Source organism: Eubalaena glacialis, chromosome 10 (genome assembly GCF_028564815.1).
Source record: "Eubalaena glacialis isolate mEubGla1 chromosome 10, mEubGla1.1.hap2.+ XY, whole genome shotgun sequence".
Lineage (NCBI taxonomy): Eukaryota > Metazoa > Chordata > Mammalia > Artiodactyla > Balaenidae > Eubalaena > Eubalaena glacialis.
The window spans coordinates 50,609,896-50,754,074 of NC_083725.1; the positions used below are offsets into that span (position 1 = coordinate 50,609,896).

Sequence of the window (144,179 nt, forward strand, 5' to 3'; positions counted from 1 at the left end):
CACTTTTAAAAATTAAATTTCATGAATACAGGCTCATTGTACAGAGTTCAAACAACAGAGTTATAAAGTAAAAAGTGAAAGTTTCCCTTTATTCCCCACCCTTAATTCTCTCCCCTCCTGACAGGCAGTCACCATTAACAGTTGGGGCACACCCGTCCAAATGTTCTTCTATGCATTTACATACATATACTCCCAGTTTTCTATTGCTTGCTTCTCCCTGCCACCCCACCAAGTTAATATGTCCTAGAGACAGTTCCAGATCTACTTCATTCTTTCAACACTGTATGATATTCTGGAACATAGATGTACAGTAAGTTTACTCATTTCTGTTTAATGGACATGGAGATTGGTTGCAACAACGCTAGCAGTGGTAAGCATCTTGAACACACATCTGTGTATACGTCAACTTTTTCTGTAGGTTAAATCATTAGCCATGATATTAGTGGTTCAAAAGAGATACACACTGGCAGTTCCCTGGTGGCCCGGGTTCAATCCCTGGTCAGAGAACTGAGATCCCACAAGCTGCGAGGCGTGGCCAAAAACAAACAAAAACAAGCAAACAAACAAAAGAGATGAACATTTAAAGATTTTGATACATACTGAACTGCTGAACTGTCACCCAAAAAGGCTCTAAAAATTCACATTCCCAACAAGAGATATTAACAATCTTTTTAAATTGCTATTAATCTTATGCATGAAAATAGTATCTTAATGATATTTTCATTTGCTTCTCCCTACTAGTGAGATCTGAAGTCTTTCCTCTGTGAGCAAACTGTTTATATCTTTGGCCTATTTTTCCAATGAATTGTCTTTTTCTTTTCAGATTCAAGGAACTCTTTGAACATAAGGGGTATCAACCACTTGTGTGTCATATGTGTTGCATATACTTTTCCCAGTCTGTCATTTATCTTTTTACTTTGTTTATGGCATATTTTTCCATTATTATTTTAAAATTTTATGTAATTAATATACCTATTATTATACCTATCTTTTCCTTTATAACGTCTGTGTTTCCTATCTTGCTTAAGAAGATCTCTCCTAATCCCGAAGTTATATGATTATAACTTCTTTCCAATATTTTGTTTTATTCTCTTCACTTGCATTTCAATCCTTGCGGAAATATTTCTGTGTGAGGTCTGAGGTAGTATTTACCTTTTATTCCCAAACGGATCCCTAATTGTCCTAACACGACTGGCTTGAAATGCCATCTTTAAATGCCCATTTACACAGGGTTTCTTCACATAACTAAATCAAGAACTGTTAATGTTTTTTTATTCTCGACAATAAGAATACAAAAACCACACATACTTTTTCTATAATTCTCTCCTAACTAGTTTTATTTTCCTTATAATCCATTTACTATATAGCATCCAGAGTGATCTTTTGTAAACAAAATCATCTGTCTACTTAAAATCCTTCAAATTTTCAGCTGTCGTTCTAATAAAAACCAACTGCTTACCCTGGCCTACTGGCTCTACATGATTTGGCCTCTGCCTACCTCTTAGATCTTATCACATACTCCAGTCAATACAAATCTCCTTTCAGTAGGTGTTACTATAATCATCCACCTTGCACAGGGAAACAAAGTAACTAGTCCAAGGTCACATAGCTAATACGTATCACAGCCGAGATGTGAACTACAAGGCTCTTAACCAGGGTGTGCCACACTACAGACGCTCTATTAAAAACGTAAACACTTCACCAGTGACAGTGTCCCTCAAGCGCTCCCACTCAAGGAAACCTGCAGAAGAATAAGGAGTATTAAGAGTCAAGCAGTGCCCTAAATTGTCCAGGTGACGAAGAGCACAATTAATGTTTCGCGTACCTACGTTCGAAGTACTTCCACGCACAGCATCTCACCTGGCGCAGGAGAGGCAGAGTGACATTACCTGGGCGGGTACCGGGAACCCCCAGACCCGCCCAGTAGAATCGAGCAACAGACACGAGCCTTACCTTCCTCGTCGTCCTGGTCCGCGCTGGACCCGGCGCCCGCCCAGTCCTGCGCGTCGCCATCTGCCCCCGCAGCCTCCTCCTCCTCGGAGCCCGAACCCTGGCTGAAGTCGATCCGCTGGGCCAGACGCGCCAGATTCTGGGACATGGACAGCGGCTGCAGGTACGTCTCAGTGCCATCCAGGCCCACCTCCTGGACCTGCTTCTCGCAGGCAGACTCAATGCTGATCCGCACAGCGCGCACCCCAGACATGCTGGCGGCGTCGGCAGGACCCCAGCGCCAGCCGAAAACCGAGGGAGGAAGTATGTGCGCCTCTGTGGGGAGCCGGGAACCCGGGAACCGCGGCGCCTTGGAGGAACTTTTGGGAAACCAAACGCTGCTCTAGAGCTGGAAACAAAGACGAGAGCCCTGAGACTTCCCCAGAATGCACTGCAGGTCCCTTCGCGCTCCCCCCTCCCCACCTCGTTGGAGTCTCGCGGAAGGAAACCGGCGGCTGCGGGAACTCTGCACTTCCGGACGAGCGCTTCCGGTGAATCCCACTACGTCGTCCGGAGAAGCTTCCTGGTCTGTAAGAGGCGTGGCTGGCGGTGGGAGAGTGGGATCCGGGTGCAGAGAGCTTGGAGAGGTGGGTCCCTGGTGTCCACCTCCGTTTTAAGTGTTGCTTGTTGGAAAGTGATGGAGGATAGAAGGATGAAGACGACCGAAAAGAAGCAGGGGAAAGGAGATGAATGGGCCCCTGGATCCTAGCAATGAGAGGCCCTCTGAGAATGCTGAGATTTGAGGGCTTACCCCTGGGGTAGAAACAACATGTCTGAAGAGTTAGAAAATAAGGGCGTAGTTTGAGGAAAGCAATGAATTGTGCTTATCACTACTTAAAATTATACTGCATAATTAGTTTGTTATCTAAACTCCCGTTAGTGGTAAACTCCACGGCGGTGACTATCTCTGATGTGTAATAGCGCATATTTCTTCCATGCCTGAGTTAAAATAATATTTATAAGATTAAGAAACACTGATGTGGGCGTGAAGGTGGTGGGCTTAATTGGGAGATTGGGATTGACATATATACACTAATATGTATAAGATAGATAACTAATAAGAACCTGTTGTATAAAAAAAAATAAAATTCAGAAAAAATATTAAAAAAAAAAAGCACTGATGAGTCTCTGAGTCCCTGAGAAAGTATTTCATCAGTAGTAATTCCACAGGGGAAGAGGAATTCTTTTATGTTACAAAACTCTACTTAATTTAAGGAATTATGTATATCATTTATCATGAGCCTCTCCAAGTTTTGTGCTAAGGTATATTTAAGTTTTTCAACTCCTTTTCTAAGGTATTTAGGAAAATACGGTTGTCATGGTGTCAGTCTCTACCTAAACAATGCATGTGGGGTGTTTGTTGGGGCTGTGTGTGAATTTTCGAGGGAGGAAGCTCAACGTTGGCAAGCTCAACAGATTCTGCTGGACAGTCATGTTTGAGAACTACTGTACTTACTCTTTATGCATAAGTTTGTAAAAGATTTTAATACCTTATTTCAAAATTTGATTAATATTTATCTTGGGCTCTATTTGTGCCAGTCACTGTGCTAAGTGTTTTAAACATATTTCTCCTTTAATCTTTACAAGGTGCTCATACTTAAGCAGTTTGGCTGGGGCGTCTGCTGTCTCAGCTGGCCTTGACCTGAGGGTCAGCTGATCTAGGCTGGGCTCAGCTGGTTGGTTCTACTTCGAGTTATAGGTCTACAGGCCATTTAGAAGACTCTGTGCCATGTGTCTCTCATTCTTCTTGTACTAGCAGGCTGGTCAGGGTATGTCCTTCTCATGGAGATGGTAGAGGTACAAGATGTAAGCCTTGCCTGCATTACATGTCTAAAATCCACAAGTCCCATGGCCAAACCCAAAAGTCAAGGGTGGGGGCTTCCCTGGTGGCGCAGTGGTTAAGAATCCGCCTTCCAATGCAGGGGCCACGGGTTCGAGCCCTGGTCCGGGAAGATCCCACACGCCGTGGAGCAGCTAAGCCCATGAGCCACAACTCCTGAGCCCACGTGCCTCAACTAATGAAGCCCACGCACCTAGAGCCCATGCTCCACAACAAGAGAAGCCACCGCAATGAGAAGCCCGTGCACCGCAACAAAGAGTAGCTCCCGCTCGCCACAACTACAGAAAAGCCCACGTGCAGCAACAAAGACCCAACACAGCCAAAAATAAAAATAAATAAATAAACGTATTTAAAAAAAAAAAAAGTCAAGGGTGGGAGAGGGGTTACACTCAGCTTTTTCGGTTGCAGAAACTGCAGTTACATAGAAAGGGGTGTGGATAATGGGAGGAGCAGGGCCAACCATCAGGCGCATATGGAAAATAATCCAGTTGCATTCCCTTATCTCACATCCTAAATAAAAATAAATTCCAAATGGAGTAAAGATCTAAGTGTAAAAAACAGTGAAGTCGTCTGCAGACTAAGATACACATAAGGTATATACTTACCTAAGTCCTGCTTAGAGGGAAGTGTTCTATAAAAAATATTTGTCAGATTTTGAGGGTTCATGGAGCTCAAATCTACGAAAGGGAAGAACTGAACCCCACACCATCTTTCAGGATTGAGGAGGCAGAGATCTGCCTGGCTCTGAATTAAAATCCCAGAAGTAACACAGAGTAACAGACTCTAGGCAGAGGTGGCCTGAGTTTTATTTAAAATGCAACCGAGCCCCAACCCAGCTCCATCTCTGATTACAACGAGCTAATCAGTTTCTCACTTCATCTGCCTAACAAAAGAAAGGTGGAAATCCTCACTGGTGAAAGATACCATCTAGCAGTAGTAAGGGGTAGGAAAGAGTGACTGATAAAACATAAACAAAAACAAATAATAGGAATGTATTCATGAATGATCAAAGCATTGGTGATGGAAGACAGGAAGACAAGGACTTTAACAGATCAGTATGTTAAAAAAAAATAGAGGACTTCCTTGGTGGTCCAGTGGTTAAGACTCCCGTGCTTCCAATGCAGGGGGCATGGGTTCAATCCCTGGTCAGGGAAGTTCTGCATGCTGCACAGCCAAAAAAAAAAAAAGAAAATGGACAAAATGGATGAAAAGGTGGGGAGTTTCAACAGAAAAATTTCAATCTATAAAAAAAAAAGATCAAATGTACATTCTAGACTAAAAACTAGCTGCAATTAATAACCCAAGGTTTACTAAGAGATTTGACACAGCACAGAAGAGGATTAGTGAACTCAAAGATTGGACAATGGAAAAGTCCAAAACACAGAACAGAGTGTAAGATAATTTGGGATACACGTTCAAAATTCTTACAGACATTAATAGGCTAATAAGGGAATACTGTGAATATCACCCCTTTTCCTGCTTCCTCGGGCCACAAATACCAGTTTTTCTTAGTTTTAGTGACCTACACCCCAGACTGTAATGTAGTTCTTCACAGCTGGGGCCACCCTCCAGATGAAGCACCCAGAGAAAAGAGAGAAAAATGGGACCACAAGAAACCCATTTCCTGATTCCTCTGGAATCATTTTTCTCTTGGTGTTTTAGGTAACAGCTCCCCTGATACCACTGGTGCAGCAGTGCAGCTCTGACTGCACTGGGACTAGCCTCCTGGCAGAGCTAAGAGATAAAAAAGAAACAAGAAAAAAATTGAGACTTTCACACTGTGGCCTGCTGAGGCTCCCTTTCCTGGTTCTCTGGCCAAGAAAGAACTGTCTCTTGGGAGTTTTTGCTGTCCATCCCCATTGCATAGTTCTGTGACCCAGACTGCCTCGGATAAAAGAGGAAAGAAGAATCAGGAAACTCATCATCAGTATTGTTCATTCTTCAAGTTTTGACTTCCCTCTTCAGCCATTCAGTCAAAATGGTTTAATTTTCAACAGTGTTCTGGGAGTTGCTTTTTGTATTTTATCCAGAATTTTGTATTTTGGAATTGTGGAAGAAATAGCCTGTTGTGGGCTTATTCCATCTTGGCCAGTACCAGAAATTCATGTGTTCTTTAGTAAATTTATTTTTGTGTTTGTGATATGAAGTGTCCTCTAATGTACAGTACCTTACAGGGTAATACTGATAGGACTTATCCTTTTTTATTTTAATTATTTGTTCGTATGTCAGTCAGTGTCCCCAGCTGACTGGGGTAGGCCTGGTACAGTGCTTGGCGCATTGATGGTGTTCAGTAAATTGTCCTGGAATGAATGGTAGAACAAGCCACATGGAGGCATCACAGAGAACCTAAAAGGAAGCTGGGCTTTTAAAACCAAAAGCAAATGAGAGTCTGCTTTTATTTTTTTTAATATTTATTTATTTATTTATTTGGCTGCGCCGGGTCTTAGTTGCTGCACACGGGATCTAGTTCCCTGACCAGGGATCGAACCTGGGCCCCCTGCATTGGGAGTGCGGAGTCTTAACCACTGGACCACCAAGGAAGTCCCCCTATCCCATATATTTTAAAATGAACTGGTGAGGTTCTATAAAAGCCCTACTGGCATCAGACTGACGTTGAATTGAATTTATAGATTTGAGAATTGATACTTCTATGAGATTGCATCTTCCTGGATGTAACTGTTTATTTTGATTTCTTTGAGTTTTCAACAGTTTTATAATTTTCTCCATAAAGGTTATATATAACTTTTGTTAAATAAAAATACTGCTGTGTACTTTTGGTAACACTGTAATTGGTATCCTTTTCAAATTTCCTTTTTTTTGGTTTTGGCCATGCCACCGAGGCTTGCAGGATCGTAGTTCCCCAGTTAGGGATCTAATCCGGGTCCTTGGCCCTGAGAGCACGGAGTCCTAACCACTGGACCGCCAGGAAATTCCTGCCAAATTTACATTTTTAACCTATTTTTTGTTGGTATGCAGAAATACAACTCATTATTGTATACTGATTTTACATTTAGCAACTTTTTTTTTCCCTTGTTGAAGTATAGTTACAATATTGTGTTAGTTTCAGGTGTACAGCAAAGTGATTCAGTTATATATATATATTTTTCTCAGATTATTTTCCATTATAGATTATTACAAGATATTGAATATAGTTCCCTGTGTTATACAGTAAATCCTTGTTTCTTATCTATTTTATGTATAGTAGTGTGTACCTGTTAATTCCACACTCCTAATTTATCTCTCCCCCACCCGCTTCCCCTTTGGTAACCGTAAGTTTGTTTTCTGTGTCTGTGAGCCTGTTTCTGTTTTGTGTATAGATTCATTTGTATTATTTTTTAGATTCCACATTTAAGTGAAATCATACATTTGTCTTTGTCTGACTTCACTTAGTATGATATTCTCTAGGTCTATCCATGTTGCTGTAAATGGCAGTATTTCATTCCTTTTTTATGGCTGAGTAATATTTATATTTAGGAACCTCTTTGAACTCAGTCTGATAATTTAACTATAGAGTCTCTTGGGTTTTCCAAGAAGTCAATCATGTTTTCTGCTGAAAATATTTTTTCCTTCCTTTTCAGTTGTTATACCTATTCTGTCTTTGTCTTTTTTTCCTGGTTGAAACTCCAATAGTTAATGATATTGGGCATCCTTGTCACATTCCTAAAGTGAATATGGTATTAACATAATTTTGCAAATATCTAGCTAGCTAGCATTTTAAAAATTGCTTCTCGCAATATGCGCTAGATGTTAGCTTCATGGAGTTCAGGTGATCCTGTTTTGTTTACAATGGCGTCTTTGCCATTTTTTGAAAATACCAAGTCCTCTTCTGCCTCTGAGCCTTTAAATCTGCTGGAAAGGATGTTTCTCCAAATAACTTCATGGCTCACTTGCTCAGTTTTTTCAGGCCTTTGTTCAAATGTCTCTTTATCAGAGGCTTTCTCCGATCTCTCTCTATAAAATGTGTCATATAGAGTCTGATTCCACGTTTGATGTTTGACTGCTGACAGCTGTTAAGCCTTACCCCACTCCTTCCTCCCCTTCTGCCCCACGTTTGTGCAATAAAGCCTGGCTGCTTCTTGCTTTGCCACCTGTGGGAAATTCAAACTGCATGCAGAACCATCACCCTGGCCCTACCCCCTAACCACCATAAAACCCCCAAGCCAGTCTCCTCTCTCTGTTCTCTCAGGCCATTTTTGGACTTGCTTGGGAGCTGCCCTGCTTTCCCCAGAAAGCCTCATTATGGGAATAATAAAGTCTTTCATACACCCTTGGTATGTGTGTGACTTCGTCAGTCTCAACATCTGAGCTGAATTTTGGGTGGGGAGTCCACCTTTTCTCAGTGTGGATGCCCACAACAAAATAACATCCTCCTTTACAGTCCATCTTCTGCTTTATTTTTCTTCATAGCACTAGTACCACCTGACATAATATGTATTTGCCTTCCCCTACTATATAAATGACTGAATGATAGATCCCAGCATCTAGTGAAGTATCTGTCATCATCATTCATTCAACAAATATTTGAGTGCCCACTTTGGCCAGGTTCTCTTAAAGGCAATAATGCTATAGTGGTGATCAAAGCCCTTGCCATGGAGCTTACATTCCAGAGGGCAGGGTAGGTGTTCATTCAGTATGTATTTGTTAAATGAATGAATACTAATATTATTTTTGTCTGGAGGTAGGATATTAAAGAGAAACACAATATCATATTATGAATGTAAAATTTTTATTCATTTCTTTTGGTACAAACTAGTGTTTATTAAAAAATAATATTTAGGAATTTATACTCACAGGACATGTTATAGTTAACATCCAAAGACAAAAAATATTTCTTGACAATTTATTATATGCTTAGTACTAAAAAGCTCCTAAATCAGTGTTGGCATTACAAGATTAGAGAGTTGTTTTTGGCTCATGATTATTACAGAAAAACACTGAGGAAAATTTCAATCATTACAATTGGTAAAGGTATAATTTTCTATTGCATGAAGGATAGTAGTCATATTTAGCAATAGCCTCATTTATAAATTAAAGTATACTCACTTCGAGGTTGTATTTTGATGCTGTTTCTTTTCACTTCTCTTCTTGCAAATAACCAACAAGGCACAAACTGCTTCCAATTGACAGTCCAAACAAAGGAGGAATCATGGCTAACCGTCTGGTTGCTAATATTTGTTAAAAGCAAATTGCAAACTTCAGAGTATGGTTCAACATCACCAAAAGGAGTAAAGTTGCTCCCTCTGACCACCTTATTCCATGAAAAAAGTGTACTTTGACTTCTAAAATGGATTTTAAAAATTCAGTAGAAAGATTTAACAACTATCAACATTTTCAGCACTGATTTTTCTAATACCCAGAAACATCCACTTAGCAGTTGTAAGACTAACTTGAAAAACTGAATATACAAATGTAAATTATTGCCATTAGCTAGTAGGAATCATCACTTGATTCTTAATCCTGTTTATATTTAATTATAAACATAAGACTGATTTTTAGAATAAAAAGAATGAAGAACATCTCCATCATGTGTCTTTGTTCCCAATAATCCCTTTCAGATATATCTGTGAAGTAATACAGAGCACAGTGTTGACATACCTTTCATTTCAAAGGCCGAAAAAAATAGGGCTTATTAAGTAGTGAGATCATTTCTATTAGGCTTTATATTAGTATCAATTAATGAGTTAATCAGTCAAACGAGTATCAGTTGATTTAATCTCGCCCAAATGAATGGGTCTCTGTTGGTTGATCAATGCGATAGAGAAACTCTGCAGGTAAGAAGTATCCAAGATATTCCACTATATCTGGGGTGGTGTCATAATGGTAGTGTCCACCTTCTCCATGATGACTAAAACAATGAGTGTGCTCCAACCGCAAATCAAACCCCTAGGACAACAGAGAAGCTATCTGTTAGTATTCCAATTATTTTGCATATAACTTGTTTAAGGGGATAGGAGACCTTTTTAATTTATGTTACAATAATTTTTATTTTATTTTTTTTGGTAGGTAATACAGTCACATGATTCAAAATTCAGAGGGTGCAAAAGCATATATTCAGTAAAATGTATCTTTCCATCTCCTGCCCTCACCACTCACTTCCTTTCCTAGAAGGCAACCAAAGTAAGCAGTTTCTTCTATATCCTTCCAAAAGGATTTTTTTTAAATTTATTACTTGCATGGTAGTACTCCGCACCTACTGTGCTGTACGTTGCTCTTCTTCATTTAACAATATAGCTTTCAGATCTTTGTATATCAGAACATAAAAGAGCTTCCTAATTCTTTTATATCTACATGGTATTCTATTGTATGCACATACCACTTTCCAACTGACATTAGATTATTTCCAGTTCTTCTGCTATTACAGCAATGCTGTCATGAATAACCCTTTTAACTAGTCATTTTATGCACATAAGCATATATTTAATGATAAATTCCTAGACATGTAATCACTGGATCAAAAGATATAAATAGTATTTTGGTAGATATTTGCTTTGAATTAGTCTATATTATTTTTCTAGGGTAGAATATTAGAATATTATGAACAGTATATAGAACAGCAAATAAGATGATAGGAGACCTGAATCCTGTCCTGATTCTACTATTTAATAATGTGACTTTGGGTGTTATTTAAAATGCCTGTGCCTTCAATTCTCCAAAGGTAAAATCTGCTCTGCCTAAATCATAGGTGGTCAGATACTTGCTCCCTTACCTTTCAAGACAATTCTACAGACTATCCTAGTTCTTAAATAAGAACACAAAAAGTGCCGAATTCTAAAAGAATATTCTAAAAATCAAGCATTATTGCAATATAAAAGACAGACATAGACTTACTGGGTCTCTGGAGATAAAAACTGGCAGACAAACCAAAGGAGCCTTCATCTCATAAAAACGTAACCATTTATTCACATCTTCATCAGAGTTCAATGGGCAGGAAGAAAATTCTGCCGGCTACAATAAAAGGACATTAAGTAAACATACTGAATATTATTGAGCTAAAAATTTATATATAATTTCATTGTTAAAATCTTTAAGCCTTCTTATACATTCTATTGCTATTTTGGCACCAAGAGAAGTTATATACCCTAGTTTTCAAAAGGACCACCAATCAATGTGTACACACTAACTTAGGAATAAACTTAAGGAGGCAAAAGACTTGTACACTGAAAAGTACAAAGCATTGCTGAAACGAATTTTAAAAGACTCCAGTAAGTGGAAAGACATCTTGTGTTCACGGATTGGACAACTTAATATTGTTAACATGTCAATACTATCAAAAGCAATCTAAAGATTCACTGCATTCCCTGTCAAAATCCCAATGACGTTTTTGCAGAAATAGAAAAATCCACTCTAAAATTCATATGGAATCTCAAGGGACCCCAAACAGCCAAAACAATCTTGAAAAAGAAGAAGAAAGTTGGAGGTCTCACACTTACTGATATCAGGCTTGCTACAAAGCTATAGTAATCGAAATAGTGTGATACTAGCATAACGACAGGCATACAGATCAATGGAATAGAATAGACATCCCAGAAGTAAACCCTTGCATATATGGTCAAATGGTTTCTGACAAGGGTGCCATGACCATTCAATGGAGAAAGGCCTGTCATTTTAACAAATAGTGCTGGGAAAACTGGATATCCACATGTAAAAAAATAAAGTTAGACCCTTACTTTATATCATATACAAAAATTAACTAAAAATGGATCAAACACCTAAATACAAGAGCTAAAACTGCAAAGACTCTTAGAAGAAAACATAGGAGGGAAGTTTCATGACAATGGATTTGACTTTTTGGATATGACATCAAAAGTACAGGTAATAAAAGGAAAAATAAACAGGTGGGACTATGTCAAACTAAAAAGCTTCTGCACAGCAAAGGAAACAGTCAACAAAATGAAAAAGGCAGGCTATGGAATGAGAGAAAATATTTGCAAACCATATATCTGATAAGGGGTTAATATCCAAAATATATAAGGAATTCAATAGCAAAAAAAAAAAAGCCCAATTAAAAAATGGTCAAAGGACTGAATTAGACATTTTTCCAAAGAAGACATACAAATGGCCAACAGGTATATGAAAAAGCACTCAACATCACTATTCATCAGGTAAATGCAAATCAAAGCCATGAGATATCACTCACTCTAGTGCAGATGGCTGTTCTCAAAAAGACAAGAGATGAAGTGTTGGTGAGGATGTGGAGAAAAGAGAACACTTGTACACCGCTAGTGGGAATGTAAACCGGCACGACCATTACGGAGGTTCCTCAAAAAATTAAAAATAAAACCACCATATGATCCAGCAATTCTACTTCTGGGTATATATCCAAAGGAAATGAAATCACTACCTTGAAGAGATATCTGCACTCCTGTGTTCACTGTGGCATTATTCATGTTAGCCAAGATTGGGAAACAACCTAAGTGTCCATCAACAGATGAATGGATAAAGAAATTGTTATCTGTCTATCTTTTTAGTTGTGATATGTATATGAAATATTATTCAGGCTTAAAAAAAGCAGGAAATCCTGCCATTTGTAACTATAGATGAACTTGGAGGACATTATACAACACTAAGTGAAATAAGCCAGTCACAGTCAAATATTGCATGATATCACTTATATGTGGAATCTAAATAAGTCCAATTTAGAGAAACAGTATAATGGTGGTTGCCAGAGGATGAGGGGGTGGGGGAAATGGGGAAATGTTGATCAAAGGGTACAAACTTCCAGTTATAAGATGAATAAGTTCTAGAGATCTAATGCACATCATGGTAACTATAGTTAATAATGAAGTATTGTTTACTTGAATTTTAAGAAATCCTATAATCCTTTGGTATTTACAAATAGATTTATCTATAATTTTGTTGTAAATTGGAAAAGTAAGTAGTTTCATAAATGTGTCTTTCTATGCAGAATCAGCTGGCTTGCCATTTAAAATTATCAGGATAAAAAACATCAAAACAATACATTTTCTAATGGCTTCATTGTTAAAACAAAAAGGACATTAAGTTATAACACTTTTACACTTCATTTATTCGTTCATTCAGTCACCTACCAAAAATTATTTTAAAAGTCCTAGATGACCTGGTCTGTCTTCATATAGTATTCCGTCATTAATGTCTTATAAACTTATTATAGTTAGCCCATAAGATTATAATTTTCATGAGTTCTTTCCCTAAAACCACAACCATCTTTTTTTTTTTTTTTTAATAAATTTATTTATTTATTTATTTTTGGCTGTGTTGGGTCTTCGTTTCTGTGTGAGGGCTTTCTCCAGTTCCAGCGAGCGGGGGCCACTCTTCATCGCGGTGCGCGGGCCTCTCCCATTGCGGAGCACAGGCTCCAGACGCGCAGGCTCAGTAGTTGTGGCTCACGGGCCTAGCCGCTCTGCGGCATGTAGGATCTTCCCGGACCAGGGCTCGAACCCATGCAGGGTTCCATCTGCATTGGCAGGCAGATTCTTAACCACTGCGCCACCAGGGAAGCCCAACCACAACCATCTTAATAGCAAAGTCTATATAGGGATTCTAGCAATGAAAATAATGTTTCTAAGGCTTATACTCACATCTATCTCGATCTTTAATACAAACAAATTGAGAAGAAAGTTCTAATATACTAATATGAAAAAAGGACTCCAGCCGGACATTATCATACAAGTTGCTTTACAGTATTGTTTGTCATTTAAATTTGAAAGTAATATGATCACAGTAAAAGGATTTGTTCAGGGTGTCTTTAAAAGTTAAATTCTCAGGTCTTCCCTGGTGGTCCAGTGGGTAAGACTCCATGCGCCCAACGCAGGAGGCCCAAGTTCAATCCCTGGTCAGGGAACTAGATCCTGCATGCATGTTGCAACTAAGAGTTCGCATGCCGCAACTAAGAAGTCCACTAAGAAGCCGGCATGCCGCAACTAAAGATCCTACATGATGCAACGAAGATCCCGCGTGCCACAACTAAGGCCCAATGCAACCAAAAATAAACAAATAAATAAATATTTTTTAAAAAGGTTAAATTCTCAATGTATATTAAAAAGATCCTCCGATCTTAAGTACGTGTGCACACACGCGTTAGCGCGCGCGCACACACACACACACAGGCCTTTACCATAATATGAGTCTTCACTTTTCCCTTCTGAATCACGAAAGTACCTCCCATTCCTACAGGCTTATCTCCATAATGTTTTTCAAGAGTCTGTCTCATACAAGTCACAAAGTTAAGTTTTCCAGTTCTTCTTTTGGCTTTCACCTCAATGACCTAGAGAGGACATAAATATACATACCATTGTTCTAAGCTGCAAAATATTATGTAAATAACTACCCAAGTGAAACATTACATAATTCAATGCCATCAAGCAAATATTCACTTGTTTGCTTCGAGCACCCAGATATGAGAAGTGTCTCAATCCTCTAAGTCTTAATAATATATATAGTATTATAATATATATATATGAATTATGTATCATTTACTCTAATAATGTCGTATTTATGCTTTCTTGGACTGAGAAAGAGAGTTATAGCTAAATTTTATAAATTTATAGCCAAATTCTACACTGAACTCTAGAGGTTCTTATTATATGTCAAGGTGGTGAAAGACTGAGAATTCTTTGGTTTAAAGGGATTAACTTCTGATAACTGGAGGGAGGAGAAATGATTATGTTTTCTCATTTCCTTTAAAAATCTGGACTTCTGTTACCTTATTAGGTATTTTTGCTTCACTATCTCATTTCCCAAAGTGGCTGAAGTAGTTATCTCTACAAGATCTGGGAGTTCTCACAACAGCTAAAACTGAAATCATCTTTAAAAAAAAAATAACAGCTTTATTGGGGATATAATTCACATACCATACAATCCACCTATTTGAAGTATACAATTCAATGGGTTTCAGTATATGTATAGAGTTGTGCGACCATCATTACAATTTTGGAACATGAAATCATCCTTTTTTTTTTGTACTAACAGGAAGTAAATATGAAGTGAGGCATTAATTCTCCTCACCTCTTCTATAATTTTTTGCTCCCATCATTTCTGTCTATCTCAATCAATGTCTGATCAGTCAGAAATGAGTAAGTTACATATATACTAACTATATAGGTAGACATTATCTACTTCAGCTGCATGGTTCATCTATTTGACTAACTCACTCCCCACAGGAACATCCTATTACTTTTAGTTCCTTGGAAAAAAGGCTATCACTTACTAAGTATTATTCTTTATTTTTTCTTTTTTAAATTTTTGTTTGTGTTGTGTCTTTGTTGCTGCGTGCGGGCTTCCTCTAGTTGAGGAAAGCGGGGGCTACTCTTCGTTGCGGTACTAGGCCTTCTCATCGCGATTGCTTCCCTGTTGCAGAGCGTGGGCTCTAGGCACACAGGCTCAGTAGTTGTGGCGCATGGGCTTAGTTGTTCCATGGCATGTGGGATCTTCCCAGACCAGGGCTCGAACCCATGTCCCCTGCATTGGCAGGCGGGTTCTTAACCACTGTGCCACCAGGGAAGCCCAAAGTATTATTCTTAACCTTAGTTTTAAATGAGACTTTCACTCTGCCTGTAGTACTTTCTGAATCTTTCATAACTGGGTTATTTAAAGAAGTTTGGGACTTAGATAGCTTTGGATTTTCTTAAGAAAACTACATTAGTAGCAATAAGCATTCAAATTTTTAGCTATCTGAGAACTTTTGGAGAATGCTGCATTTTTAGAACAAAATCACCTTTCCAGGTTGGCCTTCACTGGCAAAAAGATTAGCCAGTAATGCAAACCCAAAATCCTGATATTTCTCACTGTATTTCTCAAGTAGGCACCCTCCATCTGCAGAGTTAACATGAGCAAAGTAACTTCCATTCACAGGAGGTTTGTGTTCACTTTCTGTCTGAACAACTGGCATAAACTGAAAAGAAAAGTAAATAATGTAATTAGTCAATCCTAGTATCTCTATGCAAAGAGAACATCTTGAATAATGTAACAAAATATTTTGTCCTAGACTTTAAGACATTTTATTTCAAGATCTAATAATAAAACATGAAAAATAAAATATTTAATGTTAGATTCAAAATGTTAAAGATTTACAAATATCAAAAAACTGAAAAAACATTTTAGAAAATGTTTACAGTATTATAGTGTTTCTATAAGATTGTGACATTTGCATCAAAATTTCTCATTTATTTATTTATTTATTTATTTATTTATGCCAAGTGGCTTGCAGGATCTTAGTTCCCTGACCAGGGATTGAACCCGGGCCCTTGGCAGTGAAAGTGCCGCGCCACGTCCTAACCACTGGACCCCCAGAGAAGTCCCTAAAATTTCTCACTTAAATTTTAAACTTTTTCTGTCTTGAACACCAGGCAAATTATATTAATGTTTCTGTAAACGGACTTGTATGATTACTGATTAACAGTCACACCTGTAAGAGGCTGTGAGAGAATGGGCAGACTGAGCAGGTTATTCATTCTTCTGTTCGTGAGATGTGAAGAAACAGTGATGTTTTTATGCTGGAAATGTGTTAACATACCAAGTGATAGATATTACCTTTTGTAAATAATAATCATACTACTGGGGTAGGTCCCCGCAATTTGGTCTGAAAGAGGGAGTTGATTAGATCATTAAATATTTCATTCATCTTCTGATTGAAAGCTGCCCTTATACCAGCAAAGATCATAGAGAACTTAGGAATCCTCTGATGTGTAAGGATTGAAATCTTTCACGTCCAGAGTCCTCAGCAAATCACAGTAGGACCTTCGATGGACTCCTCTAATACTGAGTGTATGCCATAAGAAAATCTAAATTAGAGATGAGTGCTCCATTTCAGTTGGACTAATTGGAGCATGTGCTAGACTCCAAATCTGTATCAAACAGCAACAAATCTGTAGAGAGGTATGACATCAACCACTTACAATTCATTCAGAAGACAAGATTTCTGATAGGGCAGTAAAAGGAAAAAGGCAAACTAAGTGTCAAACCAATAAAATAAAATAATTATATATATGCTGACCTCAGAATTGAATCCAAGAGTCTGAAATGGGCCTGCTCCTGCTCCAAGAACAAAAGCTCCAGGAAGCTGGATTTCTTTTGCGATTTTATTTAGATCATAAACCTATACAAGAGGAAACACATATTATTTAAATCTTATTTATATAAATTCCCAGGTTTACTTTTTATTACTGTATCCATTAACATTTCCTTGTCACATTGGTCAATGGACCTTCTAATAATAAAAACAGGAATCAACCCAATTTTCATAATCTTCATGTGAATGTGAAAAGTAAAAGAAACTTACTTTTTTTTTATTTACAAGAGGCAATAAGTAAGGCACACCTCCTACTTCTGCAATTCTAGTTTTCCCACAGATACCTAAAAAAAATAAATAAAAAAAGCCATCTTAAAAATAGGCAAACATCTAAATTTAAGTATAAAATGCCAGAAGACACTAATTTATTAAGAGTATATAACTTTTCAGTTCATAGTTTTACAAATAGCAGGGGTTGGAAAATGTAAGTAGCTAGGATCCCTGTCCTGTTCTAACTTCCTGTGTTTCTAATACTGTCATAACCAAGCATGACTTGATATAGTTAGTAGCATAAAGGCAATCGAAAGTTGATGATACACAACACTGTAAAGCAACTATACTCCAGTAAAAATTAATAATATAAAAAAAAGAAAGTTGATGATAGGGCAAGGGCTAGCACTGCAGCCAGTGTTTGGATTGGATGAGGTTTCTAGAATTGGTCTATAATGACTTATTCCTTTAAAAATCTTTCTTTTGGGGGAGGGAGGGTTTTAGCTAAAATTATATTTTAATTTAAAATATCCTGGTAAAATATTACTTCTTTTAAAAATCCATATTGTGGGGCTTCCCTGGTGGCGCAGTGATTGAGAGTCTGCCTGCCAATGCAGGAGACACGGGTTCGAGCCCTGGTCTGGGAAGATCCCACATGCTGCGGAGCAACTGGGCCTGTGAGCCATAATTACTGAGCCTGCGCGTCTGGAGCCTGTGCTCCGCAACAAGAGAGGCCGCGATAGTGAGAGGCCCGCGCACCGCGATGAAGAGTGGCCCCCGCTTGCCACAACTAGAGAAAGCCCTCGCACAGAAACGGAGACCCAACACAGCCATAAATAAAATAAATTTAAAAAAAAAAATGCAAACCTTTAAAAAAAAAAATCCATATTGAGAAGTCCTCTTGTTAGAGTTGTTTGTTCCAAGGTTGTTTATAAAAATGACAAGTAATTTTAGGTAACTTCAGATGCTGGGAACTTTCTACTTACATTTTTAATTAAACGTCACAGGTACAGCTAGACACTGTTTGGGAAAAGGCACATTTTTTTTTTTTTTTTAATGTAGAGTGGAAAATCATTACCTTTTATCTGAGAAAAAGTAGTCTTATAAATTTCATACTAACATCATTCCATAATAAATGTAGATATAATTGCTCAATTCAGCTATGCAGAGGACACATGTACAGAATTCTGTGAGGTTCCATTTATAATTAGGGATTTTGGAAATGTTTTCCATGGGATCGGCAGAAATTACTCACTTATAAGACTCAGAAATGATAGTAACATTAAAGTTTACAGAAGCCATTAGAAGGACTATTTTAGTAGTCTAGGGAAAAGACAAGTAATGAGCTAAAAACAGATGAGGAAATTAAGAAAAAGAACAAAGAAAGGAGAATAGGCAACTACGGTGAAGGAATGAACTGGAATTATTGACCTATAGCTAAGAAAAAGAGAAAGCTAGGTGAGATATACAGATTTCAAAGTTGTTGTATCCAAGTAGAATTAAAACCACAGGAGTAGAGGGAAAAGCCAGAGAGATTGGACAGAATAAGAGGATGAGGAAAGAATTCTGGAAAGATTAAAATTTAAGAGCCTGCCAGAAAGAGAAAGGAGCCAGTAAAAATGAGGAAGAAAGAACATCATGGAGGAAGGAAAGGCACCAAGGAAGAAGAGGCAAAGAACCAAGGAGAGAGGAGAACCAAGAGGAGAAATAATATCAGGCAGCAGTGGCCAACCAGTATGCAATGTGTAGAGAGACTGTAAGCAGATAGGGTAGGAGTCCCTGGAGAAAGAGAACCAGGAATGGTTTTCTTGACATAAGAGAACTCATTTTGGCCTAAGCCATTTTGTGATCTAAGCCTGGCCACAATGCTTGCCCTTGAACAGGTCTCAGCAATTAATGATCTTAAGGGAACAAAGGAATGCAGGAACAGAAAAAAGGCAGTGAAACAATAGTGCAGTGATAAAGCAGAGTCCTAGTTCCTCCTCAAGGGATATAGATAATAATAAATCTTGGAGATCTGCAGGAACTAAGGCCCCCACCCAGGTGGAGGATGGAATGATGATGTTGACCCTCCAGACTTCAGTCAACTAAAGCTTGGACTCTGTAGACCTTTGCCCCAATTCTATGCTGAATTCTCCTCTGCTCAAACCCCGTCATGAATATGCATGTACTCTTAGCTTAAAACTTCCCAGTTTTGCTGTTGGGCAGACACTGCTTTGGGAAAGATCCCCCAGTGTTCTCCTTACTTGCTGCAAGTGACAATAAATCCTTCCTTCTCTAGTGCTTTGGTTGTCTCTATTGGCCCGACACCCACCAAGAGGTGAACCTGGTTTTCGGGTAAAAACACGAAATAATACTAGTAAACACGCCAAGATCACTAGTGACAAGACCAGTTCATGTAGAAAGTACCTAAATATGTTTATGAAAGATCATATATGTAACATATGCATACATATCTGGCTTCCTTAGTATGTAATTTAAAAACTCACAAATTATTGACAAGAACCTAGAAAACTCTTTTTCAAACCAACCCTTCGGGTGACAAAATTAAGATTAACTATTTTTCCTTGTACTCTTCTGTGTTTTCTGGTTTTTATTTTAATTATTTAATCAATTATTTATTTTGGGGTAAAATATATTACCCTTATAATTGGAAGAAACAGAGCTATAAAAAAGTATTATGATAGGGACTTCCCTGGCAGTCTAGTGGTTAAGACTTCACCTTCCAATGCAGGGGGTGCAGGTTCAATCCCTGGTGGGGGACCTAAGAGCCCATGTGCCTCGGGGCCAAAAAACCAAAACATAAAACAAAAAAAAACGTATTATGATAAATGCTTTCAAGGTGTGAAGAGAAATTGCCATCTGGTACATAAAACTTCTAGAATTTACAGGTCTACTTAAAATCAAAGACTGAACTAGAAAGACCCAAAAAGAACATTTAACCCAAATCCCACTACCCCCCACCCCCATTTCAATGTATCTGAAGCCCAGATAAATTAATTGGCTTACCCAGGGTAATGAAACCTTAAGTGGCAGAGAAAGAACTAGAGTCCAGGATTTCTGCGTAAAACTGCTTTTTAACAAAGATGTCAATTACCTAATAAAAGAGTGAGTAAGTGTGACTGTTTCTCTCCAAATTCCTCATCACCGTAGGGTATAATGAGAGAACGTTGGACTTTGGAAGCAGACAGATCTGGATTTGAATCCTGATTATGATTCACACTGAGATTACTTAGCCTCTCTTGAGCTTCAGTTTTCTCATCTGTAAACTGGGGCTAGTACTTACCTTGCAGTGTTATTATAAAAATTTAACACATCAAATATAGATATCCATCATACTGTCTGACAAATTATATTCACTTAATATTGAAACTGAATGGTACAAATGAACCGGTTTGCAGGGCAGAAATAAGGACACAGATGTAGAGCACAAATGTATGGACACCAAGGGGGGAAAGTGGTGGGGGTGGTGGTGGTGGTGGTGGTGGTGTGATGAATTGGGAGATTGGGATTGACATATATACACTAATATGTATAAAATGGATAACTAATAAGAACCTGATGTATAAAAAAATAAATAAAATAAAACAAACAAACAAAAAAGAAACCGAGCAGGACCCTGTGGGGCTCCTGGGCACAAAAGTCTTTTCGTGTCCGAGCAGGACCCTGTGGGGCTCCTGGGCACAAAAGTCTTTTCGTGTCCCCTGTTTTTTTGTTGGTAGGAAATAGGCTTCATTCAGCTTCTGTGACCTTCCCTGAGTTCCAAAGGGCAGGTTCAAACAGTTGCTAATCAGGGAAGGGAGGGGATGAAGAGACAAGGGAGGAGCGGTCAAGAAACAATAGTGCAGCCTTGGGGCAGGGTCCTGGTTCCTCCTCACAGGATATACATAACTATATCTTTGAGCTCTTCTGCAGAACTAAAACCCCCACCACATGGACACATGGAAGATGTTAACTACTTGATGAAACATTCTTCATTCCAGAGAGAAGGTTACAGTTCAATAACCTAGAGAACCATAGATCACGGGACCACCTGAGATGATCCTTAGATAGAAGGAATGCAGGCCTTGCAAGCACCCTGATCCTTATGAGAAGCCCCGCCCCCTGACTGTAAGACTCCCCACAACCCCCCCCCCCACTGAGTTTGGGACACACAGTTTTGAGGGCGTTAGGCCTCTGTGGCCCCCTTTGCCTGGCAAAGCAATAAAAGTATTCTTTTCTACTTCACCCAAAACTCTCGCCTCTGAGATTCAATTCGGCACTGCTGCACAGAGGCTGAGTTTCAGCATCAGTATTAATTTCCCTTCTCACTTTAAACACTGGCTGGATAATCACTTGACAAATTTGTTGAAGGGATATTAGTATTTAATAGATGATTCAAATAAATACAAGGCTTTTAAGATCCCTTCTGGTCTTGAATGAATGAATGAATGAATGAATGAATGAATAAATAGATAAATAAATAAAAATTACAGTAAGTTTCCATAACAGTGATTTGAATGATTAAAAACAAAACTCTCATGTGACATTCAGGATTCTAGCCTATTGAATATCTATTATATAACCTGTGAAAGTTACAAAAGTACATAAAACACCGTATTTTTCTACAAGGGTATAAAATGAAATTTGACCAATATTAGAAAACACAGAAATTCAGCACAATTTAATCTAAAAGTTGGGGCAATATCCTTTGGAGATATTGCTTACCTTTTACGGGAAAGGTAAACGGCTCCTTGGTCAAATTAGGGCAATCAACTACAGAGACCTGGACATCAGCAAAGTTATCCGTTAGCCCCTTCTGCAGAACTAATAAAGACAAGGAAAAGGGTTAAACATTAGGTAGAAATTTGCCATCACATATCAAGTCTTCCCTCAACTGTTTTGTGTGTCAAACTTCCAACCTAAACTTGTGTAATTTATTATTTTTTATTTTTATTTTTTGGATGCGCCACATGGTATATGGCATCTTCGTTCCCTGACCAGGGATGGAACCCGTGCCCCCTGCAGTGGAAGCATGGAGTCTTAATTGCTGGACTGCCAGGGAAGTCCCTAAACTTGTGTAACTTAAAAGGAGGGGGATAAAGGACTTCCTTGGTGGTCCAGCAGTTAAGACTCAGCACTTCCACTGCAGGGGGTGCTCCCCACATGCTGTGCAGCATAGCCAAACAAACAAACAAACAAAAAGAGGGGGAAATGGTCTTATTAATGAATATAATCAGACACTGGACACAATCACAAGATATGTATATTAAGATACATAAATACTTCCATAAATAACACTGTAAACTGTAGTGATTAGAAACCACTGAAGATAAACACTGCACTCAGGTGAGGACTATGTTTCTTTTAGGGAGAGGATTCTAAGTATTGAAATGTAAATATTTAAACTGCTAGAAAGTAAGCAATTACATGCAACACCTTCATTAATGCTTACAGACAAAATGTTGAGCAAAAGAAGTAAGACATGAAAGTATGTGTTATATGACTCATATGTATTTCAAAGACGGGCAGCTAATCTAAGTTTCTAACAGGTCAGAACAGTGGTCACCTCTTGGGGTAGAAATATTGACTGAGAAAGTGCAAGGAGTCTTCTGGGATGCTGGAAATATTTAATAATCTGGGTGTGTTATGGGTGTGAACATGTTAAAATTCATCAAGCTATACACTTAAGATCAGTGTACTTGGGCTTCCCTGGTGGCACAGTGATTAAGAATCCACCTGACAAATGCAGGGGACACGGGTTCGAGCCCTGGTCTGGGAAGATCCCACATGTCTCAGAGCAGCTGAGCCCATGTGCCACAACTACTGAAGCCCGCGCGCCTCAAGCCCATGCTCTGCAACAAGAGAAGCCCGTGAGAAGCAATGAGAAGCCCGGGCACTGCAACGAAGAGCAGCTCCCGCTCACCTCAACTAGAGAAAGCCCTCATGCAGCAATGAAGATCCAACGCAGCCAAAAAAAATTTTAAAAAGTAAATAAAATAAATTTAAAAAAGATTAGTGTACTTTACTGTAGATATGTCATAACTCAATCAAAAAGGTAAAAAAGCAAACATGTCTCAAAGTTATAAATCTAGGAGCAATGTACTTTTTTTTTTTTTTAATAAATTTATTTATTTTTAGCTGTGTTGGGTCTTCGTTTCTGTGCGAGGGCTTTCTCTAGTTGCGGTGAGCGGGGGCCACTCTTCATTGCGGTGCGTGGGCCTCTCACTATCGCGGCCTCTCTTGTTGCGGAGCACAGGCTCCAGACGCGCAGGCTCAGTAGCTGTGGCTCACGGGCCCAGTTGCTCCGCGGCATGTGGGATCTTCCTAGACCAGGGCTCGAACCCATGTCCCCTGCATTGGCAGGCAGATTCTCAACCACTGCGCCACCAGGGAAGCCCAGGAGCAATGTACTTTTAAGGATGAAAAGTTCTTATACAAAACTTCTCTAAGGGGACTTCCCTGGGCGGTCCAGTGGTTAGGACTCCGCACTCCCACTGCAGGGGGCACAGGTTCGATCCCTGGTCGGGGAACTAAGATCCCACGTGCCACTCGGTGCAGCCAAAAAAACCTTCTCTGACAATAGTGTCAGCCATTAGTTTAAGTCTTGTAGAATCAGACTTTCTAAAATCATGAAGTCATCCTAAATTTAGCCCTAAATATCCTAAATAGATATTCCATACCAGATCTTTTAGGTACATGAGAACAGAAACCAAATTGACTGGAAAATCCCCCTACCTAGACTAATGACTGCATATTTATGAATATATAAAGATTCAATGTATGGAAATATAGTAGAATCTATTTTTTACCAATCACAAAGGGACCAAGTTCTGGCTATAAGATTTTCTGTAAAAACTGAAAACAAATTTTAAGCCAAAAAACTTAGATTTCATCTCTGTTTTGTATAGAATATATCTTGTACAGATAGAAAGAAAACAGAAACGTAAAGACACAAGAGAAGATAGGTTGTAGGAAGGCACTTGTCTGATTCCTAGCTGTCCTGTTATATCAGGAAAGACAGACTGACAGAAAAGAAATACAGACAAAGAATACTAGTAATCCAGTTTGTTTACTAACTCCCCTTCAATTTAGGGAAAAATAGGAAGGTTTTAAGAGGAGAGCCACAACCAAGCAAAACGTGAATATACCTCCTTTTTTTTTTTTTTAAATGAGAAAGAAAGAGTGGCTTTATTTCTTTGCCAGGCAAAGAGGGAACACAGGCTAGCACCTCAAGAACTGTGCCCCCTTAACTGGGGAATAGGGTGACTATACTTCTTGACTTCAACCTTATCAGGAGGACAGAAGAGCTACCGGGACAGATACACTTTGAGATAAGGGTAGGTTTTACACTTACCCTCAGAATAGAATCCAAAGGCTGTCAGACAAATGCTAGCATTCTGACAGGCTATACAGTTTTGGATTAGTACTATTCCTGGCTTCGTTTCATATTCCTATTTTTATTTTCTTTTTCTTATCTATATCCCCTCCTTCGAATTAATCTTGGGAAGCTGCCTTAAGTTCTTGTTCAAATAAGATGAAATACCTAAAAACATATGCAGACAGAGAAATCTAAGCAAGTTCACTGGCAGTCTGTCATATCAGGAGAGGGAGGAAAAAGTAGTAGATTGGGAACATGATTAATACACCACAGTAGATTATATATTTCAAGAATATTACAACTGGTAAAAAGTTAATAAAGCAGGGGTGGAGTCAAGATGGCATACTAGGAGGACATGGAATTCGCGTCTCCTCACAACTAGGGCACCTATCAGGCACCAGTGGGGGACCACAGACAACTAAGGGGATGGGAGGAACCCCCAGTAACCGGGTAGGGCATGGGGCTTGGGGGGAGTGAAGGGGGAGGAGAAGTGGAGGTGGGATGGGACTGGAGCCCCTGAGGGGCAGCTGGGGGAGGGGAAGGGATCCCACACATGAAGGGGGAAATTGGGGAACCACTGGGAGGGCAGAGGATCAAAAGGGAGCATGGCCAGGTTTCCCCTGCCCACATGGACCCCCAGGAACCTGTTGAGATCCCAGGCCTGATCCTCTGCCCACCTAGGCCCCCTCCAGCCGTGCGGGTCCTGAGTGAGTGGGAGGGAGGGAAGGGGGAGCAAAAGTAAAGGCTGGACCTATGGGACCGGCACCCTTGAGGGGTGGACAGGAGAGGGAAGCAGTTCCTACACCCAGCAGGACCCACCCATGGTTAGGGGTCCAGCAGTGACGGGGGAGACCCTGGGGGAGCCAGTGGGGGAGAGGAACAAAGGAACGGAAGGGAATGGGGCCAGTGCTTTCCCTGTCCTCTTAGGCACTGGGGAGCCTGTTGGGCTACAGGACCTAATCCTCTGCCCTTGGAGCCTCCCTCCTGCCATGCAGAGCCCAAGCCTCGCCCCTACACCCCCACCGAGGGCCCTACCTCTACACTTGGAGACCTCCTCCAATGAGCTGGGCCTAAACCCTACCCACACACCCTCACTCAGGGCCCTATCTCCAAACTCCGGAACTCCACACTCCAGAGGCCCTCCTTTCGATGTGCTGCCTCTCCCCTTCTGTGCAGGTCCTAAGCAGAGGCCCCGCCCCACGCTTGAACATCACCCTGCCTAGGCCCCGCCCCATGCTCAAATGTCACACCCCCACCCGCCTAGGTCCTGCCCCACCCAAAACCCCACCTCTGCCTAAGTTCCACCCCCTGCCTAAACTCTGCCCCTAGAGCCAAGACTTTTTTTTTTTCTTTTCTTTTTTCCTCTTTTAGATTGGGGTTCTGTTTTACCTTGTTGATTCATTGTTGTTGATTATTTTATATTTTTATTTTTTCCTGATCTTTATTTTTCTAATTTTATTTTATTCTTTATACTTTGTTAGTGATCTCTCCTTTTGGCTTGTTCCCCCGCACCTTTATTTTTTTTTCTGTTGTTTTATTTTACCTTGTTGCAGTTGTTTCAATTATAATTTTATTTTTTTAATATATTTTTCATCTTTCTAATTTTATTATTTTTTTTATTCTTTGATATTGTACTGCTCCTTTTTCTCTTTCTTCCCTTTTTTTTTTCTTTTACAGTGCCACAAAGCTTGTGGGATCTTGGTTCCCAGGCCTGAGGTCGGGCCCGAACTCCTGTGGTGGGAGCTCTGAGTCCAAACCGCTGGACTAACAGAGAACCTCAGACCCCATGGAATATCAATCGGAGTGACACCTCCCAGAAATCCTCATATCAGCATCAAGACCCAGCTCTATCCAACTGCCTGCAAACTCCAGTGCTGGACGTCTCAGGCCAAACAACCAGTAAGACAGGAATACAGCACCACCCTCAAAAAAAAAAAAAAATGAAATGACAAAAAAATTTGTTACAGACGAAGGAGCAAGGTAAAAACCAACAAGACCAAATAAATGAAGACAAAATAGGCAACCTACCTGAAAAAGAATTCAGAGTAATGATAGTAAAGATGACCCAAAATCTTGGAAACAGAATGGAGAAAATACAAGCAACATTTCACAAGGATCTAGAAGAACTAAAGAGCAAACAAACAGTGATGAACAACACAATAACTGAAATTTAAAATACTCTAGAAGGACTCAATAGCAGAATAACTGAGGCAGAAGAACGGATAAGTGAGCTGGAAGATAAAATGGTAGAAATAATAACCAGGGAGCAGAACAAAGAAAAAAGAATGAAAAGAATTGAGGACAGTCTCAGAGACCTCTGGACAACATTAAATGCACCAACATTCTAATTATAGGGGTTCCAGAAGAAGAAGAGAAAAAGAAAGGGTATGAGAAAATTTTTGAAGAGATTATCATCGAAAACTTCCTAACATGGGAAAGGAAATAGTCAGTCAAGTCTAGGAAGAACAGAGGGTACCATACAGGATAAACCCAAAGAGAAACACTCCAAGACACATATTAATCAAACTATCAAAAATCAAATACAAAGAAAAAATATTGAAAGCAGCAAGGGAAAAGCAACAGATAACATACACGGGAATCCCCATAAGGTTAACAGCTGATTTTTCAGCAGAAACTGCAAGCCAGCAGGGAGTGGCAGGACATATTTAAAGTGATGAAAGGGAAAAACTACAACCAAGATTACTCTACCCAGCAAGGATCTCATTCAGATTCGACAGAGAAATTAAAACCTTTACAGATGAGCAAAAGTTAAGAGAACTTCTCTATGCAGGAGAAGGAGAAGACCTACAAAAACAAACCCAAAACAATTAAGAAAATGGTCATAGGAACATACATATCGATAATTACCTTAAATGTAAATGGATTAAATGCTCCAACCAAAAGACATAGACTGGCTGAATGGATACAAAAACAAGACCTGTACATATGCTGTCTACAAGAGACCCACTTCAGACCTAGGGACACATACAGACTGAAAGTGAGGGGATGGAAAAAGATATTCCATGCAAATGGAAATCAAAAGAAAGCTGGAGTAGCAATTCTCATATCAGACAAAATAGACTTTAAAATAAAGACTATTACAAGAGACAAAGAAGGACACTACATAACGATCAAGGGATAAATCCAAGAAGAAGATATAACAATTGTAAATATTTACGCACCCAACATAGGAGCACCTCAATACATATGGCAAATGCTAACAGCTATAAAAGGGGAAATCGACAGTAACACAATCATAGAAGGAGACTTTAACACCCCACTTTCACCAATGGACAGATCATCCAAAATGAAAATAAATAAGGAAACACAAGCTTTAAATGACACATTAAAAAAGACGGACTTAATTGATATTTATAGGACATTCCATCCAAAAACAATAGAATACACTTTCAAGTGCTCATGGAACATTCTCCAGGATACACCATATCTTGGGTCACAAATCAAGCCTTGGTAAATTTAAGAAAATTGAAATCATATCAAGTATCTTTTCCGACCACAATGCTATGAGACTAGATATCAATTACAGGAAAAAAACTGTAAAAAATACAAACACATGGAGGCTAAACAATATGCTACTAAATAACCAAGAGATCACTGAATAAGTCAAAGAGGAAATCAGAAAATACCTAGAAACAAATGACAAAGCACAATGATGCAAAACCTATGGGATGCAGCAAAAGCAGTTCTGAGAGGGAAGTTTATAGCAATACAATCCTACCTCAGGAAACAAGAAAAATCTCAAATAAACAACCTAACCTTACCTAAAGCGATAGAGAAAGAAGAATAAAAAACACCCAAAGTTAGCAGAAGGAAAGAAATCATAAAGATCAGATCAGAAATAAATGAAAAAGAAATGAAGGAAACGATAGCAAAGATCAATAAAACTAAAAGCTGGTTCTTTGACAAGATAAACAAAATTGACTCATCAAGAAGAAAAAGGGCGAAGACTCAAATCAACAGAATTAGAAATGAAAAAGGAGAAGTAACAACTGACACTGCAGAAATACAAAGGATCATAAGAGATTACTACAAGCAACCATATGCCAATAAAATGGACAACCTGGAAGAAATGGACAAATTCTTAGAAAAGCACAACCTTCCGAGACTGAACCAGGAAGAAATAGAAAATATAAACAGACCAATCACAAGCGTTGAAATTGAAACTGTGATTAAAAATCTTCCAACAAACAAAAGCCCAGGACCAGATGGCTTCACAGGCGAATTCTATCAAACATTTAGAGAAGAGCTAACACCTATCCTTCTCAAACTCTTCCAAAATATTGCAGAGGGAGGAACACTCCTCAACTCATTCTATGAGGCCACCATCACCCTGATACCAAAACCAGACAAAGATGTCACAAAGAACGAAAACTACAGGCCAATATCACTGATGAACATAGATGCAAGAATCCTCAACAAAATACTAGCAAACAGAATCCAACAGCACATTAAAAGGATCATACACCATGATGAAGTGGGGTTTACCCCAGGAATGCAAGGATTCTTCAATATACACAAATCAATCAATGTGATACACCATATTAACAAGTTGAAGGATAAAAACCATATGATTATCTCAATAGATGCAGAAAAAGATTTTGACAAAATTCAACACCCATTTATGCTAAAAACTCTCCAGAAAGTAGATACAGAGGGAACCTACCTCAACATAATAAAGGCCATATATGACAAACCCACAGCCAACATCGTTCTCAATGGTGAAACCATGGTTTCAGGAAACTGAAACCATTTCCTCTAAGATCAGGAACAAGACAAGTTTGCCCACTCTCACCAATATTATTCAACATAGTCTTGGAAGTTTTAGCCACCGCAATCAGAGAAGAAAAGAAAAAAAAAGGAATCCAAATCAGAAAAGAAGAAGTAAAACTGTCACTGTTTGCAGATGACATGATACTATACATAGAGAATCCTAAAGATGCTACCAGAAAACTACTAGAGCTAATCAATGAACTTGGTAAAGTAGCAGGATACAAAATTAATGCACAGAAATCTCTTTCATTCCTACACACTAATGATGAAAAATCTGAAATAGAAATTAAAGAAACACTCCCATTTTCCACTGCAACAAAAAGAATAAAATACCTAGGAACAAACCTACCTAAGGAGACAAAAGACCTGTATGCAGAAAACTATAAGACACTGATGAAAGAAATTAAAGATGACACAAACAGATGGAGAGATATACCATGTTCTTGGATTGGAAGAATCAACATTGTGAAAATGACTCTACTACCCAAAGCAATCTACAGATTCAATGCAATCCCTATGAAACTACCACTGACATTTTTCACAGAACTAGAACAAAAAATTTCACAATTTGTATGGAAACACAAAAGACCCCGAATAGCCAAAGCAATCTTGAGAAAGAAAAACGGAGCTGGAGGAATCAGACTCCCTGACTTCAGACTATACTACAAAGCTACAGTAATCAAGACAGTATGGTACAGGCACAAAAATAGAAATATAGATCAATGGAACCAGATAGAAAGCCCGGATAGATAAACCCATGCATATATGGTCACCTTATCTTTGATAAAGGAGGCAAGAGTATACAATGGAGAAAAGACAGTCTCTTCAATAAGTGGTGCTGGGAAAACTGGACAGCTACATGTAAAAGAATGAAATGAGAACACTCCCTAACACCATACACAAACATAAACTCAAAATGGATTAAAGACCTAAATGTAAGGCCAGACAGCATAAAACTCTTCAAGGAAAACATAGGCAGAACACTCTATGACATAAATTACAGCAAGATCCCTTTTGACCCACCTCCTAAAGAAATGGAAATAAAAACAAAAATAAACAAATGGGACCTAATGAAAGTTAAAAGCTTTTGCACAGCAAATGAAACAATAAAAAAAGATGAAAAGACAACCCTCAGAATCGGAGAAAGTATTTGCAAACGAAGCAAGTGACAAAAGATTAATCTCCAAAATATACAAGCAGCTCATGCAGCTCAATATCAAAAAAACAAAAAACCCAATCCAAAAATGGGCAGAAGACCTAAACAGACATTTCTCCAAAGAAGATATACAGATTGCCAACAAACACATGAAAGGATGCTCAACATCACTAATCATTAGAGAACAAAAATACAAATCAAAACTACAATGAGGTATCACCTCACACTGGTCAGAATGGCCATCATCAAAAAATCTACAAACAACAAATGCTGGAGAGGTTGTGGAGAAAAGGGAACCCTCTTGCACTATTGGTGGGAATGTAAATTGGTACAGCCACTATGGAGGACAGTATGGAGGTTCCTTAAAAAACTAAAAATAGAACTACCATATAACCCAGCAATCCCACTACTGGGCATATACCCTGAGAAAACCATAATTCAAAAAGAATCCTGTACCACAATGTTCACTGCAGCACTATTTACAATAGCCAGGACATGGAAGCAACCTAAGTGTCCATCAACAGATGAATGGATAAAGAAGATGTGGCACATATATACAATGGACTATTACTCAGCCATAAAAAGAAACAAAATTGAGTATTTGTAGTGAGGTGGATGGTCCTAGAGACTGTCATACAGAGTGAAGTAAGTCAGAAAGAGAAAAACAAATACCATATGCTAACACATATATATGGAATCTAAAAAAAAAAAATGGTTCTGAAGAACCTAGGGGCAGGACAGGAATAAAGACGCAGATGTAGAGAATGGACTTGAGGACACGGGGAGGGGGAAGGGTAAGCTGGGACGAAGTAAAACAGCAGCATTGACATATATACACTACCAGATGTAAAATAGATAGCTAGTGGGAAGCAGCTGCATGGCACAGGGAGATTAGCTCAGTGCTTTTCAACCACCTAGAAGGGTGGGATAAGGAGGGTGGGAGGGAGACGCAAGAGGGAGGGGATATGGGGATATACGTTTGCATATAGCTGATTCAGTTGGTATACAGCAGAAAGTAACACAACACTGTAAAGCAATTATACTCCAATAAAGATGTTAAAAAAAAAAGTTAATAAAGCAATATTGTACAACTCTTTGGGCACCACACATATTTAAATCGTGGGTTACCATATTCATTTTCATTCTGTAAAGTTCGTATCTCATCAAGAATCTTTGAATTGTGAATTTAGATTTTTTTTGAGAGGCAGAGTTTTGGACTCTCTCAATAAAAACAGTACAGATACTGAAAAGGAAAATTAGTTCTGTATCGAAAGTACTATTGCGTAAACTTTATCTTAGAATGTTTTTATTTTTAAATTTTTTTCCTTAGGATAATTTAAAAAACTCAGTATTGCATTTACCTTCAACAACCTCCTCTAGACTTGGCACATGAAAAGAATACTCAGCACAAGACATCTTCCTTCTGAAACAGGAAGGGGGCAGGACACAACCTTTAAAAGAATGACATAGCCGTTGGGGGACACAAAAACTGGTTAGAATCAAGTAGGTCCAAGATGGCAGACTTCCAGTAGAACTTGAGCCTCATTATATGCTCACTGTAATGCATTAGCATCTAAATGACACACCCACAGTTGCCATGACCATAAAAGGCCAAAAGTGGGCAGTGTCCCAATTCCTGGAATTCTCCGCCCCTTCCCCCAAATAGCTGGAATAATCCTCCCACTTGTTAGCCTATGAAATTACCCAGTCCATAAAAACTAACTACCTCATATTTCGGGGCCTCTCACCTTCTGAGATGTTCCATACTCTGTGGAGTGTGTTTCTCCCAAGGCCATTTCACCTTTTGAGATGGACCGCATTCTGTCTATGGAGTGTGTCTCTCTAAAAAAATCCGCTTCTTACCTATCACTTTGTCTCTCACTGCATTCTTTCTGTGATGAGACATAAAAAACCTGAGCTTCGTTAAGTCCTGAGTGTGTGATCTCAATTAAAGGACAGTGTGTTCAAGTCCCAATCTGAGTTTTGGCTGGGGTCAAGTCCCAGCCCATGGGCTCAAGTCCCAATCTGAGTTTTGAGGTTTCACGAGGATGTACAAAATAAAGCAATTGTAGGCTAATTATCGCAGTGCACCAAGCATGAACAGCTGCTGCTCTGGAAATGAAAGAGTTCAGTTATATAAAGAGGGCAAAAGGGCATTTAGGTGTCCTCACAGAAAGGCAACCATAAGTTCTTGTATTTAATATTCCAAGTGAGAAATGTCCAAGTAACCTCTTTTAATACCAATACCTTAAATAGCTGACATTTAAAATAGACAAGAGGAATACCAAACCAAGAGGGCACATGATTCATTTTCTTCAGTCATGTATCTGGATTGAACATGCAGCTTTCTAATGGTTGATTTAAGGAATATAGATCCTGAAGCAAAGGTAGTTATTAAGGTTTATGAATAAATGTTTAAATGGTTGTAGATAACAGTACAGGATGCTCAGGTACTTCTATAATAGATCATTTACTTGTGTTTTCTATTCTATATTTGACATTTAGGCTAAAAGTTAAACAAGTTTCTTAGACTATCACTTTTACAAGAGAAAATTTAAATTACTGAGAGAAATGGAAACTTCTACAAATTATTAGCTTTTGAAATTCAAATTATTTCATTTACAAATAAACATATTTTCTTCGTAAACAGTTTCAATGTTCAATTATTCTGATAACCTAACCAATTATAATTTGATTTTTAAAAAATATATGCTAAATATATTTTACAATAAGTAGACATATATGCACAGAGATTAGTATCTTACCTCAAGTGTACAGGTGATGAGGTGTGCAAGCAGAGAGAGTTAAATAAAATGCAGGCAAAAAAACCCAAACAAACGAAAGTGATATGAGGTGGGCGGGGAATCCCACTGGAGGCCAATCACAACAAGGAATAAAGACAAAACTCTTAAGGCTGTTTCTAAGAACACTGTTGGAGTTCTCATTAAAATTGTTAATGAAATACCTCATTAATGTGAATAATCTCTGATATACCGTTACTTAGTAAGTGAAAGATGGTCCTTCAACATCACTTGAAATACTCGTCCAAAAAAAATTTTTTTTTACTTTTCCCAAGATTCACAGTTTTCTTAGAAACTGGATTTCTAATTTTGATGATAATATCAAATAACACACCCTTCACAAACATACATTTAAGACCTGACATTTCTTTAGTACTTTATCAGATAATACTTTATTACCCTTTATTTACTTAATATGCATAATTTGGTCTCCCAAAGAAAATGTAAAGTGTTGATAATGGGCCCCAAACCCTATATAATCATATTTAGATGATCTCAAATATATTTTCTTTTTTTTTGGCCGTGCATTGCGGCTTGCAGAATATTAGTTCCCTGACCAGGAATCAAACCCTGGCCCTCGGCAGTGAAAGCGAAGCACGGAGTCCTAACCATTGGACGGCCAGGGAATTCCTGAAAATATATTTTCGAATTGAATAAGCTATAATTGTTTAGGAATGAGCCATTTTAACTTTATTGAAATAATTTCAGATGGACAGAAAATACATACAAATAATCTCATATATGCTTCACCTAGATTTTCCAAATGTTGACATCTTATATTTTCTTTCTTTCTTTTTCTTTTTCTTTTTTTTTTTTGGCTGCTCTGTGAGGCATGCAGAATCCTAGTTCCCAGACCAGGGGTGGAACCCGTGCCCCCCCACAGTGGAAGCATGGAGTCTTAACCACCGGACCACCAGGGAAGGCCCATCGTCTTATATTTTCTTTATTAGAAACCAGCAAGCACTAATTAAGAACATGTAAAAATCTGCTCAGTGAATACCATGTTTATTTAAAACGAAGATAATAAAAGCACTCTAGATATTTCTACTTACAGTAGGAATAATAAAGACTCAAGTTTAAATTAAATACAATCCTAATGATCTCAGGTGGCCTCGGCCTGCAGCGGCTTGAAGCAAGATCTCGTTCTCCAGCGAAGTCAGGCCATGGCAGTGAGAGCACTGAATCCTAGCCACTAGACCAGGAGGGCCAGTGGCTAGTGACAAGGCCCCTGGGTTGTCTTATTTGTAAAAATTAATTTCAACAAAGAGATGGAAAGTAATGAAACAAGTAAAGTGTTTATTAGGAGGGGAAAAAGTACGTGTGAATAGACACACATGGGTGGACTAAGAGAGAGAGTTGCGTCTTCGTGGTAGTTTAAATCACTTATATGGGGCATTTCTTGCGGGTTTCCTCTGGCCAATGTCTTGCTTTGCCTGGCTCTGAGCCCGTATTTGGTATAACTCAGGGTTCTCCCCTGTATGTGCGCACATCTCTTAATGCAGAGACCTACGGGAAGGTTGACATCACCTACTATGGGGTGGTGCCCCCTCCCTTCCCCACACCCCCAGCCTTTCTGCACCTGTATAGTTGGGAAGATCTCCTTGACCTTGAGAATGAGAAATATGTGGTCTCTTCATCTTTTTTCTGGGCGGGACTCAGCTCCTCCCAGCTCCTGGCATTATCTTATCTTGGAGTAGCTGCCCACACAGGACAGATTTCAGCTGCTCAGCCTGGGGTCCATCTATATCTCCTGCATCACTAATTTTACACCCTTTACTATCTTTCAAAGGTCAGGTTTTTGTTTTCTTTCCCCACCAAAACAGAAACAAATTCCAACCCTAGGAGGCTACAGCCTGAATAACAGGTTTAGAAATGCAAGCCAAAAGCCCAGAAGGCAGCGTGGTAGTGTGTATAAGTGTGTTCTGTGTGGGTGAGAGATAGGGAAGAGGAGGTTGGAGTTGGAGTGATGAGAGAAAAGGGTTAGAAAAGTTCTCATACAAATCCAGAGTGGCTCTAGGAGGACAGCTTTGGGCCACATGGGGGCAAACAACATTTACTCTCCAGATTCCATTGCTGGGAGTCAGTGGCCCAGAAGTAGGGTCTGGAGAAGGGAAGAATGGAAGATAGGAGGCAGAAGGATAAATGGAGCTGCAGAGGCAATGCCTAAAGGGGTAGACCAACTATGGCAAACTGCATTCTGTAAACCAGACAGTATGTTAGAAGCTTTACAGACATTCCTTCAAAACCTCACACATCGGCATATTATCCTTCTCATTTTACAAGAGGAAATAGGCCAGAGAGAATATATTATTTACTCCAGATCACTCAGCTATTAAGTGGCAGAAACAGAATTCAAAACCAAATCTAGCCCACTGTAAACCCAGAACTCATCACATTATACCTTGCCATTAACTGGTGAGGGAATGATACAGTTCAGCTCACAATAAGGGAAAGTTTGTATAGAGCAACCTTATAGCACTCAGTATACCTGTGGTCATCTGTTTGCTTTGTTTCTGTCCCTTAGACTGTGATCTCTTTGAAGATAGGACTGTATTTCTCATATTTGTCTTCCAAGTACCTAGCATACAATGGATACCAGTTCAGCCTTAGTTTTTTTTTTATTGAACATTTACGATATTCCAGACTCATAAGGCTCTGGGACACGGCTGGCTTCATGGATGTGCAACTAGTGAAGTTACACAGGACCATGTGCTCAGAATAGCACTTGGTTTATGCTCCATTGCCACCATCTTTAAATTCTTAACTTTAGGGACTTTCCTGGTGGTCCAGTGGTTAAGACTGCAAACTCCCAATGCAGGGGGCCCAGGTTCAATCCCTGGTCAGGGAACTAGATCCCGCATGCCATAACTAAGAGCCTGCATGCCACAATGAAGACCCCGTGTGCCGCAACTAAGACCTGGTGCAGCCAAATAAATAAATAAAATAAATATTTTTAAAAATTCTTAACTCTATATTTGAACTTTTAAGATGGATAGGACAATGGAACATGCTTGGGATCAGAGGAGAGAGGGTCTATGTGCATGTCCACCACCACTCCTTGTTTCCCATTCACAAAAAGCGTTTAAGTCCTGTGAGCATAGAATGCTGGTGGATGCACAGTCCAAGGGAGTTCATCGAGACTCAAATTCCCCGGATTCCATAGTGTCGGTAGAATGCGCACGCATGGAGAAGTAAAATAAATACAGGGGTGCTAGTTTTGTGCAGTATCCAGTGTTCTAGTAAGAACAAAATACATATGCCTACATAGTACGAATTGTGAAATTTCAGTAGTTCTGCGTACAAGCTAAATGTTCTTATGTTTGTATTTAAAACTGGCATTGCAGAATATAGAGTGGTAAATCTCATGCTAATGAGTTAAACTCAATTTTTCTTTACTTAGAGGGACAGTAAATAGAAAATTAATGCTATTAATTAATAATAGTATAATTAGTGATTAATTAATAATAAATCAATAAAATAGAATGATTAATGTCATTAATAATTAATAATAGCAAATTAATGCTATTAATTAAAATATCATGACAAGTGGAAAGAGATAGTACAGAAGAAAGGAGACAGCTTATATTTTAGTACCTTTAATGGCACTTTTCCCCTGCGTTTTGAACAAGGGGCCCTGCATTTTCATTTCGTACTGAGCCTCACAAATTACATAGGCAGGCATGTTATGGAACATGGCAGTGAATAAAACATGCGATCCCTGTTCTGGAGCTTACGGTACTTCATAATGCCTAGAAGACTAGACTGTCTGTGCCTGGAATTGCTCAACATTTAGAGCAAAATTGAGTAAAGAGGCTAGATTACCTTCCAGGTCTGTCCAATCCGAAAATGACACTAACCACAGATTAAGACTAGACGGCTTTCCTGGTTTTATCATATGATACAAGAGGTCTGAAAGTGGACAAATCAAGCCAGCTCATTCCTTTTTGTAACTATTTTGGGGGAAAAAACCCCCAAAATACCAAAACTAAACTAGTTTAAACTTTTATCTTAACATTCATTAATCATTCAGGGAACTAAGGGAGAAAACAAACAAAAAAATTCGCCGCTGGTATCTCTTGTGATATGTTAACCAACCCCTGGGAGGCTGACACTTAGCTCTGAGTGAAAGAGTAGTTAACAAAAGTCCGAAGGGGAGAGGGGACCTGGATGTGCTACGGGGTAACACTGGCTTCCAGTACAAAGGTTACACATTTTGAGTCTCGGTCAAAGCACGATCGTCTCACAATTTAACGCAGAGGAGATTTCTGAAGGCAAAAGTAGGCATAATATGACAAAACACACCTGGCACCGTACACACACGCACACCCCCCACACACTCGAGATCAGAAGTCAGAGGACAGCTCAGCAAAGGCGAGACCACTGGAAGCAAAGCAGGTGGAGTGCCTGTTTCCTTGCAGTTCACAGTCATTCCGTTCACCTGACCCCACAATTTATTTCTTGTAGTTTGCCGAAACATTCTTGTCTACTGCACTTACCTAATCGGTGAGGGAAGCCTACACCTGAAACCCGATCTTGCCTCAGTCAACTCCGCCTCCTCTGGATCCGGGAGATCAGACCCCGCCCTCTCGAAATCGCTCCTCCCCTCACGGAGATCAAAATGGCGCCCCGTGAGTCGCCACTTTCCACCTCTCACTTTCTTCCTGGAGTCAAATTGTTATCGCGAGACTTCGGCCTCACTATTAGCTGGGGCGCGCAGCCCGCCCATCCTTTTCTCCAGCGCGGTGGTGGAGGTTGGTGGTTCTTAGTTTGTTGGAGTGTTGGGGAAGGGTCCGGAGGTTGCTGAATGCGGACTTCCTAGGGAGGGGTGGCGGGTATCTGGTACGCAGCTGAGGCCCATGCCGAGCCGGCGCTGGTTGGTGCAAGCTGTCTGCCCTCTCGACGGGTAGGAAAGAGGACGGGGGCTTCCGGGCCTTGTGGGGGGGGGGGAGGGTTTCCTCTTGTAGCTTTTCCCAGGCCCCTGCGTGGCGTGGCGGGGTCCAGCCGCGGAAGTCAGTCCCCGAGGGCGGAGGGCTCGTGGTTTTTGTGGACTTCGGGCCTAGTGGCTTTACTGCGGCCCACAGTACACGATTATGGCGTGGGCGTGGTCCGTTGTCTGGCATGTAGATATTAAAAGGTGGTATAGACAATACACATTTTCTGAATTAATAGGGGTTAAGTGCGAGGTAACCATTGCTGACGCCGTTCTCCTTGCACGAGGTTAGGCGCTTCCTGGAGACGCTCGCCCCAAAATCGCACAAAATGCTGAAGGGGAATTGTTAGAGCCAGTGAAGGGCACTATCGCCATGTGCTCCTCCTCGCAGAATCTCGGAATAGGAAGCCACACTTCCGTAGGAATGCTTTCTAGTTTCCGAAAAAGAGGTTTTGAGTCAACTTTAATTTTGATAATACGCTCTGATTTTTTTTCTTTTAAATCTCAGGTATACCATCAGTGCCACTGGATCCACTTGTTGAATTTCTTTTTGGGCAGTTATTTCGTGATTTATTTCTTAGATTTTGCATTTTAGAAAACTACGGTAAAACATTCCATGAAATTACCAGGAGTCCCTTGGATATTTTGCGAATCCGAGATCTCTGTGACCTTATTGGTTTCCTATGTTTGAAATATATTGTTCTTGTAGGATTTCTTTCATCGTTGCTCATTTGTCATTACCAAGAATGCTAAAGACTAAGAACAATATACAAATAGGAAGAATGATGGCATCCCCGATGAGGGAGATGGAAAAGTAAAATTAGACATTATCTTTTTTAAAATTTTGTCCAAACTATTGTAATGTATCTAAGGAGATTACAACAGTGCCCTTTGTCTTTTTTTTTTATCTGTAAGCCTTTCATCGAAAAGTTTGAGAATTCAGAACTTTTAAATTAATACCCGTAACAGCAGATTCCAGACCAGGAGTTTGGATGGAGGTAGTTAATTAAGTCCTGCTGATTATTTTCCCAGGTATACTGAGGCCATACTCCGCCTTCTGGCTTTGTATGCAAAAGATTTTCGTACTAGTTCCCAACTGCTGTTGAAAAATGGCTTTTTGGCCGTTAGTTGAACATTGATACTCTTCATTGTACATTACTATATGGCTAAGGGTAAAATTACATTTTTTTACTGTTGTGGAAAGCTGTTTGATACTTTCGTTGGAAATTACAATACTCTTCTGGAATCTTCCATTGGATAGATTAAGGAGGCAAAACTGAAAGATAGAACCTGTGAATAAAATCTCTAGATTTTAGGATTGACCTGAAATGACAGTTCCTACATGAAAGTATTAAAGGCCTTGTATGTGATTTTGTCTTAACTTATGTGTAATTAATTTACGTAATTGTCACGACTACATCAACATTTTCATTACTCTGATACTAGCTGTTTGCATTTATTCAGGGAAACAACATCACATTTACTGAATTTTATATGGTCAGAAATCTGTTTAAATCAAAGGACAATTGACAACAAATTTGAGAGGGGCTTGGAGAACACATACCAGGAATGGATTCTCTCAACTATGCAACGGTATCTGATTCAGCTGTGGAAATTGAGAATCAAAGGTAAGTGCTTTTTTTTTTTTTTTAAATAACAATCACCAGATTTTTCTGGAAAAGAGACTAGGTGGTAATTTTACTGTATTTGAATTACCGGGAAAGCATAAATCATTGTAGATAATGAGTGGTGGTAATGGTAATTTTCATGCATTAGAACAGAAAAGGAAAACCTGGTTTGCACAGGCCTTTAAAGTTTTAACACATTGTTAACTCAGGGAAACAGGAGTATATTCTCCGGGCCAAATTGGTATCTTCCTGATTAAATCATCCTCATTTTATAAGAAAATGGATATCAGTAGGGAATCTTGTTTTAAAATCAACTTGTTCTATTCCATATTATCAGGGATGCTGGCTTATGTATATGATGAGAGGTATCTAGTCCTAATCGTTGTTGATCTCACTGGGAAAACAAATGAGCATTTCTAGTATACTCAGTATATCTCTCCACTAGGATACTCTTGTTTTATTTAGAGGAGGCTTTGTCTTAGTTTAGCCTCTAGCAGTGAACAAGGCTGCCTTTGTGGAACTTACATAAAGGAAGATGATTTTTTGGCTAAGTGCTATGGCACATGGCATTATGGACCACTTGTGGTAGAGTGGTCAGAGCTAAGTGATTGGCTAGTACTGAGCCCATCTTTTAAAAAATTACTTTGAGCATGTTTTTCTGCTTTGATTTGTAAAAGAAAAGTATATTACTGGTAATGAACATTCAGTAATATAAGAGGGTACAATTAATCTTTCCCTGTTTTCTAGTGATAACTCTTCCTCTGGTAGCAGCTTATTTAAAACTCAGTGTGTTCCTATCCCACCTAAAAGGAGGCAAAGAAACCCTGTTAGAAAATTTGTTCACAAACCTGAAAGTACTCAAGCAAGAGATTCATCTAGTGACTCATCTATAGAGCCAAGACCATTGACTTTAAAAGCTATTTTTGAAAGATTCAAAAAAAAGAAACGTAAAAAGAGAAAATACAAGCCAACGGGAAGATCAAGGGGAAGACCAAAAGGAAGGAGAAACACTAGAATCTCACAAATAAATAAGAAACAATTTAAAGACAAAGGACCTGGTTTCCCATTTTTAGAATCAGGAAATGGAAGAAAACTATTACCTTGGAGAAAAATTTTAACCTTTGAGGTGAGTCTTTATATATGCTGGTACACATAGTTTAAAATGTCTGAAATGAGTTGTTGGTTGCTTTTAGAATTTAGATGTACCTGGAACATACAGTCTTCACCTTGTATAATACTTCTCTATACTGACTATACTGCCGCTTAAATGCCACCCCCATCCTTCAGCTCAAAGTTCACTTGGACTTCTGGGTGGAATCTTGCACTGGTAACACTGGGTGAATGTACCTGTATATGAAGTGCTCTAAGGCTGATTTTATACCTTGATCTTATCCTGTCAGGGCTTTAAACATCATTCCTAAAACTCAAATGCCCAGTTGTTTTATAGTAACCAAAGTGAAACCCACACCTGCCTTTCATGTTCAGTGGCTTTAGTAGATTTCATTTTGTTCAGATATTTCAATTTCTGACAGAATTACCAGACAAATATGCCAGTACTTAGCAGTAGACTCTGAAATATTTGAGATAAGTGATTGCATAATTTGTAGTCACTTGTTCTAGAATCTGATTTATAGGAAAGGATTAATACTCATTAACCTCTTTATGTTTTAAGGTGATTAAAATAGACAGTTCTCTGCATTAAAAAATGTCTTAAGTAATGCCCAAATGATAAGATTTGTGCTTGTTTTTCTTGGTACTAACTTTGATAACTTGCTAGGTAGAACAGTGAATTGATGCACGTGATCTCCGTATGGCAGAGTAGTTAAATCAAGATCACTAAGGACCTTGTTATGGGGATCCTTGTCATTTTGGAACGTAGGCATTTGCTGAGTGGAAGAAAATTTTTTTATTTTTAAGTCCTTGACTTAAAATATGGTGTTTTTGTTACATAGCAAGCAGTGGCAAGAGGATTTTTTAACTACCTTGAAAAACTGAAGTATGAATACCATCTCAAGGAATCCTTGAAACAAATGAATGTTGGTGAGGATTTAGAAAAAGAAGACTTTGATAGTCGTAGATACAGATACTTGGATGATGATGGATCTCTCTCTCCTATTGAAGAGTCAGCGTAAGTTCTATCATGGATTGGAATAATTTTGGACATAGGTTTTTATGAGATTAAGTGCTTTTAAATTTTAATGTTGCTCCATATGCTGTCAATTTGTTTATACTTAGATTTAATAGTGATGTGAGCACAGATAAAATATTAATAGACTTGACTGGTATTGCTATTTCAGTTGTATGTCATGATAGTATACTACTCATTGGGTTATAAAAGATTTGTCATCTGAGTGATACGCTTTTTTTTTTTAACTCTTTATTGGAGTATAATTGCTTTACAATGGTGTGTTAGTTTCTGCTTTATAACAAAGTGAATCAGTTATACATATACATTGAGTGATCTGCTTTTAATATTGCAGAGCAGAGGAGATTGCAACAAATCTTGAACATGATGAATGTGATATTAAATTGGTGGTAAGTGACAATCTTATCCCACTTCATTTTGGGAGGACAGCTGTAGACAAAGGGAAAATTTTATCCTGTTGTGTTATTGTCTGTAGTTAAGTTTTGAAAGGTTCAATGCCCTTGGTGCAGGAAATGCAAGAATAAAAATAAGAATTTTATGGATAATTGGTGAGAACATGAATTATCAATACTGTATCAGTAAAAACAATACTATTGTAAGTTTTCATGTGTGGTGTTGCTACTAGGATATCAGATGAAAAAATCAGCAGAAGTTAATTTGGATTTTTAGCATCCAGATGTAGTATCCAGGTTATTTTAAGTAACCTAGAGTTTAGTTATATGTAATTACTAGCACGGTAAAGTTTCAGTTATTGCTTAGTATTGGTATTTCTTATGCAGGAGGATAATTATTTCATAATAAGTTCTGAATTACCAAAGAAGAAGAATGTATATTTGGAACAAGAGGAATATACTGAAGAAGCTGCACTGCCTAAAAAGAGAGCATCAAAATCCAAAAAACACTGGACAGAGGACAGAATGGCCTGAAAATAGATAGGATTATGACTACCAGACAAGGTAAACAGAATAGAGAAAAAGGAACTTTATAGAAAGAAAAGACCATAAATGTGAATACATATGCCAGCCTTATGATAAAAAAGAACCTTGTAAGAAAATAAAAAGATTAAACAAATTTATAAAACTCCTGAAGTAGTAATTATAAGAAAAATAATTAAAACAGTGAGATTATGTAGAAAAAACATTGAGGCTGTTACAGCAGAGATAATCACTTCCCAAAAAAATAAACAGCATCCTACTGTTTTTGCATATGGTGGTGTATTTCTGGGTAAGAGAACTTAAAGGTGCCATTTGAGCTTTGAATCAAAGAAATAAGATTGTAATCCTGAAAAGAAAATCTTAGTTGCAATAACCACTAATGATTGACAGCCAGCCACCCTCCTTAGAGTACCTGCAACCCCATTTTTATTTTTTTTCAGACAAATTTAGTGTGAAATGCCTATTACTGTAATAACTTAATATTTTCCTTTCCTAACTACCTATAATATTTCAACTATCATTTTCATCACCACTGTATGTTGCAGATTATGCCACTCTATATACTGCATTTTACCATAGCACTTGTGTTTGTTTTTGTTTAATTTGTGGACAAAGACTTATAGACAGGTGCAAAAATAAATCCTCTTTTGCAACCCAGAACTCATTGTTCAGTATGAGTTTTGATACAGATAAGAAGGAACATGATACCTAAAAGAGAGTCAAGTGATGGGGGTGTATTGATAAACATAAAAATTGCTTCCAGGACTATAGGGCTTATAATTTCTCTCATATCTTAAGCTTTTGAATTATCAGCTGTATTGATTTAGTACTCTAATTTTAATGTTGACATGAAACAAAGATGGCTTCTTTTTTTAGGCTTTTATCTTGAACACAGTGTCTGGATAATTTAAAAAGGTATGTCTTATGCTTTAGGTGAGTTTGGGTCCAATTTGTGTAAATGTGATAAATTGTCAGAATTTAAAACCTCCATCGGTTTCATTATTGAAAGGCATTTTTGCCAATTTTAAATTTCTGTTCATAATGTAATTTCGGAAAATGAATCTCAGGATTGACATGCTTTATAGTGACGTTGTGCCAGTTTCACTTTGCTTGAAGGAAAGGGTCCCAGAACTATAAATAAGGCAATTATAGTCAGAATCCTGGATATTCCTGCTTCAAGCATACACAACATATTTTTAACCTCCCCGCACCCCTATACAATATTTTTTAAAATTTTATTGAAGTATAGTTGATCTACAATATTAGTTCCTGCTGTGCAACAGAGACTCAGTTATACATATATTTCTATTATGAATTATCACAGGATATTGAATATAGTTCCCTGTGCTATGTAGTAAGACCTTGTTTATCTGTACTATATATATAAGTAGTTTGCATCTGCTAATCTCAGACTCCCAGTCCATCCTTCCCCCACATCCCCCTCCTTGCAACCACAAGTCTGTTCTCTGTCTGAGGCTGTTTATTTCATAGATGTGTTCATTTGTGTGGTATTTTAGATTCCACATAGAAGTGGTATCCTATGGTATTTGTATTTCTATTTCTTACCTTGCTTAGTATGATAATCTCTAGGTCCATCCATGTTGCTGCAGATGGCATTATTTCATGCTTTTTAATGGCTGAGTAATATTCCATTGTGTGTATGTGTGTGTATGTGTGTGTGTGTGTGTGTGTACCACATCTTTACCCATCTCTTGATGGACATTTAGGTTGCTTCCATGTCCTGGCTACTGTAAACAGCATTGCAATGCATGTATCCTCTCAAACCATGTTTTTCTCTGGATATATGCCCAGGAGTGGGATTGATAGATCATATGGCAGCTCTATTTTTAGTTTGAGGAACTGCAGTACTGTTTTCCATACTGGCTGTACCAGTTTACATTCCCACCAACAGTGTAGGGGGGGTGTTCCTTTTTCTCCACACCCTCTCCAGCATTTATTATTTGTAGACTTTTTGATGATGGCCATTCTCACTGGTGTGAGGTATATTTGCATTTCTAATAATGAGCAATGATGAACATCTTTTCATGTGCCTATGTATATGTCTTCTTTGGAGAAATGTCTATTTAGGTCTTCTGCCAAGTTTTTGATTGGGTGGTATTTTTTTGGTTATTGAATTGTACTATCCAGTAGTTTTATTATTTAAATTTTCTGGCCATGCCGCTACTTGTTATATTCGTCATTACATCTGGACTGAACATATTTACTAAACACGTCATGTTTTCAAGTTATTCCTTCCCTTCAAATTTTGGTTTACCAAAATTGATGTTCTGCTATTAATTCACCCTCACATGATGTGAAGAATTCCCAAATAACTTTTTTCTTGAAAACCTCATGGCATAAATGAGATGAAATGTTGCTCCTAAAGGTTATTTTATTTAATGTTATGCATGTTAATATGCTGAATAATTTTATAGAGATTATAATTTTGATTTAATCTGACCTTTGTTATTTAGATTTGCAAAAGGGATATATTTTTCATACACTTGTTTGGCTAGTGCATTCTTTTATTTTTGGCTGCACCAAGTGGCTTGCAGGATCTTAGTTCCCAGACCAGGGATCGAACCCACTGCCATCTGCAGTGGAAGCGTGGAGTCCTAACCACTGTACGCCAGGGAAGTCCCTGCAGTGTTTTTAATGAATGCATAATCTAAAATGAGGTAGAAGATTTAATAGTATAATGCTAGAAATGACTACACAGGACATACAATTTCATGAATCTGAATGATATAAAGTTTAATGAAATACACCCAGTTTGCCTTCAACGATTCCCCAATGGTCAGAACATTAGCCACATTAACATTTTTCTGTATTTTTATAATTGATATCAACTAATGAGAAAATACTTTATATAGTTCTTAAATTAAGGGAAAAATTCAGTTAAAGTAAAAATTTTGCAGTAATCTGGGAATTGCATAGGCAAAACACATTGCAGTAATGAAGTTCTTAAAATCAAGCTTAAATTTATATGTGGAACTCTGTTTGGTTCATGTATAATAGCTAATAAGTACTTTGCATATTTTTATCTGTTAGTATAATGCTATCTTTTCTAAGCATTGTTAAAATACCTACCATGTAATTAATTCATGGGATGATTTCTTTAAATTTCTTAAACATCCTTTGTGATGTCTGACTGTTACTGCACAGTTTTGAACTCATCTAAGAGACTGGAGCTCTTTCAAATAATTGTTCTCTTGTGGACTTGTTTATATTTTTTAAAAAGCAAGCAGTGGTTGAGGTCTATCCCGATGGGGCTTTTTCTGTAAACCTACATCGTTGGAAACGCCTCATAGATTAACTGTGTGGTTTCCTTTACTCATAGAACTATCTGTTAGATCTGTGGGAAAGAACTACAAGACAGAGCTGCCAAGTAAACTGTGAAAAACCTAACAAACTTTTTATCTTAGGTATTGGCATATCCCAATGATCTGTACTGTTCTAGGGTGTGATGGCTTAGGTAAGTTTTAATCAGTGACAGTGTCATTTGTTGGGGGGGGCGGGGGGGGGAACATTCCAGTTCAGATGATGAATTTAACTGTTCAACTGCTGAATGATACAGACATGAACTAAAACTTAATTCTGATAGAGCTGAGTATGCTTAATATCTAAATATTTTAAGTTATATATTGAGGTTTTAATTTTTAATCACATGAGTATGGTATCCATCTTTTATTTGCTATTTTATCTGCAGGAGTGAATATGATTTAAACCTAATACATTTTTAGAGGTAAGTGGAATATTTAATTTTTATTCAAATTAAGGATTCAGAAGTTCTGAAAAGAATGTTAAATTTTGAGTATAGCATTCCATTACTGTTGTGACTGCTAGTTAATTAGGTTATAAAACAATTATCAGGATTTTGGCCAAAAATACTGCTGTAATATTTGTGTTTACAGAATTGGAAAAAAATGAAGAGACAGCACTGACATGTAAATCTCATGTATAATCGGATAGTTTCCTATGTAAGTTCTATAGGTATAGAGAGGGTAAAGGTAGCAATGGCTAGGTGTATAGTTTAAAATGGAGTTAATGTAGTTCTCATTGGAATGACAGATATAAAACTCAAATTAACATGTTACAAGAACGTAAATTTTTAGAGATGTGTGAAGATAATATTTCTCAGATAGTAACGTTACAAACTTGAGGTTGAGGGGTTTTTCTGGTTCAGTCATAATTGCACTGCATGGTATCTGCATTCAGCAGTTTGTTCCTGCTGGGTGTTCAAAGGACAGTGCAATATAAATTCAGTATTTGGCATCGTTGGTTTTCTTGGCTTTGTGCATGTTAGACCTGGTATTTCTACTGATACAGTATTCCTATAGTTTCTCATACTGTTCAGTTTGACAGTCTTCAATAGTAACTAATACTATTTTTTTAGGGTGTCAAATTCAGAACCAGGCAGATCCATCGCCTGACCCTAAACATGTAAGGCTTTCTATTTCTGTTGCTTCTAGTAGCTTTCCTTTATTGATAGCATTGTTGTGCAGAAGCCTTTTGCACAGTGTATATATAAGCTTGAGAGAAATGTTTATAAAGCCTCATACTATTGAAAATGGGCACTGTTGTTCACGGTGTCTGTAAATTGTTAATGTGGCTACATTGAGAACACAGGTTTTGCTTCCATCACTGTACTTTTATTGCGGTGGTGACAATGAGACCTGCAACATTTTTTTTTTCTGCTAGGCTCATGAGTAAAAATTGGATATAACAAGGCTTTTCAGTATTAGAAAAGATGAAGGGATAAATAGCAACGTACTTGCTATGTTTAATTTCTAGGGTCCTAAAGTAAATCGCTTGAGGAACTTGGATCCCAAAGATTACAGGTATGATTTTCATTTCATTTTTTTCCCCTGGTATTTAATGAAAAAGACTATAATGACGTTAAAAAGGCCATTAGTTTTTACTGTTTACCAGTGATGTATGATGTCATGATGATGGGCAAAATGTTCAACTGCTCTGAATGGGCTGAATGAAAATAGCCTTTCTGAACATCCGTCTTAAATAAAGCTATATTTTAAAACGTGAAAGCTCTAAGATAAAAGTTGCCTGAAACATGCATGTTTGGAAACAATCAGCTAAATTTAGGTATGAATGAAAATGGAACCTAATCAGTCCCAGTTGCCATTACAATCTTTTTCTGTAGGTGGGGAATGTTGAAGTGTGTCCATATTTCATTGGAGATCAAAGAAGCCTAACTAAAAGAATTGTGGCAAGTAATTTTTTTTATTTTACCACACCAAATTATTTGTCAGGTTTTAATGGTCATTACCAAGGCTTTTAGAATGCAGTTTCTCATTTGCTGTGGACATGACCATAAAAAAAGTTTCCCACTAGGTTTTATTTCTGCTACTTTGTAGCATTCAGCCTGTTGGGAACATTTTATTGTTTACTTGTATTTCCATTGCCTAGGTCAGCACTGTTCCAGTAACACAAGCCATTTTTTCTAATTAGATTTTACAATACCGATACATGGGTAGTGACTATTATATTGAACAGTGTGTGCCTAGATTGCTGGAGTTCTTTGTTTAATCCTGGGCTTTTAGTTTATTACATTACAGGTTGCCTGGTTATTAAAGGAGGGGAGGCTGGCTTCAGAATTTTACATGAGCATCTCTGAAAATGGACCCTTACCTTTATATTTGTTATACAGGGCTGACGCACACGATAACTTCTTTTTGAAAGGTATGTACACATTAAAGAAAATAATTTTATAGGTCATTTCAAAGAGGGCTGATGGGACCAAATCCAGGAGCTCTTTACGCTGTGACCAAAGATTGAGTTCTCCACTGGATATAATAGTAACTTGATAGTGCTATGTTTTCCGATGGAGATACAAGCCACTCATACCCATGATTGGTGATGTGGGAAAGTAAAAATAAATGTAAATATCTTCCAACTTTAACCAATGTCTACTCTCTTCTTTAGGGCTATTTTATCTTGAAGATTATGAGTTTGGAGGAACTAAGGTGATTGGCAGTGGAAAGAATCAGAACATGTGAAATTCCTTAAAAATTTATTGACTTAAATAACTTTGTGTTACACATAATTAAAAAAAAACCCTTTACACTTTGTGCAGAAGGTCAGCATATATTTTTGGCTCGAAGTTTCTCTAATGTTTTCTGTGGAGGGAATAATAACATTTATCAGTTACAGTTCTGATGTGCCTTGGACATGAAAAATTGGGGGCGGGGGCTGCTCACCTTATGAAATTCTTTTGCCCTTGCTCTGTTTTGGGCATATGCGTCTTGCTTTGCTTTCTCTTCCTTTTGCTTTTTCACTTCAGGTAACTGATGGTATAATCTGTAAGAAATTTATATGGAATTAAAGACAGACACTTCAGCTATGTGAATTCATATATCTTCGTATATCCACATACATACCTTAGAGCCCTTTGGTGCATATGGGCTTGTGCAGTCTTTCTGTCTTCAGGAAGAGACACTCTAACCTTGTTCACACCCTTCAGGTGACTGACAAATGAACCTGAGCAGAGAACAAGTCATTTAAGATATATGTAATGCCAGATTCTCTTTGAAAACTGATGTGGAGAGTATACCTGTAGGTTTCTCCTTTACTATTTTGGTTTGAGAACTTCCAGAGACACGAATTTTATTCCTTATTTCTTTCTGTCTCTGTGACGATCTCTCCATAAATGCTTTTTTTCTTTTTATAAATGCTTCTTGTAAGCTCCCTGGAGTAGCTGTAAACTTTGAAAGGGTTTCTGTTTAAAAAAAAAAAAAGGGAGGCTATATGTCAGCAGTATAGGAACATGCGGGGTTTCTGCTCAAGTAGGGGGAGCCTGAGTGGGGAACCCCACTGGCCCCGGGCTCACTAATCGGATGCTCAGGGCATACATACCTGCACACACAGCTGGTGGTTTCTCCACAGAATGTTCTGATGCAGCTGGACAATCTGAGTTTTGTGTTTCTGATAGAAGAGGCAGAAATTCACTCACCTAATTGTGAGAAAGTCATAGACTTGACCACTTTACCTCACTGTACAGATTCACAGCAAAGGTTCTAAACTTTACCCATTCTCAACCCTAGGTCCTTTGGCCTTTCTAGAAAGTTCAGTTATCAGCTTGTCCACTGTGAGCACATTCATACAACAATTCTAATGTAAGAATAAATGCCATGTAGAAAGCTAAGTAAAACTATCCTTTTCTATTCCCTAATTCTCAACTGTGGGTTGCTGTATGAAACGAGAGCTACGAAATTTACCTGAAAACAGCTCTTTGCCTCATTTTCTCTCTTTTCTTCTAGAGTTAAGTTTGCAAAATCCATTTCAGCAATACTGATATCACTGTTGCTTATCAATGTAAGTTCTGGTTCTTCCATTATACCATGGCCACATTCTGTCTCCTGTGCAGTAAAAAGGGAAACAATATTCAAAAATCATAGCCTCAAAAACACTCAGAATGTGAAAAATACGTACATTACGGAGGAAGAACACCAGGTTCTTCAACTAAGGCTACTGGAGAAGACAAACTACTCCATGGGTTACAGAGCCAAGCGCCTGCTGACTGACTGGGGGCTGTGCAGAACTGCAGTGTGTGTGTCCCCTACCTATCTGAATGGCCGCTGGGCTGCAGCTGAATGCTGCAAGACCACAAATTGCTTCAACCGTGCTTTGTTTTGTTTGTTTTTTGATGTGGACCACTTTTAAGTTACAGTGTTGCTTCTGTTTTATGGTTTGGTTTTTTGGCTGCGAGGCCTGTGGGATCCTAGCTCCCTGACCAGGGATGGAACCCACACCCCTGCATTGGAAGGCGAAGTCCCAACCACTGGACCGCCAGGGAAGTCCCTAGACCACACTTTATTAAGGAGAAAACCTTTCAATACTGAACAAGAATTTACGAAAAACACAAAAATCCAAAAGCTGCCAAGTAAATCACCTTATTTTTTGCTTATCTGTGGAGGGACAAACACATAGTACTAGAAGGTAAGCTGAAACCAAGCAGATTAATCCAGTGCAGCACAATGAGGTTCAACACTGTTATGTGCTGAAGCATAGGCTGAGGCACCATTTTTCAGGAAAGCTGGAGAAAAATGTGAATTGGGAAGATCTGTAAAATTCAGAGGGAGGTCAAATTTTAAAAATTTGTTTTCTCATTTCATTGGAGATTCCCAATGATTATGAGATTGACTATATCTCAGATAGTAGCTCTGTTGCATCTCTTGCAATTTTGTTTAAAAAGTCTCCTGAAAATGAAATCAAAAATTATATACAACACAGATTTCACTTACCCAGATTGGAATAGAGTTCTGTAATGAAAACGATCCAGAACTTACAAAGAGCTCTGACTGTGCTAGTTGAGTTTGGTTTCCTATGATTGTTGCAGTTTCTGCAGTAGCTGAATCCTCAAGACATTTTTCATTCTGAACAGTGACTGAATATGGTGTCTGAATTGAAGTTCTTACACATAATTGTGGATTTACATTTAAAACTCCACAGGTATCTTTATCATCAGTGAGCCCTTGACCTTGTAACACTGTTCCAACTCCTCTTTCTGACAGTTCTTCAAAGCCCAGTCTTTCTTTTCTGCCTTCTGGTTGGTCTTTTATTGAGCACTCACTAGAGGTAGAACCACATGGAGTGCTATGCTGTAGATTTAACTGATGAAATACATTAGCCTCACCAGATGAACTGAAGACTGAACTTTGCAAATTTCCTACAGAGAGCTGGAAAGGAACACTTTCTTGCTTGTTTTGTAATATTTCATTCTGTTCAGAGGAGTAGTTTTGATTTTCCGCCCCTTGGGAAGAGTCTCTCGCTTCAGTGCTAAAAATACTTGGTAAGTCAGCATGCTGGCTTCCTTCCTGTGAAGAAAATTCTGGCAGAAGTTGCTGAAAAGACTGTTCAGACCCTATAAGAAATCAGTTGATCATAATTATATGTTGTAAAACTTGGATAGAGATATGGTCTCTAATAGTTGCTGAGGACATTGCAAGTAATAGGTTACTTAAAATTTTAGGAATGAAAACTGACGTAGACATGAGTAGAAAGTTAAAGGATGGTCACAGTGATTTTCGAATAACTACTGCTCACACCATGTATTTTCTCCTATAATATTTAACAAAGGAACTATGACTTAAACACGAGGACTTTTCCCCCCATAACAGAATACTGACTTTATAACAAAGACTTATACATGCATGTGCATCTCATATGTATGTGATGTGTGTGTATATATATAAAATTTGTATAAAAAGTTTTAGAAGGATACTTAAACTGATAACTAAGGGTTGAGGTAGGGAAGTTGAGCAAGAGGCAGCACTTTTTATTTTATCAAAATAAAATGCAAACTGAGCATATATTACTTCTGTTATTTAAATAAATATACAGAGAAACTGGTGAGGTGAGGTGGAGACAAACCAAGAGCAATTGATATGAACAACCGTGAAAAACTATTGAGCTTTATTTAACTTTTTTGAACTTCTACATACCTTCAATAACATTTTCTGTAGCAAAACTCTGAGCTTCGTCACGAGCCCAGTTAGGGTCAGGCTGCTGGTTCAGGCTGGTCCTCAATGCTGTAAAAGAAGCTGTACTTTTGGGTGACAGACTAGAACGGAGGCTTTCACAGGAGGAATCTGACCTCTGATGGAAGACAACAGGGAAACGCTGAAATATTAGTATTTACTATGTGTTACCAGTTGAATCAATCTTTTATGTTTCTTTGATATTATTCTTCCTTAATTACCACTTTACTACCACATAAACCACTTGCTTATTCAAACCCAATTCTTTCACTTTAGTAAATATGAAACAGACTTTTTGTTTAGAAAACAAATTGTGAATTAACAAGACAGAGTTCAGAATATGACTGAATCATTTTCTGATAAGCAGGAACTATGCAGAGCTGCCTGGAAATAGAAAGACCCAGGTTTGAATCTTAGCTCCTTTATTGTATAGGAAGAGACTTTAAATTTTGCAAAATTCTGTTTACCTGACGGTTTAAGACTGAATTCCATTCAAGTAACACCACCCCCCAAAACCCTGAAAAGTTTTTATGGGTCCTCATAGCTGGAGATAAAACTTTGGGACAAAATTCTAATGCACCTATTTTCAATCTTGGTTCCGCATTATAATCACTTTATCTGACCATTCCTAGGGATTCTGATTTAATTGGTCTGAGGTACAGTCTGGGCACTGGTATCTAAAAGCTTACCAGATGATTTTAATTGGCAGCCAAGGCTAAGAAGCATTGTTCTGTTCTAACAGAAGAAAAGACAAGACTGTTTTTGGAAATTCACTGCAAAGAAGCATCTACTTTATTATACCTGGTAAAAGTCTTTGCTGTCTTGAGAAATCCCAGAGAGAGATGATGACGAATCAAAATCTGGATGTGGTTCTAAGGGTTTAAACAGCTGACGATGCAAATTTGGAAAACTCTGCTCCAGTTCTGGAAAGTCAAAGTCAACTGTTGGAATTTTAAGGAAAAAAGACACTTATTTTAAAAATAAAGCCTAGAAAAGTAGTACTAAGAACATATTCATAAGGTAACTCCAATTCAACAAAATTACTTGCATTTTTTTCATTACCAGCAGATGCTTTCAAATTAAGTCCTACCGTTCTCTCTCATGTACAAAAGGGGCGGGTGGTGGCGGTGGTTTGACCAGAACCTTTGACAAATGCAAGATTCCATTTCTATTATAGCCTCAAGGTCTTTATGGGGTTAGTTAGGAGTAAGATGCCATCATTGTCACTGCTTTGTTACAGTAATCTTTGTTATTCTCAGCTCATTTCAGGATCAATGATTTGAAAAAAAGAAAAGCTCACTGTACCACGTGTTGCCACAGGGCAGACACTGCACTTGATGTGCATTATCCCCAACACCCCTCCTCCCACAGGAGACAAGAGTAAGCTGCCTGTGGTCTCACAGTTAGGAAACGGGCAAGAGGTCTGATTTCTGAGTCCTTGTGCTCAGTATGGCAATACTGAGCTACTGTAGTTAACTCTGCAAAGGTGAAGGAAGATCTGCTCATCTCTTCTACACTGTCTCAGTCAGTCTGTTTCCGGAGCCCCTCTCTCACTAAGTGCCCTCAGCGTTTTCCATGTTATCACTGCTACAGCAAGCCATCAAAACACAAAGCTCAAACAATTACTACTTCCAACTAAAAAGGATGAAAGGTTAAAAGTTAAAAACACCTAGTTTACATGAAAGTATTTGATCACAAATAATTTTACCCCACAACTCTGTTTTTTCAGTCATCAAATTTGCTTCATTTATGTACTTGTCTATCATCTGCTGAATGTGTGTCTGACCAGATGTAAATGTTTCCACTGCAGGTAAAAGAGGTTTATGGGCGTCCTGAGGGTCTTGTCTTTGATAAATAACTTGTGTTGAAGGAACTACAGAACTTAAAACATTTGTTTCCTCTTCTTTACTGGTGGGAGATTCTTGTTCCCTCTGGTCCACAAGCTCTGAAAACGACTCTGAAAATTGGGTTTAATGAAAATATTTAGTGTCTGGGTACTTCCTTTGAGACATATTTTAGCAGAGAGGCATAGCAATACACATCGATAAGGAATCAGTGCAGCCAAGAAATGTGCTCCGCAGATTCCCACCAACATTAGCAGACCCTCCTCAACGTGCTACTGGAGATCAGCAGAGTGTCTCTGCGTCTGCAGCCCCGTGACTTCAATCATGGTTAGAATATCATACTGTCCAATATTCTAAAGGCATGATTACTTTTGAGATTTAAAGAACAATCCCTCTCAGCACCTTGTGAAAAGCAATGTTGGCTCTCACTGCTGTACTGCAATGCAACTGGTGCTTCTCTTTCAATTTATTTATAAACATTCTGATATTCTTACCTGTAAGGCTCAAATCTGTGTTTTCATAACTTAAAAAGCTCCCAGTAGAAACAGTTATTGAAGATAATGGCTCATGATAAATTTCTTGTGTTTCAGCCTAAAAATTAAGAAGAACATTAGGCCACAATGTAGGAAGTAATATCTAGAAAAAACCCAAGTCACCAACATTAGCAGTTATTTATTCTGAGCTCAGATCAAGTGTAGAAACCTTCATAGTTATAAAGGTCCGTAGTAAAACCTTTTCATCATTGCTCAGAACTGATTAGCCTTTCATACACACAACCCCCAGCCCACTCTCACTCCCCCATCAGTAAGTCCTCAGTTATCCACTGTCACCTTTACACACACACACACACACACACACACACCCCACTTATTGTTTTAAATTATTCTTTTGCTTCTCAGAACTATAGAGATCATGCATCAGATAGACTAAGAGGTCTTCTGATGCTCAGATTTGGCTGTTTTCATCACTGATCCACTCCAGTAAGAGCAGATCTCAGAGAACACAGACTTCAATATTCCACAACTTCTGTAAACTAAAAAGACAATATGAAGCCAAGCAACTCTAACAATGCAGCACACATCAAGACATTACTAACCTTATCATCTGGCTTCACATTTGGACCCAGGTACATATGGTCTTCTTCCTCCACAGAGTAACTTAATACTGCATGATTCTCAACCACAGCCTCACTGACCTTGACTAAAATGGGGAAGGAGGGGGAAGGTCTGGATTATGACAAATCAAATTTCTAGCACCGGAGGGCATAATTTCCTGCTTTCCTACAATTTTCTCTCATATTTTGCTTTGTAGAGTTGCCTTATCTTAGACCAAAAAGAAAAAAAAAAAATTCATGTTATTATTCATTAAAAGCATTTAGGACTTCCCTGGTGGCGCAGTGGTTAAGAATCCACCTGCCAATGCAGGGGACACGGGTTCGAGCCCTGGTCCGGGAAGATCCCACATGTCTCGGAGCAACTAAGCCCGTGTGCCACAACTACTGAGCCTGCGCTCTAGAGCCCGTGAGCCACAACTACTGAAGCCCGTGCGCCTAGAGCCCATGCTCTGCAACAAGAGAAGCCACTGCGATGAGAAGCCCGCGCACCGCAACAAAGAGTAGCCCCCGCTCGCCGCAACTAGAGAAAGCCCGCGCGCAGCAACGAAGACCCAATGCAGCCAAAAATAAACAAAATAACTAATTAAAAAAAAAAATTTATAGTCAGCACAATATAATTTTTCATGGAAAACTGTAGTTGTCATTATTATTCTATGAATAAAACCCTTTAGAAAAGAGCCAGTGTGATGGGAAACGCTTGTCATTAACTTTAAGTGAAGAAGCAAGAATATTCAATTATAAGTACAGTGTGATCTCAAAGGTGAGAAAAAGGCACATAAAAAAGACGAAAACACCAAAGTGCAACCAGTGGTTGCTTAAGAATGGTAGGACAAGGAGGAATTTTACTTCTTTATAACTTGCAGTGCTGTCTAAAATCACAATGAGCATACACTGCTTTTATTATGAATTATCATTCCTAATTACATTTGACATATTAAAAATACATAAAAATTATACTTTCTGTCTATTAGTAATCCGGATATTCTGAGTTAGTTTTTCTCGTACTCCCAATAGCCAACATTTGTGAGAAAGCCGGCCAAGGAATATGGTCATCTGTGGCTCTGAAACAGAATATAATTAAAACTGCTCCGCCAAATATAAACTAAAATTTCTGTCTCATTATCCCCATGATATTATTAAAAGAGATCATGAACATTAAAAGTATGTTTCTTAGATGTTTGTGTAAGAAATGTTTTCTAAGAGGTAACCCAGGACACATACGCATGCACACATACGTATCTGTATATGTGTGCAGATACATATATTTATTCATAAAATGATATCTATATTACAGATAATAAAGTAAAAACAGCAAATATCAAATATTATATTTAAATATAATTTGTTTTTAAATACAATTTTTTACCCTCTCCTATTCTAGTTCAATTAAAAATATATTATTATAATACAATTGATTTAACCATTAAACTGTTATTTGGTTGCTTCCTTACACACTAAAATTTTAAGTGAAGAAAGAGATGGTGAAACTTTATAGTGAGTTATTTTTTCTTAAGCAGCTCATTTCAAAAGCTAGTTGTGAGATGGGAAATTATGGGTTTACCATTTCGTAATCACAGTTCTATAACTGTTATTATCTGTAACAAACCAAAGAAGATTCCCCCAGAGGAGGGTGACCAGGGTAGCACCTGGGTAGTGATAAGAATTGAAAAATAAAAATAAGAGAAAGAAGCAAGGTCAGAGTTAAATAAACTTCAGTGAAACTGCAGTTTTGTGAAGGTGTTAAATGAGGGGAGAAAAGTCTGACCATGTCTGAACATAGACAAAACCATGAATACTGTCCAAACCACAAAAATGACCTATCATCTCCTTATCCTGGCTAACATGAGTGACTGCTGCTTAATCAAGTACAGCTTTACTTAGCCTTACTCCATTTTTCCTACCTCCTAGGGAAGAATTTTGTAGGTATCCAGTAACAGGATCACCCTTGCTTCCTGATAATATCCAATACTAACAAGCAAAGCCCTATTTCAAAATACTTAAACCCTCCTCAAAATCACCTAATAAAGCAATCTTATAGTAAGTCTCTTCTAATACCCTCTCACTAATTCACTGGCCTCGTGGTTCCCCACGGTGTGTGTGCATTCTCCCTCACTACAACAAGTCAGAGCACCCAGCTTTCTTCAATTACATGTGTGCTCTTGGTAGTCTTTGGCTAGAGGACATTGACAGGTAGAATAAAAAGGAATGCAAGTATTCACTGGCTACATCTAAAAAAATGGTAATGGTTTTTATTTTAAAATGTCAAAACTATAATTCATTGGAAGTTATATTTTGTAGTTATCTCAATCTCCAATTAAAAAAGGAGAAGCTAAAGTCAATTTTTCTATAAACCCTCAAAAAGAAAATAGGTCTTGCTCATCTCTCATTGTATTAAACCCTAGATACAACTAAGATAACAATTATCCAAGTATATGTGACAGCTAAAATAAAAAGAAATCTGGTTAGAAAAGGAAACTACTTAAAAGGTGCTTTAGAACTAATGAAGCAGTACTGGAACTATGCTTTGCAGGGTCAATATTATACATATAAAATAGCTTGTTATAAATATGCACAAATTCAAAAGCGAGAAAATTAACATCAGTTGTCTCTGGGTGGCAGAATTAAGTGATTTAAAGTTTTTTCCTTGTAACTTGTTCCTTAATACTTTCCAAATATTTAAAACTAAACATAAAACAGCTCATTTAGAATGCCACAGATAGAATTTTTAAAAGATAATACTTAGTAGTATTTAATTAAATGTGGATTGTTACAAATAGGCTTAAACACAAAACGTGTAGAGTTTGCCAACTGTAAAAACCTCATACCCTTACATACTTCCTACTAACATTTACTTATTTAGTGAAACAATTTAAAAGTGTAATTAATTATTCTCTAAATAAACTTCACTTCCCTCATTCAACTTTTTGTGTACAGAAATAATACAGGCTTCTTATGCAAAAAAAATTTCACAGTATGTAAACATATGAAATAGAAGTGTGAAACCCAACCTCCAACAAAGATTAACCCATACCTAAACTTTGGTGATTCTTATTCCAGACAGTTTTCAAATGCATGAACACAGACTTTTCTCCCCTCATTTAACACCTTCACAAAACTGCAGTTTCACTGAAGTTATTTACCATTTTTCATTACAAATAACACTGCAATAACTATCTTTTGTCCACATATTCTTACGCACAGCAATTCCAGTTTCAACTTCTTTATCTCTCACCTGCTTTATCAGAGTCATCACCACAGATGTTCTCCTGCGCAACTGGGTGAAGATGACCAAATGGATCACAGCCCAGGGGGCTCCCAAGAAAACTTTGTTCTCGGCTTACTGAGACCCTCAGTGGGTCTCTGTCTTGATAAAAGTCTGGTTTACCTGGGAGGGAGAAAAAATTGACTCACTGGATTTCCACTTACGTTTCTAGTTAAAAGTAAAATGGCAATTTAAATTATGGGTAAAAATCTAAACTCTTAAAGACTTAATCAGTGTAGCAAGAAAATAGTAACTGCTTAACTTTCACACAGCCTTTAAATTATTTCACTTCAATTTTACTAAGTTTTTAATGACACTCCTACTTCCTAATTAGAAAATGCTTCAGTACTGACTAATCACAGGAAAAATGCCTGGAAAAATGATCAACCATTAAGTATTATAAGGAATAATATGCATTCATAATATAAAGTTCAAAAATAGCTACAGCTAATCTGTGGTATTAGAGATCAAGATAGGGGTTTACCCTGGGGAGAAGAGGAGGAAGAGTAATTGCAAGAGTACAAGGGAAGAGTTTATGGAGTTCTCTAACATTCCAGTTCCTGACCTGGATGGTGTTTACCTGAGGGTGATTATCAAAGTAATAATCACTGAAATAAACACTTATGACTGAAATAAACACTCATGAAACAAACAAAGGAGTGGGAGACACTCAGAAGTAGAAGCTAATTTACTGTGCAGAACCCCAGAAAAACTTGGGAATTAAAGGCAAGAGGTATTACAAAAGGAAGGTGTGAATCAGGGAACTGAAAACAGGGAGAATGTTTAAAAACATGTACGTGGAAAAGATCCCTCCCATCACCGGAGATTCCTCTCTCTCAACATCATTCCCAGAGAAGACTAAAGGTTTATCCTCTAGAGAAACTAAATCCTACACACTCTGCGATCAAATTTATAGCAGACTCTCAAACTGGTAAAGTGTCAAAGGATTACCTTTCTAAGGGGAAAGGTGCAGTAGTTGACAGGATTTGAACCTGTGTGGGGAAACCCCAATGGATTTCTAGTCTATCGTCTTAACCACTTGGCCACAACTACATGAATCCAATACACTCTGAATTTAGGGGGATCAGGCACTGAAAGGGGCAAAGGTGGAGGGAAGAAAAAGAATGCCATAAGGAAATCAGAGGTATTAAAAGAAAGTTTGCACCCTCGACTCAGATCCCCACAGGTCTGGCTCCATAACAGCAACAGCCAGGCTTGTATCAAACTTGGAGGATCTTTCTTTGAAGAAACTAAACTGTAAACTGCTCAGGGAAAAGAACCACAGATACTAAGTTGAGGGTCCTCAAGGAAAAGCCACATTTTCCAATGAAATCCAGAAGTAAATAAGGTCCCCACCTATAGAATTTCCAATTAGCCATTCAGTGTTCCGCTCAAATATGCAAGATATTAGAGAAAAGCCTCTAAAATTTCAGACAGAAAAAAAAAAAAGGAAGAACCCAAACAGAGAAAATACAGGAACCCAAACAAACAAAAACCTATAAATATTCAAAGTAGGTAGTATTTTGCATCCATGAAACAAGAGCAGGATGCTACGAAAAGAAAAAATCAGAAAGGAGGGCAAGCTTTTAGAAACTACACTTTGAGAGCCAAAATAACATTCCTAAGAAATGTTAGAAGAAAAAGCTGAGAAAATTCTCCCAGAAAGTAAAGCCGAAAGAAATAGACTACAGGGACTTCCCTAGTGGTCCAGTGGGTAGGACTCCATGCTCCCAATGCAGGGGGCCTGGGTTCGATCCCTGATCGGGGAACTAGATCCTGCATGCATGCCACAACTAAGAGTTCGCATGCCGCAACTAAGGAGTCCGCATGCCACCACTAAAAAAAGATTAAGACCCGGCGAAGCCAAAAAAAATAAAGTAGAATACAGAGAAGAAAAGAAAATTGGAAGAATATTATAGCTCAGTGTTTCTCAATATTAACTTTATCATCACCCACCTAAGGAGCCCTTTCAAGACTTTTTTCCTAATTGCCTCCTAACTCCATGAAACTTAATAACTATATATATACTGTATATCTTTTTATGTACATTTGTGCTTTGGTACATAAAGAGTAAGACTTTTTCATCTCCCTGAGAACCAATTTTCATCCCCTTTGGAGACAATAATAACCTTGTTAAGAATGTATCATCCAATATCGCACTAAAAGATGTTCTCACAAACAGAGAAAATGATGTGATCTCAAATTATTTTAGTGGTGTTTAATATTTGGCTTAATTTTTGCTAAAATCCATTGCCAACTACAGAAGTAAATACAAGAAGAAACACCTAGGAGACTTGAAAAGTGACTGTGTCTGGTGAGTAGCATCAAGGGGTGGGGGGTGTGTAGGGGCAGGAAGAAATGCTGTTTCATGTTGTAACCTTTTAGCACTATTTGCCTATAATATTTTGACCAAAAGTATTACCCAAAGAAGTGTGATGAAGGCTATGATGAAAGCTCCCAAAGAGCACATGACAGGGATGCCTGATAGCTCGGGCAAAGTTTATGCCACACAAGTGGCACTTACCTCAACCCTGAAGGGAGGGAGTGAGATCATGAAGGGCCTTGTGGGTGAAGCTAGGGACTTAAGACTTAATTTAGACTTATTCCTCCAGTCAAAGGGAAACGACTGAAGAGTTTAAACATGGAGCAATAGAGGCAGATTACTCTGAGTACACCATGGGAAAATGAATGAGAGTAATGCCAGACTGGAAACAGGGAGACATGGGGAGTTGTAGCAGCCCTTCAAGAAAGAAATGACAGCCTGAATTAAAAGAGTGGTAGTGGGAATGGAAACAAATGGACAGATTCCAGAGTTGATCAACTAGAACTGAGAAGAACAGGTACTCTGTAGGGTGTGGCAGAGGTATAGACAAGGAAACAGTCAAGACTTACATCTGGGTTCTTTTCATTGAAAAAAGGTTGAAGGATAAGGAGGTGGAGGTGAGGAAATATATAGCTTTCCCTTTTAGACAGGCTGACATTTTTGCAATCTCAAACACAACTCATTAAATTATAGGAATCAATGGTGAGAATTTCCCAATGCTCATTCTGAATTAGGGAAAGCACCAATCAATTCCTTAACAGTTGTGTTTACCAAATAGTGCAAAATGAAGAAAAGCTTCCAAAGCCGAGTAATAAATAGAATCATTACTTTGTTATAATTTCCATAAGACATAAGAAGAAAGTAAAAAGGGGAATGATTCTTAAGAGTTATTCTGGGGCTTCCCTGGTGGCGCAGTGGTTAGGAGTCTGCCTGCCAATGCAGGGGACACGGGTTCGAGCCCTGGTCTGGGAAGATCCCACATGCCGCGGAGCAACTAAGCCCGTGAGCCACAACTACTGAGCCTGCGCGTCTGGAGCCTGTGCTCCGCAACGGGAGAGGCCGCGACAGTGAGAGGCCCGCGCACCGCGATGAAGAGTGGCCCCCACTCGCCGCAACTGGAGAAAGCCCTCGCACAGAAACGAAGACCCAACACAGCCAAAAGTAGATAAATAAATAAATAAATTTATAAAAGTAATACTGAATCTTAAGAAACAAGTAAAAGGAAAGGGGGTAGTCAAAAAAAAAAAATCTAAAAAAAAAAAAAAAAAAAAGAGTTATTCTGAATCTCTACCTTAAACTCTTTTAGCCGGAAACAAAGGTACAATACTTTATGGCTTTAAGACCAAAATAGCTAATATTAACATTACATTTCTAAGTACCTTTCTATTGACAAAGTTATTTTCCCCCTTAAAAAAGAATTTGCTTTGATAGATTTGATCAAGAGAATTATCTGGTTGAGTCTGAAATCTAGAAATAATTATAAAATGAAAATAGGGCTATTTACTAAGGATCGCAGGGAGGAATTTTTCTAGATAATTGAATCTAGGAAGAAGTACCGTGAAGAAATACACGTGTTACAACTGCTCTTAAAGCCAGGGTTTTACACACCATGATTATCCTGTGAAAGATACAGGAAAAGAGAAGTGAAGGTACTGAAGGGAAAGAGCAGCAAGGGAGAAGAGAAACAACTGGGTTTTATCCTAGAGAAACTGGTTTAGAAAGGAAGCAGAGGGAAGCAAAAGTGTCAGAATAATGGATAGCAAAGAATTTTTGTCTACAATTCCTTTTCCTCATATATAAAGAAACTAGTTACCTAATGACATATTTCTTTAAGTCCACATTTTAAATACTGTTTGTACAAACCATTTTTTCCCCTTCATGAGTACTCACAGTCTAAGTTTCCTCAACAACAAAATATTTAGCATCCTGAAAAAATTGTAGAAAACTGGCAAACTATTAAAAAATCATATTTTATCAAACCATCTGTTTACCTAGTATAGAAGTTCTGCCACTTGCTGGTGATTCTACCTCTTGTATGGCACTAAGTTCATGTTGGTTCAAGTCCAATCCACCTTTAACTTTTGCTACAGGTGGTTTTGAGGACTTCCCACCCAGTTCTTTGTCCTGATGCTCCCCTATCAAGTCAAAGACAAAGTTAGGCACAATACAAATCTGTTAACGAAACAAACTTCTTCAACCGGCAAGTTGCAGGAGGTTAAAATAAAGAATCATCATCAGGACAATCAGTACAATAAAATGCAATTATCTTACCACTTTGCTTGGCATTACTATCTTCTGAAAGGAGCTGATTGTCATCACAGTTTCTCCTGCCTGCAGTACCAATGTTTTCCTGATTGTCTTTGGCTAGATCTTGGAGATGAACAAGGCAGTCTCTGAGCTTCTTAGTTTCAAAATCATTTTCAACTGTGGGCTTACCTGTCTGAAAAAGTAGACAGACGAGGGTGGGGATGACACAAAATGAAGGATCATGTGAAGAAGTCATTCGATTTGTATCTCCCTTCTTCAGTTAGAACCTCAACCACATCAACAGCTCCATCAACCAATTACAATTTTATCTATAGATAAAAAATGAGAAGTACTTCTAATATTGAAAGGGTAATAATTCCACTGAAAAGTACAACCAGTCACAGCCTCGGACCTTACAAACAGCCTCCACTGCACCTTTCAATAAGAGATTATACTTGAGTATCCCTCTCTGCTTTTCTTTTCCCATTCCTTTTCCTTAAAATGACCAGTAAATCCCCAGAACTCAAGTTCTCATGAACGCAACTCAAGCTTCTCCTGAGCATCAAAGGATTGTAGAATTCTGTTTAGGTTAACTCATAAATTTAGGAAGTGGCCTTTTAAAATAAAATGGACACATTCATATATAGGAGAATATACTGTCTCCCATATAGAGAAACTATGAATAGTCATCTGAGTGACCACATCAGAGTCCTCTCAACAATTCAGTCACAAGCAGCCGGTCCGGCGGTCCATCAGCCTAAAATCGCACCACTTTTAAAACAGATGTTAATATTGTCACTTATGGAAAAAGATGGTATTGATTTTGATTCTACACAAATGTCAACAAAGTGCTATACAGAAAGCACAAAGTCTGCCATTTGCCTAAGAGAAATTCTGCTAACTAGTTATTTTACAATTTTATTTTCTTGTGGTAAGCTCAAAATCCTTTATAACAAAACTTCAAAAGGCAACCTACATTTTCCATGATGTTTGAGTTTGGTTGTATCAAACCAGTGGCTGAAATTAGTTGGGCTTCAAATAACTATTAACTTCATAAACACCATGCAAGGTGGATCAATTTTTACCTTTTAATTTCCACGTTAAGGTAGAAAATTAAAGCACAGTTAAGGTCAAACCACTTATTCTCAATAACTAAGAACTTATTTCGACCTAGGATTAAAACAAATATTTAGCTTGGCTAAGTCGGGTTATTGTCGATGTTTAATTCTTAGATATTCAAGATGAATACATACCTGACTGTCCTTAAAGAAATCCTTCAAGGTCTCCTGATGTTTCTGAATGTGCTGCTGCAATGCTGTTTGTCTCTGTACAAGCAATTCTTCTTGGGCTTTTTGGCCATAATGCAGAACTTCTTTTTGTAGCTCCATCTGCTTCTGAAGTCCCAAATTATCTTGCTGAGCTAAGAGAGGCTGTGAAAAACTCAAAAATCTATCTTGAAGTCTTGGGCTCATAGAAGCACTTGAAGGAGTTGCATGTTCATTCTTGGCTGAATACGATTCACAAATGTTTTTAGATTTTACTTCAGCAAAAGGTAGTGGCATCAATGAATGCGCTCTTTCCTTGGGTAGAAACACAGAGGGAACAGGCTGCTCAGAAGAGTCACCTTCAATCAGTTCTGCTTGCTTGTTTAAAAGCACTTCTTCCTGAGCTTTTTCATTAAAACGCAGCACTTCTCTCTGTAAGCCCAACTGTGCTGACACATGATCTTGCTGAGGCAGAAAAGCCTGGGATAAACTCAAAAGCCTATCCTGAGACCTTGGAATCTCAGGATGACTTGAGGAAACAGTACTGTCACTTCTGGTTGGAAGAGATTTTTGGATTCTTTCAGAGTCAGCAACAGGCAGTGCTATGTGGGATAAGGATGAAGAGGTGCTGGTCTGCTCAGGTGAGACCCCTTTCTCCAATTTACTTAGTCTTTGCAAAAGCAATTCTTCTCGGACTTCCTGTCTAGATTGAGTGGCTTTCCTCTGTATGTCTAACTGCTCTTGAAGTGCCTTCAAATCACCATGGAGAGGTTGGATAAAATGCTCAGATGACTTTTCCTCAAATTTATATTGTCTGGGCAAAACCAACTCTTTCTGGGTTTTCTCGCTACACGGAAGGGGACCTGTCTGTGTATACACGTGTTCCTGTTGAAATGTAATCGGATAATCTTGTTGAGGTAAAACAGGCTGTGGTAAACCCAAAAGCCTATCAGGCAACCTTGGTATCTCAGAACGACTTGGGGAGACTATATTATCACCCTTAGTTGAACAAGGTTCTTGCATTCTACCAGCTTCACTAAGAGGTAATGGAGCAAAAGGACGCTGTACAACTAGGGGTAGGAAGGAAGAGGTGCCAACCTGCTCGGGAGATATTCTTCCCTTCCACTCACTCTGTTTATGCAAAAGTAATTCTTGCTGAGCTTCCTGTCTAGACTGAATGATGGCTTCCCTCTGTGTAGCTAACTGTTCTTGAAGTGCCTTCAAATTATCTTGTTGAGGCTGGATAAGCTGTGATATCTTCAAAAGTCTATCCTGCAATTCTGGGATCTGAAAATGGCTTGAAGGAATTCTACTCTCACTCTCTGCTGAAAGAGGTTCCCGGGTTGTAAGAGATTCAGCAGAAGGCAATGAAGGAAAAGAAAGCTGTGCTAACTGGGGTGTGAACGAGGGGCCAGTTTGCTCAGAAGATACATTCCCTTGGGTTTTCTGGATAAACTGAAGGGCCTCCTCTTCTGTGTCTAACCATTCTTGGTGTCCTTCCAAATTATCTTGTAGAGGTTGTATATGTCGTGAAAATCCCGGAAGTCTTTCCTGAAATCTTGGGATCTTCCAGTGGCTTAAGGGAACTGTACTGTCACTCCTGAATGACATACAGTCCTGGAATTTTTCAGATTCAGCTCCCGGAGACAAAGAGGTGCCAGTCTGTTCAGAAGGAATTTTTTTTTCTAATTCACTTTGTTTGTGTACAAATTCCTGAATTTCTTGTTTAGCACCAAGTATTACCCTCTGAATGTGTGACTGACCTTCAAGTGTTGTTAGATTTTCCTGCTGTGTCAGGCTACACTGTGGAAAACTAAGAGACTCATCCTGAAATGCTGGCATTACCAAATGACTTGAGGGAATAACACTCTCCTTCTCAGAGAAATAAAAGTTCTGAATTCTTCTAGGCTCAGTTTTAGAAGAAGCTTGTGAAGCAACTGAACGTCGGGTGACCACTGGCAGGAATGAAGAACTCATCTGCACAGACTTAGAGTCTTCCAAATCCCTTTGTCTACGTAAAAGTAATTCTGCCTGGGCTTCATGCCTGGCCTGAAGAGCATCCCTCTGTGTAGTCAGCTGTTCTTGGAGCAACTTCAAACTATCATGCAAAGGTTGGAACTGCTGTAGGAAACTTGAAGACCCATCCTGAGATTTTGGGATTTCAGATTGGATTGAGAGAATTTCCTTCTCACTCTTAGATGAATACTGGTCCTGGATTTTTCCAGATTGAGTACCAGCAGAAGGTAGTGAAGTAAATGTATGCTGAGCTCCTTGAGATGGGACAGAAGGGGGCTCAGTCTGTTCAGCCCATACTCTTCCATCCAATTCACTCTGTTTATGTACACATAATACTTCCTGGGCTTCCCGTCTAGCCTGAAAGCTGTCCCTCTGAATATTTAACTGTTCTTGGAGAAATTTAAAATTAAGCCTATCCTGAAGTTGTGGGACCCCAGGATGGCCTGAGGAAACTGTAGTCTCTTTCTTGGTTGGAGAAGATTCCTGGATTCTCCCTGACTCAGCTTTGGCAGAAGGCAGTGAAGCAAACGAATCCAGAGGTACCAATGGAAGGAATACAGAAAGGCCAGTTTGCTCTTCCAATTCTTTCTGTTTGCACAAAAGCAATTGTTCCTGAGCTTCCTGTCTTAACCGAAGAACTTCCTTCTGTAGGTCTAACTGTTTTTGGAGAGCCTTCAAATTACCTTGCTGGGCTATGATATTCTCTGAGAATGGCAAAGACTTATCCTGCGTTTGGCCAACTACAGAATGGCTTACAGAAACTACACTTTTGCTCCCAGTTGAAAAGTGTTCCTGGATTTTTCCAGACTCATCTTTAGTAGGCAGAGAACTAAAAGAATGCTCAGCTACCAATGGTAGGAATGAAGAAGGTTCAATTAACTTAGACGATATACTTTCATTGTTCTCTGAGAACATTTGCTGGGAGTCTAAAGTTTGAAAAGTTGTTGCCCCAGATGTTTCAGCTCTTTCTCTAGCATCCTGTACTATCAGTGGCTTATCATGTGACAAAGCCCTTGAAAGTGTATGAGAGTCTTTAGGGACCAATTTATAGTCTCTCTGTTGTGTTTCAGTCTGTGAGAGTTGCTTTGGCTGTTCCCGTGATTCCAAAGCTTGCTCGGCTAAAACATCTGAAGTAACTAATGTTTCCGTTGTTTCTATTTGTCTTTGTGGAAAGCGATGTTGTCTTGGAACCTGAAAACCTTGCTCTAATTTGGAGATCTGTACGGGTTGCATAGGTTGTTTGTTAGGACTCAACTTGGGTCTCTGACCTTGATCCTCATGCTCTGATGTAACAGCAGGTCTTTCAGATTTCTGTGGTAGTACTGATGTAACAGAACCAGGTATCAATGGTGTAGCTGACATGGATGGGTACTTTTCTTTTAACATAGTCTGATAGTCGAGTAATCGTTTCCTGGCTGTTTCAACAGACTGTTTGTGAAGCCTACCCAAAACAAACAAGCATTATTCTTTTTTGATTAAAAAAAATGCCCCACATTCTTAAGTGTTTATACATTAAATTCAATCTAGGGGTGGCCATAATCAAGGCAGAAATGGAACAATGTTATTAACATTGCTCTTTGAGAAATCTACATGCCATAGTTCTAAAGGGAATCCTGGTAAGACCTTCATATAAACCAAATAATAAAACCTGAAAATGTAGCCACACACTATCACGTATAAATTGTACCCTAGCTAATACCTGTTTTGCTGTAAGAGCTGTTGTTGATAGTTACGAATCATCTGCCTGTGATTATCTTCATCAGAACTTATGGTGCATGATGCTGGTGCGGTGCCAACCTAATAAAAGACAAAGCTACTAACTAAAAGGCAAATCCAGAAATAAGTACTAAAGTACTTTACATAAACTGACGTTCTATAATTGTAAACTTCCATATAGCTTTATTTTTTATAAAAAAGACTGGCATTTCCATTGTTAAGAAATGAAGTAATCTACCACTCTCCTTTGGTGTCAAGCCCAAGAGCTCAACATACACATTACATACAAGTCATGGTCACATATATTAGCACCCTCTAGAAACTGAAAGATTAAAGTCATTAGGTTTGTATAAAGTTATTTTTACATATACGTTATTTTTTTTAAAATTATCAAATACAAATTAGAAATGCACTTTACTTTTCTGAATGCTAAGATTGCCCACACTTCTTTATCCCCCAACAATCTATGTAGGGATGAGATTTCCTGCATCGTACCCCAGTCTGTTGAGTTTTTTTTCTTTTTTCTTCTTCCAGCTGAGCTCTGAAGCAATCAGTTTCTAATCTTAACTTCTGTTGTTCAATTTGTTCAAGTAATTCCAACTGTTTTTGCTTCTGTTCTTCTATTTCCATTATCTAAATAACAAAAATACTATTGATTTATTAACAACAAACTCATGCCAAAGAAAAGTTTATATGCATTACAATGAAAAGAAACAGGTCTCATCACCAAGAGTACCAATTATCCAAGAAGAAAGTGGTGATGTTTTATCTGTTATTGCCACTGCCAGAGGGAGGAAGCAAGAGACAGGAAAATGGGAAAGGAGGAAAAGGGAGAGAAGTAAAAATAAACATATTAACTATTTCTATTTCCTGGGAGCACAGGGAAACCTTGATCACCACTGAAGCACCACCTCCAGAGAAGTAGCAAATTCTGTGTTCACATCTTTAATTTTACCTTGTTCTCAGTAAGAATAATGCCTAAGAAATTAAATATCGAGAACGCTCACAACACTTTGATTTCTTAGGCATACTCATAAAAGGGTGCAGTTATCTACAAGCTAAATAAAAGTACAGTGAGCAACATTCAGTCTTTACTGTCAGGCATTAAAGAGATGGAAAATAATGGCAGAGTGATGACAAATAAACTCAAAATTATACCAACACACACACACACACATAAACCCAAGAACTAAAAACATGTGTTAAAGTAACTGTAAGATTCATGAGGACAGGGACTAGTCTGTCTGGTTGCCTGTTAAATCCAACACCTAGTAGTCCTTGAAACATATATAAGAAACATATACTGAATAAATAGAAAAGGGAATGTATGTGAAGTTTTATTAAGAGGAATACGTCTACTAGAGATAATGAAGAATGATCTTGTTTTCAAAATTAAAAATGTCTCAATATGATATTACCTATTCTTAATCAGGCAATAGTGGCTATAGCTTAGTTCCTGTCTTCACCTTCCTTTCCTTTACTCATAGGAGCCACGGAATTTAAACCATTTACAGTTTTGTAGTAACTCTAGAACTGCACTATCAATATAGTAGTCACTAGCTACATGTGACTATTAAAATTTAAATCAACCCAAAACAAATAAAATTTAAAATTCAGTTTCTCAGTTGCACTACTCATACTTCAAGTATTCAACAGCCCATGTAGGTAGCAGCTACCATACTGAACATAGATATGGAACATTTGCATTACTGTAGAAAATCTATTGGACAATACTGCTTTAGAATATTGATTAGAAAGCATTTATCTGAGACGAAATACTGGCTCATAGAATTGTCATCCCTCAGCTGCATTTTTATAAAAACTATGACTATAAACTGACTGGCTTAGTAACAATTAGCCTCTTTCGAGGTAATCTGTGTTAAGAAAATCTTTCATTAAAGTAGAAGGGACAAATATTACAGTTACGGAAGTTGAATTTTAAATTTTTCTTTGAAATAGTTTTTCAAAAAAACTTTTGGGATTACAAAGCCCAGATCAATGTTTAATATTATGACAGGGACTCATTTATTCAACAAATATTTATTGAGTACTTACTATGTATAAAGCATTGTACAAGAAACTATGTAGGATAAATTGACTTTTGAAAAAAGACAGTCTCGGACTTCCCTGGTGGTCCAGTGGCTAAGACTCCATGCTTCCACTACAGGGGGCATGGGTCGATCCCTGGTCGGGGAAGTTCCACATGCCCATGGTGAGGCAAAAAAAAAAAAAAAAAAAAGACAGTCTCTGCCTTTAAAAAACTGATAAATTTTATAGGGAAGATAAGATACATACCAGAGTATAAAATACAAAGCAGAATGCAATAAGGGTCAAATGAGTAGTACAAGTAAAGATGAAGTACCTTCTATCAAATGAATGTGTAAGACAAGGCAGAAGAAATGGTATCAAAAGTAGCCAGATGTTAAGACAAATTTCACTGGTCAAATAAAACTATAGTACATAGGGGAAGAAAGAAACCTTTAAAAATAAAAATTTCAGGGACTTCCCTGGTGGTCCAGTGGTTAAGACTCCACACTCCCAATGCAGGGGGCCTGAGTTCGATCCCTGGTTAGGGAACTAAGATCCCACTTACCTCAACTAAGCCTGAGCACTGCAACTACTGAGCCTGCACACTCTAGGACCTGCTCGCCACAACTAGAGAAGCCCGTGCGCCACAACGAAGACCCAGTGCAGCCAAAATAAATTAAAAAATAAAAATAAAATAAAAATTTCAAATTACCTGTTTCTGCCTTGCTGCCATTCTAATTCTGGCTGCTTCTTCCTGAGGATGAAGTAGAACTGAACTCTGAGCTACAGCTGTGATAGGCTGAGTCTCTTTCATTTCTAAGAGAATCCCCAAAGCAATAATTAGTTTCAATAATTTAGAATTTGATAACCATTGTAATGTCTTTTGTTCATTTATTACATGTAATTTTGTTAGGAAAAAGATGTGAAGAATCAAGCAAGTTTAATTTGAGAATATGATAAAAAGAAATACCTTGTTCCTTTTCAGAGTCTGTATTGAATGAAAGTGGTTTATCTTCACTAGTAAGTGGTCCAGAGTCAACTGTTAGCATGTCACTTTCAACAACTGTAATAGATACATCATTATGAACATATTATCACTGTCAAACTTAAATCTGACAAATGTAACAAAAATCTACATTCAGATTAACATTGGTCCACCTGAATGTCTTATTTAGTTAAGATCCAGCCACCTTCCAGAGACCACATATTTTATCCAATAAATTCTAGCCTAATACAAAAAGACCTAAGACTAAAATTATAAACAGAAAAGAAAAAATGAAGGAGAACTGACTTAAAAGGTAGGCTGACAGAGTTTCAAACACAATGGGAAAGCGTAAAAAGAGCAGAGTAAGCAAGGCACCAACGTGTAAAAAGAGAAGAAATTTAAATGTATCTTTGACATACTTAGGTATTAGGATTTTTATTATTTATGAATCCAGAGCAGAGAAGGAAGTGAAAGCAGTATACTTTGATCACATCAGGGTAGCCAGAAACTGAACGGAGCATTCAGTCACCTCATTCGTTCAGCACCTACTTATGTGCTGTACGCACATTTACCACAGTCAACAAGAAAAGGCCTCAAAGGAGGTAGGTGGGGGACAGAACATTATATAATTATCCTAGAAAAAAATTATAAAATTAGAAACGGTGCTAAGTACTATATAAGAAAAAAGGGGGGTTATACAATAGAGTATTTCAGAGTAATCTGAATTAGACTAGGAACTCAGATGAGATTTCTCTTAGGAAATGGCATTTAAGTGGACATTTGAAAGGTAAGGAAGAATCAAGCAGGTAAAGAGTGTGGGGATGTACAGGAGACCTTTCCAGACAGATCAGCAGGTATTAAGACCCTGTGAGGAGTGAAAAACTTGGCTCAGACAAGGGGAAGAATGAAGCCAGATGATGCTAGGGAAAGCCTACTCACACAGGGCCTTTTCCAAAATAACTTGGTTATGGATTAAAGATGAAAGTGTCCCTTTGTATTAAATGCCAACACCATACTCTCTCTCCTTCTTCTCACTCCTTTTTACTGCCTTTGCTGCTTGCCCCTTCTCTAGCCATCTTCTAAATGATGCAGTCCCTTCAGATGGTCTTATAAGCCCTTTTCTCACTGAATTCTTTCCCCTAAAGAATTCTTCCATGCCCATGTGCTTGAATATCATATGTATATCTAAATTCCAAACTTACCTCTCTTTGCTTTAGGCTAGTCAATTAATTCAACAAATATTAACTGAGCACCTTTTATGTATAAGGCACTAGCCTAGGCTCTGGGGATACAGCAATGAACAAAATCAAGCCCTATATTCCAGGACTGGAGGGTGAGGAAGGTGGAGAGGGGCAGGTGTCAAGACAAGAAGCAAATAAGCAAGAAGGTAAATTTATGGTCCATCAGATGTTAAGAGCTATGGAGTAGAGGTGATAGGGAGTGAAGATTATGGGGGTGGGGGAAGGCATAGAAGTTTGTTGTTTTATATAGAGTGGTTTGAGAAGGCGTTACTGAGAAAGCAGTATCTGAGCAAATATCTGAAGGAAGTGAGACAGTGAACCATAAAAATATCCAAGAGCATTCCTCCCTCCCCCAACCAAGACCAGCACTTGCAAAGACCATATGATTCGTATTTGCTGTGTTGGAAAAATAGCCAGGAAGCCAGTGCCTACGGTGCAGCGGTTGGGGAGAAAATGAAGTCAGAGAGAGAAGTAGTGGGGAGGGGTGTGTGCACAGATCCTGTAAAGCTTTGATGCCACTGTAAGCAAAATGGTTTTCCTGAGGGAAATGGGTAGTTGTTGGAGGGCTTCTCCCAGAGGAATGATAAGCTGATGTGTTTTAACAGGATGTCTCTGGAAACAGATTATTGCAGGAAGGTGCAAAAGCTGTGGATAGAAGACCAGTTAGGAGGCCACCAGTTAATACAGGCAAGAATCTACACTAGCGAATGAACATCACTTAAACTAGGATAGTAGGTGGTGAGGAACAGTTGGACTCTGGATATATTTTGAGGGTAGGACCGACAGGATTTGATGATGGTTTGGATGTAGGATACAGAAGAGCAGAACCAGAAAGACAAGCTTTTTGGCTTAAGCAAGAGAATTTTTTGCCACTTACTGAAATATGTAAGATTATATATATATATAATTCTACTACACTTAAGTGCTCTGGAAGGAGATTCACTAAGGTTTCTAACATTTATTGCCTTTAAGTGGCAGCGTTATGGGCTTTAAAATATTTTCTTCCTTTTGACCTCTATTCTTCGATTTTTCAGAAATGAGCATATTTTTGAACAACTTAGAAAGGGTTTATGTGCTATAAAATGAGATGACTGGAGAGAACTACCTTGTTTCTGCCCAGAAGATAATGTTCCGTCTTCACTCACAGTTGCTCCTGATTCAACTGTCAAGGCTTTACTTTCAGTTTCACTAACAGTTGTAATCATTTCGCTTTCATCCTCAGACATGGATTTAATTGTCCAGAGAGATTTTTGGTTTCGGATCTTATTTAGTAATTTTTTAAAAAGAATTTTTGAAGGAATCTGGTGGGTCTTCATTGCCAAGGGAACTAAAAGAAAAGAAAAAAAAACTTATTCAGCACCTATTACAAACCAGGTAAATTATTCTACCTTTATACTTAGTTACTGTAACAACCACTCATTAAAACAAAAGCACAACTTTATTTTCCTCAATATTTATAATTTAACACAATTTTATAACCAGGAATAATTTTTTCAACTTAAATTTAAATAAGGACACCAAAATTCAACTATAGTTCACCCTTGAACAACATGCACTTGAACTGCACAGGTCCACTTATTTGAGGATTTTTTTCAATAAATACATACTTCAGGACTGCATGATCCAGGGTTGGTTGAATCTGCAGATGTGGAACACTGGATACAGAGGGCCGACTCTAAGTTATATGCAGATTTTTCGACTGCGTGGAGGGTCGGCGCCCCTAACCCCTTGCTGTTCATGGGTCAACTGTATTTTTCAACAATAGGCAGCAACATAAATTTCAAGCGTAAAAATGTATCAGGAAGATGTTTATTCCGTTTGCTAAATGAGGACAGAATGCATATCTCTTAATCTGTAAGACTAGCGTTCAAAATATGTGCTGTAAGGTTCACAAGAAAATAAAAGATTCTGCAGAGGCCAGAAATGAAGTTTCAAGGGGAATTCACGGCAATTGAGCCCTAAACCCATCTTCTGAAGTTTATGCCAAACCACAGGAAGCTTATACTTTGTTTGGACAGCAGTGTGGGCACAGGAGACAGGGATAAAGCTTACAGCCCTCACCCAAGGAGTCTAAGAGGAGACCCACATAAAACTGGAACCCCAAGGACTACCTATCCACAGTATAGGGTGATGATGAAAAGAAAGCCTGAGTGGTTTTGAACAAAGGCGATACTCATAGGTATGGGGAGAAAAGAAGTCAAAAGGAAAAGGACTTGGTCTCTAAGAAGATGTGGAGGAAGAGACACCTTTATCTTTTTAGAGGTACCTCACATGTCTCTGGCTTGGATTACTGCAGACTGTGGTATCATCACTAACATGAGGAAGGCAGGAAGACAAGGTTTCAGTAGGCAAGAGAAGATGATAAATTTATTGTCAGACACCAAGTTCTAAGTACCTGTGCAACAGCCAAGTGAAAAAGTTCAGAATGGTGGAGATAGAGATGAAGTTTAGAAGAGAGACCAAAGTTTGTGCTGATCATCATTATACATGAAGTGCCTAGCAGTAATTAATACGGTAGGATTTCTGGTGATTTGATCAAAGTCTTAAAAAAAAAAAAAAAAAAAAAGCTGACGTTTCAAATGAATTCAAAATTGATCATCTAACTTAAATAACCTAAAAATCTTTAGATTACATGTACATATAAATAAAGTAACATTCCTCTTATGTATATGAAAAGGATCTTTAGTGATAGAAATGTGAAGTTTCCTCTTCCCATCACTCCCATGAGTATTAGTCACTGTTTGCACTTAAATGAGACCAGACTTTCCTAACTGTTGGCAAATGATTAGCATTTTTTTTCCTATGAAATACTGCAATATTCAGCTCAGAAGTTTTTACCATCTGCTTCACTAGAACATGTTGTTTCAGCTTCTGTCACTGGAATGTTTTCAGTCTCCCCTGAAATTTCTTGTTCCATTGAAAGGTCCAGTTCTTCATCTTGGATCTGATCAGTCACAGTGGGCAGAGGCTCTGGTTCAAGGTGCAAAATCAGGTTTCCTTTCACCTCTCAATAAAGAAATACAGAGACATGTTTCCATTCCAAAATGACTAAGAAGAACTTGAGCATAAAATTTTAAAGACCATCATAGTTTAAAGTCTAAAATATGAGAGCCTCTTTCAAACTGAGAACTCATGTCAAAATAAAAACTGCTTCAAGACAAATGTTATTTTCCCACCAAAACGTTTCAAAGCATTGTTGAAAGTTTACTGAAAATATCTTACTCCTGTCTGCATTGTACATGTCTTCAAAGGCAAATTCTAGCTCTCTCTGCCAATCATCTTTCATTTCACTGCGCTTGTATGGAAGTTCAACTAGTTGTGGTGGCATCCGTGCTACCATCTGTCTCCTGCGTGCCAGGTCCTCTTGCTGTAGCTGTTTGAGTTCTTTCATTAGTTTCTCCTGATTCTTCAAGAATAAAGAGAATTAATTAACAATTGAGTAACACACTTTGGACAGTGGATAGTAACATGAATAGTGAAGGAAAAGTGGAGAAATCATGAAGACAGGGACTTTAGTACCCTCCCCTCCTCTACCATTTGTTCAAACACAAAGACACTAATTAAGAGTCGGCTCTCCATACCCACGGTTCCTCCACATCCGCAGATTCAACCAACCATGGACCATGCAATACCACAGTATTTACTATGGAAAAATATGTGGGTATAAGTGGACCCATACAGTGCCAGGGTCAACTGTATGATGTTAGTAAGTACTATGAGAAGACGGCTTTGGTTAGGCCACAGAGCCTCAAAGTGTCTGCCAGGCACAGATCTTCTTCCTCAGGACAGTCACGAAGCTACATTCTAACTAAGCTGCCACCGCTCCTGCACTGTACTTTGTTCCAGCCCTCCACACAGCCAGCAGCAGCCACCAGTCTCAGGTGAGCACCAAGACCCAGCCAGGGTAACTATGGCTTAACAGATATTTCTTGTTACTCCACACTCTTATGAATCCTCAAGATTAAAGGGGATTTGTACATATCTCTTTTAAGTTTAAAGATTCTGGCAAATATGAAAGTTTAAGCACAATGTTTTAGTGAAGTTATCTAACTTAATTTTGGTGGTGGAGAATAAGGAGAGGGGATAAGAGAAGACCTCTCACCCCCGGGATGAGGAGCTAGCCAGATATGAGTGGGTGAAGGAGGAGGAGTACAAATAAGAAATAACAACTCCAGCACGGAATTATGCAGATGAAGGCATGGGCAGTCAGGGAGAGTACAATGTTCATTATAGATAGGGTATGAAGGGCAGGGAGGGTTAAGGAAAAAAGATAAAGTTGGAGAGGCACGTAGAGGCCAAATACAACACACTATAGCAGGAAGTAAGATCCCAGGGCACAATAGGGTCTGCAGCAAAAAGGTTCAAACAGGGGAAAGGAAATCCTCTGTATGTATTGCAGACCATTCTTGTGTAAGAGATACAGTCTAGAAAAAGGTAGAGAGCCTGTATAACAAAGTTTTTGTTAAGTGATTACACACTACTTATTTGTAAATATTTTGTCATTTGGAGACGAGTTTTTTTTGCCCGACCTTGAAAAGAATTAAATTATGAACAAATTCATTTTTTATATTAAGATTCAAACCATATCATTAAATTAACTTCAAAGTTATTTGAATAAGCATACCATTTCTGGCTCACTGAAAGTGTGGCATATTATTCTACTTGAATTATTTATAACAACTACTATGACCACTGACACTGTGAGCGTATGAAATTCTAGGCACAATTCTAAGGGCTTTACCAAACTCATTTAACCCTCATAAAACAGATGATGAAACAGAACTCGGAGAGGTTAGGTAACTTGCCTGTGATCAAACAGCTAAGCAGTGAAGAAGGGAGGAAAATCCAGGAAGGCTGACCACGGAGTCCACTTTCTTAACCACTAAACACTTCTGACTTACGGAAGAATGTGCTCTGTTTACCAACTGCTTTTTTCATGTTTTTTTTTTTCCTATAGGTTTAAATCTTAGATGAAAATTATGGGTAATAATTCAGACATTCAGTTATTTTACATTCAGTAAGTAACAATCTCTGAATTATTACCCATAATTTTCATCTTTTAGTTTTTATAAACTAGGGGTAAGTTATGATAATCATAACTTACCCTTAGTTTATAAGAACTAACAATTTAAGGGAGAAGGTCATAATTCAGTTCAAACCATACAAAAGAATTTTAAGGCATTTAATTCCCATAGAAGTACTTAAAAACTCATTCTTCAGATGAATCTTTAAAACATCTAAATGCATTAGTCAAATTCAGACTTCTAAAAAGATGACTCATTTTTATGCTGTTTCAAGAATGAACACTGAACAATAAGCAAGACAGATGTAAAGCTGTGACTACAAAGCCAGTTTGCACGATACATATTTTACAGCTCTGCAACAAAGTCAAAGCTCCTTGACAGCAAGGATCATGACTCTACCTTTGAATCAATATTCTGCAAAGCCAACAAGTGCTTTGCTCAATAAATATTTAACGAATCAAATATTAAAATTTGCAGAGCACAAATGCAATTCAAATAATTAAATTAGAAAAGTGATTAATTTCTTCTTGGGCTATTTTTAGACTGATTAAAATATTAAACTTTTAATACATTCATCAGTAAAAATTTTAGAAGAGAAATGAGAACAGCTTCACCCAACCTGAATTTGAAACAGGAGGTAAAAGCAAGTTGGGAAGCTTGAAATGACACGAATCAGAGAGAATATTTTCCCATTCTTCACAACTCTGTCCTCTGAGCCTGTTCACTATCAGTTAAGCTTTACAGTGCCATCGCTAAGGCCATCAGTAGTGGTCACAGCCAGAATTTAATTCTTACTTGAGCCAAATGGATCTTTTTCATTGCTTGGAAACCCCGTGCATGTGCCTTCTCACACTGTTCCATTCTCTCTTCTGCTGCTTGTTTCTGTAGTTCTTCCAATCTTTTAGCCTCTTCTTTAGCAGCCAAATGAGGATCTGGCTAGCAGTCAATCAGTAACATTTTAGATAATTAAGTAAAGTGTGAAACAAAGTGATAACTAAAAAACAAAACAACCTTAAAATCATGCTTTTCTACTTATATCGAATTAAATGATAACAAGTTATAGTTTTAAATGCCCACAATTATCAACAGCATGTACGTATGAAAAAAGTCAAATTGTTAGTGTAAGGTTTTACAAGTTGTTCATTTTAAAGCAGAGTACACTATACTCATCCAAATACATTCTTCCATTATTTTTTTAAGAAATTCTATTAAAACAACAGTGTTGAAAGGTAAACACCTGCAAAGCTAGTAGTTAAGAAACCACAAACACTGAAGGTCATGTAAGACATTTGGGGAAGCACTAAGATTTGTCTTTGGTTTTCAGCCAAAATGTACAGCTTGGCTTCAGCCTCAGGAAAGCCAAATCACCAAAACACCTACTTTAATATTATTTCTGGCTTCCTAGAACTTGTGCATAATCAATGATTATGTGGTTGCACAGTGAGCCATCATCTCACTGACGTAACAATAATATCAAATGTGGGAGGACACACAACGTGTATTACACATAAACATTCACTTTCAAATATAGGTAAGCATTCCAAATATAACTTTAAGTAAAAATCTTATATATTTTATATGTTGACAATTAGTCAAGTGAAACAATAATGACCATGAAAGCTGTTAACTATATATCTAAAATTATTTATAACTCTCAAACAGTGAGATAAATAGGTAAAGAGACAGTTAACATATTCAGAAAGAGTAGGAACTTCCCTGGTGGTCCAGTGGTTAAGACTCCACATTTTCACTGCAGGGGGTGTGAGTTCGAACTCTGGTCGGGGAACTAAGATCCCCACATGCCACTTGGTGCGGCCAAAAAAAAAAAAAAAAAAAAAAAGAGTGCACTGGCCAAACAAGTGTATGAAAAATACTAAATCCCTTTGGAGCTAATAAATATTTACGCAAATCTAAATAAACACAGGTCAGATTGCATTAACGCATAACATTAAATAAAATAATCTTTAGGAGCAACATTTCATTTCATTTAGGCCATGAGGTTTTCAAGAAAAAAGTTATTTGGGAATTCTTCACATCATGTGGGGGTGAATTAAAAGCAGAATGTCAATTTTGGTAAACCAAAATTTGAAGGGAAGGAAAAATTTCAAAACATACAATGTGTATAATAAACATGTTCAGTCCAGATATAATGAGGTACATAAAGAATATCAAGTAAATAAAGGGTTAGAGAAAAATTAGGTACCCCAAACAAGTTTTAATCTGACTGCCCAATGTCAAAACAAGATTTTACAAGCATGTTTTAGAAAGACAATCCCTTAAAAATTTGTGCCAATACAATTAAAACTTTAAACAAAAATCTGGTTGAAATAATAGTTAGATTCCATTTTTAGCAGTTGAACTCAAAAGATATGTGAAATTTGCAAAAATCGTGAAACCCAAGCAAAAAATTCTTTCTAGAAAACATGTTTCTGAAAATCTTTCCCGTGAACTGTAATCTGCAGTGCAGAAAACAATAAGTGATTACTAAATATGCTACTTCTGCATCTTCTACATCAGACTTATCTTAAGTATGATGGTAAATTGAATTTAAGTGTTTCTGCTTGTCTGCTGACATTTCTGGGTCTCACAACAAACAATATAATGGATCTGACTGGAAAAATATTTCTAGGATGAAAAATCCATTTTAACAAGTGCTGTGTTAACTGTTGCTGACAAAGGAACAAACAGGATGAGGGGCACGAGTAATTCAGAAATTTCAAGCATACGAAGTTTTGTTGAATTGTGTGTATAGAACGTAAATGTAGCATAAAACAAAATTTAGAGAATAACTGGCTCTAAGTAGGAATACAGCAGGTCAATTTCATCATTCTTCTTCAAAGACAAATTTTATAACATACAAGAAATTTTAGAACCACTTTATCAAGATATTCAAACAAAAAATGATAGCAACTCTTACATGCTAAAAGGCTGACTGAACAAAAAGAAACTAGCTTATTTGGAGAAAGCAGCTGAAAGAATAACTAAAATGTATGCCAAGAGTGCAAGTATTTTTTATATAATACCTGCTGTAAAGATCCTATTATTCTACTCCAAGAAAGATTCTAAATTATTGTGCATGTGAAATAAGCTTAGATGCAGATCAAAATGCAGAGATTTGTTACATGGGAAACCAAGCACATTGCTCCACTGTCCCATTTTAAACCTAAGGTTTAAGGACAGATTTTTCCTAAGTGATGGTGTGAAGAAGCAAATAAAAGAAAATACCAGAATGCTTTAGCTTGTGTGACTATATTTATAAAACTGCATTATAACTACTGATATGATCTTCAAGTCCAGAAATTGAAGAGAAGGTAGGCCTTTTAGGTACTGTCAAACAGGAAAGTTTAATAACTTACTGTGATACCATCAGCGGCACCCTATATTACAGCTAGAAATGTCTTTCTTCATCAATCTTAGTATTAAACATCTATTTAATACTGTAAAAACGTATGTAAAAACAATGTTTTAGTGAAGTGGACAAACATATAGGACAAAAGCAAGTTAGCAATAGATGGAAGTTATTATTTCTGTATTATAAAATACTGACCTTGTAATAATATTTTACAATTTTAAACAAGTTTCAAGATTTACTCTTATTTCCTAGAAGTTAATTCTATGATGACATGCACAGAAAGACAGACAAGATGAAAAGGCAGAGGGCTATGTACCAGATGAAGGAACAAGAAAAACCCCAGATAAACAACTAAATGAAGTGGAGATAGGCAACCTTCCAGAAAAAGAATTCAGTATAATGATAGTGAAGATGATCCAGGACCTCGGAAGAAGAATGGAGGCAAAGATTGAGAAGATGCAAGAAATGTTTAACAAAGACCTAGAAGAATTAAAGAACAAACAAACAGAGATGAACAATACAATAATGAATGAAAAATACACTAGAAGGAATAAATAGCAGAATAACTGAGGCAGAAGAACGGATAAATGACCTGGAAGACAGAATGGTGGAATTCACTGCTGTGGAACAGAATAAAGAAAAAAGAATGAAAAGAAATGGAGATAGCCTAAGAGACCTCTGGGACAACATTAAACGCAACAACATTCGCATTACAGGGGTCCCAGAAGGAGAAGAGAGAGAAACAGGACCCGAGAAAATATTTGAAGAGATTTTTTTCAAAAACGTCCCTAACATGGGAAAGGAAATAGCCACCCAAGTCCAGGAAGCACAGAGAGTCCCATACAGGATAAACCGAAGGAGAAACACACCAAGACACATAGTAATCAAATTGGCAAAAATTAAAGACAAAGAAAAATTATTGAAAGCAACAAGTGAAAAATGACAAATAACATACAAGGGAACTCCCATAAGGTTAACAGCTGATTACTCAGCAGAAACTCTACAAACCAGAAGGGAGTGGCATGACATATTTAAAGTGATGAAAGGGAAGAATCTACAACCAAGATTACTCTACCCAGCAAGGATCTCATTCAGATTTGATGAAGAAATCAAAAGCTTTACAGACAAGCAAAAGCTAAGAGAATTCAGCACCACCAAACCAGCTCTACAACAAATGCTAAAGGAACTTCTCTAAGTGGGAAACACAAGAGAAGAAAAGGACCTACAAAAAAAACCCCAAAACAATTAAGAAAATGGTAATAGGAACATACATATCGATAATTACCTTAAACATGAATGGATTAAATGCTCCAACCAAAAGACACAGGCTCGCTGAATGGATACAAAAACAAGACCCATATATATGCTTCTACAAGAGACTCACTTCAAACCTAGGGACACATACAGACTGAAAGTGAGGGGATGGAAAAAGATATTCCATGCAAATGGAAATCAAAGGAAAGCTGGAGTAGCAATACACATATCAGATAAAATAGACTTTAAAATAAAGAATGTTACAAGAGACAAGGAAGGACACTACATAATGATCAAGGGATCAATCCAAGAAGAAGATATAACAATTATAAATATATATGCACCCAACATAGGAGCACCTCAATACATAAGGCAGATGCTAACAGCCATAAAAGAGGAAATCGACAGTAACACAACAAGAGTGGAGGACTTTAACACCTCACTTACACCAATGGACAGATAATCCAAACAGGTAATTAATAAGGAAACACAAGCGTTAAATGACACAATAGACCAGATAGATTTAATTGATATTTATAGGACATTCCATCCAAAAACAGCAGATTACACTTTCTTCTCAAGTGCGCATGCAACATTCTCCAGGATAGATGACACCTTGGGTGACAAATCAAGCCTCAGTAAATTTAAGAAAATTGAAATCATAACAAGCATCTTTTCTGACCACAACGCTATGAGATAAGAAATCAATTACAGGGAAAAAAACTTAAACAACACAAACACATGGAGGCTAAACAATACGTTACTAAATAAGCAAGAGATCACTGAAGAAATCAAAGAGGAAATCAAAAAATACCTAGAGACAAATGACAATGAAAACACGACAATCCAAAACCTATGGGATGCAGCAAAAGCCATGCTAAGAGGGAAGTTTATAGCAATACAATCCTACCTCAAGAAACAACAAACATCTCAAATAAACAATCTAACCTTACACCTAAGGAACTAGGGAATGAAGAACAAACAAAACCCAAAGTTAGCAGAAGGAAAGAAATCATAAAGATCAGAGCAGAAATAAATGAAATAGAAACAAAGAAAACAATAGCAAAGATCAATAAAACTAAAATCTGGTTCTTTGAGAAGATAAACAAATTTGATAAACCATTAGCCAGACTCATCAAGAAAAAGAGGGAGAGGACTCAAATCAATAAAATTAGAAATGACAAAGGAGAAGTTACAACAGACACCACAGAAATACAAAGTATCCTAAGAGACTACTACAAGCAACTTTATGCCAATAAAATGGACAACCAGGAAGAAATGGACAAGTTCTTAGAAAGGTATAACCTTCCAACACTGAACCAGGAAGAAATAGGAAATATGAACAGACCAATCACAAGTAATGAAATTGAAACTGTGATTAAAAATCTTCCAACAAACAAAAGTCCAGGACCAGATGGCTTCACAGGTGAATTCTATCAAACATTTAGACAAGAGCTAACACTCATCCTTCTCAAACTCTTCCAAAAACTTGCAGAGGAAGGAACACTCCCAAACTTATTCTATGAGGCCACCATCACCCTGATACCAAAACCAGACAAAGATACTACAAAAAAAGAAAATTACGAACCAATATCACTCATGAATATAGATGCAAAAATCCTCAACAAAATACTAGCGAACAGAATCCAAGAACACATTAAAAGGATCATACACCATGATCAAGTGGGATTTATCCCAGGGATGCAAGGATTCTTCAATATACGCAAATCAATCAATGTGATACACCATATTAACAAACTGAAGGATGAAAACCATATGATCATCTCAACAGATGCAGAAAAAGCATTTGACAAAATTCAACACCCATTTATGATAAAAAACTCTCTAGAAAGTGGGCATAGAGGGAACCTACCTCAACATAATAAAGGCCATATACAACAAACCCACAGCAAACATCATTCTCAATGGTGAAAAAGTGAAAGTATTTCCTCTAAGATCAGGAACAAGACAAGGATGTCCACTCTCACCACTATTATTCAACAAAGTTTTGGAAGTCCTAGCCACGGCAATCAGAGAAGAAAAAGAAATAAAAGGAATACAAATTGGAAAAGAAGAAGTAAAACTGTCACTGTTTGCAGATGACATGATACTATACATAGAGAATCCTGCAGATGACACCAGAAAACTACCAGAGCTAATCAATGAATTTGGTAAAGTTGCAGGATACAAAATTAATGCACAGAAATCTCTTGCATTCCTATATACTAATGATGAAAAATCTGAAAGAGAAATTAAGGAAACACTCCCATTTACCACTGCAACAAAAAGAATAAAATACCTAGGAATAAACCTACCTAGGGAGACAAAAGACCTGTATGCAGAAAACTGTAAGACACTGAAGAAAGAAATTAAAGATGATACAAACAGATGGAGAGACATACCATGTTCCTGGATTGGAAGAATCAATATCGTACCCAAAGCAATCTACAGATTCAATGCAATCCTTATCAAATTACCAATGGCATTTTTTACAGAACTAGAACAAAAAATCTTAAAATTTGTATGGAGACACAAAAGACCCCGAATAGCCAAAGCGGTCTTGAGGGAAAAAAACAGAGCGGGAGGAATCAGACTCCCTGACTTCAGACTATACTATAAAGCTACTGTAATCAAGACAATATGGTACTGGCACAAAAACAGAAATATAGATCAATGGAACAGGACAGAAAGCCCAGAGATAAACTCACACACCTATGGTCAACTAATCTATGACAAAGGAGGCAAGGATATACAATGGAGAAAAGACAGTCTCTTCAGTAAGTGGTGCTGGGAAAACTGGACAGCTACATGTAAAAGAATGAAATTAGAACACTCCCTAACACCATACACAAAAATAAACTCAAAATGGATGAGAGACCTAAATGTAAGACTGGACACTCTAAAACTCTTAGAGGAAAACATAGGAAGAACACTCTTTGACATAAATCACAGCAAGATCTTTTCTGATACACCTCCTAGAATAATGGAAATAAAAACAAAAGTAAACAAATGGGACCTAATGAAACTTAAAAGCTTTTGCACAGCAAAGGAAACTACAAACAAGACGAAAAGATAACCCTCAGAATGGGAGATAATATTTGCAAACGAATCAAAGGACAAAGGATTAATCTCCAAAATATATAAACAGCTCATGCAGCTCAATATTAAAAAAACAAACAACCCAATCCAAAAATGTGCAGAAGACCTTAATAGACATTTTTCCAAAGAAGACATACAGATGGCCAAGAAGCACATGAAAAGCTGCTCAACATCACTAATTATTAGAGAAATGCAAATCAAAACTACAATGAGGTATCACCTCACACCAGTCAGAATGGTCATCATCAGAAAATCTACAAACAACAAATGTTGGAGAGGTTGTGGAGAAAAGAGAACCCTCTTGCACTGTTGGTGGGAATGTAAATTGATACAGCCACTATGGAGAACAGTATGGAGGTTCCTTAAAAAACTAAAAATAGAATTACCATATGACCCAGCAATCCCACTACTGGGCATAGACCCAGAGAAAACCATAGTTCAAAAAGACACATGCACCCCAACATTCATTGCAGCACTATTTACAACAGTCAGGTCATGGAAGCAACCTAAATGCCCATCGACAGACGAATGGATAAAGAAGATGTGGTACATATATACAGTGGAATATTACTCAGCCATAAAAAGGAACGAAACTGGGTCATCTGTAGAGATGTGGATGGATCTAGAGACTGTCATACAGGGTGAAGTCAGAAAGAGAAAAACAAATATCGTATATTAACGCATATATGTGGAACCTAGAAAAATGGTACAGATGAACCGGTTTGCAGGGCAGAAATTGAGACACAGATGTAGAGAACAAACGTATGGACACCAAGGGGGTAAAGTGGCGGGGGTGTGGGGGTGGTGGGATGAACTAGAAGATTGGGATTGACATATATACACTAATACGTATAAAATGGATAACTAATAAGAACCTGCTGTATAAAAACATAAATAAAATTCAAGAATTCAAAAAAAAAAAAAGAAGTTAATTCTATGATAATACTCATCTCATGCATGTCTTGACTGAATACTGACCTGCTATTATGGAATTTGTTGAATTCTAACCTCCACATGAATGCTATACTATGAAAGTTTATTTTCCTAGTAGACAGATATATCTAATATGAAAAAAGTGAAAACCCACTGTTACAAAGAAATAGCAATTATAATAAGGAGTGATAATCATTTGTCAATCTTAAGACTGACAATAATTTTTTTTTTTTTTTTTTTTTGGGCTGCGTTGGGTCTTCGTTTCTGTGTGAGGGCCTTCTCTAGTTGCGGCAAGCGGGGGCCACTCTTCATCGCAGTGCGTGGGCCTCTCACTATCGTGGCCTCTCTTGTTGCGGAGCACAGGCTCCAGACACGCAGTCTCAGTAGTTGTGGCTCACGGGCCTAGTTGCTCCGCGGCATGTGGGATCTTCCCAGACCAGGGCTCGAACCCGTGTCCCCTGCATTGGCAGGCAGATTCTCAACCACTGCACCACCAGGGAAGCCCGACAATAATTTTTAAACCACAACATTTCATACAGACAAGGGTATGATAAAATGGCCATTTTCATATGTTGCTGATGCTATTTAAAAGGCAATTTAATGATCTGTATTAAATATCTGTTATCAAATGTTATACAGTTTGGAACCTATAATTTCTCTCTAGGAATCTATTCTAAACATACAGTCAGAGCTGTAGACAAAATGTGCAAGATGATTATGTTTGCATTTATGAAGCAAAAAAAAAAATAGAATGGTTAAATAAATTCTATAATGAAATATTAAGTAGCTATTAAAAATCATGTTTTGAAAAGTATGTATATATGTTTATACATAAACACTATAACAAATCCACTAATGTATTAACTGCATTACTTTTTGGTGATGGAATCATGGGTGTTTTTCCTAGTTTGCGCCTATGTGTATAGTTTCAAATTTTCACAGAGTATGTATTATTTTTATGTCAAACAAAGTTTTATGGTAAAAAAAAAAACTATTTTAAAATATAACTGTTTAAGTAGCCAACTCTTTCATGTTAAATCAGCATTCATATTAAACATGACATCATAATTCAAAGCATATTTAAAAGTTTTTTTTAATCACTATTACCCTAATATGGTTGGTAGAGCTGTTTAAATTTTGATATCTGAGAACAATAAACGTAGAACAAAGATATAACTCAATTCAATGAACAGAGAAATAATAAAGTGAGGGTCATGAAAAAACAGTCAATCACCTGCTTTGTGTCCACCTCTCTATTAACAAAAGTATAAAGATGATGGTAGGTAGAACTATTGGTTTTCACATTAGAAGTTTTCTTTACTTCAATGTTCTGAAAAATGAAACAGAAAATAGACTGTTAGGTTAAAAGTATTAATTTTCATTTAAAGCAGGATCCAATGAAAAAAATAATTTTGTATTTTAATCAGTTATTCTTTTTTTTCATGAGATCATGCACTGTATTTCCACTAAGCTGGAATTTAGGTTTAAAAGCCAGATTATATTTCTTTTTTTTTTTTAAATAAATTTATTTTATTTATTTTTATTTTTGGCTGCACTGGGTCTTTGCTGCTGCGTGCAGGCTTCCTCTAATTGCAGCAAGCAGGGGCTAGTCTTCGTTGCGGTGCGCAGGTTTCTCATTGTGGTGGCTTCTCTTATTGGGAGCACGGGCTCTAGGCACGTGGGCTTCAGTAGTTGTGGCACACGGGCTCAGTAGTTTTGGCTCACGGGCTCTAGAGTGCAGGCTCAGTAGTTGTGGCGCATGAGCTTAGTTGCTCCGCGGCATGTGGGATCTTCCCGGACCAGGGCTTGAACCTGTGTCTCCTGCATTGTCAGGCGGATGCTTAACCACTGTGCCACCAGGGAAGCCCCAGATTATATTTCAACAAGAATACTGAATAGGTGATGCTGTACAGTTTACTACATGATATCAGGAGGCATATAATGGCAAGGTGCTCTGCTATTATTGATTCTAAGTTTGATCATCTGGTTATGGTGGTTCATTATCACTGATAAGAGAAAGTTCTCTCTTCTTTTGTCTAACAGAAGTAGGCCAATGAATAAATGTAGAAGGGTGACAGATACCTATTTGGTGCCAAAGTATCATTTCCCAGATTACTTGGCAATTGAAAAGAGAAAAATATACCTTTATAATGGAGATCTCTTGTAGTCACATAACCACATCAGACAAATACAGAATATAAGAAACTAGTCTAGTCTATTCAAAAATTCTGAAATAAAATGTTGGCTAGGGTTGGGGGAGATAATGTTTCACATTGAGAGAGACCAACAGACAAAGCAAGCAGAAGCAACAGGTAAACCTTGACTGGATCCTGGTAAATTTTCTTAGTGTGATATTGTGGTTGCATAAGAGAATGTCCTTATTCTAGCAGAGGCATGCTGAAGTATATAGGGTGAAATGCAATCTCTACAATCTATATTCAAATGTATATATTTATTCATTCAAATGTATACACAACCATTTGAAATCTACACACAATGCAAACAGCTGTTCCTTTGTACTCTCCTTTTAACTTCTCTGTATTTTGAAAATTTTTATAATAAAAAGTTGGGGGAAAAAGTACAACCACACTTTTACATATAATGCATATTTGCCAAATCACTTACACAGACAATGTTTTGCTTGCTTTAAATTTTTGACCTTGGCTTGTTAGGAACATTAGGAATTATGACAAAAGTAATCAAAAAAACATGGATAAAATACTGCCTGCCTTTTAACAAGGTACTGAAGGAGTGGCTGAAATTTGCCTTTTCCATTTGGATCTTGTTGGATCCAATGTCACATGGCAGATGGCTCAACATAAAAGCAGGAAGGCTGACAAAACCAGAGGCTTAAGACAAGAATATCTGGTACTTAGGCTGATCATACATACATAAAATACACTTGTCTATACAACTAAATTAGATATCCCTGTATGTGTATTTTTTTTTTTTACTTCTACTTAACTTTTTTGATAAAAATAACTATTTAATTTTGATAATCATCCAAACTAGCCATTTTAATAACCATAACAAGATAATCTGAACAAGAGGCAAGACCTCTCAAAATTAATTTCTGCTTAATAAGTTAAATGTTTTTTAAAAAGAGCTCCAAATCACAAAATCAAACATTTTACTCCCATAAAGAAACAGTCCTCTCTTATCACTTTACATAATCTTGTGTAAATTTATTAATTTATCTGAACCTAATTTCTTTATCTGTAAAATGGTAACTATTTACAATAGTCGAATCTTGAATGTAGGAAAGTCTTTAGGGCAAATAATCCTTTTCTTTCCCAATAAAATAAAAAACATTATAGTTTTTCAAACAACAAGAGAAATTTTTGAGACAACTGGGGAAAACTGAACACAGACTGGGTATTAGATTATATTGAGAACAATATTATATCAGTATTGTGCTTTTTAAAAAGTCCTTAAACATCAGAGATACATACTAAAGTATTCATAGGTAAAATGATATCTAGGATTATTTTTAAATATTCCAGATATGTGTTACCTGTACAGCTAAAAATGAATACAAATGGTATCTTGACCTACACTGAATTCTAATAGTAAAGAAGAATTATTATAACCTAGCTCCAACACTCAAAGTAATTCACCTCAAAAAGAGTTGGAGGAGGAGGTGGCAGACTTGTAATTTTGGCAGATCTCTCTTTTTCCGCAAGCAGTGCTTCTTTTCGAGCTTTTATATGCCTTAAAAAACACAAGATGTCATAAATTAATCTCTCAGATAATATTACAGTACAACTCTTAGGGTTAAGAATATAAAAGCCATTACAATCTCAAGAAATCCTCCAGTCTGATCCCACAGGCTCAATATGCTGTTTAATAAAGAGTCTACACACAGTGGACAGGTAAAAAGATGTTTACCAAGTGAAAGAGGTATATCTAAAGATATAAAGCTCCAAGGCGGAGTGACCCAACAAACATCTAATGTTCTTTAGTTGAGAATAATTTAGAGTAAAAAAACTAGAAATTATCGATAAAGATGGGCCACTGTATAAAATGACCACTGCTGACTAGTAACATGCTCTTTCATTTTTACAACATGCAAAAATCTCATCAATGACTTGCAAAGAGTCTACAACCTCTTTTAATGTTCATAATTGCACTGATTTTTTTCTTTTTATATCAGAGGCAGACAGATTTTGGTTAACTTGCATTCCAAACCAGTAATACATTTCTCCAGAAACTTAGTAATTGCTACTACAGTCAGACTAGATGAGAAAGCTCATTTGTTAGTATGTTCATCTAAGCAACCGCTCCCCCACTGCAGTATTTTAAACCAAGTTTAACAAACACAATGGATATTCTGACTTTTAAAAAGTATCCAATGTACCCTTTACTTCCAGCCATATCAGTTTCAGTGGAGAATATGGTAAAAATCACTATTACTTTACCAGGTTTTTTGTTTCATTAACATTTCTTTTTGATTTTTCTGTACTTTCAGGGCCTCTTTATGCCTCATTTCTGCTTTTTTTTTTCTTTCTGCTGCCCGGTGTGCCAGAGCATTTAAATCAGGCTCCTAAAAACAAATATTACTTAAAATGTCATGTTAAACAGGATTAAAATGTCAAATATATGATAATATGGGTGGTACCCAGTAAGGGCAAAAATCATGAAGGTGTATTCAAATGAAACACTGCACTAAAGCACAAAATTAATGATGGCATAAATAAAGCTACAAAAATCTGATGTCAGAACTTATGGCTATTACTAAAAATCACAAACTAAAACCAGGGACCGAGAATATTTCGATTGGCACATTCTTTAAAGAGTTCTCTTATTCCCTAAAAGTCTGGTAACAAAGACGTGCCTTCTTGGAACCTAGCTTGTTTATTTTGTGTGACTACCTCTGGGACCACAATCTAGCATTTTCCAACCATAAAGCACAATAAACAACAAAATAAGGTCAGGAAGCAGTCTTAAATACTGAGTTAAGTTCCACTTTGCCTTTGGGAAAGTCATCAAAGAATTTTTACTGTCTGTGAATGAACTCAAGTGTATACACATTCCACTACACGTTTTGGAGGTATGAGGAATAATGAATGATAATGAAAATGAAACCAGAAATCTGAATTCACTCCATTGAATCTGTCCAAAATGACTGAAATGAATAACAACTTCTAATTCTGAAGGTTACTATTTTATTTACACAGATAGTTAAGGACTGGAAGAGAATAATGTTTGTTTTTTTTAATTGAAGTATAGTTGATTTACAATGTTGTGTTAGTTTCAGGTATACAGCACAGTGATTCAGTTATATACATATATATATTCTTGTTCAGATTCTTTTCCTTTATAGGTTATTACAAAATATTGAGTATAGTTTCCTGTGCCATCCACTAGGTCATTGTTGCTTATCTATTTTATATACAGTACTGTGTATATATTAATCCCAACTTCCTAATTTATCCCCCCCACCTTCCCCCTTTGGTAACCATAAATTTGTTAGAGAATAATGTTAACTTAAACATCATTGGAAACAGATTATCCTCGACATGACTCTTACTAGGAAATAAACCTAGCAGAATTCTTAAATTATATTAAATTTACAAAAAAGTTCGGGCTGCCCACAGCAAATTCTATACATGAAAACATTTTTATAAGTGTCTAACAACTGTAATCTGCTTTTAACAAGTATCACTACCACAGGCAGGTAGTCAAATAAGTGCTCACTTACATTTTCTTTGGCTTGTTGATGCCCCTCTCCCATATTTCTTAAACTTGCCAAATACAGTTTTTCCAAGTTCTTTATTTTCTGAGTTTGTGATTCCTCCCATTCTGTCCTTAGTTCTTCTGCCAAACGAGTGAGTTGCTGATTTCTCCTCTGTTTTATATCTTCTCTTATTTGTAAAGCAATATCTCTTTCTTGTTCTCGAACCTGAAGGATGAGTATTTAACACATTTTATGAAAAGAGGCTTCCTTCAACTTTTTTGAAAAGCTATTTGGAAACAGGAACTTAAATGAATTCTCTTTAGGTATTAGCTACATCAATTCTCCTGAATATTCACATTATATTAGATAAGGCCTATTTAAAGCAGAAAATCCAAGTGATGGAGGAAAAATTAAAATCTCAAGACTACTTCTAAAGTTCCCTGATTAGCAATTATGTTCCCTCCCCAGAGATCTAATCGGACTGCCATTATCATTCTAATAACATACAAGAGGCTAAACTGGTAAGCATGATTCAATAAAATTTATAGCCCAGGCAAGTACAGAAAGATCTAGATGAGAATTCCGTATCTGCGATACATCATCCCCAATTCTAGACAGAATGGCACCTAAAATGTTTCACAAAGACTTAACTACGTTACTCTAAAAAGACTTCTAGAGAAGAAGAATAGACAACTTCTGAATAAATTTATTTCAGTAGCTAATAATCTTTCCAGTAAATCTTCTTCAAAATCATTCTAATATTCTTGCTCTAATCTTCATCAGTTACATATGATTTTTAAAATGAACTATTTTCAGCAATGGGGTTAGGGGGTTTGCCTATGTTTTTGTATTGATTCATAGGTTTTTTTGTTTGGGGTTCTGTTGTTTTTTGGTGGTTTCTTTTGCCTTTATGTCAGATGATGTATTCTGCAAATTTATTTGGGGGAAGATCCTGGGAAATAAATATTGCATATATACATTTTATATATATATATATATATATATATATATATATATAAAGAAAAAAGAAAAGAAAAATATTGCTAAATATTTAATAATCTCAAAACATGAACTATTTCCTAATAATTATTGAGTCAGTCCTTATCCTCAAACTCTTCTTCAATTTATTTACTGTTTCATCATACTTTTCAAATGTTCCAAAACTAGTTAATACGCAAGAACCAGGGCTCTTGTACAGCCAGAAAAGACTGTTAAATGCGACATTTTATTTAAAACACTCTAATGTAAAAAATACTGATAATTTGGGGAAGACAAAGAATTTGACACTATGTTCCAAATAAATCTTACCTGTAGCAATCTTAGTTTTCGTCTTCTTTCATAATCTTCCTTTAAAATGAAGGCTTCCTCATTAGGACTCAATCTCAGCTTGCCGGCGGCATTCACCACCTTTCTTTTCATTTTCATGTAGTACTTTAAATATGAAGGTTCTGATTTTTAAAAAATATATATCTATTAAAGTAGGGCAGCAAAGATTAGAATAATTTTTAAAATTCATATTAATATTTTTTACCATTTAAAGGGCTGTGTAGTTGCAAATAAAATAATTTGGGTAAACTAAGTCCAACGTATTTAAAAATAGCAATTTTTTTTTGGCTGTGTCAGGTCTTAGTTGCAGCACATGGGATCTTTCGTTGCAGTGCGAGGGCTCTTTGTTGTGCCGTGCGGGCTTATCTCTAGTTGTAGTACACAGGCTCCAGAGAGTGAGGGCTCAGCAGGTGTGGTGCAAGGGCTCTGTAGTTGTGGCGCGCAGGCTCAGTAATTGCAGCACGCGGGCTTAGTTGCGCCGCGGCATGTGGGATCTTAGTTCCCTGACCAGGGATCGAACCTGGGCCCCCCTGCAATGGAAGTGCAGAGTCCTAACCACTGGACCACCAGGGAATTCCCTTTCTGAAGCTAGCTTAAGCACCACTTCTCCTTGAAGCTGCCCTCCAGTGATTCTTGCTCCACCCACCTACCACTCATTCCTGACTTGCCCACCTATAACGAATATTACCTTCACATTCATATGGGGACTAACCTTATGCTATCTTGGTATCACCTTCCTCTCGTTTTTCATCAATTACAGCTTGCCCTTTCTAGTTAGATTCCTAACAATTAAAGGACAGACGCTCTAGTTTTTTTTTTAGTTTTAATATTCAAATTAAAATAATAACAATGAATAACAACTACCAGGCATTATTTCACATGCTACGGATAGCTACTGCTTTCACTCAGGTGTAAAAACAGCAGCCAGAAGAATTTGGGGTTATCTAATAGGAACTAATACTTTCTCAATGAATTCTCCACCAAAATGTAAGCTCAATGAGGGCAGGAATGATCTTATTCATGGTTTTATGTGCATAGCCTAAAAACAGTGCCTTGCATGTAAGCAGGTCCTTCAGTGTGTTGACTGAATGAATGAATGACTCATTCAATGAGTTAATTCATGTAAAGTGCTACATACATATATGTGGTCACTGTTACAATCTGATGCCAAAAGAGGATTAATCTTTTCCAGTGCATCCCACTCAGCTGATACTCACAAGGCTTTGGTAATGTACTCACAAAACTTTGGAAAAGTGCCAATTGTTCTCCTTATTTTAGACAAGAAGAAACAAAGGCCTCTTAAGTTAAAGGACTTGACCTAAGTGACAATATCTACTGGCAGAACCAAGGGAAGAATCCTGTTTTCTTACTCCATATGGCTCCTAACTTTCTGAAATGCTAAAATATATGGAGTGAGGAAAATTTTGTTTAAGCCAGTATTTTTTGCGAGTGGGGACTGAAAAACAGGTAAGAACTAAACAAAGAAGAAAAAGTTGAGCAAGATTAAATTGTCTTCACAATGCATCTTTATTCATTTGTCTGAAGGTCTCTGAAAAATCACTCATATTCAAACTATTAAAACTAATTTCTGATAAGTCCCACAGACATAGTACCAAGGGAAAAAAAGCAAAAAAGAGACATATTATAAAATTCCATTTACATGAAATTCAAAAACAAGGAAGACCAATCCTTGATGAAAGAGGTTAAAATAGGGGCCGGTCACCTTTCTGGAGACTACTGAGAAGGAGGGGGCACAAAGGAGCCTGCTGGAGTACTAGAAATATTCCATATTTTAATCCGTATGATGGTTTTACACAAGTGTAACAGGTGTATATGTATGTAAGGATTCCTCAAACAGTACACTTAGATTTGTGTATTTAATTCTAAGTTATACCTCAATGAAAAAGAAAAAAATTTAACTTTTCAGTGTTTTGAGTATCCATCCATTTCATTTCCTAGAGGATTACAGGAAAACTTAATACACTTGTTATTTTTACCTAACATGTGATAGAATAACTGTTTTCTCTTGTATATCATTTTCTTAATTTTTAAACTTATTTGGAAATAATTTGACTTAGAATTCCCAGCTTCTCTAAATGGCAACCATAGTACAATGACCAAAACCAGGAAATTAACACTAGCACAATACTTTTTAACTAATCTACAGACAGCATTCAAATTTTGTCAATTATCCCACTAATGTCCATTTTCTGGACCAGGACCCAAGCCAAGGGAAACATATCCTTTGACTGTTGTGTTACTCTGGGTCCTCCAAGATGCCAAGATGGGATGAAACCCACAAAGATTTTATTAGGGGAAATTCTGTGTGAGGGAAAATGGGGAGGGAGCTGGTAAAAGATGGGAGCATTTCAGACTTCCACGCAAATCACACACTGAGTGAAGGAGGAAGGGAAAGTTGGATAGATGCCTCTCAGACTGCCATGCAGTCTAAGGAAGGTTCAGCAAGACTTCTGGGGAGTCCTTAAGCCAGAATCCCTTGTGTCTTAGGAACGGGCCTGCCTTCACATCCATACCAGGCTCAGTCATTAACTAGGAGCAGTCCAGGGAAGGCATCCACGCAAACAGATTTCAGAACACCGGGGCTGAGGGTCTATGAATTACGTTCTAATGGCTGCCAAGGTTGTTTTGCCTCCTTCAACTCCTCTGATCTGAGACCTTCCTCAGTCTGTTCTTTTTTTCCCACTCAAGATCTTGACATTTTTAAAAGATGCCAGTCAGTTATTTTGCAGACTGTCCCTCAATTTGGATGTGTTTAATCCCTTCTTGTGTTTGGACTAAGGTTATGCATTTTTGCCAAGACCACTGCAGAAGTCACTAGGCACCCTTCTCAGTGCATCACACCAGGAGGTAAATGATGTTAACATGATGCGAATTTTGATCACTTGATTAAGGAGGTGTCTAACACGTTTATCCACTGTAGATACTACTTTTCCTTTTTAAGTATTTGGTGGAGAGATAGTTGAGGCTATATAAATATCATGTTCCTCACCATACTTCTACCAACTAAATTTAGTATCCATTGAGGACTGCCTGAAACAATTACTAAGGCATTTGTCAAAAGGTATTCTCTATTTCCATTATTCCTTCTACACTTACCAACTGGAATCCTACTGTAAGAAAGTTTCCCCCATTCCCTCACTTTAGTATTTATTCATATCAATATGGATTTTCAAATTGTATGTATTGTAACTGACAAATAATAAAGGTGATGCTACTTATCTTGCAAGACTTTGTCCTGAGGATTAAATGGCAGCTGGCACATCGTAATCACATATACCAGACTTAGAAGATCTGGGTTCAAGGCCCAACAGTACCACTTTAAAGAAGGAAGACCCTTAAGTCACTTTGGTCTCGTTTCCTTAAACTATATAAGGGGAATCACAATATCGTGTCCAACAGGTTGTTCTGATGATTATGTGACTTAACGAATATAAACTGCCAAATATTTTCTAAATATTAAAGACTCAAAATTCCCCACTGTTGTAAAAGCTCGGGTTTGTGGCAGGACTTAATATCTAAGAAATTAAAGGTGAGAGACACCGAGAGAGAGTACGCTCTGCATGAAACAACTGCAGGCAGTGCTCTTAAACGGCTACCAGGATTGAGGCCACGCCGCAGGTGACCTGGGGGCAGGGTGGGCAGGACGCAGCCAGAAGCGTTCGCGGTAGCGACCGCGAAGGACCTCCCGGCCGCCCTGACTTGGAAGCTCAGGGACCCCGCGAGACCCGATCCCGGGAGGACGCACAAAGCCACCCGCGCCAAAGGCCCCGGAGTGGCCTCTCGCACGAAGCAGGCGGGTCTGGGTCGGGACGCGCGTGCCCGCTGCGCCGGCGCTCCTCCCGGCCGCCTGCCCGACCCCAGCCGGGGCCCGCGGCCCGCGGCCCGCCGAGGCCGGAGAACCGCGGGCCGTGCTGCGTGCTCGGCACCCCCTTCATCCGGAGCACACGCCCGGTTCCCGGCCTCGGGGAGTCGTGCACGCCCGCGGCCGTCACTCACCCGGGAAATGGGACCCCGGACTCAGGAACCGCGGCTCAGAAAGAGAAGGTCTCGGCGGCCGCCACACAGAAGCCTCCCAACAGCCGTTTGTGCGCCTGTGTGGCGGCCATCGCCGAGCCCCCGTCACTTCCGTCATTCAAACCGCCCACCAATGGCGCGGCGGAACCGCGGGAACCCGCCTCGTCCCGCCTCCTCCGGTGGCCGCCGGGACTGCCGCGCCGGAAAGCCCGCTCCCGGCGCACGCGCACGCGCACGCGCAGGCCCTCCGTCGGCCCGGTCAATTGTCACATCGCGGGCGGCTCATGGGCTTAACCTCACCTCTCACAGCGTGCTCATTTGGCAGATCGCGAACAGAGGTCCGGAAAGGGGAACACGTTTACGCAGAGCCATGAGGGTGACGTTAGTCTTTAGTGCCATCATGAAGATTCCTTGGGATATGCATCCTTTTGTGTACTGACTATGCAATTCATGTGGTACTATTACGGTGCAGTTATTTTTTTGTTTTTTAAAAATTTTATTGAAGTATGGTTGATTTACAATGTGTTAATTTCTTCTGTACAGCAAAGTGACTCAGTTATTCACATATATTCCTTATCGTATTCTTTTCCGTTATGCTTTGTCACAGGATATTGAATATAGTTCCCTGTGCTATACAGTAGGACCTTGTTGTTTATCCATCCTATATATAATAGTTTGTCTCTGCTAATCCCAGATTCCCATTCATTCCCTCCCCTCCCCTGCCCCCCCCCAACCACTAGCCTGTTCTCTATGGCTGTGAGTCTGTTTTTGTTTAGTAGATACGTTGATTTTGCAGTTATTTTCTGATAGCTTTCAACTCGTGCAACAGTGAACCGTATCATGATACTCTGTGCCTCCAGAGGTCTGCCACACCTAGAACATGTCAAGGATTTATCTGCTGTAAATAACAGAGAGTCAGAAAGGGGGTGAGCGTGGGTTCATATTTACTGAGCACCTATTATGTGCCAAGTACAGTGTGCTAGGTGCAGGGGAGACGAGGGTGAATGGATTATGACCCCATCCTAGATTTTGTAGTCTAGAGGGTGAAACATACCAGGAATCAAAGAATTAGAAAATGGGGAGTTGGGGAGAGGGAAGTTGCTGATATGATCAGATCTGGCTTCATTGTGGAGAAGTCAGAGGAAGTTAAGACTGAAGCCAAGGCGGGGAAGCCAGTTAGGATTCTGCTGCAGGAAGTGAAAGATGATCACAATAAGAATGGAGAGAAGTGGATAGATTTAAGAGGCAAATAGGAGGTCAGACATCGGGAGTTGTTGGTTATCTGGTTATGGAAGGCAAAAAAGAGGGAGAAATCAATGGTGATGCCCAAGTTCCATATTTAGCAACTGAGTGGATGGGGATAACATTCTCCTAGAACACACAGGAAGAGGATCAGGTTTGGGAAGGGAAAATAATGAGTTAAGTTTTGAATATTTTTAATTTGAGCCGTTTCTGGGATATCTTGACAAAGGAATGAATTCCAGAAATATTTAGGTGGCAAAATTAGCAGTACTTGACAAACAATTGCTTGTGAGGTTAAAGGAAAAGGGAGAGTGAAATTAACTTCACGGTCATTGGCTTGAGGAGCGCTATTATGGTGCTGCCAGTAACCAAGGGAGAAGTCAGAAGTGGGAGTCAGTTTAGTGGGCAAGGTGATGAGCTCAGCTCCGGACATGTTCGGCTTCATGTGCCTGTGGAATGATGTGCAGCAAGAAGAGGAATACAGTGGTAGACAGCCCACAGAACTGGGCTAGCGTATAGACTCGGGTTTCATTTCCATATGAGTTATAACAAAAGCTATAAAAGTGGATGAGATCATTTAGGGAGAATTTGCAGAATGAGAAGAGCAATGAACTAAGGACCAAACTCTGAGGAACACCAAGACTTAAAGGAATTGGAGAAAGGAACTGTCAAGTACACAAAGAAGAAATAGTGTGGGGACTTCCCTCGTGGCACAGTGGATAAGACTCTGCTCTCCCAATGTAGGGGGCCCAGGTTCGATCCCTGGTCAGGGAACTAGATCCCACACACATGTTGCAACTAAGAATTAGTATGCCACAACTAAGGACTCCATGTGCTGCAACTAAGGAGCCTCCCTGCCACAACTAAGACCCGGTGCACCCAAATAAATAAATAAATATATATTTTTTAAATCAAGAAAGAAGAGAAACCGTTATGTTAAAAAAAAAGAGGAAGAAGATGAAGAAGAAATAGTGTGATCCAACTTGGTTTTACAGACAAGGAAGCTGAGTTACAGAGAAATTCAGTGACCTGGCCAAGAGCACATTAAGGGAAGGGTGCAACCAAGACTAGAGTTCATGTATTTATCCCAAATACTGGAGTTCTTCCTCCCTGCTTCCCTATCCATTTCCTGTCACATTTATCTTAATGAATAGCTCTATTTATTCTAAACATACCTCTTCAACATCCTCAACAGATTCATAGATACTCTCCCACACCCAACAAAGGGTGTGCCCATTATTTCATGCCTTGGGCTAGTTTTAATGCCCACCATGTTTTCCAGGAGCACCCTGTACATTCCCCATCATGGCACTTATCAATTCTTATTGAAATGACCTGTTTATTAGGCACTCTGTTGATTAGACTCTGAATTCCTCAAGAACCAGGAGTGCATTTTGTTCAGTTGCCTGCCACATAGAGCTTCTCAAATATTTGTTCAATGAATGAATAAATGAATGAATTATATGCATCACTTCCTCTGCCTCCATCCTGGGCAGAAATCTTACAGTTGAAGATTTTGAATTACGACTTGTTATGGTTTTAATAGGAGGCACTGAGGAATCAAAGAAAGCCCAGTGGGCCTAGAGTCAGAGTGTTTGGTTTAGCATCATAACTGAGACTTTTCAGCTGTAGGACACTAAGCCAATGAGCCTTAGTTTCTAGTTTGGTTCGCTACTGTTGCCAACCAAACCATCCCAGAATGTCCAGAAAGGCTCACTCATTATGACTAGCAGTTGATTCTGATTGTCATTTGAAAACTTAGCTGCAACTATTGACTGAAGTGCCTTCATGTGGCCTTTCCATGTGGATTGGACTTCTTCCTAGCTGAGTTTCAAGAGGGTGTCCAAAGAATGAGTATTTCCAGGGCAAGAAAGTGAAAGCTGTGAGTCCTTTTAAAGACAAGGCTGAGAAATAGTTATAGTAAGTTCTGCCACATTGTATTGATTAAGTTTCATAGGCCAGCCCAAATTCAAGTGAAGGGGAAACAAAAGCCATCTCTCAATGAAGTGACAAAAAAATCTGCGGCCATCTTTAATTCACCACCGTTTCCTTAGTAATACTTGACCAGACGTCTTCACAGGCTGGTTGTGAGACTCAAAGGCATGAATCAAAAAGAGCACTTATAAACTCCAAAACCATGTTAGATACATTAGCAGCTATTTTATATATAGGAAACTTCCTCTCCTGTTCTCATACAGACCCAGCCCTCCAGGCCACAGGGGTAGGCATGTGACCCAGACTGGGCAAATCATAGTTCTCTATCTCCCTTGCCATTGAGATTGACCCAAGGATAGGAACATAATCTAAACTGGGTCAATCAGAGTCTTTCACAGGAATTTTCTTACTGGAGTCAGCAGGGATGAATATTTAACTCTCTGAGCTCATGTTATGATATGAAGCTGGAGATTCCCCAGCAAGATTTCCCACCATGTGGTCACCCACAAGCTGGTCTGAAAGAATAAGTTTGACACTCAGCCAGGAACACAGAGAGAGAATCCTGACAGTTGTCAAGTGCCTGGATCCAGCCATCCCTGATGTGAGCTCTTTCTAAAGCTTACTGGTAGGAGCCATTAAGTTCTCCCTGACCTTTTACTTAAGCTGCTTTGAATGGGAGTTTCTCTTATTTTTGCAAATTGAAAGAGGCTGTAGGTTTACATTTAAATTTTCACAGGCAAACAACATCTGAGCATCTTGGGAAATAACATAGAATCAAAGTTAAGATATTGGACCTACAGTCCAACTGCCTGGGCTTAAATTTCTGGCTTAGCAACTCTGTGACCTCGAGCTAGTTCCTCAACCTCCTGAGAAGTCAGTTTTCTCATCTTTAAAAGGGATGTAGTAAAAGTACTCAAAAGGTTATGAGGTTTAAAACTCTTAAGACAATGCTTAGCACAAAGCATGCCATAAATGTTATCTTTCTTGGCTCTTATTTTAATACATTCATCTCAGACTGCAGGAGGCAAAACCAAAACCAAACCAAACCAAACAAAAAAACCTTTGAAATGTCTTTATTAGCGTTTGGGGTTTAATTTTTTTTCCATATATATATTTATTACAGTCGCATTATCCAACTTAGGTTGTTTCCATATCTTCGCTATTGTAAATAATGTTGCAATGAACATGGGTGCAGATATCTTTTCACGTTCCTGTTTTTGTTTCCTAGGTTATTAGAAGATACTGAATATAGTCAGGGTTTAATTTTTAATTAGGTCCTTTTGTATTTTATTGGCTTAGGGATAGGTATATAGGTTTAGCTTCTAGTGTTGTTACCCCACTAGGAATGAATATTAATAAGCAATGATCAAGAGGAAGAGTTGCCCCTAGGCAGTAACAACATTAGTGTGACTGGTCGCTATGAAGTGCTGCCCCTTAAAATGCAACGGAAGCCGTTCAGGATTGGAGCAGTTTAAGATGTTTCTCTGATGGTAACAGTTTCACTGTTTTCTGAGTTCCTTTCATCTTTATCCACATTCAATATGGGAGATTGGCATTAAAGTTGGGGTAGGGGGGACCCTCAATGATTCTCATGTATAAAGTCCAGAAGAAAGGGAATCACTGCAAGAACAGAAGTAATCAAACTTCCATCTGACCATCTGCCAACTGGCCTTTCTCTCTCTCTGGCATAAACACCACAAGAGCTTAACAAGTGATAGTATCTCAGGATAATTTACAGCCAGTAACAGAAGTGAGATTAAGAGTGCTCAGCAGGAGAGGAAAGATGGGCTGGGAAAGGCTTTTAAAAGCTATAAATATTTTTTTTAAATGTGTGTGGGTAGATCTGGAGGTGGGGAGGAATTGGGCCATTTATTTAAGGAGAGTGAGAATTGAGAGGAAAGAATAGGGAAATTAATTTTGTTTCATCTTTTAAATCTTTTTCAGCTAATATGATTTTTATTAATATTACTAATATTTATTAAGCCATGAGGGTGTAAACCATGAGTTACATACTTTAAAAAAAAGACAGGGAAGTCTGAATGAAAAGAGGGAAAAAAGGACGTTGTTTACAACCCAGACATGTACATAGCAGTTGAGAAGGTTTAGGTGGGATGGGGAAGAGCTTTGCAGCTGGAGTCAGAAGATGTAGGTTTGGACATCTGCTTGACCAACAGTTAACCTCTCTGAGGCTCCGTCTTTATCTATAAAATGGGGATGAAAATACCCAACATTTATTGGGCACTCCATGTGCCAGGGACGCTAATACCCTTCCTATCTTATAGAAAGTTGTAAAGACTACATTTTAAAAAGTTAAGTTATAAAAACCAGCTAGGAAAGGTTGTAAATACCCTACATAAAAACATATACATAACTATAAAAGATCATACTACAATTTGACCACCTGTGCAGACTCTGGACAGGCAATGTCCACTTTGCAGTTTGTTTGTTACTGCTTTAACTGATCCAGCTTTTATACAACAAGAATCAGCATTATTTTGTCAGAGTGCTCTTCATCCAAAATTATTTCCATTTCCCTATGAATATAACAGTAATCTACACCCTTGCCACACAAAGTGTGATCCAAGGACCAGAAGCATTGGCATCACCTGGGAGCTTGTCAGAAATGCAGACTCTCAGGCTCCATCCCAGGTACGCTGAGACAGAATCTGCATTTTTACTAGATTTGCAGGCAGTTTATACACACATTAAAGTTTGAGAAACACTGCTTGACACAAAGCCCCATGTGAGGCAAATTTAGGACGAGTAATTTATTTCCAAATAGGAATAGAAAAGGGGAAATAAATGAATCATAATATGAATAAGTAACAGAGGCAGACCAGGACACTATCTAAAATGGGGGAAGAGAGCCAAAGAAGAAAAAAGGAACAAAAATGATTACAAAAACAACCCAAAAGCAATTAAGAAAATGGCAATACATAGATATCTATCAATAATTACTCTAAATGTAAATGGCCCAAATGCTACAATCAAAAGATGTAGACTGGCTGAATGGATACAAAACCAGACCCAAATATATGCTGCCTGCAAGAGACTCACTTCAGATCTAAAGACACACACAGGCTAAAAGTGAGGGAATGGGAAAAATATACTACCCCCTAGATCAGGGGTTCCCAACCCCTGGGCCATGGACTGTTACTGGTCCATGGCCTGTTAGGAACTGGGCTGCACAGCAGGAGGTGAGTGGTGGGCGAGCGAGGGAAGCTACATCTGCCGCTCCCCATTGCTCACATTACTGCCTAAACCAGACCCCACCCCATCCGTGGAAATATTGTCTTCCACGAAACTGGTCCCTGGTGCCAAAAAGGTTGGGGACAACTGCCCTACATTTTACCAATACAGACCATGGCCACTTTGTGGTATAGGTTTATGGTGTGATTGAAAGAGTCTACTGGGTTTGGAGTTCTTGTTCCACTCCACTTCGTAAGCTCTGCCACTTACGAATTTAGAATATCAGTCACTCTGAGACTCAATTTCCTTACCTATAAAATGGGGATTATAATATCTATAATTTACATGAAGCATTGAGCACAGAACTGAGAAACCATTGTTCCTTTCATCTCCCTTAATGGAGCATGTCCAGGAGGGTAATAATAGGATAGGTCGGTGTTATTTTTATGATGGATTAGCTCTCACCCAGAAACTTGGGAATGTGTCTACATAGTGTGCATCTTAATAAGATGGTAATTTGGAATTCCCTGGTAGTCCAGTGGTTAGGACTTGGCGCTTTCACTGCTGTGGCCTGAGTTCAATCCCTGGTCAGGGAACTAAGATAACGCAAGTTGCATGGCGTGCTTCCCCCAAAAGATGGTAATTATCCACTTATAAGCATTTTGGCTATGTTGTATTCATTCATTCATTGACTATTCATTGAGCAACTACTAAGTGCCAACCAAATACTTTGACTGAGGATACAGTGATGAACCAGATATTGAGGATATAACAAATGCACAAGACAGACATGATCCTACCCTCGAAAAGGCAGTGCAGACATGTGAGCAGGCTCTCACAATACCTCATATTAAGTGCAACAGCCTGCTCATTCCTTGCTCACTTCTATTCCCAGATAGTGCCCTGTTTGAGCCTAAAGTGTGGTTGCCACGTAAGTGGTGAACTAGTGAGATGGCCATCAGAAGTCTGTGGGCTTCTTGAGGGCTCAAATTAGCAGAAAGAAGGAAGCAATGACTATTGAGGAGATGATTGATGTGTCTGCTACCCCAGAGATCCAACACATATGGTAAACACGTTATGCTTTCCAGAAAGGAGGAACTCCAGCTATTAATCTTTGGCACCAGGAAGAAGACAGGTGGGGATCTAAGATATTCTAGCAATTCTAGCAGATTCATAGATACTCTCCCACACCCAACAAAGGGTGTGCCCATTATTTCATGCCTTGGGCTAGTTTTAATGCCCACCATGTTTTCCAGGAGCACCCTGTACATTCCCCATCATGGCACTTATCAATTCTTATTGAAATGACCTGTTTATTAGGCACTCTGTTGATTAGACTCTGAATTCCTCAAGAACCAGGAGTGCATTTTGTTCAGTTGCCTGCCACATAGAGCTTCTCAAATATTTGTTCAATGAATGAATAAATGAATGAATTATATGCATCACTTCCTCTGCCTCCATCCTGGGCAGAAATCTTACAGTTGAAGATTTTGAATTACGACTTGTTATGGTTTTAATAGGAGGCACTGAGGAATCAAAGAAAGCCCAGTGGGCCTAGAGTCAGAGTGTTTGGTTTAGCATCATAACTGAGACTTTTCAGCTGTAGGACACTAAGCCAATGAGCCTTAGTTTCTAGTTTGGTTCGCTACTGTTGCCAACCAAACCATCCCAGAATGTCCAGAAAGGCTCACTCATTATGACTAGCAGTTGATTCTGATTGTCATTTGAAAACTTAGCTGCAACTATTGACTGAAGTGCCTTCATGTGGCCTTTCCATGTGGATTGGACTTCTTCCTAGCTGAGTTTCAAGAGGGTGTCCAAAGAATGAGTATTTCCAGGGCAAGAAAGTGAAAGCTGTGAGTCCTTTTAAAGACAAGGCTGAGAAATAGTTATAGTAAGTTCTGCCACATTGTATTGATTAAGTTTCATAGGCCAGCCCAAATTCAAGTGAAGGGGAAACAAAAGCCATCTCTCAATGAAGTGACAAAAAAATCTGCGGCCATCTTTAATTCACCACCGTTTCCTTAGTAATACTTGACCAGACGTCTTCACAGGCTGGTTGTGAGACTCAAAGGCATGAATCAAAAAGAGCACTTATAAACTCCAAAACCATGTTAGATACATTAGCAGCTATTTTATATATAGGAAACTTCCTCTCCTGTTCTCATACAGACCCAGCCCTCCAGGCCACAGGGGTAGGCATGTGACCCAGACTGGGCAAATCATAGTTCTCTATCTCCCTTGCCATTGAGATTGACCCAAGGATAGGAACATAATCTAAACTGGGTCAATCAGAGTCTTTCACAGGAATTTTCTTACTGGAGTCAGCAGGGATGAATATTTAACTCTCTGAGCTCATGTTATGATATGAAGCTGGAGATTCCCCAGCAAGATTTCCCACCATGTGGTCACCCACAAGCTGGTCTGAAAGAATAAGTTTGACACTCAGCCAGGAACACAGAGAGAGAATCCTGACAGTTGTCAAGTGCCTGGATCCAGCCATCCCTGATGTGAGCTCTTTCTAAAGCTTACTGGTAGGAGCCATTAAGTTCTCCCTGACCTTTTACTTAAGCTGCTTTGAATGGGAGTTTCTCTTATTTTTGCAAATTGAAAGAGGCTGTAGGTTTACATTTAAATTTTCACAGGCAAACAACATCTGAGCATCTTGGGAAATAACATAGAATCAAAGTTAAGATATTGGACCTACAGTCCAACTGCCTGGGCTTAAATTTCTGGCTTAGCAACTCTGTGACCTCGAGCTAGTTCCTCAACCTCCTGAGAAGTCAGTTTTCTCATCTTTAAAAGGGATGTAGTAAAAGTACTCAAAAGGTTATGAGGTTTAAAACTCTTAAGACAATGCTTAGCACAAAGCATGCCATAAATGTTATCTTTCTTGGCTCTTATTTTAATACATTCATCTCAGACTGCAGGAGGCAAAACCAAAACCAAACCAAACCAAACAAAAAAACCTTTGAAATGTCTTTATTAGCGTTTGGGGTTTAATTTTTTTTCCATATATATATTTATTACAGTCGCATTATCCAACTTAGGTTGTTTCCATATCTTCGCTATTGTAAATAATGTTGCAATGAACATGGGTGCAGATATCTTTTCACGTTCCTGTTTTTGTTTCCTAGGTTATTAGAAGATACTGAATATAGTCAGGGTTTAATTTTTAATTAGGTCCTTTTGTATTTTATTGGCTTAGGGATAGGTATATAGGTTTAGCTTCTAGTGTTGTTACCCCACTAGGAATGAATATTAATAAGCAATGATCAAGAGGAAGAGTTGCCCCTAGGCAGTAACAACATTAGTGTGACTGGTCGCTATGAAGTGCTGCCCCTTAAAATGCAACGGAAGCCGTTCAGGATTGGAGCAGTTTAAGATGTTTCTCTGATGGTAACAGTTTCACTGTTTTCTGAGTTCCTTTCATCTTTATCCACATTCAATATGGGAGATTGGCATTAAAGTTGGGGTAGGGGGGACCCTCAATGATTCTCATGTATAAAGTCCAGAAGAAAGGGAATCACTGCAAGAACAGAAGTAATCAAACTTCCATCTGACCATCTGCCAACTGGCCTTTCTCTCTCTCTGGCATAAACACCACAAGAGCTTAACAAGTGATAGTATCTCAGGATAATTTACAGCCAGTAACAGAAGTGAGATTAAGAGTGCTCAGCAGGAGAGGAAAGATGGGCTGGGAAAGGCTTTTAAAAGCTATAAATATTTTTTTTAAATGTGTGTGGGTAGATCTGGAGGTGGGGAGGAATTGGGCCATTTATTTAAGGAGAGTGAGAATTGAGAGGAAAGAATAGGGAAATTAATTTTGTTTCATCTTTTAAATCTTTTTCAGCTAATATGATTTTTATTAATATTACTAATATTTATTAAGCCATGAGGGTGTAAACCATGAGTTACATACTTTAAAAAAAAGACAGGGAAGTCTGAATGAAAAGAGGGAAAAAAGGACGTTGTTTACAACCCAGACATGTACATAGCAGTTGAGAAGGTTTAGGTGGGATGGGGAAGAGCTTTGCAGCTGGAGTCAGAAGATGTAGGTTTGGACATCTGCTTGACCAACAGTTAACCTCTCTGAGGCTCCGTCTTTATCTATAAAATGGGGATGAAAATACCCAACATTTATTGGGCACTCCATGTGCCAGGGACGCTAATACCCTTCCTATCTTATAGAAAGTTGTAAAGACTACATTTTAAAAAGTTAAGTTATAAAAACCAGCTAGGAAAGGTTGTAAATACCCTACATAAAAACATATACATAACTATAAAAGATCATACTACAATTTGACCACCTGTGCAGACTCTGGACAGGCAATGTCCACTTTGCAGTTTGTTTGTTACTGCTTTAACTGATCCAGCTTTTATACAACAAGAATTTTTTGTTCTAGTTCTGTAAAAAATGTCATTGGTAATTTGATAGGGATTGCATTGAATCTGTAGATTGCTTTGGGTACTACAGTCATTTTCACAATACTGATTCTTCCACTCCAAGAACATGGTATGTCTCTCCATCTGTTTATATCATCTCTAATTTCTTTCATCAGTGTCTTATTGTTTTCTGCATACAGGTCTTTTGTCTCCTTAGGTAGGTTTATTCCTAGGTATTTTATTCTTTTGTTGCAATGGTAAATGGGAGTGTTTCCTTAATTTCTCTTTCAAATTTTTCATCATAAGTGTATAGGAATGCAAGAGATCTCTGTGCATTATTTTTTATCCTGCAACTTTACCAAATCCATTGATTAGCTCTAGTAGTTTTCTGGTGGCATCTGCAGGATTCTCTATGTATAGTATCATGTCATCTGCAAACAGTGACAGTTTTACTTCTTCTTTTCCAATCTGTATTCCTTTTATTTCTTTTTCTTCTCTGATTGCCGTGGATAGGACTTCCAAAACTATGTTGAATAATAGTGGTGAGAGTGCACATCCTTGTCTTGTTCCTGATCTTAGAGGAAATGCTTTCAGGTTTTCACCATTGAGAGTGATGTTTGCTGTGGGTTTGTCATATATGGCCTTTGTTATGTTGAGGTAGGTTCCCTCTATGCCCAGTTTCTGGAGCGTTTTCATCATAAATGGCTGTTGTATTTTGTCAAAAGCTTTTTCTGCATCTATTGAGATGATCATATGGTTTTTAATCTTCAATTTGTTAATATGGTGTATCACATTGATTGGTGTATATTGAAGAATCCTTGCATCCCAGGGATAAATCCCACTTGATCATGGTGTATGATCCTTTTAATGTGTTGTTGGATTTTGTTTGCTAGTATTTTGTTGAGGATTTTTGCATCTATATTCATGAGTGATATTGGTCTGTAATTTTCTTTTTTTTTAGTATCTTTGTCCGGTTTTGGTATCAGGATGATGGTGGCTTCATAAAATGAGTTTGGGAGTGTTCCTTCCTCTGCAAGTTTTTGGAAGAGTTTGAGAAGGATGGGTGTTAGCTCTTCTCTAAATGTTTGATAGAATTCACCTGTGAAGCCATCTGGTCCTGGACTTTTGTTTGTTGGAAGATTTTTAATCACAGTTTCAATTTCATTACTTGTGATTGGTCTGTTCATATTTTCTGTTTCTTCCTTGTTCAGTCTTGGAAAGTTATACCTTTCTAAGAATTTGTCCATTTCTTCCTGGTTGTCCATTTTATTGGCATAGAGTTGCTTGTAGTAGTCTCTTAGGATGCTTTGTATTTCTGCTGTGTCTGTTTTAACTTCTCATTTTTCATCTAATTTTATTGATCTGAGTCCTCTCCCTCTTTTTCTTGATGAGTCTGGCTAATGGTTTATCACTTTTGTTTCTCTTCTCAAAGAACCAGCTTTTAGTTTTATTGATCTTTGCTACTGTTTTCTTTGTTTCTATTTCATTTATTTCTGCTCTGATCTTTATGATTTCTTTCCTTCTACTAACTTTCAGTTTAGTTTGTTCTTCATTCTCTAGTTCCTTTAGGTGTAAGGTTAGATTGTTTATTTCAGATTTTTCTTGTTTCTTGAGGTAGACTTGTATTGCTATAAACTTCCCTCTTAGAACTGCTTTTGCTGCATCCCCACGTTTTGGATCATCGTGTTTTCATTGTCGTTTGTCTCTAGGTATTTTTTGATGTCCTCTTTGATTTCTTCAGTGATCTCTTGCTTATTTAGTAACGTAGTGTTTAGCCTCCATGTGTTTGTGTTTTTTCAGTTTTTTTCCTGTAATTGATTTCTAATCTCATAGCATTGTGGTCAGAAAAGATGCTTGATATGATTTCAATTTTCTTAAATTTACTGAGGCTTGATTTGTGACCCAAGGTGTCATCTATCCTGGAGAATGTTCCATGTGCACTTGAGAAGAAAGTGTAATCTGCTGTTTTTGGATGGAATGTCCTATAAATATCAATTAAATCTGTCTGGTGTATCGTGTCATTTAAAGCTTATGTTTCCTTATTAATTTTCTCTTTGGATGATCTGTCCATTGGTGTAACTGAGGTGTTAAAGTCCCCCACTATTATTTTGTTACTGTCGATTTCCTCTTTTATGGCTGTTAGCATCTGCCTTATGTATTGAGGTGCTCCTATGTTGGATGCATATATATTTATAATTGCTATATCTTCTTCTTGGATCAATCCCTTGATCATTATGTAGTGTCCTTCCTTGTCTCTTGTAACATTCTTTATTTTAAAGTCTATTTTATGTGATATAAGTATTGCTACTCCAGCTTTCTTTTGATTTCCATTTGCATGGAATATCTTTTTCTATCCCCTCACTTTCAGCCTGTACGTGTCCCTAAGTCTGAAGTGGGTCTCTTGTAGACAGCATATATATGGGTCTGGGTTTTGTATCCATTCAGCAAGCCTGTGTCTTGGTGGGAGCATTTAATCCATTCACGTTTAAGGTAATTATCGATATGTATGTTCCTATTACCATTTTCTTAATTGTTTTGGGTTTGTTTTTGTAGGTCCTTTTCTTCTCTTGTGTTTCCCACTTAGAGAAGTTCCTTTAGCATTTGTTGTAGAGCTGGTTTGGTGGTGCTGAATTCTCTTAGCTTTTGCTTGTCTGTAAAGCTTTTGATTTCTCCATCAAATCTGAATGAGATCCTTACCGGGTAGAGTAATCTTGGTTGTAGGTCTTTCCCTTTCATCCCTTTAAATATATCATGCCACTCCCTTCTGGCTTGTAGAGTGTCTGCTGAGAAATCAGCTGTTAACCTTATGGGAGTTCCCTTGTATGTCATTTGTCATTTTTCATTTGTTGCTTTCAATAATTTTTCTTTGGGTTTAATTTTTGTCAGGTTGATTACTATGTGTCTCGGCATGTTTTTCCTTGGGTTTATCCTGCCTGGGACTCTCTGTGCTTCCTGGACTTGGGTGGCTATTTCCTGTCCCATGTTAGGGAAGTTTTCGACTATAATCTCTTCAAGTATTTTCTCTGGTCCTTTTTCTCTCTCTTCCCCCTCTGGGACCCGTATAATGCGAATGTCGTTGCATTTAATGTTGTCCCAGAGGTCTCTTAGGCTGTCTTCATTTCCTTTCATTCTTTTATCTTTATTCTGTGCCACGGCAGTGAATTCCACCATTCTGTCTTCCAGGTCACTTATCCGTTCTTCAGCTTCAATTATTCTGCTATTGATTCCTTCTAGTGTATTTTTCATTTCAGTTATTGTATTGTTAATCTCTGTTTGTTTGTTCTTTAATTCTTATAGGTGTTTTTTTCTTTAATTCTTCTAGGTCTTTGTTAAACATTTCTTGCATCTTCTCGATCTTTGCCTCCATTCTTTTTCCGAGGTCCTGGATCATCTTCACTATCATTATTCTGAATTATTTTTCTGGAAGGTTGCCTATCTCCACTTCATTTAGTTGTTTTTCTGGGGTTTTACCTTGTTCCTTCATCTGGTACGTAGCCCTGCCTTTTCATCTTGTCTCTCTTTCTGTAAATGTGGTTTTTGTTCCACAGGCTGCAGGATTGTCGTTCTTCGTGCTTCTGCTGTCTGCCCTCTGGTGTATGAGGCTATCTAAGAGGCTTGTGCAAGTTTCCTGATGGGAGGGACTGGTAGTGGGTAGAGCTGGGTGTTGCTCTGGTGGGCAGAGCTCAGTAAAACTTTAATCAGCTTGTTTGCTGATGGGTGGGCCTGGGTTCCCTCCCTGTTCATTGTTTGGCCTGAGGCAACCCAACACTGGAGCCTACCCGGGCTCTTTGTTGGGGCTAATGGCGGACTCTGGGAGGGCTCATCTTAAGGAGCACTTCCCAGAACTTCTGCTGCCAGTGTCCTTGTCCTCAAGGTGAGACACAGCCACCCCCCCACCTCTGTAGGAGACCCTCGAACACTAGCAGGTAGGTCTGGTTCAGTCTCCTATGGGGTCACTGCTCCTTCCTCTGGGTCCCGATGTGCACACTACTTTGTGTGTGCCCTCCAAGAGTGGGGTCTGTGTTTCCCCCTGTCCTGTTGAAGTCCTGCAATCAAATCCCCCTAGCCTTCAAAGTCTGATTCTCTAGGAATTCCTCCTCCCATTGCTGGACCCCCTGGTTGGGAAGCCTGCCGTGGGGCTCAGAACCTTCGCTCCAGTGGGTGGACTTCTGTGGTATAAGTGTTCACCAGTTTGTGAGTCACCCACCCAGCAGTTATGGGATTTGATTTTATTGTGATTGTGCCCCTCCTACCATCTCACTGTGGCTTCTCCTTTGTCTTTGGATGTGGAGTATCTTTTTGCTGAGTTCCAGTGTCTTCCTGTCGATGACTGTTCAGCAGTTAGTTGTTATTCCGGTGCTCTCGCAAGAGGGAGTGAGAGCATGTCCTTCTACTCCGCCATCTTGAACCAATCTCCCCCTAGTGTCTCTTAATAGCTTTCCAGAACCTCCAAAATATGGCACTAAAAAGAGCAGAGCTCAGGGTTTGAGTTTGTCACTAATAGCTTTGAGCATTAGTTTATTTGTAAAAAAGGAATAATAATATCCACTATGCCAAACTCACAGGAATGTGTTAGAGTCGAGCAAACTGATGCATCTGACAGCACTTTGCAAAACACCAACGCAATGTTACTAAGCAAATGTGATTATTATGATGATGGTGCTCTTATCTCTCCAACCTTATTCCATGACACCCTTCACCCTGCTCTTCAGCTGGACAACGATGTGCTGTGACCACTCCCGTCTCTGATTTGGGACTCATACCAGTCCCCAGCACAGTGGGGAAGAGAGCCGACCCTGAGGCCAGGCTGGCTGGGATCTATATGATAACAGTACTTGCTCTCAAGGCTGTAGTGAGGATTAAATGGGTTCCTGGGGGTAAAGCCCCTAGACCGTGCTTGGCATGTCACATCCCTCCTGGCACTGTTGTAGCAAGTGCTTTTCATACCTTACCATGTCTTCCAGTTCTAGTTCATGTCCTGTCTCATCCATGAAGTCTTCTCCCTTGGTTTTCTCCTGCTTATAAAATGTTATACGTAGAACTATGTCACACGGGTTAACTATTCGTTTATTGTTTCATGAGATGATTGTCCTACATTAATTCAACATTTAGTGAACACCTGCTATGACCAGGTTCCTTATTAGACCATGAAAATAAAGAGATACAAGACACAGAGCCCTCTCTGTGGGGATGATGATCACTTCCCCATCTGTGGTCAGATGACCAAGCAGACAATTCAGCTATAGACTGAATGTTTGTGTCCCCCCCCCCCCCACATTCATATATTAAGTCCTAACCTCTGCTGTGGTGGTGTTTGGAGGTGGAGCCTTTGGGAGGTGATTAGGTCATGAGGGTGGGTTCCACATTTGGGCTCCTGTTGACTCTTCTCCTTTAGAAAAATCCCCTGTCTTATTTCTGTGAGTTAAATCTCTTACCTCCAGTAGCCCTTCTCAGGTTTCAAGTTTCTGTGCTCTTTTTTCCCCCTTTTCTTTCCCTCCCCTTCCATCTTTGCTCCTAAGACTTCACTATTAGAACTCCACTACTGAAATTTCCCTCAAACCTTCCAGTAGGGATCTACTCATCCTGTGCTCTCTCTCCGCAGCTTTTACTAAAGAGCCTAATGACTTCATAATTCATTCCCTGATGTCCTAAAGCCCAGCTCAGATGAGGGGTGTCTGTTTTAAGTACGTGCCCCTCTTTCACCTTCAACACCAGTCCCAATATACCATGTTCAGAGAGACTTAAAATAACAAAACTGTTACATGATCTGTGGCTTAGCAAGCATTTCACTGAGAGCAGAATTATCACCATCATGCCTGTGCTACAGATGGGAAAGCTCATGCTCAGAAAGACTAAATAGTGTGCCTGGTATTACACATCTTGTCTTCTGCTCTTTACATTTGGAATAGCCAGGGGACCCCTTTATGGCTCACTTTTTTGGCTGACTTCCCATGGAATTTCCTGACCTCATCCCACTGAGTCTTATTCCTCAGGCTGGCTACATTCAAGCTAAAGGATTCTCAGGCAGACCACTCCTCCTAGGCATAGGCAAAGGCACAGGTGTGTGTTTTCAGAAGTACCGTAAAGACCTTAATACAAAGAAGTGAGCGATGGGCTAATTTTAGGCACTTTCCTCTCTTTGCATGGTGGTGGCAGAACCAGTAGTGGGAGGTGAGGCGAGCACCTCAGATGCTGTCCTTTATGCCTTTATGGGCATTTTCTATTTCAACTCCAGTTGGGGGAAAAGTGGTGGAAATTATTATGTTTACCACTAGAGGGCAGATTAGTCAAATTTTAGAATGTCTGCTGGCCATTGAGAAGCCGTGGGAATGTGTTTTGTTTCACATCCCCTCCACCCTCTGCCCCGCCCCACCATTAGACAAGAGAAGAGAGACAAGGGTCACCAGAAATAGGAAAAAGCAAAGGCAGTGCCATTGCTGTTGATAAGAGCGGGTCCTCCTCATCTTCTCTACGTGTGTACAACATGCTAGACCTGCCCTAGGGAAGCAAACAGGGAGTACATCCGGGTAATAAGAGCTTAGTATTTAGTGCCTGTTATATACCAGGCACCTTACTAGGCATTTTACCTACAATATCTTCTCTGATCCTCACAACAGCCTTCTGAGGCAAATTTTTAAAATCATCACTTTACAGGTGAAGAGACATGCTTGTTAAAGTTAAATATATTGCTCAAATGCAAGTGACTAAGTGGCGAATGTGGGGTTTGAGTTGATGTTTATGAAGGATGGGGTTGATAGGAAAGGGGGAGTCTTGAAAGGGCCTGAAATTAAGTGGTAAATTACCATTCAAAGCCTCCAAGAGGGCTTCTGGGCTGGACACTGTCTTATGGTAGCCGCTCTAAGTGGAGAAAATACCTTTAAGCAAATTTTGTATATTCACTGTAAAAAAATCAACACAGAATATCTAAAGAAGAAAGTAAAAACTATCTTCAAATCTTATCATCTAGGTAAAGCATGTTTAACCATTTTTAGTCAGGCTCCTACGATACTGTTTTTATTTTGCTTTGTTTTTTTGTGAATGTTTTGTTTTTTATGGATCCATGCCACTACATGGATATGTTACCATGTAGGTAAATACAGAATCTTCACTATCAATTTTAATGATTGTGTTTTAATCTATTGTACTTAGATCCCTAAAATCACTTATCCAGTTTCTGTTGATAAACTTTTCATTAATTTCCGGTTTCTTTTTTTACCATTAGAACAATTGTGTAACAAATTCTTTGTATCTGCTTCTATCCAAATCATCCCCCTCTTTTGTTAACTGGATCCCATCTCATCTCCCTAAATTCCTTTGCTATTTTTTCCTTTCTGCTATATCATTTCTTTAGCCAACAGATATCAGATAATAGCTCCCATCTTTAAAAAAAAATCTTCCCTGATGTCACTCCACCTCCAGCTGTAGCCCATTTTCTTTGTTTCTCCAGACACCTAAAATTCTTGAAAAGTTGTTTAGACTTGCCAGTCTCACTTTCTCTACTTCTGCTTTCTCTCCAATCAGATTTTCATCCACGGTCCTCCACAGACAGTTCTTGTCAAGGTCACTGTGACTGTCACGATGTCAAACTCAATGGTCATCCTCCATCTTCATCTTTCTTGCAGCCTTTGACATATTGGCCATTCCTTTCTTTTTTTGGAATTCTTCACTTGCCTTCCAGGAAACCACTTTCTTGGGTTTTCTCCTGTTTCATTGGCCACAGTCCCCTTTGCTTGTTTCTCCTTGTCTTCCTGACCTCCAAATTTTGGAGCATCCCAGTATTCAGATCTCAAACCTCTTCTCTTCTCTATCGACACTCATCTGGTCTCAGGACTAAATACTATTTATATGCCCAGACTTCTCCCTGAACTCCAGATTCATATCCAAGTGCCTTCTTGACAGCTCTACTTTGATGTCTAATAGACATCTCAAACGTGACAAGTTGAAAGCCTTGATTTCTCTGACCTCACCTCACCCTCCTCCTACAGATTTCCTCACTTCAATAAATATCATACTTCTTAGCCCCAAGTCTCAGTCATCCTTGGCTTCTTTATTTCTCTTACGACTCACATCTGCTCTGTCAGGAAATCCTGTTGGCTCTACCTTCAAAACATATCTAGAGGGCTTCCCTGGTGGCGCAGTGGTTGAGAATCTGCCTGCCAATGCAGGGGACACGGGTTCGAGCCCTGGTCTGGGAAGATCCCACATGCCGCGGAGCAACTAGGCCCGTGAGCCACAACTACTGAGCCTGTGCACCTGGAGCCTGTGCTCCACAACAGGAGAGGCCGCGACAGTGAGAGGCCTGTGCACCGCGATGAAGAGTGGCCCCCGCTCGCCACAACTAGAGAAAGCCCTCGCACAGAAACGAAGACCCAACACAGCCATAAATAAATAAATAAATAAACCCAAAGTTAAAACAAAACAAAACAAAACAAAATATCTAGAACTCAACCACCTCACTGTCCCCCTGCCCCATCAGATCTCATGTAGATGATTGTAATCTCACCCTAAGTGGTCTTCCTGCTCACGCTCTTGCCCACTTCCAGCCTACTCTCCACCCAGCAGTCAGAGTCTTTACAAACTCAAGTCATCGACCATCACTGCTCTGCCCAAAGCCCTCCAATTCTGCCTGTTTCATTGATGGTCAAACCCAGTGGCTTTATCATGGATTGACAAGGCCCTGTGTAGTCTCAGAGCACCGCGCCCTGGGTTTTTACCACTTAACCCCTCCCCTCATTCCGCTCAGTCTCACTGGTCTCCTCCCTGACCCCACTTTTGCACCTGCTCATCCCTTTGCCTGGAATCATCTTTCCGCAGGTATCCCTAGGCCCTGCTTCCCTACTTCCTTCAAGTCCCTGCTCAGTGTCTTTATCAGAGAGGCTTTCCTAATCACCTTGTTAAGAACAGCACATTCCATTTTCTATTGCCCTTACCCCCCTGCTTTATTTTTCTTACCATTATCACCACACACACACAGACACACACACACACACACACACATTATATTTGTCTTTTGTCTCCCATGACTATAATGTATGCTCTTGTGAAGGCAGGCATTTTACTTGTTTTGTTCTTGGCAGTACCTCTAACTCCTAATCTAATGCCTGACACCTATAAGAGCTCAATACATATCTGTTGAACGAATGAATATGCATCTTCTAGTGCAATGATTTCCTTCAGGTAGATTTCTAGGAGTGGGATTACTGACTCCCAGGTTATGAATTTTAAAGACATATTTGACCAATTTATATTCCTGTCAGCAGAGTACATGACAGTGCCATTGACTCAATGCTCACCAAAAAGGGTTTTGTCAATACTTTTCATCTTTAGTAATGTTATAGGCAAAAGATTTTCTTTTCATTTGCATTTTGGGGTTATTTGCATGTTTTTATGTATAGATTTATTGACCATTTGTACATGCATTATTTGTGCAAATTCCTAGATTGTGTTCTTTGTCTACTTCTCTATTATGGTTATTTCCCTTATTGATTTGTTCTTTGTATATTAAATCTTTGTTTAAATTGCCAATATTTTTTTTCCAGTTTTTCATTTGTCTTTCAACCTTGCTTTTGGTGTTTTTGCAAAAAAGAAGTTAACAATATATTATGCAGTCAAATTTATTCATTTTCCCCTGGTGATCATTTATTTCTCCAATAAGAATATAGTTATATGAATGAATACTTGAATATTGAGCTTGCTCAGGCTTTCTTGGAAATGCTTACTAAGTATATTCTTTTCTTGTGGATAAATTTCCTGCTAAAGTATTATATTATGGGTCCAGGTAGAAGGAAGTGGTATAGTACTACCTAACCCATCAAATGTATAGCCCCAGGAATCTGGGGGTGGTGGTGTAGGAATATTATATACCAAGGCAAAATGCCATGAACCCAGTTCTCTGGGAAGTTCACGGAAGGGCGAGCTGACTACGGCTGCTAAACACCTATTCATAGAGCAGGTGCCAGAAAGAGAACATTGTGTAGCTCCTGGAAACTGTGTGCTCACATTGTTCTGCTCCAAGGAGAGACACACAAAGGAACAGAACTACAGGGTTCCGGAGAATCAGAAAGGTTTACCTTGACAGGTTTCCCTGCTTTCAGAACTATATAATCACCAGCTATTTCCCTTCCCTTGTCAGCGGTATTGGCTGACATATACCTCACCACAAAGTGGTATATTTATGCACGGAGGCAGATGTCTTCCCATCCACCCTGACACCATGTACATCAGGCACTAAAGACGTCCCCAGGTCCAGAAACAACACCGTCTGGTCCCAATATATATGATGAGTTCACTCAAATTAATATGCATGAGGATAGCACTTCCCATCCATTGTGCCACAGATGTGTTGAGGTGTCCTAAGATATTTATTCCTCCCTGGCCCTCTGGGCTGCTGGTAGAGGGCCTGGGGGCCTGAATCCCCAACTCTTATGCTTCAAATTACTGTCCATAGACAAGCAGCATCTTTTGGGAGCTTGTTAGAAATGCAGAATTTTAGTCCTCATCTCAGAATCTGCATTTTCACAAGATGCCCAGGTGATTGTCTGCTCATTTAAGTTTCAGAAGCAGTGCCCATAACATTGGACTCTGGTCTTGAACAACCCCGTCCTGTTGTAAACATTGTTATTTGTTTTTTGATTGTGAAAACCTTTGGAGAGCACTGATTATTATAAACAGAGCTAGAAAGAATGTCAAATAATGTTGCTGCTGCTGCTGTTGTGTTTTTTAATGGAAAAGTGTGGACACTACTTAGCACCTGATTTTGTTGGCTTTGTCCCCATACCTAATTGTTCATGTACAATACAAGGTTTGCTCCTTTCCAGTGAGACTGTAGGATCCTAAATGACAAGGGTTATTTCACCCTTATAACACTTCCCTACAATTTTTTTTAATGCCATAAAGCAGTGTTTTGCAAACTTTGCACAGGAATCACTGAGTGGATGGTGGCGGGAGCGGGGGTGTCGTTAAAAGGCAGATTCTTTTTCAGTGGCTCTGAGATTCTACATTTCAAGCAAGCTCTCAGCTGGTGCTGGTACTGCTGGTTCATGGACCACACTTTGAGTATCAAGGTTTTAGAGTGTTCATCTGACTCTCATAACAGGCTTATAAGGTAAGGGGGCTAGATGTTATCCCCATTTTATAGATGAGGCTTTTGAGAAGCAGGGAGTTACAGTACCATGCCTGAGATCTCACAGCTAGTAAGCGATGGAGTTGGGTCCCCCGCGGTGTTTGCCTCTTGAAACCCTTCTTTCTTTATGCAATAAGATACAGAACAGCAGTTGAGACTGGCCCCATAATGAATGGTTAGAGTAGTCTAGGGGCTAAGACCAGAGTTTTCTCTCACTCTCTCTTTTTCTTTTTTGATGACCATGACTTAGGCAGTACACTTTAGTCCGTTCAGGATGCTATAACAAAATACCATAGACTAGGAGGCTTATAAACAATAGACATTTACTTCTCACAGTTCTGGAGGCTGGGAAGTCCAAGATCAAGGTGCCAGCAGATTTGGTATCCAGTGAGGCCCCTCTTCTGCTTCACAAATGGCTGTCTTTCTGCTGTGTCCTCACATTGTGAAAAAGGCAAAGGAGCTCTTTGGGACCTCTTCTTATAAAGGCACTGATCCCATTCATGAGGGCTCCACCCTCATGACCCAATCACCTCCCAAAGGTTCCACTTCCAAATAACTTGGGGATTAGGATTTCAACATGAATTTTGGGGAGACACAAACATTCATTCACTAGCAATGGTAAGTAAGAGTTTCGTACTAGGGGGCCATTTTGACATTTCTTAGTGGCTACAAAATAAATTTCAACCAAGATACTAATTACTTTATATCCAATGGCTCTCAATCCTACCTCACTTGTGGAACTTTAAAAACATAAATTCCTGGGCTCCACTATAAAGATACTAAAGTCAGAATCTTCGGACATGGGAGCTCAGTCCATCTACATTTTTTGAAGCACCATAGGTGATTATAATGAATGATTGGGATTTTAAAAAACGATTACTCTCTCTACCTTTCCATCCTTGTCAAGCCAATTTTTTTATTTAGGTGTAATTGACATACAGCACTGTGTGAGTTAAAGTACTGTATAAGGTGTACAGCATAATGATTTGACTTACATACATCACGAAATAATTATCACAATAAATTTAGTAAATATTCATCACCTCATATAGATACAAAATTAAAGAAATAGAAGAAAATATATATTCTCCCTTGTAAGGAGAACTCTTAGGATTTGCTCTCTTGACAACTTTCATATATAACATACAGCAGTGTTAACTATATTTATCACGTTGTACATTATATCCCTAGTACTTATTTATCTTAGAACTGGAAATTTGTATCTTTTGACTGCCTCCATCCAATTTCCCCTCCCCCCGCACCCCATCTCTGGTAACCACAAATCTGATCTATTTTTCTATGGGTTTGTTTGTTTGTTTATTGGGGTATAGTTGCTTTACAATGTTATGTTAGTTTCTGCTGTAAAACGAAGTGAATCAGCCATATGTATACATATATCTCCTCCCACTTGGACCTCCCTCCTACCCACCCCCATCCATCTAGGTCACCAAAGAGCACTGAACTGAGCTCCTTGCACTATACAGCAGGTTCCCACTAGTTATCTGTTTTAAACATGGCAGTGCACATACGTCAATCCCAAACTCCCAAGTCACCGCCATCCCTCTGTCCACGCATCCATTCCCTACGTCTGTCTCTATTTCTGCCTTGCAAATAGGTTCATTTGTACCATTTTTCTAGATTCCACATACATGTGTTAATATATGATATTTGTTTTGCTCTTTCTGACTTACTTCACTCTGTATGACAGACTCTAAGTCCATCCACGTCTTAACAAATGACACAATTTCATTCTTTTTTTATGGCTGAGTATTATTCCATTGTATATATGTACCACATCTTTTTTTTTTTTTTTAGCATCTTTATTGGAGTATAATTGCTGTGTTAGTTTCTGTTTTATAACAAAGTGAATCGGCTATACATATACATATATCCCCATATCTCCTCCGTCTTGCGTCTCCCTCCCCCATCCTCCGTATCCCTCCCCTGTAGGTGGTCACAAAGCACCGAGCTGATCTCCCTGTGCTATGCTGCTGCTTTCCACTAGCTATCTATTTTACATTTGGTAGTGTATATATGTTCATACCACTCTCTCACTTCATCCCAGCTTACCCTTCCCCCTCCCCGTGTCCTCAAGTCCATTCTCTACGTCTGTGTCTTTATTCCTTTCCTGCCCCTAGGTTCTTTAGAACTTTTTTTTTTTTTAGATTCCATATATATGTGTTAGCATATGGTATTTGTTTTTCTCTTTCTGACTTACTTCACTCTGTATGACAGACTCTAGTTCCATCCACATCACTACAAATAACTCAATTTCATTTCTTTTTGTGGTTGAGTAATATTCCATTGTATATATGCGCCACATCTTCTTAATCCATTCATCTGTTGATGGACACTTAGGTTGCTTCCAAGTCCTGGCTATTGTAAATAGTGCTGCAATGAACATTGTGGTACATGTCTCTTTTTGAATTATGGTTTTCTCAGGGTATATGCCCACTAGTGGGATTGCTGGGTCATATGGTAGTTCTATTTTTAGTTTTTTAAGGAAACTCCATATTGTTCTCCATAGTAGCTGTATCAATTTTACATTTCCACCAACCGTGCAAGAGGGTTCCCTTTTCTCCACATCCTCTCCAGCATTTATTGTTTGTAGATTTTTTGATGATGGCCATTCTGACCAGTGTGAAGTGATACCTCATTGTAGTTTTGATCTGCATTTCTCTAATAATCAGTGATGTTGAGCATCTTTTCATGTGTTTGTTGGCCATCTGTATGTCTTCTTTGGAGAAATGTCTATTTAGGTCTTCTGCCATTTTTTGATTGGGTTGTTTGTTCTTTTGATATTGAGCTTCATGAGCTGTTTGTATATTTTGGAGATTAATCCCTTGTCAGTTGCTTCATTTGCAAATATTTTCTCCCATTCTGAGGGTTATCTTTTTGTCTTATTTATTGCTTTCTTTGCTGTGCAAAAGCTTTTAAGTTTCATTAGGTCTCATTTGTTTATTTTTATTTAAATTTTCATAACTCTAGGAGGTGGATTAAAAATGATCTTGCTGTTATTTATGTCAAAGAGTGTTCTTCCTATGTTTTCCTCTAAGAGTTTTATAGTGTCCAGTCTTACATTTAGGTCTTTAATCCATTTTGAGTTTATTTTTGTGTATGGTGTTAGGGAGTGTTCCAATTTAATTCTTTTAAATGTAGCTGTCCAGTTTTCTCAGCACCACTTACTGAAGAGGCTATCTTTTCTCCATTGTATATTCTCGCCTCCTTTGTCATAGATTAGGTGACCATAGGTGCGTGGGTTTATCTCTGGGCTTTCTATCCTGTTCCATTGATCTATATTTCTGTTTTTGTGTGAGTACCATACTCTCTTGATTACTGTAGCTTTGTAGTATAGTCTGAAGTCAGGGAGTCTGATTCCCACTGCTCCATTTTTCTTTCTCAAGATTGCTTTGGCTATTCGGGTCTTTTGTGTTTCCATACAAATTGTAAAATTTTTTGTTCTAATTCTGTGGAAAATGCCACTGGTAATTTGATAAGGATTGCATTGAATCTGTAGATTACTTTGGGTAGTATAGTCATTTTCACAATATTGTGAAAATCCAAGAACATGGTATATCTCTCCATCTGTTTGTGTTGTCTTTGACTTCTTTCATCAGTGTCTTATAGTTTTCTGGGTACATGTCTTTTACCTCCTTTGGCAGGTTTATGCCTAGGTATTTTATTCTTTTCGTTGCAATGGTAAATGGGATTGTTTCCTTAATTTCTCTTTTTGATGTTTCATTGTTACTGTATAGGAATGCAAGAGATTTCTGTGCATTAATTTTGTATCCTGCAACTTTACCACACTCATTGATTAGCTCTAGTAGTTTTCTGGTGGCATCTTTTGGATTTTCTATGTATAGTATCATGTCATCTGCAAACAGTGACAGTTTTACTTCTTCTCTTCCGAGTTAGATTCCTTTTATTTCTTTTTCTTCACTGATTGCCGTGGTTAGGACTTCCAAAACTATGTTGAATAATATGGCAAGAGTGGACATCCTTGTCTTTTTCCTGATCTCAGAGGAAATACTTTCAGTTTTTCACCATTGAGAATGATGTTGGCTGTGGGTTTGTTGTATATGGCCTTTATTATGTTGAGGTAGGTTCCCTCTATGCCCACTTTCCAGAGAGTTTTTATCATAAATGGGTGTTGAATTTTGTCAAAAGCTTTTTCTGCATCTACTGAGATGATCATATGGTTTTTATCCTTCAATTTGTTAATATGGTGTATCACATTGATGGATTTGCATATATTGAAGAATCCTTGCATTCCTGGGATAAATCCCACTTGATCATTGTGTCTCATCCTTTTAATGAAGGGGTCCCCAACCCCCGGGCCAGGGACTGATACCAATCTGCAGCCTGTTAAGAACCAGGCCGCACAGCAGGAGGTGAGCGGCGGGCAAGCAAGCGAAGCTTCATCTGCCGCTCCCCATCACTCCCCATCACTCACATTACCACCTGAACCATCCCCCCCACCCCCATCCGTGGAAAAATTGTCTTCCATGAAACCAGTCCTTGGTGCCAAAAAGGTTGGGGACCGCTCTTTTAATGTGTTGTTGGATTCTGTTTGCTAGTACTTTGTTGAGGATTTTTGCTTCTATGTTCATCAGTGATATTGGTCTGTAATTTTCTTTTTTTGTGATATCTTTGCCTGGTTTTGGTATCAGGGTGATGGTGGCCTTGCAGAATGAGCTTGGGAGTGTTCCTTCCTCTGCAATTTTTTGGAAGAGTTTGAGAAGGATAGGTGGTAACTCTTCTCTAAATGTTTGATAGATTTCACCTGTGAAGCCATCTGGTCCTGGACTTTTGTTTGTTGGAAGGTTTTTAATTGTAGTTTCAATATCATTATTTGTGATTGGTCTATTTATATTTTCTATTTCTTCCTGGTTCAGTCTTGGAAGGTGGTACCTTTCTAAGAATTTGTCCATTTCTTCCAGGTTGTCCATTTTATTGGAATATCATTGCTTGTAGTAGTCTCTTATGATCCTTTGTATTTCTGTTGTGTCAGTTGTAATTTCTCCTTTTTCGTTTCTAATTTTATTGATCTGAGTCCTCTCCCTTTTCTTCTTGATGAGTCTGGCTAAACTTTTACCAATTTTGTGTATCATCTCAGTGAACCAGTGTTTAGTTTCATTGATCTTTGTTTGTTCTTTAGCTCTTCTAGGTCCTTGTTAAATTTCTTGTATTGTCTCGATCCCTGCTTCCATTCTTTTTCCGATATTCTTGATCATTACTATCATTTACTATCTGGATCATTTACTATCATTACTCTGAATTCTTTTTCAGGTAGGTTGCCTATTTCCTCTTCATTTATTTGGTCTTGTAAGTTTTTACCTTGCTTCCAACAAAAATATTTTTTTGTTGTCTCATTTTTTTTGACAGGTACGGCTGTGTTCCTGTTTTGCTGGTTGTTTGGCCCGAGGTGTCCAGCACTGGAGTTTGTTGGTAGTTGGGTGGAACCCAGTCTTGGTGCTGAGATGAGGACTTCTGGGAGACCGCACACTGATTAATATTCCCTGGGACCTGAAGTTCTCTGTTAGTCCAGCAGCTTGAACTCAGCACTCCCACCACAGGAGCTCAAGCCTGACCCTGGGCCCAGGAACCAAAACCCCACAAGCCACACTGTGCAGAAAAAACAAAAAACAAAAAACAAAAGCAAACAGATAAGAGCAGAACAATAACAAAGAATAAAAAATAAAATTAGGGGGTGGAGTCAAGATGACGTGCTAGGAGGATGTGGAATTCACGTCTCCTCACAACTAGGGCACCTACCAGGCACCACTGGGGGACCACGGACACCTAAGGGGACGGGAGGAACCCCCAGTGACCAGGTAGGATGTGGGGTGTGGGGGGAGTGAAGGGGGAGGAGAAGTGGAGGCAGGACGGGACTGGCGCCCTTGAGGGGCGGCTGGGGGAGTGGGAGGGATCCCATGCCTGAAGGGGGAAATTTGGGAGCCATTGGGAGGGCAGAGGATCAAAAGGGAGTGTGGCCAGGTTTCCCCTGCCCACGTGGACTCCCAGGAGTTGAGATCCAGGGCCTGATCCTCTGCCCACTGAGACCCCCTCCAGCTGCGTGGGTCCTGAGGGAGTGGGAGGGATGGAAGGGGGAGCAAAAGTAAAGGCTGGACCTCTGGGACTGGCACCCAAGAGGGGTGGCTGGGGGAGGGAAGGAGTTCCTACACCCAGTGGGACCTACCCATGGTTAGGGGTCCAGCAGCAACAGGGGAGACCCTGGGGGAGACAGTGGGGGAGGGGTGCAAAGTAATGGAAGGGAGCAGGGCCAGTGATTTCCCTGTCCTCTTAGGCACCAGGAAGCTTGTTGGGCTCCCGGGCCTAATCCTCAGCCCTCCGAGCCTCCCTCCTGCCATGCAGAGCCAAAGCCCCAGCCCTATACCCCCACCCAGGGCCCTACCTCTACACTTGGAGACCCCCTCCAAGGAGCTGGGCCTAAGCCCCACCCACATACCCTCACTCAGGGCCCTACCTCCAAACTCTGGAACTCCACACTCCAGAGGCCCTCCTTTCCACATGCTGCCTCTCCCCCTCTGTGCAGGTCCTGAGCAGAGGCCCCGCCCCACGCTTGAACGTCACCCAGCCTAGGCCCCACCACCAAGGTCTTTTCTGGCTGTATAGGTCCTGAGCCTAGGCCCCGCCCCACGCTCAAACGTCACCACCCCACCCACCTAGGTCACTCCCCACCCTAAACCCGCCCCTGCCTAAGTTCCACCCACACGCCTAAACTCCGCCCCCATAGCCAAGGCTTTTTTTTCTTTATTTTTCTTTTTTCCACTTTTAGATTGGGGTTCTGTTTTACCTTGTTGATTTATTGTTGTTGATTCTTTTATATTTTTATTTTTCCTAAGAAACCTTTTATTTTTCTAATTTTATTTTATTCTTTATACTTTGTTAGTGATTTCTCCTTTTGGCTTGTTCCCCACCCCCAACCTTTTTTTTGTTTTTTCTGTTGTGGCTTTACTTTACCTTGTTGCAGTTATTTCAATTACAGTTTTATTTTTCCTAATATATTTTTTATCTTTCTAATTTTATTTTGTTTTTTATTCTTTGACATTGCACTGCTCCTTTTTTTCTTTCTTTCTTCCTTTTTTTTTTTTTAACCGTATCACGAAGCTTGCGGGATCTTGGTTCCCAGGCCAAAGGTCGGACCCGAGCTCCTGTGGTGGAAGCTCAGAGTCCAAACTGCTGGACTAACAGAGAAGCTCAGACCCCAGGGACTATCATTCGGAGTGAGGCCTCCCAGAGGTCCTCATCTCAGCACCAAGACCCAGCTCTGTCCAACTGCCTGCAACTCCAGTGCTGGACGTCTCAGGCCAAAAAACCAGTAAGACAGGCATACAGCACCACCCATCAAAAAATAAAAAATAAAAAAAAAAAGAAACGAGAAATAAAGATGTTACAGACAAAGGATCAAGGTAAAAACCTACAAGACCAAATAAATGAAGATGAAATAGGCAACCTACCTGAAAAAGAATTCAGAGTAATGACAGTAAAGATGATTCAAAATCTCAGAAACAGAATGGAGAAAATACAAGAAATATTTCACAAGGATCTAGAAGAACTAAAGAGCAAACAAACAGTGATGAACAGCAAAATTACTGAAATTAAAAATGCTCTAGAAGGAATCAATAACAGAATAACTGCAGCAGAAGAACAGATAAGTGAGATGGAAGATAAAATGGTGGAAATAACTGCCAGGGAGCAGAATAAAGGAAAAACAATGAAAAGAATGAGGACAGTCTCAGAGACCTCTGGGACAACATTAAATGCACCAGCATTTGACTTATAGGGGTCCCAGAAAAAGAAGAGAAAAAGAAAGAGTCTGAGAAAATATTTGAAGAGATTATAGTCAAAATCGCCCCTAACATGGGAAAGGAAGTAGTCAGTCAAGTCCAGGAAGCACAGAGAGTACCATACAGGATAAACCCAAAGAGAAACATGCCGAGACACATATTAAACAAACTATCAAAAATTAAATACAAAGAAAAAATATTAAAAGTAGCAAAGGAAAAGCAACAAATAACATACATGGGAATCCCCGTAAGGTTAACACCTGATTTTTCAGCAGAAACTCTGCAAGCCAGAAGGAAGTGGCAGGACATATTTAAAGTGATGAAAGGGAAAAGTCTACAACCAAGATTACTCTACCCAGCAAGGATCTCATTCACATTCGATGGAGAAATTAAAAACTTTACAGATAAGCAAAAGTTAAGAGAATTCAGCACCACAAAACCAGCTTTACAACAAATGCTAAGGAACTTCTCCAGGCAGGAAACACAAGAGAAAGAAAAGACCTACAAAAACAAACCCAAAACAATTAAGAAAATGGTAATAGGAACATACATATCGATAATTACCTTAAATGTAAATGGATTAAATGCTCCAACCAAAAGACACAGACTGGCTGAATGGATATCAAAACAGACCCATACATGTGCTATCTAAAAGAGACCCACTTCAGACCTAGGGACACATACAGACTGAAAGTGAGGGGATGGAAAAGATACTCCATACAAATGGAAATCAAAAGAAAGCTGGAGTAGCAATTCTCATATCAGACAAAATAGACTTTAAAATAAAGACTATTACAAGAGACAAAGAAGGACACTACATAATGATCAAGGGATTAATCCAGAAGAAGATATAACAATTGTCAATATTTATGCACCCAACATAGGAGCATCTCAATACGTAAGGCAAATGCTAACAGCCATAAAAGGGGAAGTCGACACTAACACAATAATAGTAGGGGACTTTAACACCCCACTTTCACCAATGGACAGATCATTTAAAATGAAAATAAATAAGGAAACACAAACTTTAAATAACACATTAAACAAGATGGACTTAATTGATATTTATAGGACATTCCATCCAAAAACAACAGAATACACTTTCTTCTCAAGTGCTCACGGATCATTCTCCAGGATAGACCATATCCTGGGTCACATATCAAGCCTTGGTAAATTTAAGAAAATTGAAATCATATCAAGTATCTTTTCTGACCATAACACTATGAGACTAGACGTCAATTACAGGGAAAAAACTGTAAAAAATACAAACACATGGAGGCTAAACAGTACACTACTAAATAACCAAGAGATCACTGAAGAAATCAAAGAGGAAATCAAAAAATACCTAGAAACAAATGACAATGAAAACACGATGACCCCAAACCTATGGGATGCAGTGAAAGCAGTTCTAAGCGGGAAGTTTATAGCAATACAATCTTACCTCAAGAAACAAGAAACATCTCAAATAAACAACCTAACCTTACACCTAAAGCAATTAGAGAAAGAAGAACAAAATAAACCCAAAGTTAACAGAAGGAAATAAATCATAAAGATCAGATCAGAAATAAATGAAAAAGAAATGAAGGAAACAATAGCAAAGATCAATAAAACTAAAAGCTGGTTCTTTGAGAAGATAAACAAAATTGATAAACCATTAGACAGACATTCAAAAAAAAAGGAAGAAGACTCAAATCAATAGAAAAAGGAGAAGTAACAACTGACACTGCAGAAATACAAAGGAGCATGAGAGATTGGTACAAGCAACTATATGCCAATAAAATGGACAACCTGGAAGAAATGGACAAATTCTTAGAAAAGCACAACCTTCCAAGACTGAAACAGGAAGAAATAGAAAATATAAACAGACTGATCACAAGCACTGAAATTGAAACTGTGATTAAAAATCTTCCAATAAACAAAAGCCCAGGACCAGATGGCTTCACAGGCAAATTCTATCAAACATTTGGGGAAGAGCTAACACCGATCCTTCTCAAACTCTTCCAAAATATAGCAGAGTGAGGAACACTCCCAAACTCATTCTACGAGGCCACCATCACCCTGATACCAAAACCAGACAAATATGTTACAAAGAAAGAAAACTACAGGCCAATATCACTGATGAACATCGATGCAAAAATCCTCAACAGAATGCTAGCAAACAGAATCCAACAGCACATTAAATGGATCATACACCATGATCAACTGGGGTTTATCCCAGGAATGCAAGGATTCTTCAATGTACGCAACTCAATCAGTGTGATAAACCATATTAACAAGTTGAAGGATAAAAACCATATGATCATCTCAATAGATGCAGAAAAAGCTTTCGACGAAACTCAACACCCATTTGTGATAAAAACTCTAGAGAAAGTAGGCATAGCTGGAACTTACCTCAGCAAAATAAAGGCCATGTATGACAAACCCACAGCCAACATCATTCTCAATGGTGAAAAACTGAAACCATTTCCACTAAGATCAGGAACAGGACAAGGTTGCCCACTCTCACCACTACTACTGAACATAGTTTTGGAAGTTTTAGCCACAGCAATCAGAGAAGAAAAAGAAACAAAAGGAATCCAAATTGGAAAAGAAGAAGTAAAACTGTCACTGTGTGCAGATGACATGATACTATACATAGAGAATCCTAAAGATGCTACCAGAAAGCTACTATAGCTAATCAATGAATTTGGCAAAGTAGCAGGATACAAAATTAATGCACAGAAATCTTTTGCATTCCTATACACTAACCATGAAAAATCTGAAAGAGAAATTAAGGAAACACTCCCATTTACCGCTGCAACAAAAACAATAAAATATCTAGGAATAAACCTACCTAAGGAGACAAAAGACTGTATGCAGAAAACTATAAGACACTTATGAAAGAAATTAAAGAGGATACAAACAGATGGAGGGATATACCATGTTCTTGGATTGGAAGAATCAACATTGTGAAAATGACTCTACTACCCAAAGCAATATACAGATTCAATGCAATCCCTATCAAAGTACCAATGGCATTTTTTACAGAACTAGAACAAAAAATTTCACAATTTTGTGTATGGAAACACAAAAGACCCCGAATAGCCAAAACAATATTGAGAAAGAAAAACGGAGCTGGAGGAATCAGGCTCCTGGTCTTCATACTATACTACAAAGCTACAGTAATCAAGACAGTATGGTACAGGCACAAAAACAGAAATATACATCAATGGAACAGGATAGAAAGCCCAGAGATAAACCCATGTACGTATGGTCACCTTATCTTTGATAAAGGAGGCAAGAGTATACAATGGAGAAAAGACATCCTCTTCAATAAGTGGTGCTGGGAAAACTGCACAGCTACATGTAAAAGAATAAAATTAGAACACTCCCTAACACCATACACAAAAATAAACTCAAAATGGATGAGAGACCTAAATGTAAGACTGGACACTATAAAACTCTTAGAGGAAAACATAGGCAGAACACTCTATGACATAAATCACAGCAAGATCCTTTTTGACCCACCTCCTAGAGAAATGGAAGGAAAAAGAAAAATAAACAAATGAGACCTAATGAGACTTAAAAGCTTTTGCACAGCAAAGGAAAGTATAAACAAGATGAAAAGACAACCCTCAGAATGGGAGAAAATACTTGCAAATGAATCAATGGACAAAGGGTTAATCTCCAAAATATATAAGCAGCTCATGCAGCTCAATATTAAAAAACAAACAATCAAAAAAACAAACAACCCAATCCAAAAATGGGCAGAAGACCTAAATAGACATTTCTCCAAAGAAGATATACAGATTACCAACAAACACATGAAAAGATGCTCAACCTCACTGAGCCTTAGAGAAATGCCAATCAAAACTACAATGGGATATCACTTCACACCGGTCAGAATGGCCATCCTCAAAAAATCTAGAAACAGTAAATGCTGGAGAGGATGTGGAGAAAAGGGAACCCTCTTGCACGGTTGGTGGGAATGTAAATTGATACAGACACTCTGGAGAACAGTATGGAGGTTCCTTAAAAAACTAAAAGTAGAACTACCATATGACCCAGCAATCCCACTACGGGGTATATACCCTGAGAAAACCATAATTCAAGACGAGTCATGTACCACAATGTTCACTGCAGCTCTATTTACAATAGCCAGGACATGGAAGCAACCTAAGTGTCCATCGACAGATGAATGGATTAAGAAGATGTGGCGCATATATACAATGGAATATTACTCGGCCAAAAAAAGAAAGGAAATTGAGTTATTTGTAGTGAGGTGGATGGAACTAGAGTCTGTCATACAGAGCGAAGTAAGAAAGAGAAAAACAAATAACGTATGCTAACACATATATATGGAATCTAAAAATAAAAAATGGTTCTGATGAACCTAGGGGCAGGACAGGAATAAAGACACAGACGTAAAGAATGGACTTGAGGACACAGGGAGGGGGAAGGGTAAGCTGGGACGAAGTGAGAGAGTGGCATGGACATATATACACTACCAAATGTAAAATAGATAGCTAGTGAGAAGCAGCCACATAGCACAGGGAGATCAGCTCAGTGCTTTGTGACCACCTAGAAGGGTGGGATAGGGAAGGTGGGAGGGAGACGCAAGAAGGAGGAGATATGGGGATATATGTATACATATAGCTGATTCACTTTATTATACAGCAGAAACTAACACACCATTGTAAAACAATTATACTCCAATAAAGATGTTAAAAAAAATGAAAATGAAACAGGAAAGTAAAATCAAAAAATAAATTAATAAAATTAAATTAAATTAATTAAAAAAAATAAAAAATATCCTAGAAAAAATAACAATAAAAATGAATCAGCAACAACAAAACAAAACAGAACCACAACAGCAAAAAACAAAAATATAAAATAAAATAAAGTAAAAACAATAAAAAAATTTAAATTAATAAAAGTTCCCCGGTGCTCCTCTATCAGTGTCCTTGCCCTCACAGTGAGCTATAGCTGACAGCTGCCTCCCCAGTAGGTCTCCGAGGCCTCTAGGTAGGTCTCTAGACCCGCTGTGCCAGCTCCACCTCTGTGTGTGTTCTCTCACCAGTGTCTGTTCCTGGAGCTGGTCCGGAGCACACGTGTCCATGCAGGCCAGCTGGGGCCCAGGCCCAGGCCAGTGCCTGCAGGGGCCAGTGCAGCAGGAGGAGGCCTTGGAGTGGGGACCAGTGCTTGCCTGCCCGGATCCACTCGGCCAGAGGAGGCCCTGTCAGGGGTGGCACTCGTGCTGCCAGGACTCACGGGGAGGCTTTGGCGGGTTCAGGGCTTGGGCCCAGCGACCCATTTGGCAGGAAGAGGGCCTGTTGGGGGGGGTGGCTCAGGCCCGGGGACCCACGAGGCCAGAAGAGGCCTGGCGGGGGCGGGAGGATTCAGGCCCAGGACCCCAGCAGGCTCTCTGGGACCTGAACAGTTGGGGGAGGCTCTGGCCACATTTCCCTCTGATCCCCCATCCCTTGAAGGTCTCTCTCTGTCCCCGCTGATCCCCTGCTGCCCGCCGCCAGTGGGCCACTCCGAACCCGGGAACCTCTCCCCTCCCCCAGCCTCCTCTAAGGGGCGCTGGTCCCATCCTGCCTCCACTCTTCTTCCTTCCCTCCCACATCCTACCTGGTTGAGTGGGGGTTCCTCCCGTCCCCCTAGGCACCGAAGGACCCCTTCCAGCTCCCAGTAGGTGCCCCAGCTGCGAGGAGACACGAACCCCACATCCTCCTACTCTGCCATCTTCTGTTTGCTTTTGAAGTATAATTGACCTACAATGATGTGTTAGCTCCTGTTACACAGCATAGTGATTCCATATTTCTATACATTTCAAAATGATCACCATGGTAAGTCTAGTTACAATCTGTCACTATTCAAAGATATTATACAGTTATTGACTATATTTCCCATACTGTACATTTAATACCTGTGGCTCATTTATTTTGCAACTGGAAATTTGTACCTCTTAATCTCCCTCACCTATTTCTTTCCTTCCCCTTCACCCCTCCCCTCTGGCAACCACCTGTTTGTTCTCTGTATTTATGACTCTGTTTCTGTTTTGTTATGTTTGTTCATTTGTCTTGTTTTTTAGATTCCATATACAAGTGAAATCATACAGTATTTTTCTTTCCCTGTCTGACTTATTTTACTTAGCATAATACTCTCTAGGTTCATCCATGTTGTTGCAAATGGCAAGATTTCATTCTTTTTGTGGTTAATATTCCATTGTATATATATACCACATCTTCTTTATCCATTCGTCTATTGATGGGCACTTAGGTTGCTTCCATATCTTGGTTATTGTAAGTAATTCTACAATGACCATAGGGGTACATATATCTTTCTGAATTAGTATTTTCGTTCTCTTTGGGTAAATACCCAGGAGTTGAATTGTTGGATTGTATGGTAGTTCTATTTTTAATTTTTTGAGGAACCTCCATACTGTTTTCCATAGTACCTGCACCAATTTACATTCTTGCCAACAGTGCACCAGGGCTCCCTTTTCTCCTCACTCTCTTCAACACTCGTTATTTGTTGTCTTTTTGATAATAGCCATTCCGACAGGTGTGAAGTGATATCTCATTGGGATTTTGATTTGCATTTCCCTAATGATTAGCAGTGTTGAGCATCTTTTCATGTGTCTCTTGGCCATCTGTATGTCTTCTTTGGAAAAATGCCTATTCAGATCCTCTGCCCATTTTTTTAATTGGGATTTTTTTTTTTAATGTTGAGTTGTATGGTCAAGCCGATTTTTATAATGGAATAGATAACACTTATTCAGAATTTGCTAAGTGTGGACAGGGGAACAACAGCATTGACTTTGCCAGGGATCTTGCTAGAAAAAGAATCTCAGGCTCCAACCCACATCCACTGAATCAGAATTTGCATTTTACCAGGATCTCCAGGTGATTTCTATGCACATGGAGTTTGAGAAACAGTCTTTACATGCATAATCTCGTTTCATTTTATCTGTTCAACACACTGTGGGCTAGTTTTTCAGATGTGTGGGTATTGAGGTCTAGGGAAGTAACTTGCCTAAGGTCACACAGCTAGTAAGAATTCAAACTAGATCCCATCTGACTCTAGAACCCATGCTCTTAATGGGTATACTAGTGATTCTCACAGTTTCATATGTGGAAGATTTTTCCTGAGGAGCTTATTAAAAATACTGTTTCTTGTGCTTCCTTCCTGAAATTCTGATCCAACCCATCTAGGGCAGGGCCCAGAAATCAACATTTTAACCCACCCATCCTGGGGATTTTGAGGCAAGTGGTTACAATTTGCAAAGCACTAGCACTTTACTATACTTTCTGAATGTACTGTTGGGGGAGAAAACAACCCTATATTTCCAAAGCACTTCCAAATGAGGACTTGGTTGTTAGTAATAAAGACTTTCCCCACCTTGATGGACCCAGATCCCCTGGCAGCCTCTGGAAACCATTCCAAGCTTTGGGAGAGAGCGTGGAGGAGTTCCACCACAGCTGAATAAGGGTTGATTGAGTACCAGACAGACACTGCGGCCAGGTAAAGGAAAGATCCAGGATCCATTTAAGAACAAAACCAAAAGCTTGTTATTTTTCACAGTCTACAAAATTGAACGCAGGCAGGGATGTTGGTTACCTTTTTAAATTTTTATTATGATTTCATGTATAATTTAGATCACTGGATGGCTGTAACTCCTGCTAATAAATTGTGTACACCCTGAACACAATAAAAATCAGCCAGCACAGTAGAATCGGTCTGTTCATTGTTGAACCCCTTGGGGCACAGCAGAGTTAAAGAACGATGAACAATAGCTAGCCACAAAGGTGCAGGAGCTCTCCTCTCCCATTTTATTTCAACAGAGTTCATTTTTGAATATATGTATGTTTTTGACATACACTCTTCTTCCAAAGAGCTCAGGGTGTAACACATACACATAAGCATACTCACATTCCTTTTATTTGATGATTGCTACAAGTGAACCTAGGACTGATGTATGAACAGAAGGGGAACTAAGGGGAAGGAACTGGAGAGAATAAATAGTAGTGAATTATTTGTAACACTCCTCATTTAAAAATTTTTTTTAATTTAATTTTTATTTTATATTGGAGTGTAGTTGATTTAAAATGTTGTGTTAGTTTCAGGTGTATAGCAAAGTGATTCAGTTATACATATTCATATATCCATGCTTTTTCAGATTCTTTTCCCATATAGGTTATTACAGGATATCGAGTAGAGTTCCCTGTGCTTCACAGTAGGTCCTTGTTGGTTATCTTTTTTATATATAGTAGTGTGTATATATTAATCCCAAACTCCTAATTTATCCCTCCCCCACACCATTCCCCTTTGGTAACCATAAGTTTGTTTTCGAAATCTGTGTCTGTTTTGTAAATAAGTTCATTTGTATCATTTTTTTAGATTCCACATATAAGTGATGTCATATGCTATTTGTCTTTGTCTGACTCCCCATTTTGAATCCGTTCATTCATTATTTTATTTAGCAGCCTGTACTGAACATTTATCACACACCGGGCCATTTGGTAGATACTTGATTCTATCATGGCTTCCACCTTCAAGGTACTACAGTCTCCTGGAAGAGTGGGGGGAGAATAAGAGGAAAAACAGAAATACACAATTTTATCACATTAACTTAATGAAGGAAATGCCTCCCCCCCAAATATATCTCCCTGGAATATATCTGTTATCAATAAGGAAGAAATCCAGGCCTTGGGAAATGTGATAATGGAGAGTAAGCCGTGATTTGGGGAAGGGCTACTTACTCATGTCAGACACTCCTCTCAGCAGTGTCATCTCTGCATAGTTATCTCCGATGTACAGACAAGGAGAGGAAGCTCCAGGATGGTAAGAATATTCCCCAGATTACACTGGGGGAACGTGGCATAATCAAGACCTGTGTTTGTCAGACCCCAGAGCAGAGCATTTTTGAACTTACCACCTTATTTCCATAGTTGAGAATGTGATAAAGAGAAGAAAGGAAAATCCACATGTGAAGAAAATTTAACTTAGAAAGTAACACCTCTAATGATTACTGCTGGGGTTTTAGAAATTCAATTCTGTGGTATCGGATAGAGTTTAGTGATTTTCAGGATGAGTAGATGGCCTGGTCAAGGCCAGATGGGTGATTTCCTCTTACAAGGCCTGAAAGAGACCCTGTAATGAGATTCCACCCCAGCCTTCTCAGATGCTAATGCTTAGTTTACCCAAAGGGGACCCTGGTATCATGTAGGATGCTAGATTTTGGTATGAGATTTTGTTAAGAGCCTTAAACCCAGAAACCCAGAGGAAATCAAGGGACTCAGAAGATTACACACTTCTATCCAGGTGCTGAGTTGTCATAGAATACCTGAGTATGTGGCTTTTCCCTGGCTGGTGTGTCTATCCTTCCACTCTGAACATCATGGTAAGTTGGGGCTGGAGTTAAGTTTAACAGTCTGTCTGTCTGTCTGAAGTTGCTAGAAGTGGTAGGAATCCAAGGATGTGTGAATCAGTTATGCTACAGTAACAAATAAGACTCCCAAATCTCACTGTTTATGATAATAAGGGTATATTTCTCACTCCTCTATGTCCCACAAAGGCTCAGCTGCTACTCCGTTCCATATCTCCATACTGAAACCAAGCTGATGGAGTAGCCTCTCCTGGGAACATTTCCTGTCATTGAGACAGAGGGAAAGAAAGATGGGAAACCATGTTCTTAGTGTCACTTCTGCCCACTTTTCATTGACCAAGTGAGCCCATAGCTACTCTGGAGTTCAGCAGTGCAGGCTTTTTTTTTTTTTAGAAATAAGAGTTGTTATCCCATCTTTTTTTTTTTTTTTAATTTATTTATTAATTAATTAATTTATTTTTGGCTGTGTTGGGTCTTCGTTTCTGTGCGAGGGCTTTCTCTAGTTGCGGCGAGCGGGGGCCACTCTTCATCGCGGTGCGCGGGCCTCTCACTGTCGCGGCCTCTCTTGTTGCGGAGCACAGGCTCCAGACGCGCAGGCTCAGTAGTTGTGGCTCACGGGCCTAGTTGCTCCGCGGCATGTGGGATCTTCCCAGACCAGGGCTCGAACCCGTGTCCCCTGCATTGGCAGGCAGATTCTCAACCACTGTGCCACCAGGGAAACCCCAGTGCAGGCTTTTATAATCCTCTCACAGGGAGGAGGATCAGAACATTTGGTGATGAGTAAATCAATCTACCACGATGAGTCAAGGGTTCTGAGCAATAAATTTGGGATCTAAATTCAGAAGTCAAGTACAATGGATGAAAGCGGAGGCTGAATTGGAAGGGAAGATCAGCGAGGCTAGAAGCTACCAGAACTGAAGGAATGCAGGGATTCAGAGCAAGGGTGGGCTCAAGGGTGGACACCCTGGGTGGTTTTCATCCACTGACCTGTGACTGGCTGGGACATGGATGAATTGGATGGTTTAGAGGTTCATGAATGTGCAGGCTTGGGGAACAGAACTCATTAGGGTCCATCAGAGTGGTGTGAGTTATCCATTTTGTTTGACTGGATCAGAGTTGCCTTCACATTATCTTGTCTTCAGCTCAGTAGAGCCTGATCACTCTGGAGAAACTGAGGCAACAGGCTGCTACACCACTGATGGATTCTAGAACACTTCCCATGTTTACAGCCTTAGAAGATACTTTTTAGGACCCTTGAATGCTTTTTTCTTAAACGACATAACATATATTGTACAAAACTCTTCCAACTCACTTTAAAGGACTTTTGATAAGAAGTTGGTGAAGTTAGGAGAGCCTTGCAGATAGCAACTTGTCTGGGATAAATAATGATTTACAATGATCAATAGTCAATATTGTTAAGTTAGCTTGGTTTGTTTTCCCATTACCTGGAGCAATAACAAGGTATACTCTGCTACAAAGAAGAAAAGGTGAAGAGATAGTCAGATCAGGCAAAGGAATCCAATTCTTGTCCTTTTAGACCTTGAGAAAAAGTAGAAAGTGAATTTGGTTCAGCACTTTCTTTCTTTTTTTAAAAATTCATTCATTCATTCATTATTTCTTTTATACATGTATTTATTCTTTTTCAAATTCTTTTCCCATTTAGGTTGTTACATAATATTGAGCAGAGTTCCCTGTGCTCTACAGTCAGCACTTTCTACCATTCCTTTATTTAGTGTTCATCTCACTAGTCTGGGACTTTTACCTCTCCCCACAACACGCCGTCCCCCCCACCCCCGGCAGTGCCCTCTTGCATCTTCCTGCAGCACCCTACCCAGCTCTGCCACTCAAGTTAGAGTCTCAGTCTTCAAAATTCTCTCTTCTCCACTATCAAAATTTCCATTCAATTCCCTTGGTTGGGGACTTTGCTTAACAGCAATACCCGAGGAATCTGTAGATAGACTAATTCAGACAAAAGTGTAAGAGACTGGTAGCCAGTCAATATGTTAACCTTTTCTAGGAATATTTGCATTTCAAAGCTTTCCCAGGACAATGCTTCGACAAAGCACATACTGCCATAATAGTGGAATATGAAGCAGTGTGGCTTGCCAGTGGGGGAGCTCTTTTGTTAGGGGGACTTTTCTGGATTATTCCCAGTCCCTTCTAAACAACCTGTATTTATCATACCCTCCAGTATTTGCTGGCACCCAGCTTGACACACAATTCAAGCAGCTGGGAAGCTGATGGCTTCTGCATAGTACTGGGCTACTTTCAGCCAGATAGTGTGAATTTCAAGTGCCTATGCCGGCATGGCCAGGAAGAAGCTAGTAATTATAACACCATACATATCATCAGGCTTCACGACGAGAAAATCATGAGCTCCTAAGCACTTTCATATGGATTAACAGAGTTAATCCTTAAAAAGTCCATGATGGGGGCAGGCCAGGTTTGTTACCCCCATTTTATGGATGCGGGAACTGAGATTCAGAGACGTTGAGTGACTTATCTAAGTCACACAGCTAGTTAGTCTCCCTATACCTCTTCCAGTACATTTCCTTCATGTAGTGCTGCTGCTTCATCCTCTGGAACTGCCTGGACAGTGGGCACTTGGGGTTTGGATCAGGCAGGGCAAAAGTACAAGTTGGTAGGGGGCAATGTCATCAGTCAAAGCCCCGGATATTCAGCCCCACCCCCGCCAGGCCAGTGCTTTGCAGCTGGGCATCACCTCAGCAATGGGGGTGGGGGGAGAGGGACGGGGTCGGGGAACAGGGTTCAGGGCCTTGTTTTCTATATTGGTATTCTGCATCTGTGCGGGTATTGATTTCCTTCTCAAAGGGTTCCATCTGCCTTTTATCTAATTATGTCACTAATCTTCATCCCAGCCCTTTGAGGATTTTTATCCCTCTTCCGTAGAGGTGCAGGTTTCCAGGGTTACCAGAAATCCATAGATTGAAGCCTTTCTCTGGCTTTCTTGTCAAAGTCCTTATCAGTGGAAATCTGACTTTCCTCCACCTTTGTTTTCTGGATGGTGTGTCTCTCACAACTTTTCTGTTTTATTTCTTCTTGCAGTTAATTTGTTAAGAATAATCCTTGAGAACTGATGAGGATGATTATAATTTTTGTGACTTTCTGTTTGAATAAAAAAAAAATAAGAATAATCCTTGAGAAGCTGCTTGGTGCAGAAGAGGATGTAGAATAAATTACAGACCCTGTGTCCTCAGTGACAGTTAAAAGAAACCCAAGAACCTCTACGCAAGGCCAGTGTCTTGTGGGGGGTGGGTAGTGATCTTCTCTTGGAATCAGCAGAGCGTGGATGGGTCTCTGATGATAATTAGCTGTGTGGTCCTGATCTAGTCACGTAATTGCTCCCATCTGAGTCTCAGCTGCTTCATCCCTGAGACGGGGACATAATAACGGCTGCTTTGATTTGGGAGGATTCGATGAGATGATTTGTCAGATGGGGCTTCTCAGACTTTAATATGCATAGGAATCACCTGTGGGAAATGCAGATTAAAGTGCAGATTCTGAATTATTAAGTCTGAAGTGGGTCCTGAGAATCTGATTTCTACCAAACTCTCCAATGATGGGACCAAGGTTGAGAACCACCGTCTAAAGAAATGTTGGAACAGCACGTGGCCACAGCCAACCACGAGTGTCTGAACACTGAAGGGAGAGGGAATCAGAGCAGCATTTGAAAAGCTTCCCCAATTCGTATTTAAGACCTGCTGCAAAGTAGTGTTTAAATGCAACATTTATTTTTTATATTTTCTTATTACAGAAATGAGTGGTATTTGTGGACACAAGGCTAACTCACATCCTAACACTTTCCTTGGCTGACATTCACACTGATTTACAGTGCCAGGGGCTAAAGGTTTGATAATATCCCAGCATCCTACTGCACAAACAGCTAAATTAAACTCAATACCCAAGACCTGTGTGATTAGAATAATGAACTATTTCGATCTACCTCGAAGACCTGTCAGTGGGGGGAGTATTGTAGGAGCAGGAAGAAGACAAATTTGGGAAGCAGAAACTGTGTTTCAAAAATAAGTCCTACCAACTGTTTACATATCACATATTACATATTACATAAATTGTTGTTTGGGATGGTGAGAAATTTGCTGTTTCAATTTGCCTTAAAGTTTGATGGTTTTTTGACCTAGAGAAAAACTTTCTCTTTTCTCATTTGGAGAAAGTGGGCAAAATCTTGTTATAGTCAACACCATATTCCTTTGTATTCCCATGTCCAAATTCTCCATCCCACCCCCAGGCACTGGACAATCTTGGGAAGGGTTGTAGACCAACAATGCTGCCAACCCCAGACTTTGTCATCTTCAGAATGATAAGCTAAAATTGCACAGTGCTTTATGGTTTAAAAAGCACTTTCACTTATATTATCTTATTTGATCCTTATGACTCTCCTTTAAGCCAGATAATATTACTCCATTATCAGTTTTGGAGAATTTATGTGATGTGTCCAGGGTCATACTGAAAGTGGTAGAGCTCGAAGGCAAAACCATCTTTTGACCAGTTATTTATTGCTCTTTCCACAAAAATATATCTGACCTTGTTCTAGAAAGGTATCTTTTCAATCCTGGACTCACATTAGAAGCTTTTAAAAAATACTGATGCCCAGGTCCTATCCCAGATCAATTAAATCAGAATCTTTGGGATGGAGACAAAATTCATCTGCATTAAAAAAAAATTCTGAGAGTGATTCTAATGTGCCTCCAAAAGTGAGAAATCACTTCTCGGGAAGACGTTGTGGGAACTGCTAGAGGAAATTTTTTTTTTTTTTTTAAATCAAAAGGGGGGTTTCTGTTTATGTAGGGCTAGATATTGTCGTAGTACTTGCTTCTTTGTATGTGTGATTTCTGGCACGTCTCTCAAGGTCTGGCAGAGTAGGGGAAAGAAACCAAAGTTACAGCATCCCTATTATGGGTCAGGTGCTCTGTTGGTCATTTAACTGCCCTACACCTCAGTGAGATTGGTATTACTACCTCATTTGACAGAGGGGGGCACTGAGACATACCAAAGTTAAGTAATTCTTTCAAAATCATGCCACTTGTAAGTATCAGGGTTGGGATTTAACCTACATCTGTCAATGCCAAAGCCTAAGTGTGTCCCACCATGCCGGTGGTTCTAAACCCTGGCTGACATTTGCAGCAACATGGATGGACCCAGCGATTATCCTACTACATGAAGCAAGTCAGACAAAGAAAGACAAATATCACATGATATCACTTATACGTGGAATCTAAAATACGACACAAATGAACTTATTTATGAAACAGAAACAGACTTACGGGCATAGAAAACAAACTTATGGTTTCCAAATGGGAAAGGGGGAGGGAGGGATAAGTTAGGAGTTTGAGATTAGCAAAAACAAACTACTGTCTACAAAATAGATAAGCAACAAGGTCCTACTGTATGACATAGGGAACTATATTCAATATCCTGTAATAAACCATAAGGGAAAAGAATATGAAACAAACAAACAAAAAAACCCCTGCTGAGAGTCTGATTACCTGGACTGGAGTAAGGGCAAGACATTGGTATATTTCAAAAGCCTCCCAGGCGACCCTAATGGGTAGTCAAGGCTGAGAATCACTGCCCCGCACTATTCAGCCTTTCCAAAGTGCTTAGAATACATTTGTTGAACTTGAAAGGTATTGGGGAAGGGCTACGTCAATCCCCATCCCTCCACCCCAAGTTAGGAGGGATAAAGACTTTCATTCCATAGAGAACACTTTTTAGAATAGGAAATAGAATAGGAAATCTAGTCACATTAATTGTCAAGCCTTTCTTGAGAATTTGTGCCCGAGGGCCTGGGTATCTCAAGGGTGGCTGGGCAGAGGGAGGTGGCACAGAGAGGGTAAGGGAAAGTGCAGAAAACTGAGCTGGGGGTCACAAAGACAAACTTGGACATCTTTACAGTTTTACCTGGAGTCAGTCTACACTAGGAAGCAGCCAAGTCTTGCCAAGCAGATGTGATAATTTAGACCAAACTGTATAGGGAATCGCCCTGTGACTGGGAGATCATTAAGGGGTTTAGGAAACACCTTATTAACTCCCTGAATCCTGGCATGATCTCTGGGAGAATGGATTTGGATATTGAGGGAAATATAGCAGATTTTCCCCTTGGATTGGGTGCTGGCTCCACTAACCCTCAGTGAGCCCCACGTGCACCAGCAACACTGCATGGGTTTCAGTCTCAGGGAAAGTGATTCTCAGGCGCTGCCACTGCTTCCAAAAGCCATAGCCAAGTCATCATTGTTATTTAAGATTACAATTAAGTGCCGCAGAATTACCCCAGTGAGGGGTGGGGTGGGAGAGACTTGCATCTCTCTGCTAGTATTCCGACCATGTTAGAAGAAAACACAGTATAAATTGCTACATCAATGTTTGAAATTTGTCCAAAGGCAAAATTCTTTTTATTTATTTTATTTTTGGTTGCGTTGGGTCTTCGTTGCTGCGCGCAGGCTTTCTCTAGTTGCAGCGGGCTTCTCATTGAGGTGGCTTCTCTTGTTGCGGAGCACGGGCTCTAGGCATGTGGGCTTCAGTAGTTGTGGCACACGGGCTCAGTAGTTGTGGCTCGTGGGCTCTAGAGCGCAGGCTTAACAGTTGTGGTGCACGGGCTTTGTTACTCCGCGGCACGTGGGATCTTCCCAGACCAGGGATCGAAACTGTGTCCCTTGCATTGGCAGGCGGATTCTTAACCACTGCACCACTAGGGAAGTCCCCAAAGGCAAAATTCTTAGTCAATTGCCTTCAACTGGTTGCTCTCAACCTTCCTTGAACCTGAGACTCCAGCCTTTCAATAACAGACTGAGGATCACAGCTGAGTGATGCCAACCTGGAGAAAGGAAACCTTAAGATCCAGATTAGACTGGGTCCAAATGAATTTGTTTTGGACCAAAGATTATATGCTGCTTAAGCAGGAGGTGAATCATTGCTTCAGTTAAACATTTTGAGTCTCCTAAGCCAACATTTCAGGAAGGTCCCCTAACCTCTGTTAATGATGTTTGAATTGAATCCAAGAAGTGTTAATTGAAGGAATACTGAACTAGAAGATTCCAAGTGTAGTAAAGCAGAGTCCTCACCATGTGTTCATCAAACATTAATCAAGCTGTTACTATGTGCCCGGTTCTGGCCTAAACATCGGGGTATGAAGATAAGTAAGCTGCTGCCTCCATCCAAGAGGCCCACAATATTTCCTCAGCCTCGCCAGAAAAGTAGGAGCAGTATTTCCACATCCGGCATACAGATCAAGAGAAAGAGAAGAAAGGCAACTGGCATGGGCTGTCCCCTTTGTTAGCTCTCCACTGCTCCCTCTTCCTGCAGACCCAAGACACACAAGGAAGCAGATTGTAATAAACCCAGCATATAGGTACCTCCTGACAATGAGAGGGTTTAGCCACAGCACTGTTTGGAGCTCTTGAAGGTAGTGATAATACTTGCCGACTTCTTCTGTGGAGTTCTGCAGTTCACTTTTTTTAAAAAAATTTTTATGGGAGTATAGTTGCTTTACAATGTTGTGTTAGTTTCTGCTGTACAGCAAAGTGAATCAACTGTATGTATACATATATCCCCTCTTTTTGGGGTTTTCTTCCCATTTAGGTCACCACAGAGCATTGAGTAGAGTTCCCTGTGCTATACAGTAGTTATCTCTTAGTTATCTCTTTTATACATAGTATCAATAGTGTTTATATGTCAATGCCAATCTCCCAATTCACCCCCCCTCCCCTTTCCCCCTTGGTATCCATACGTTTGTTCTCTACGTCTGTGTCTCTCTTTCTGCTTTGTAAATTTTTTCAGATTCCACAGATATGTGTTAATATATGATATTTGTTTTTCTCTTTCTGACTTACTTCGCTTCTTAATGAGGAAGGGGAAGAGGCTCACTCTGATATAAGGACCCCTTATTTGGTCTCTTAAAGCCACAGAGACCTTTTTATGGATCCTAAACCTTACAGGCACTGGTTGGGTCATTTCACCTAGATGAGGACAGTACATTATAGCAAGAGGAAATCTACCACTTTCCCTTTTTTCCTT

At 38.9% G+C, this 144,179-nt stretch overlaps 4 protein-coding genes and 12 non-coding genes across 23 annotated transcripts in view; 9 read left to right on the top strand and 7 right to left on the bottom strand.

Annotated features, from left to right (window-relative positions):
• MED17 (mediator complex subunit 17) overlaps positions 1-2,396 on the bottom strand; it is a 19,091-nt gene extending 16,695 nt beyond the window's left edge. Inside the window, exon 1 of the mRNA XM_061202706.1 lies at positions 1,954-2,396. Within this exon, the coding sequence (XP_061058689.1) occupies positions 1,954-2,203 (250 nt within the window). The 5' untranslated portion in view covers positions 2,204-2,396. The remainder of the gene's footprint in view (positions 1-1,953) is intronic.
• Positions 2,397-8,536: 6,140 nt separating this feature from the next.
• On the bottom strand, positions 8,537-37,770 carry C10H11orf54 (chromosome 10 C11orf54 homolog). Of its 6 annotated transcripts, none has more exons than XM_061202709.1 (10): positions 37,689-37,760; positions 32,140-32,233; positions 31,753-31,814; positions 21,792-21,890; positions 17,085-17,158; positions 16,800-16,901; positions 15,522-15,698; positions 13,923-14,072; positions 10,658-10,774; positions 8,537-9,712 (listed from the first exon to the last, which is right to left on the bottom strand). In XM_061202709.1, the coding sequence occupies exons 2-10, from the start codon at positions 32,154-32,156 to the stop codon at positions 9,539-9,541; spliced, it is 972 nt and encodes a 323-aa protein (XP_061058692.1). In that variant the 5' UTR covers positions 32,157-32,233; positions 37,689-37,760; the 3' UTR covers positions 8,537-9,538. The 6 variants fall into 6 exon arrangements, 5 of the variants coding, with proteins under 5 accessions (XP_061058692.1, XP_061058691.1, XP_061058693.1 ...); XM_061202708.1 differs by having other exon boundaries at positions 32,140-32,283; XR_009702298.1 differs by lacking the exons at positions 32,140-32,233; positions 37,689-37,760 and having other exon boundaries at positions 8,537-9,108; positions 9,425-9,712; positions 31,753-31,859.
• A 179-nt stretch (positions 37,771-37,949) lies between these two features.
• TAF1D (TATA-box binding protein associated factor, RNA polymerase I subunit D) lies at positions 37,950-49,174 on the top strand. The gene is given in 12 exon segments (XM_061204045.1): positions 37,950-38,095; positions 39,587-39,750; positions 40,498-40,876; positions 41,703-41,878; positions 42,231-42,285; positions 42,676-42,792; positions 42,795-42,852; positions 46,541-46,576; positions 47,626-47,672; positions 47,993-48,062; positions 48,500-48,531; positions 48,775-49,174. Coding segments are annotated over 7 exon segments (861 nt in total). The 5' UTR covers positions 37,950-38,095; positions 39,587-39,691; the 3' UTR covers positions 46,558-46,576; positions 47,626-47,672; positions 47,993-48,062; positions 48,500-48,531; positions 48,775-49,174.
• On the top strand, positions 43,409-43,535 carry LOC133100179 (small nucleolar RNA SNORA40). The gene has a single exon (XR_009702420.1). It is a non-coding gene; the product is annotated as a small nucleolar RNA SNORA40 (small nucleolar RNA).
• Positions 46,082-46,212, top strand: LOC133100173 (small nucleolar RNA SNORA18). The gene has a single exon (XR_009702415.1). It is a non-coding gene; the product is annotated as a small nucleolar RNA SNORA18 (small nucleolar RNA).
• LOC133100187 (small nucleolar RNA SNORD5) lies at positions 46,366-46,437 on the top strand. Its single transcript, XR_009702426.1, has one exon. It is a non-coding gene; the product is annotated as a small nucleolar RNA SNORD5 (small nucleolar RNA).
• Positions 47,025-47,162, top strand: LOC133100163 (small nucleolar RNA SNORA8). Its single transcript, XR_009702406.1, has one exon. It is a non-coding gene; the product is annotated as a small nucleolar RNA SNORA8 (small nucleolar RNA).
• On the top strand, positions 47,384-47,518 carry LOC133100169 (small nucleolar RNA SNORA1). The gene has a single exon (XR_009702411.1). It is a non-coding gene; the product is annotated as a small nucleolar RNA SNORA1 (small nucleolar RNA).
• LOC133100161 (small nucleolar RNA Z40) lies at positions 47,771-47,843 on the top strand. The gene has a single exon (XR_009702404.1). It is a non-coding gene; the product is annotated as a small nucleolar RNA Z40 (small nucleolar RNA).
• On the top strand, positions 48,109-48,229 carry LOC133100172 (small nucleolar RNA SNORA32). Its single transcript, XR_009702414.1, has one exon. It is a non-coding gene; the product is annotated as a small nucleolar RNA SNORA32 (small nucleolar RNA).
• On the top strand, positions 48,562-48,687 carry LOC133100168 (small nucleolar RNA SNORA25). The gene has a single exon (XR_009702410.1). It is a non-coding gene; the product is annotated as a small nucleolar RNA SNORA25 (small nucleolar RNA).
• CEP295 (centrosomal protein 295) lies at positions 48,855-97,187 on the bottom strand. Of its 3 annotated transcripts, none has more exons than XM_061204040.1 (30): positions 97,052-97,187; positions 93,017-93,156; positions 91,733-91,933; positions 90,450-90,574; positions 89,649-89,742; positions 87,266-87,361; positions 78,189-78,329; positions 75,592-75,775; positions 75,208-75,375; positions 73,475-73,696; positions 71,114-71,206; positions 70,856-70,959; positions 68,611-68,748; positions 68,099-68,196; positions 64,372-67,840; positions 63,143-63,311; positions 62,863-63,006; positions 58,519-58,671; positions 55,269-55,372; positions 54,667-54,763; positions 54,037-54,285; positions 53,130-53,269; positions 52,293-52,446; positions 51,093-51,712; positions 50,067-50,207; positions 49,705-49,801; positions 49,403-49,567; positions 49,230-49,329; positions 49,050-49,149; positions 48,855-48,968 (listed from the first exon to the last, which is right to left on the bottom strand). In XM_061204040.1, exons 1-30 carry the CDS (start codon positions 97,185-97,187, stop codon positions 48,930-48,932), a joined length of 7,881 nt encoding a protein of 2,626 aa, XP_061060023.1. In that variant the 3' UTR covers positions 48,855-48,929. The 3 variants fall into 3 exon arrangements, with proteins under 3 accessions (XP_061060023.1, XP_061060026.1, XP_061060027.1); XM_061204043.1 differs by having other exon boundaries at positions 53,130-53,251; positions 97,052-97,128; XM_061204044.1 differs by lacking the exons at positions 48,855-48,968; positions 49,050-49,149; positions 49,230-49,329 and having other exon boundaries at positions 49,416-49,567; positions 49,705-49,773.
• On the bottom strand, positions 54,851-54,920 carry LOC133100176 (small nucleolar RNA U2-30). The gene has a single exon (XR_009702417.1). It is a non-coding gene; the product is annotated as a small nucleolar RNA U2-30 (small nucleolar RNA).
• LOC133100177 (small nucleolar RNA U2-19) lies at positions 55,066-55,145 on the bottom strand. Its single transcript, XR_009702418.1, has one exon. It is a non-coding gene; the product is annotated as a small nucleolar RNA U2-19 (small nucleolar RNA).
• On the bottom strand, positions 59,520-59,601 carry TRNAS-AGA (transfer RNA serine (anticodon AGA)). The gene has a single exon. It is a non-coding gene; the product is annotated as a tRNA-Ser (tRNA).
• TRNAG-UCC (transfer RNA glycine (anticodon UCC)) lies at positions 93,534-93,607 on the bottom strand. The gene has a single exon. It is a non-coding gene; the product is annotated as a tRNA-Gly (tRNA).
• Positions 97,188-144,179: the final 46,992 nt, after the last annotated feature.

What these genes read in the sequence shown, in the direction of transcription:
- CEP295 (XM_061204040.1), bottom strand. Translation starts at nt 97,187, where the DNA reads ATGACGGAAGTGACGGGGGCTCGGCGATGGCCGCCACACAGGCGCACA. An exon ending in CTCCTCCAACTCTTTTTGAG is followed by an intron (nt 87,362 to 89,648) that starts GTGAATTACTTT and finishes TTCATTTTTCAG; the next exon opens with AACATTGAAGTAAAGAAAAC. An exon ending in AGACTCTGAAAAGGAACAAG is followed by an intron (nt 70,960 to 71,113) that starts GTATTTCTTTTT and finishes GGATTCTCTTAG; the next exon opens with AAATGAAAGAGACTCAGCCT.
- C10H11orf54 (XM_061202709.1), bottom strand. An exon ending in TCTAGAGGAGGTTGTTGAAG is followed by an intron (nt 21,891 to 31,752) that starts GTAAATGCAATA and finishes TGTCTTTATTAG; the next exon opens with TTCTGCAGAAGGGGCTAACG. An exon ending in CTCTTGGATTCAATTCTGAG is followed by an intron (nt 15,699 to 16,799) that starts GTCAGCATATAT and finishes TTTTCTTTTCAG; the next exon opens with TTTATGCCAGTTGTTCAGAC.